We start from the raw sequence: 144,179 nt of genomic DNA on the forward strand, positions 1-144,179 counted from the left end.
GATGCCAATAGAAGAGCACATGGTCATCAACAGGACGGATAGAGTTGGGTGTCGCTTTGGAGACCCTTAGAGATGCACAGCTATGCTCGGTCTCCAGGCTTGTCATAGTTGAAACTACAGAGGCGATTCTTGGAGAACGACGCTTCCCCCAAAAAAGGCAGTGCTCAATAATGCCATCTTTGTTGCAGCAGAACATCGGCAACCTTGTTCTGAGCTGGGTCCAAGTTGAGGGGAAAGAAGGGAATAGCCAGCTGTGAAAAGATCAATTTGTTTCCAATCCATTCTTTCTTATGGTTAGAGAGGCTGGCTCACCACACTGGCTGGGTCTGTCAGGGACAGATGCCAAGTAGGGCACACACTGAAGAAACACCCCCTGTTCCCACTGAAGCAGCAGCATTCAGCCTGTGCTCTGAGTAAGCCTCAGAGTCTGTGGCATTAGCCATTCCCCAGTGAGATTGCTTTGGGGAGACACAAGTTGGGGCAGATGAGAGGGATGCCTCAAGTCTAATTCAAAACTACAACTATTCAAACCCTCCATTTATTTATATTTGTAAATACTCAGTGTTGGTTGGTTGTGTGAAAGCAGGGGTTCCCATATACCATAGCTGAGAGTGTAAATTGGTATAACCTCTTATACAAATGGGTTGCCAAGGCAACCCATTTGGCAGAATTTATGGAAATTGAAAGTGCGTAGAACCTATGTTACAGTCAGTTCACTAGGAATTTATCCTTCAGATAAATTCTCAGAAGTCCACCCAGATGAATGCAGAAGGAGGATGCTTATTACAGCATTATTTGTTATAGCAAAAAGTCCAGAATCAACTGAACATTATGTTGTAGAGTAAAAGAATGAGGCACACATAGATTTATGTAGAAAAAGATCTAAGAGAAAAAAAAAGGAAAGCAATATTCAGTTTGGTATGTATGGTAAAATCTATTTGTTATACATAAAGTTAACCCCTCCATCAACATGTATGTACTACATCCTGTTGGACCTCTGCTTATACCTTTGTTTCTTACCCCAATCCCAAGATTCAATAATACAAAGCAAGAGGACTCCTATAAAGCCCTGTGGATGTGCAAGATGCTAAGAATGAGTGGATATTATAGATGTATGTAAAAGTAGAAAACTTGCCAGTCTCTTATTACCTCTCCTCAGTAGCTCTGTCCCACTGGGCCAGGGTGAGGTAACAACAATAGCCAGATGAGTAATCAGTGGCTTGTATGGCTTGGCATTTTTCCTGAGCTCCATTTGGAGAGGCAACTCAGACCATACTCAGTATTTTCAGGTTTGCAGTCTCTTCATAATCGATGGTCCATTTCCTCCTCTTATCAAATTGCACAGAGATCAAATGTGAAGGAGCCTAGAAGAAAGGACAGGTTATATTTGCTCAGTTAATAATTCGCTCCCTTCCAGCTCTAAAACATCCTCCAATTTTCCAGTTGTAAATGTTACCAAGTTTACAATGACCACCAAATGTTGAATAAAACATAGGTAATTCTACCCATCCTGCCACTAATTCACTGTGGAGTTTGGGTCAGTCTTCCTGCTCTCACTGGGCTTCAGTTTTCCCTGTGGTCCATGTGATAAGGACTGTATGTACCTAGGGTAGCAAGTGCAGATCACCTGTGTCCCTCTCTCCCTGCTTCCTCTGACAGGCATAACTAATCAATCACAACATTCTTTCCTTCAGATCTCAGATGATTCCTCTGACTCCTTGACACATAATTACAAGCAATCACAAATATTTAATCCAAGTTGATATAAAATTCAACATTTAATTGACCTCTCCATACTAGATGATATCTGAAGTTCATTCCAGATTTAACATTCTGTTTCCATAATTTAAGGAGTCATTTAAACCCCAGCTTGTTCATGAAGTCAACCTTGATGGCTGAAAAACAAGTTAGTTTTTCTCATTTCTGCGTTATGGACACAGATCTATATAAGTCAATATGAGCTTGACTTCTGGTTTCTTTGCATTGTTTTCTCATTGTCACCTGTATAACAATGCTGCCTCATTGGGGAAATTTAAGTATAGAAAGGATATCTCATATAATAATTTTCAGACTGTGATGCACAGTACCCCCAGAGTTACTTAAAGATTTTCCAAGGGCTCTAGTTGGCAGAGATAAGGAAATTTTCAGATTCTCAGCTTTCATTTGCACTCTTTCTCAGGAATCTCAAGAGACTCCCATTTTCAGAAATGCTTTTCTCTCATTTTACAAAGGAAAGTCATGCCTCTCACTCATCTTGGGTTGCCTTGAGGTATAAAAACTTATGCGGGACCAAACAAAAGTACAATTCAAAATTCTTTTTTTTTTTTTTTTTTAATTGCATTTTAGGTTTTGGGGTACATGTGAAAAACATGCAAGGTAGTTGCATAGGTGCATACATGGCAGTGTGATTTGCTGCCTTCCTCCCCTTCACCCATATCTGGCATTTCTCCCCATGCTATCCCTCCCCAACTCCCCACCCCAATTCAAAATTCTTTTGAGAAAAAGTGTTGAGAAAGTGAATGACTAATGACCTCACAGCAAATCATTCTGCAAGTCAGATGACTTTCAACGCTTTGGTTACCACAAACCTGAAGGGGAACCTAATTAAAATGTCAGCTGAGAGAGTATTTAAAATGCTATTTGATGATTAATCTTTATGTGATTTTTGGCATACAACCTGGTAAGAGGCTATACCACTGCTGTAACAAAAGTTTTCCTTTATCCATCTACTTACACTTCTGTGAATAGGTTTCTCAGTGCTTATAACCAAAAAATGAAAAGTAAATATAATTTATGAAATATCATCTCACATTAGCAATAATGAATATTCCTCAGCAGAAATATAATCTAATTTTTTTAAAAGTTCACCTCATTCAGAGAAGCATTTCTAATAAAACTTTGTTTCACATCACATTTAGCAAAATTTTAATGTGTATGGTAGATTGATCAATTATATGCTTCTAATAATTGTTATGATAATTTAATTCAGAAGAAATTGAGTTTTGTTAGGATCTTATATTTACAGAACATTAAAGAAATTTTAATGTCAATTTATATACACATTTTGTTTCAGAATCATATAATAACATGATCAGTGAAAGAATTTCCAGTATAAAAAAAATAGCACATTGGGATACATTTCTACAGAGCAAATGAAATGGAAATAAAGATTTAAGGAAAACCAAAAAAAATGATGTGAATTTTCAGCTGTTAAGGAAGATTTTATTTGTTTATTTTTAAATGGATGAATGACGGTATCAAATTAAGGTGGAATTTTGATTTGCTAAATCTATTTATAATAGTAAGACAGTTTTATTTTTAAATAACTATATTTTCAATATACTTTATGTTATACCCCTCACAACTATTTAAACTTATAATAAAAGCACTTATCAACTTTAAAAGGTTCATATTTTTCCAAAAATATTTTAGAGACAATTAAAGCAAACTACTAAGGACTGTATTTTATCAGAGTAAATTATTTTCAGTAACTATAATAGGGGCATCAAATGGTAACTGTTTAAGGAGATCCAATGTACCGATGGATAAATCTATATAAAGGAGGTGAGAATGATACATTTTCTAAGTATAAATATTACATGCCAAGTTTGGGCTGCAATTGAACTAAGTCTACACTTCCTTATTTATCCTCAGCCAGTCAGTTCAGGTCTTATGGCCCTACCCTTTGACCTATGCTACGCTGTGTAACTGGTCCCCTACCTTGCATTAGAAAATCGAAAGATTTTTCAAACTCTAGGTCTTTGTTGAGAATTTTTTTAAAAGATCTCTTTAATTACAGTATTTAATGCTCCAAATATAATGCTAATGCCTAGGAATCAATGCCTTATCTGGGAAACACATGCAAAGCAATATGTAGTTGCATCATTTCTTTTTTTTTATTATTGCATTTTAGATTTTGGGGTACATGTGAAGAACATGCAAGATTGTTGCATAGGTGCACACGTGGCAGTGTGATTTGCTGCCTTCCTCCCCTTCACCTATATCTGGCATTTCTCCCCATGCTAGCTCTCCCCAACTCCCCACCCCCTACTGTCCCTCCCCTATTTCCCCCCAACAGACCCCAGTGTGTGGGGCTCCCCCCCCTGTGTCCATGTGTTCTCATTGTTCAACACCCGCCTATGAGTGAGAACATGCGTTCCTTTTTTGGTCAGTTCTGATGCTCTCTTTTCTGAACTGGAGTGAAGGCAAGTCAAAGCAAGAAGGTGGTGGGAGGAAAAAAGGTATTTCATCTACCTACTGTTGCTTCAGTTTTAACTTGAATTGGCTTATCCTTTGATTCATTCAGTAAAGTTTTCCTAAACACTTCCTCTGAGTCATGTTCTGGGTTAGGACAGGAGGCTACCAAGACCAAGAAGATATAGGTTTCTCCCTTGAAGAATCACAGTTTACAAAGGGAAAAACAAACTCAACAAATAATTGAGATGCTCTGCAATAAGCTCTATATTAGAAGAACCTCAAGGTACCAGGGATCAGAGAAGATAGAATGATCAATTCTATAAGAGGTGGCAAAGTCTTAATTAAGGAGTAAGAACCGAGGACAGTCCCAGCAGAAGGCACAGCACACATTTTAGCATGGGGCCATATGTGGTCATGACATTTTGATGAATGGAAAGTATATCTAAAGCAGAAGGTAGAGTCAGCACTTAGCAGGTGGAGGCAGGGGATAAGGCTAAAGAAGCAAGTTGGGCATATGTTACAAAGGGCCATGAAGTTTATCTTAGTCTTTTCAGGTGGCTGTAGCAGAATACCATAGAGTGGGTGGCTCATAAACAACAGAAATGTATTGCTCACAGTTCTAGAGGCTGGGAAGTCCAAGATCAGGGCAGCAGTAGATTCAGTGCCTAGTGAGGGGCACTTCCTGATTTGTAGATGGTGTCTTCTTGCTGTGCCCCTATATAGTAGAAGAAGAAAGGCAGCTGTCTGGGGTCTCTTTTATGAAGGCATTAATCCAATTCGTGAGGGTTCCACCTCATGACATAATCACCTCCCAAAGGCCTCACCTCCAAACACCATCACATTGAGGATTTGGTTTCCACATGAACTTGGAGAGAATACAAACATTCAGACTCTGGTAAAAGCCTTGTTCAACATTTGAGAATTGAACTTGATCCTTTGGGCAACAGGAAGGAACATGATGAGATAAAGACTTTAGAATGATAATCTGAGGTTAGAGGACATGAGAAAAATGCCTAACCCTAATGCCTAACCTAATCTGTATTGGATAATACAGATTATCCAAAACACTTTAATTGACCTTTCAACTTCCTTTTCTCACTTAAAGAAAACAGGGCTCTGAATCCCCAACATACAGTGCATATACTGAGAAGAGAAAATGAACCAAGAATAAGGCAAGAACTATTCATGTGTTTTGTCAGTATTTATCAGGCTCCTACGCCTTTACATATTATTCTGCTTTTTTCTTCACTTTCTTCAACAAATTTGTCAAGTAAGAGCTATGGGCCCTACTTTATCAATGTGGACACTGAATCACAGAGGTTACAATCTGTAACTTGCCCAAACTCACGTAGCTAATTAAGAATTAGACTACTTACAAATCCGGCAGTCTGACTTGCATGCACTTGACCATGGTGCCATCTCTCTGTATGCAATATGATTATTTTACTGGATTATGAGAATAAAGACATGCCTAATCAATAGGGTAAGGACCTCTAAAGGATGAACTTTGCCTGCCCTTAGCTCCATCTTAAGTGAGAGGGTGCTATATATACATGTGCTGGCAGGCCAAGTCTGGAGATAAAGCACAGGCACGTTTTCCTGTTGAGACCAGGTGTACAAAGGAATCTTTTTGTTTCTATTGCCTCTGTTCCTAAGCTGGGGCTACCAGGTCCAAACAACAGTCACTTCTCCCTCTTCCAATTCCATTTCAGGATATTACTTCTCTCTACTCTCTACCCATATCCCATCGATCACCAAACCTGGCAAGTTTGTCTTTAATATCACTAGACTCTGTCCACTTCCCTCCATCCCCACAACTCCCACCCTGGTTCAAGCCCCATCCTTTCTTGCTTAAATGACTACAGCAACCCCTCACTGGTCTCTCCAACTCCAATCTGCTTGTAATTCTGCTTCACAATTATAGCTAAGATGATATCTTTAAAGCACAAATCTATCTTTATCCCTCCTTGTTGACATCCCAAAATGGACTCCTATAACCTTTCTAGAGAAGAAGAGTTCAAAATCCTTCCCAGGACTCTCAAGGTCCTACATGAGATCTGCCAATCTCATCTGTGTCACCCAAACCCTCCCTCCATTCTCGACCCTCACTTCACGGGCATTCCCATGGAGCATGGTATTTCTCATCTTCACACTCTGGTGTGGATAGACCCCTCTGCCTCTCACTCACTGCCTCCTTTCTTTCCCTTTCCTCCCAAACTGTAAATCATATTCAAGATTCTGCTCAAGTGTAACCCTTTCTAGCAAGCCTTCTTCCCCACATCCTGAGCCACCATTAGTTCCTAGATCCCATACTTACTCTCTAATGACATTAATCACAATAGGTTACAATTGTCACTTTGCTTGTCTGTCTCCTCTTCTAAGCTATGAGCCCCTTAAGGATAAGCCCCCTGGTTCATCTAAATTTCTTCCTTCCCAGAACAATGCTCAAGCATAGCAAGAGACAGGTAAATGTGTGTTAAATGAATAAATATTCTCATTATCATCTTTAATTCCTAATGAATGTTATACGTTCTCCTAATAGATGCTATGCATTTGCAAACTATGATTACAAAAGTTAAGTGAACTTGACCATTGCCATTAACTCATTAGGGCCACCCCCAGCCTCCCTCTTTCAAGTATGGTCAACATGACTTCATCATTGCCATGAGAACAAGTTCCCTTTAGTGAAGGAAACCCACATGTCCAGCTTATTGAAAACTAGGGCTAGAAAATGCTTCTGCCGCAATTTTAAAAGTCTGAACACTCTGTCTGACCATATGTGAGAACATGATGAATTTTTCACACCTGCACTTCAAAACAGAAAAGAATCCACTCCAAACTCTATAAAAGAAGAGCTCTTGTAGCATTTCCTTTTGGGGGAATATTTTCCAATAGATCAGGCTCCAGACTACTGAATGGAAACTATTTCCTCACTCTTCCCTCCACCCCCCAACACACACACACACACACACACACACACACACGCAGATGTTTGAAGATTTTCTGAAATCAGGGATTGACCTAAGGAAGGCTTGTGTTTCATTAGCTGTTTCATCAAGGCAAAGAGCCACAGAGTCTGCTAAAGTTCAAGAGAGAAGAAGAGAAGGAACAGAACACAAGTGGCCCAGATACCCAGGCCCTGCCCCACATCATGACACACAGCTGTTTGGGAGCACAGTGTTGCAAATCTGATCCTAAAATATTTCACGACGTCACTGATGTTCTTTCTATCATGACGTAGCACAGAACAATACATGTCCTTTACTTCACAGTAAATGCCTGTGGCAGGAGCCCAAGATGTTTAACGCTCTGACTGCTTGGATCCAATGAGCTTTCCTAGCATATTTTTTTAATATATGATGGACCTTCGATGGAGATTGCCTTACTTCAGTAGGGAAAAGAAATAGTCCAAGGATTTCAAGAAAACTTGTTTTGTTCCTACCATATCCAGGGAACTGTTACGTTATGCTGATGGAGCATACAGAGCTAGATAAAGGCACAAATTTTAAGCCCTCTAGGAGTTTAAAATCTCAGAATCTCCATTTTACTCATTTTTGTTACTTTTTTTAAAGACAGGGTATTGCTATGTTGCCCAGGCTAGACTCAAACTTCTGGACTCATGCGATCATCCCGCCTCAGCCTTCCGAGTCACAGGAGTACAGGCACATGCCATCACACCCAGCTTTATTTTTAATATGGGGATGGCAACATCTGCCCATAGTTAAGTTGGGAAGGTTTCATGAAGTATAATTTATAAAACGATTATCCCAGTGCCTGCCACATAAAGGCTCATAATAATGTTACTCTATTTTATAATCTCATGAGAGAATCACATAAGAAAGCAATTACTTAGAATCCTGGCAAAGTGGGGTAATCAAGGAATAGAGATAAAGGTAAAATATAAAAATGCATTCTGGGCTAAATATGGAGGAAGGATTTACGGAGCAGGTGGCATTTGGTTGCACACTAGAAGATGAAATGGCATTTTAGACAGAATGAGAAGGCCATCTTATCAGAAGTCTACGTTACTGAAGTGCATCATTTGAGCATAAAAAGAAACACTTACTGGCTTCACTAGTTATTATTGTGTCATTTGTTAACATTATCAAATCTTTTCCATGTGGCTCTGCTTCCTATCCAAAAATAGATTACAAATGAGAAACTGAGATTCTAGTTCCCAAAGCATCCTCATCCCCTGTCTCTTCCACAGATACTGGTGGCGGGAAGGGGCTGATTCTCTTCATAGCAATTGTACAGTAAGTCTATCTTCTTCTCTGAAGAAAGGAAACAGCTAACTAGTTCCCCAGGCATGCAGGGAGGAAGGACATCATCGTATTGGAGAACCCTTGGCAAAACAAAATGGTATCTAAGTAGGGAAAGAATCAGTGCCTGCTCTGGCACACATTATAGCCATGAGAGACTAGAATGTGTAGCACATGTTATATGTGGACTACAGTCTCAAGGGTCATGTGACTAGAAGTCCTTAACCTAGTAGCAAGCACACTGGGGTGGCTGGTGGTACCAAAATCATTATGGAAGTTCTCATAAGGGTTAGCTGTGGGCAGTTCCATTGTGAAAATCTCTGTTCCTAAGTGGACATTGCCATTTTGGGGAGGTCAGAAAAGCTGAATAACTGCACACTCCCGAGCACACAGTACTCGTCATGATCTCTCTCCCAAGAATCCTGTGCCCCTTTCTCCTGAACTACTCAGTGCTCCTGAATTCTCTTCCATACCTCCTTGCTTTTGCACATGTTGTATCTTCCACCAGAATACCTTTCCCAAACTGCTTTGCTTTGAGGATGTTTCAAAACTCAGTCCAGAGATAAGTCAGCTAATCCTCCCTGTAGCTTGGGACGACCCTCATCTAGCTTGCACCTACAGTACTGAGATTTGGAGTGAAGTGCATGGGCTTAGCATTGGACAATTCTGGCTTCTAATCCCAACTCCAAAACTTACCAGCCGGTGGCTCTCAGCAAAACACTCAGTCACAGGACTTATCCTGCTGGATTGGAATAACATTGTTCCTTGTCTTGTTTTCACATTTGACTGTAAGCTTTGTGAAGAGCAGGTACTGAATGTTTAGGTCCCTGGTTCCTAGCACAGTATCTAGTATAAAAGGAACTCCTGGAATTTGAGGCAGGAGGCAGCAGCAACATGTGTACATTGGAAAGGTATAGAATCCATGCCCAGCTGAGAGATGGGAGGCTTTGGGAACTCATCTTACCTGTTTCAACCATTTGCTAAAGAACAGTGTCAAGAGGAATCAGAGATACTTCCATCACTTCTCAGTTGCTGGAAGATCTTGGATTAGTCATGCTTTCTGCAAAAGATTAGCTCTCTTCTCACTGGCACCAAACTAAACCATTTAGTGAGAAGCATCTGGCTTAGTGGTTAAGACGTAGGTCTTGCCGGAAGTGAGAGATGAGTTGGAATCCTGGCTTTTCCACTTAGTAGCTGTGGCCTTCAAGTGAGCCAGCTTTGCTGATCTTCCATTATATCTGCTTTCAAGTGGAGAAGCTAATCTACATATCATTGTTTTAGAATTATATGAGACAATACTTGTTAAATACATAACACAGTACTTATATTATTATAACTTCTCAAAAATTAGTAGCTGTTTTGACTCTTTTACATTGCTATAGGCCTCAAATTATGTTGAAACCTAATCCCCAATGTGATGGTAGTTAGAGGTGGAACCACTGGCAGGAAGTTAGGTCATGAGGGTGAAGCCCTCTTGAGGGAATTAGTGCCCTAATGAAAGAGGCCTCGGAGAGCTTTCTTGTTCCTTCTGCTGAGTAAGGACACAGCAAGAATATGGTCATCTATGAACCAGGAAGCAGGCCCTCACAAAACACTGAATTTGTTGGTACCTTGATCTTGAACTTCCCAGCCTCCAGAACTATAAGAAATAATATTTCTATTGTTTATAATCCACTCAGTCTGTGGCATTCTGCTATAACAAAGAAGCATATGAAATGCAGACTCCCTGGAGATCTCTATAATTGATATATTTCTGCAAAAAGATTACTGAATATTTATCACCTGTCATAATAAACACAAGAAATACGCAGACAGAAATAACCAGGTGCCATTCTCAGCAGAAAATACCAATATCCTTTTGGCTTTTTCTGTTTCTTAGCTTTTGTCCTTTTGAGAGATAGAACTGCAAATAAGCCCCTCTCGCCCTGTATGTTGGGGTGAGTTTGGGTCCTGGAAGGTGAAAGGCCAGCCCGGAGCTCATCAGGCAATTCTGGTCTCTCAGAGCCAGAGCTGCTGGCGATGTAATCCAATCTGGCTGCAGAGAATGTGACTAAGCGAAACCCCATCTGCTGCGAGGTTTCCCTGGGTTCCCAGGAGGGACTTGAGCAGGATATGAGGCGGCGGCGGTGGTGAGGTGAGGGGTCTGCAAGGAAATGGTGCGATCCCCCACGTGTAATGTGTCTCACCACAGGCCAGCGTGGGTCTCCCCCAGCATGACATCATCTTGGAGCTCACCCGGGCTCTGGTCTGCTGGCCGCTATAAACCAGGGTTTCTCAATCTCAGCACGACTGACATTTTTCAGCTGGATAATTCTTTGTTGGGAAGTGTCAGGGGAACTGCTGTGTGCGTTGTAGGAGGTTCGGCAGCATCCCTGACCTCCATTCACTAGTTGTCAGTAGCATCTCCACCCAGACTAGTTGTGAAAACCTGAAATATCTCCAGTCATTTCCAAATAATGGGGGACAAAATTGCCCCCACTTGAGAACCACTGGCACAGAAAAAGTGGAACGAATCAGACTCCCTTTCTACTAAAAGCAAGAGAAAGAATTCCAGAAAAAATAAAATACAGTAAGTTTTCGACTCCTTATGTAGTGTTAGAAATGAATTGAAAGTTGAGCAACTTGCTTTGATGGTTCAGGTGAGAACTGTTAAATACAGAGGAAAACCTAGAAGTAATAATAAGTACCATTTATTTAGTGCCATCTGCGTCCTAAGTATGGTGCTACGCACTTTAACTCACTGACCCCTTAAAAGAGCACTGAAGGTTAGGTGTCTGCTCTCCCTTTCATAGGTAAGGACTCTGAAGCCCAGGGGTGTGAAAGTCTTGCCTAGAAGCATATAGCTAGTAACGACTGAGCTGGGATTTGAACACAGATCTTCACAATTTTAAAGGAACTCAGAGCCATTTGGTTCTCTTAGTCCATTACTTTGGAGTCTATAACCAACACCAAAAAAATTTCAAGGTCTAGGCTTTAAACCAGAGAATATTTAATAGGCAAGTCTACAGCCAGCAAAAGCCTAGACAGAAGGTGTGTAGATTTGAGTGAGAGAATCAGACTTTCCACATCCTTACTTAAACAAGACATTTATAAATCACCATGAGATAGCATATAATTAACCCCTACACGAGTGGTACATGTTAAAGGAGTGTAAAGTAAATAACAGGCTGAATAGAAAGAATGTGTTTTAACAAGCATGCTTCTAATAAATTAGTGAAACTGTCCCTGAACGGGGTAGCTCATCTCTCATGAGCTCACTTATGAGGACTTGGAGTGAAGTGCATGGGCTTGGCGTTGGTGACTTCTGGCTTCCAATCCCAGCTCCCAAACTTACCAGCCGGGTGGCTGTTGGCAAAACACTTTACAGCGGGAAGCCTCAGTTAACTCCTTAGCAAAATACAGATTAAAATACTTAGTTATCAGGATTGACAGGATTAACTAAAACCAGGAAGTGGAAACTAATATAGAGTGTCTCATAGTCAATTGACTTTTCTTTCAATGCACATGTTACTATTTGGAATTATATGCTTGTTTGTGTATTTGTGTGTTTAATGGTTGTCTCTTTTATTCACTGCCTCTCTGGAACCTCCCATAGTACTTGGCATATAGTAAATACTCATTTAAAATATGCTCAATGCTTGGGAAACAGTAGTGCACTTTCTGTCTCTGGAGTTCCTTCTATGACAATGAAATTTCAGACACTGGAAATACTCACACAATGGAAATATAAGATTCTCTATCCTTTTGTTTCCCAATCATAGCCTCTTATGGTGACTTGTACTACAGCACTCATGACATTGTTTTGCAATTACTGTTTCTTTGGTTATTAACTCCTTCAGAGCTGGATGGATCAACTTTCAATCCCTAAGACATGGTCCCATTACTTACACCCCCGGTGTGATACATATCTGAATATAATAAGTATCTGTAAAATAAAGATATTGATGCCTTAGGGGGCATTGGGCCACTGAATTGGAACGCCAACAAAATTACAATTCCAGGCTTTGGCGACTCTACTGCCAGCCCTGCTCAGACAACATCTAATGACCAAGAACAAAAGATTGGGTCTGTTATTTTTATTGTTCCAGAAAAAAATGTAGATAATTAATAACGCTGTATTGAATTTAATTGGCTGCTTTTACAAGGAAAATTGTAAGCCAAATTTTCCATATCCAAGCTAGCACCTCAAAGATGATTAGGTTCAACCATTCATTCCTATAACAAATATTTATAGAGTGCTTACCATGAGCCAGCCACTGTTCAAGGTACCGGTTAAATCTTGTTGGATATTTTAAGACTTGGAGAATGATTTTGACATTGAGCATTCTTCTCAGTTACCCAAAGGGAACAAGCTGTTTCTATTGGATTGCTTGAGGCAGACAGCAATAAGGGGCTCAGGAATCTTGGAGACAAATTCTTAAACCTCTGGTCTCAGCATCCTGGTCCTTGGAGAAGGGAACATCTAAAACACGAAGGAAACAGTTAATAAGCCAAGCCATATATACTTCCTAACTAGAGGTTAGCATCCAAAACATAATGCTTAGGCATTGGAAAGATAATAATACCCATGGGTCTCATCTCCCCATCATGCAACTTTCATAAAAACAGGGAAAGTTATTACTTCAACTGCAATTGTTTTCTTTTGAAATAAAGAAGGAAACTACCATTTTCTGTGGCTGGCCAGAAGCTAGGTGATACATACATCTCTCCCCATAGTGGGTACATTACAATATTTGAGGGTAAGATATACCTCATTTCTTTCAACCATGCCATACTCCTTTGAGTTCTCACACAAGTGACTGGCAGAAAATTCAATCTCAGCTGTGTTGAGTGTTGCTTCTCTTGTCCACTGGTTAATTCAAAGAATCCAGAGGTCTTATATGGCCTAGAACATTTAGGAACCAGTTGCATGCCTCTCTGGCCATAGCAGATATCCTCATTTTTGGGGTCTGTACCCCTAGAAGTGAGTAGCCCTGCTTCTTCCATCTCCAACTATGATACTGACATCCTGGTGACTCATTTGGGACACAGCCCCTCTGAATGCACCCCATGCCATGATCAGTTGAAGTCTTCTCACCTCCTAAGACACTGCATTAGAAGAGGGTGTTTATCCCATCTCATGAAACCTACATCTCTCACACACCATCTCACTGCACATCCATTGGGTTGGTTCTGCCCAAGGTCACAAATGTTAGAGTGATTTGGAGGTCCAAGTTCAAGTCTTTTCAATCTCCCATGTGTCATGGGAGGGACTGGTGTGAGGTAATTGAATCATGTGGGCAGTCTTTCCCAAGCTATTCTTGTAATAGTGAATAAGTCTCATGAGATCTGATGGTTTTAAAAAGGGGAGTTCACAGGCCAGGCGCAGTGGCTCACGTCTGTAATCTGTCACAATTCTACATCCTACATCCTCACTAGATCAGCATTGTTCGAACAGCACTATTGACATTTTGGGACAAAGAATTATTTGTCATGGGAGACCATCCTCTGCATTGCAGACTTTTAGCAGAATCTCTGGCCTCTGCCCACTTGATGCCAGTAGCAAATCCCCAAACTCTGACAGCCGAAATGCCTACAGACATTACCAAATATCCCCGAGAGGGCAAACCATCCCTGGTTGAGAAACATTACCCTAAAAGGTAAGCCTAAGAAGAAAGTGACTGCATCTGCTGTGTTTGTGGCTATATTGCCAACAGCTGTTAGCACAGGGCCTGTGTATCCCATCAATATAAATGCGATGAAGAAATGGTTGGAAGAATTAGTCAACAACATAAATAGAAATAAATGTTACCATGCCTTTTCCTTGCTTCCTCCTCTTTTTCTTTCTTTCAATAAGAAAAGTAAAGAAGTAAAACATTAATATGGTTTGACTATGTCCCCACCTAAATCTCATCTTGAACTGTAGCTCCCATAATTCCCATGTGTCATGGGAGAGACTGGTGGAAGGTAACTGAATCATGTGGGCAGGTCTTTCCCATGCTATTGTGCTAGTGAATAAGTCTCATGATATCTGACTTTAAAAAGGGGAGTCCCCAGGCCGGGCGCAGTGGCTCATGCCAGTAATCCCAGCACTTTGGGAGGCCGAGGCTGGCAGATCATGAGGTCAGGAGATTGAGACCATCCTGGCTAACAGGATGAAACCCCATCTCTACTAAAAATTCAAAAAATTAGCCAGGCATGGTGGCATTCACCTGTAATCCCAGCTACTCGGGAGGCTGAGGCAGGGGAATAGTTTGAACACGGGAGGCAAAGGTTGCAGTGAGCTGAGATTGCGCCACTGCACTCCAGCCTGGGTGACAGAGCAAGACTCCATTTCAAAAAAAAGAAAAAAGGGGGAGTTCCCTGCACATGCTCTGTTGTCTGCCGCCACGTAAGACGAGATTACTTTGCTCCTCTCTCGCCTTCCATCATGATTGTGAGTCCTCCCCAGCCATGTGGAACTGTGAGTCAATTAAACCTCTTTCCTTTATAAATTATCCGGTCTCTGGTATATCTTAATTATCAGCGTGAGTATGGATTAATACAAACCTCCTCTGCAGGAAAGCATAGTGAAGAGGATCCTGTGTAAAATAAAGAGTTTTGGGTCCTAATCCCATATCTGACAGCAGCTATTTATTATTGATCAAGTAACTTCCTCTTGCCCATGCCTTCATTTGGGACTAATAATAGTATCTATCCATAGACATGTTATGAAGATTAAATGAAGTTAGTGTATGTAAAGTTCTAAAAATGGTATCCAGCACATAGTAAATGCTTAATAAAAATTAACAATTGCTATTTACAGAAGATTCCCCAGTGTCACAGAAGTGATAGAGTAAAACTCCATTCCCTTCTAAGGGGCTCATTAGAAAGCAACTATCCATTCACATATTTGCCCAGGTGTAGCCTCAAGAACACCATGCCTTTTACTCATGCTATCTGGTCATCTCTATGGCTCTCCAAGGGCCTAAACCTGTACTCTGATACTCAGTATCAACTTGTGATATCTCTTAATTAGGTGTCTTCCTGCTCTACCTAGGTTCTACACATGGTGTTGATAGCAGTACAGTATCCACAGGTGGGAGAAAAGAATTCATCTGCCAACTGTGGCTGTTAGAACTGCAAGCCTGGGGCTACCTCACTGCCCTTCACATATACCCTGCCCCACACCAACTTGGCCTGTCTTTCCATCACAAGAGTGACAGTGAGTAAAACCTTTTTAAATTTAGCCAAGGTCTGGTCTCGAATTTATCTTTGACACAGATGTGGTAGGGCTTATACTGTATTAAATTTAATCATATTAAAGTACCATTTTTGTAGGTCAAATATGGTTGAACAAGAGCAATTTCATATGAATTACTTCTTAGATTAGCTGAGCAAACAAGATTGCAACTTGCTAAAGAGCCGAAGTACTTCCGATTCCTTCAAAAGCAACCACTTACGACTGATTTCTTCTCATTAAGCCAGACTCTCAGAAGATCTCTCCTTGGCAATACTTTACTAGTTTAAAGAAGCCACTGGCAGAATATACTTCAAAGTAAGCTTCCCTGGATTGATCTTCCACAATGCAGCTGTCTCACTGATTCATCCTGGCCCCCACCCCCTCCTGTCCATGGGGATTATTAAGGCTTCACTATAATTTCCTTATAAAGTATTTCCACAAAGGAAATCTTCTATCGTCTGCCTGAAATGATGAGTCATCCATCTATAGTCACTCAAGAGGACTCCCCATACACCATTCATCTGTATGTCGAGTCCAACGCTGGCCTGGGCAGGTGTTCCAAAGAATTTAGAAAGTCTTTGAACTTCCCCTAAGGCTGCTTTCTGAGATGATGTCTGAAAAACTTGCCTGGCATCTCACTAAGGGGCTCCTTTAGTCCCCTAATACCACAGCCACATCGGTGAGAGCACTGCATACATACAAAACCAGAGAAAAGCAGGAGAGAGAGAAGGGGTGTCGTACCACTCGCAGAACCTCAGAGGGAGTGGAGAGCCTGGTGTGTGCTCACCTACTCCTCTCAGTCCCCTTTTTATGTCCTTTCTAAGTGAAGAAGCTGAATCGGTGTGAAGGACTTTTTTAAGCAATAAAATCCTTAGGTTTTGGCTGGTCTTACACTAATCTAGGCAAGCTCTTTCCTCCACGTGGAACATAGTTTCCCAAATGAGCAGACGTGGATTTTAGCTCAGAGTAGGCAAGATAGGCAATTGCTCTGGGCCCTGCTTTCTTATCTCTAGCTTGAGCAGGATTGTCTTGTAACTCTTTTCACACTTGTCAAAGTGTGCTGTGGGTGAATCCTCTGAATTATGGATGAGCAGTGACCCAGATAAGCCTGCCACTTGCTGGGTTCAGACTGACACTGCAATGATAGGAATGTCATGTATAAGTCCAGATTTACTCCTCACTGTGGGCTAAACCACTCGACACTGCAAAGCTCCTGTATCAACAGGCCACTTCAAAACTCTCGGGCTAATGGTGGAGGTTGCAACTCCCTCCAACTTCCCTTTCCTTCTCTGTCTTTCAGCCTACACCTAAAATGTCATGAAGGAGCTGTAACAAAAAACTACTTGAAAATCTAGCTATGTGCATTTACGTCATAGAACTACATCTCTATGGAAAAGCATTCCAGTTTCAAGTGAAGTTAATGCCATTTATCCCAGAAAACTAATCTCTCAGACCAATACTAAATATTGCCTTTTAAAAAATTCATTATTTTTGTGGGTACAAAGTAGGTGTATATGTTTATAGGGTACCTGAGATGTTTTGTTTAATAACTAGGTCATGTAAAATGTGGTATCCATCCCCTCAAGCAATTATCCTTTGTGTTACGAACAATCCAATTATACGTTTTTAGTTATTTTTAAATGTACGTCTAAATTATTATTGACTGTAGTCACCCTGTTGTGCTATCAAATACTAGATCTTGTTTACTTTAGTTATTTTTTGTGCCTATTAACCATCCCCACCCCCTACCTACCCTCCCACTACCCTCTCCAGACTCTGGTAACCTTTCTTCTGCTCTCTATCTCCATGAGTTCAAGTTAACCATTACTGTCTTTAAGGCTCTATTATGCACAAGGCAAAGATACTCTCTCATTTATTTCTTGTGTTGGATTTATATTGCTACTCTTAACAAATTATCACAAACTTAATGACTTAATACAACAGAAATGTATTCTCTTACAATTACGGAAACTAGAGGCCTGAAGTGAGTTTTCAGTAAAATCCAGTTGTCAACAGGGTTGATCTTTCTGGAGGCTCCAGGGGAGAATTCATTCTTTGCCTCTTTCAGTTTCTGGTGTCTGCTGGCATTCCTTGGCTTGTAGCCACATCACTCCAATCTCTGTTCCCTGGTCACTGCCTTCTCCTCCTCTATAGTCAAATCTCTCTCTGCCTTCTTCTTACAAGGACAATTTTAAGTATGTGAAAAATCATCTCCCCATCTCAAGATCCCTAACTTGGCCACAGTTGCAAAGTCCCTTTTGCCATACAAGATAATATTCACAGATTCCATGGATTCAAACTCACATCTTGGGAATCCTTATTCAGTTTCCCTTAGCCCTTCCTTTATCCCTGTGAAGTAAGTATTCTCACTCCTCTTTTACAGACTCAGATACAATATGGGGTCACATAAGTGAAGGAAATTGAAAAAGGTCAAGTGCCAATAACTGGCAGAGCTAAGATTGACCCCACCTGTCCAGTGTCAGATCATGAGCTGCTTCTTTATACCACCGTACCCCATAAGACTGATAAAATAATATTCTTTACAGATGGTTCTGCAATGGAAACCCAAAGAGCCCAGTAATTTTCATGTGCGAAATTTGTGAGACCACATAACAGCTGTGCGACTTTCAGCAAGTCTCTTGATCTCTCCTCACCTCAGTTTTCTCACTTGTAATAGGGGAATGGCCTGGCATGAGGACTGGGATAATGCCAATGCTTTGTCGTGTTATTAGCAAACACAAGTGGGTATATTTGATACCACCCCTACTATTGGAAAGTTGTGGGGCAAGGAAGTTGTCAAGGAAAGGACTGCCCAGTATGTGCTCAGTAAAATAATAAGGATTAATTTACTCTCCTCCTTGGGAAGGGTAAGGGACAAAGGGCCAGCCCAGAGTACTTCCCAAGGAGGAGAGTGACTCAAATACCTATGTGATGCCAGTCCATCAACCTCTTGCCCTGCCAAGGGAGCTGCTGGCTCTGAGGCAAGTGAAACCACCCAGCTGTCTCTGAATAAAGGAAAGTTTTTCACCTGAGAAACAGAATGTACAAGGCTTGAAAGACGATTAACAAAAATAACGCCTGCTATCGAACGGATGAGCAAATGTAGTTCTACTTTTCAAAGAAAGTTCAAACCACTATTTCTCTCTCAGAGCAATACTAAACATCCCTTCAGGAAAATACTTATTTCAATGAAGAGAGTGTGTGTGTGTGTGTGTGTGTGTGTGTGTGTGTGTGTGTGTTGCATGTGTGTAGCAGGTTGGAGGGGAATTTATTAAGAATATTTAAGCACATAGGGTGAATAGTACAGTTCAGTCAACCTGAAGATCTTGTCCTATGATGAAAAGAGCTGTATATTTTTAATTTGCATGTGTATTTGTTTTATTAACCGTTCTTATTTTAGTGAGCAAAGTTCTGAAACATAGCTATGACATTATCTTTTCCATCATCTTACAGATGAGGAAGTAAAGGCTCAGAGTAGAATAACTGACTTATTTACAATAGGCAAAGGCCACCATTTTGAGATTACTTAGAATGTGGCTAGCAACAGCATAAACATGTGACAAAGTACTGTTCTTTGAATCCTGAAACTAGCTCCAAGGAGTATCAGTTATTATTGCACCTGTTTTACAGAAGAATGACCCATAAGAAAGGTGTTAAGTAATTTAACCAAGACCCTACTCCTTTTTGTAGCTATTATTGGTTCAATGGAGGTTTGAAATCAAGTCCATGCTAGGTAATCCCACAACTCCAGGATTAGCACAAATAGACAGGGACAAAGCAAAATAACCAAAGCCCTCCTTGCCTTGTTAGATCTTTATGCACAAGCTCCAAAATCACTCAATCTGGTTCATGAGTCAAAGAATATCATCTTTGCCTTTGGGCAACTGTTACATTAAATACATAAGGAAGCACCCACAATAATAGAAAATTGGGAGCAGGAGTCCTCTGGGTGGCTTTGAATCCTCTTGCTACTATTTATTACCCATGTAACCTCTCCATGTCTCACAACCCCCATCTGCAAAATGGGAACAATGGTAGGACTAACCCAATAAGCTCATTGTAAAGATTAAATAATGTAATACATGCAAACTGCTTCAACAGTGCCTAGATCACAGGAAGTACTCAATCAGTGCTACTCACCGTTATTCTTTGTTGTCCACAAAAGAAATCTGAAGAAACCTAAGAGAGAAGGAAAAGAGGCAAATTATACTTCTTCACAAATATCCAACCCAGCTGTGGAAAATCAGACAAAGAAATTCAATTTGCATTGATTTCAAAGCTATATATTCCTTCTGGGACCTGTATTAAGCCCAAGAAGGTTTGACCCACTTATATTCATCACTGCAGCCTGAGCTCAGACTGGTAAATGTGATCAAAACTGCCTCCCCAGCCCTCTGTGGGGAATACACAACTCCAGATCTTCTAATTTAGCTTGAGCAATGCTGTTTTTTTTTTTTTTTTAAACTCTCCCTCTTTACCTTCAACCTCCAAAGAGGCAGTCTTTAGAATGTGTTAACAAGACTGCATCAGGTGGCTTCAACTCCCCTCTCCCTGCTGCTAGCCCCTGCAAAGCCCAGAAGTGCTTCAGATAGAAGCTGGGTTCCATGCTTTCATAAGGACAATACAGCTATGCAGAGATTGAGCTTTCTATTGGGACTTGGGGGATGGCGTGGGGAAGGGAACCCTATCATTTAGCATCAGAAAACGCTACAGAGGGCATCCCAGTTTGCTAAACACTTTGTCTTATACCCTCTTACTTGGTCTTCACATGAATTTTGAAAAGTACCCAAGGTACAGATTTTTACCTCAGTTTTATGAAACAGGAAACCAGATGAATCCCAAGAAGAAGAAGAGGAGCTTCAGAGAGGGGACATGCTTTTCTCAAGGTAATTCACATTGTAAGCACTTGAGCCAAATAGAACCCAACACAGTGTGCTAATATCATACATTTTCCATTATGCAGCCAATTAGTTGATCAGTCAATCATTTCATGGGAATATTAATTGACCTCCAAGTGCTTTGGGTCTGTACAGGTGAAAAGCACAGTCCTTGCCATCAAGTAGTTCCCATAGACCAGCTGGGCAAATGAATGAGTGAATCGATGATAACAGTTAAGGTCTCTCAACATCTCAAAAAAGTCACTTCGAGAATGTTTTTATTGCTTACCTCCAAAATCTGCTACTGGTCATATGCTATTCTAAAAACTATGATATGCAGAAACGATATTCAAAATAATTAACAAATGGTATGGCATAGGCAGCAGCCATCAACAGATGCTGGCGACAAACAGATGGAAAGGCACAGTGCCTACCTTCAGGTGTCCATAATCTAGCAGGGTAAACAGGCAAAAGAAATAAAATGGGCAACATACTAAAAATTAGAAAATGATGGTGTGGATGAGCCTGAAAATGAAGCCCTTCCATCTGAATGTTAGGGTCATAAAAACTTTGTTAGAAGAAGCACTATGAAGGAAATCTCAAAAAAATAAAAATAAAATAAAGGAATTAATTCGTCGTGGCAATAAGGCAGGGTTCTTCCTAGGGAAGTGGATGTGCAAATGCTTGGAGACTTCTAAATTATTTCTTTAAAAATTTTACTTGTAAGTTTTGAGTTGCTGTAATCCTTGGGAATTGCCCACTTGGTAACCAGGACATTGGGGTTCCCCTGGGAAAGGGAATTTCCCAAAGTCACACAGCAAGTTGATGCAGCATCAAGACTTGGACACTCAACCAACCCTCTTCACTCTGCTGTGCTGACCAGACATGACTTCTTGGTTGATGGTGCAGCTAAATTGCCATAGTCCATCCGTCAGCGAAGCTCTCATATGTCTTGCCACATACTCCATAAAGTCTTTGACCTTTTTTAAAAATTGTCCTTTGTTGTCTAAGGAAAAGTGAGAAGAGATGGAAAAGAAGACCACTCAAGAAAGATCTGCAGGCAAGTTGGGAAACCTTGACTCTAACGAAATGCATTTAATTAAATGACTGGCCCATTGTGTGGGATCAGAGATCCATCCCGGCTTTGGGAAAGATTTCTGGTAATTATGGAGTCACATGAGATTTTTGGACTGGAGTTAGCACACCAGATGAATCCCAAGAAGAGGAGGAGGAGGTTGGGAGCAGTGAAGGAGTACGTAATCAGAGTAGGAAGCAGGGGATTCCATGGGGAAGTGGACACTCAGCCTCCTCAGCACTAGTCCTGGCCAAAATTCCAGTCACTGGCTGTTATGTCTGGAAGAAAAAGTATTACATGTAACAGACCTTTAAGGAAATGAGAATGATCTCACCTGAGGCAAACCCCACATTCCTCTGGCCTCCAAACCACAGCCTCCACCAGCAACTCCTGAATGAGAATTGCAAACAAGCAACAACAAAATCCGTCTTTGGCAGGAAGCTCAGTGCAGAGGTGTTTACACGCATTCTGCCCTCTCACATGGAAAAAAAGTGCTTATGCTTCTGAGAAGGATGCAACCATGAGGGATCAGATGCCAAGAGGTATGGCCTCTGCCAAACAGGAGGATAAATGGTTCTTAATTTCCATAAACATCCTCCGCTGTAATGTCTAGTGTGGTTTGGTTGCTCAGTTCTGACTGTGACAGTTTTCTTCCTGAAAAACAGGCATAGTGGCTTCAGGCAAGTCATTCTTCCTCTCAGTGCCCCATTTTCTGATCTGTGCAGTGGAGGCATTGAACACAATAATCCAGTTTCCTTTTCAGGTTCTATGGTTGTAAAAGGAAGAATTTAATAATAAAGCACAACATGTCAAACATTTATTTGTTCCTCCATTACTTCATTCATTCTATAAATATTTACTGAGCTTCTATGATATCCAAAGCTCTATGCCAAGTACAGAAAAAGCAAGTGTGATCACCAGCCTCAGGCAGCCTAGAGTCTAGGAGGAAAATCTAGACACACACATGCATAATTATACCATGTAGATGCAATGGATGTCCTGATAGAATTAGAAATGCCATAGCGCGTGGGAGCATTTCTTCCTAGATGGACTTCTTCCATCTAGGAAGCGCTATAGTGAAGTCAGATCAGAATTGATGATAAATAGATGTGAGGACATGGAAGTGAGGATCCTAGGGCATCCTCCTAGCATGAACAAAGGTTGAGGTATTGAAGAGTACATGGTGCATATGGACCCACCTACCAGAAACAAAGGCTGAGAACAGTACAGGGATGGAAAACACGTCCTTGTCTGGGCCTTCCTTACTCAAATGCCAAAAAGCTATGTAGCTTAAGATGCCACATGGCTTTTTGGAGAAAATGCCTTTTACAGGCAACCTCTCCTAAAAATGCATAAATCATTCCCTATGTTATCAGAATATACTTATATGATAGTTGTTAACTTAATGCATAATCATATTCTTGTTTGTCAGCTCCACTTGGGGGCCAGCCTGGTCGTATTTGGCTTTAGTTTCCCTGTGATTGGCCAAGCCACTTGTGGTAGACACTAATCAATGATTGTAGAATCCTGAGAGAACTGGGGAGAGGAGTTCGAGTGTGGGACATTCCCTGAAAAAGCCACATTTATCATCCCGTTTACTAGCATGCTTTCTTGTCTTATATTGATCATATGTTATATACAAATATAGTTTATATACCATATGATGTGTATGATACACTATTCTAATATTTTACTCCCTAACCCAAGAGATTAACTCAATAGGCTTAGGAAAGCCAAGAGGCGTGGAAGCACTCACTGCTGGTTGAAACACAGCTTCATGCTACTGAAATATGCTTTGGCTAAAGCACAGATTTTAAAACTTCCCAAACAACCAACATTTGAATCAGCCAAAATGGATCAAAAGTTCAAATGAGCGGTTTTATGACATGACTATTTATGGGCTTTCTTGCTGTCTGGGAGGGTCATTTTAGCAGAGAATCTTAAAATACTACACAGCCAAAGCAACCATAGGATGACCTAATCTTGTTTTGCTTTTTGTTTTTTTTTCAGATGGGGAAACTGAGGCCCACAGCAAACAATAATAACTGTGGGGATGCTATCATTTAACGTCGAAAGTAAGTGGATAGTCGAGACCTCCATTATTAGCAGTTAATTTTTAAAAATCAAAGATCTCATCTAATTAGCTTTACGGAACAAAGAAATATATTTTCCATATTCAAATATGGCTGTAGTTTCTACAAAAATGGTGTTAACAGTCTAACACGGCATAAAACATTGTTTAACTATCATCCTTCCCTATTCCTAAACAGTAACATGTCATAGAACTCTGGAGCCCAGTGTTCTAATATAAACACTTCCCAGGTGTATTCCCTTGGTGGAGTTTCATTACTTCTCTAAACCTCAGTTTTCTTCTGTAAAAAGGAGACACTTGTGCCTATCCTACTTAGTGGTTGTAAGGATATAATAAAAATAGTGAATAAAAAGAGTGTTCATAAAGTGCTCTGCACAGCACCTTTATTATGGACTTAATAAGGGAGGGCTCAATGGTAGTTGCAGGTTGGATTACATTTGATGTTTCATTTTCCTCCCCTGTCACAGACTACTATGTTCTGCCACAGGCCCAGAAGTCTCTAGGCACCGGTGAAGTGCCACTTCTCTACTCCCTTAAACGCCCCTGTGTGCCCTGCGGATACTCAGTGCATGCTAACCACCAAACGAACGGATGACTCAGAGCTTGGAAGCAATCCACGGCAGGCTGGAAAGCAAAGGCGCGGCTTAGGGCTCAAAGATTAGGTTGTTACCTTTTTAAATGATTAGTTTTCTTTAAAGAAACGGCTGTGGGGGATGCCTTTCAGCACCGAGAGAAAACCTCAGAAACCCTTTCCCCTGGAGATCCAGCTGAGAAGACCACACCAGGCACAGGGCATGAACAATGTCAAAAAGCTACCGCCCTGTAGGACGCTGGGGCTGGGACAAAGTTGCCTCTGAGCAGCTGGGCAAGGCTGGCTCCCACTTAAGAAATGCAGGGCTGGTGGGAGCGCTCCCCACCTGCTGAGAACTAATCCTGGGTTACCTCTCTGCTGGCCCAGAGAAACCTGAACCGCCCCAGGCTTTTGAAGGGCTTTATCTCCTCTTTCCAGGAACTGGGCTCAGTCCCTATGCTCGCTCCGAGGTGCCACTGAGCAGCTGCTGCCCAGAGCCCAGGCGAGCCCTGGTCCCCCGTTTCCAGCTTGACCCAGTACAGGAGGGGAGTCCGGGCTGCGAACCCTGCTCCCTCCTGCTCCCCGGCCTCCGTCTCACAATTAGAAAACCCGTGCGAGGAGCAGGGCAAAAATCACACTTCGCCAACAACTACTTGGGGTGGGGGGCGGGGAGGCGGGAGGGGAAGCAGGAATTCCTACTTTCGCCATAAATTGTATGCAAATGGGTTCCTTCCCTGGCCGAGAGCCAGGAGTGAGTGAGTCTTTCCTGAGCTAACCCTGCTCCGCTGGGAGGGCTGTTCCTTTAATTCGCCAACTGAAAAAGTGGGAAAGGATGTCTGGAGGCGAGGCGTCCCATTACAGAGGAAGGAGCTCGCTATATAAGCCAGCCAAAGTTGGCTGCACCGGCCACAGCCTGCCTACTGTCACCCGCCTCTCCCGCGCGCAGACACACGCCCCCGCCTCCCGTGGGCACAAAGGCAGCGCGGCTGGGGGGCTCTAGGGGCCGTGCACCCGGGAACCGCCGCTGCTGCCCGCTCCAGGTACTTACTTCTTCCAAGGATCTAGGTCTCTCTCCCATCGGAAAGGTAGGTCTGTTTCTCCTTCATCATTAGAGATCCTTATGATGTACGGATTGCATTCCTGGTACCACATGAGTTGTGGTTTTATATTATTATAAAACTTTGGGGTGTTTTTTTTTTCCTCGCCGATGGAAAGAAATAGGAATATGTATTGGTTATGATCAGATGCACCTTGACTGTTCTGGTTTTGTAATTTTGTTTGTTTTGTAACTTTATGAATAGTCATACTTGGAAGGAACTTTTTGTAAGGTTATTACCTCTGCTGTTCTGCAGAGGAGTAAGAATTCTCTCCTAAACTGCCACCCTACCCCTAGCCTGGCTGATTCACCTGTGGAGACAGAGATAGAGATAATCTTCTTTTATGTTGAGGTTAGGGAAGTAGAGTTTTAAGGTAAAGTTTGCTCACAGCCTGTCCCTGGGATGGGTTAAAGGGAGTCTGATAGAGGAGTGCAGGGAGAATACAAAAGTTTACATCTAAACAGCCCTTACCTGGAGTTTACAAAGAGTTCTGTACCCATTCCCTCATTTGGTCCTCAAAATCTTCACCCTGGAGATGCGAGTTGGGGGACAGAAGAGGGGAGGTGGTTCCTGGCCAGATGAATAACTGACAGGCAGCTAGAGAGTGGTGGAGAGCAGCTTTGTGGGGGGTGCCTAGGGTGCCTGGAGCCAGCAGCGTCCCACTTGTGTCTAGAATCACCAGCAGCAACTTCCCCAAGTATGGGAACCCTGCTGCCCCTGATGTACCTTGGAAAGAAAACAGGGGTTCCTCTCACCCATCAGTGTTGTAAGGGGAATAAAAGCTTAGGTTTGAAGCCAGAGGTGTTTGGTATTCTCCTCACCACCATGCATATGACCCTGAGAAAAATACATCACCGCCTTAATTCTCAGTTTTTACATCTCTAAAATGGGGACAATGGCGTCTGCCATCATTTTGAGGAGACAATGAGGTCTAGAAAGATCGGCAGTGACTGCTCAATACCTGGAAGTGCGGATAATCATTGTAATTGCCAAAATCTGCCATCACTCTGGAAGTTAAAGGAGGCACTTCGCCAATCTTGGCTCATTTCTTGCACGTTGTTCCTCAGCCCACCCCCAGCCCCCACTTTTTATCTCGCCCAATCTGAGGGTGAGACACTAGGCTGGCAGGTATGAGACTTGGCTGTATTTTATAAGCAGGAGGTTGTGTTGGCACAGGTTGGAGAAAAGGTAGCAGCCCGGGGCTGGATGTAATTGTCAAATTCTGATTTCAGTATGTCAGGAGGTTTTGAGTTTAGGCATCTGCAGATTCTAAAGCTTACAGCTGTGAAGTACGATGCTGTTGGAAACTCTTTGGAAAAGCTCTCTGTCTGGAGGGAGAGCAGGACAGGGAGCCCCACTTGGAGAATGAATGCCTCTTTTTCATGTTTTTGTGGACTTTTCCTCCTATTTTTTACAGAGCTTTCCCATATGTGCCTTAGAAATGAAAACTACTACCCACCCCAGCCAGGCAAGCCCAATTCAGGACTGAAGAAGATTTATTCAGTCCTAGATAAGCCAGTGAAGAGTTTCTGGCATAGTGTGCATACAAGCCATTTGCAGGAGATAGAAATTAGTGTGCTCTGGCCTTTTGCATTTCAGGAAGGTGACCACTTTGGGGGGAAGTGAAAGTTGCACAATATGCATATTCTCTGGTTTGCTCAAACAGGGGAAAGGATTGAAAGGGATGTCACCAAGCTCTACAGTCATTAAATATTTTTTTCTCTATGCTTTGTTTCAAAAACCTAGCTTCTCTATTTTATCTCCCACTCACCTTGTCCTTCCCCACTCTAAGAAGTTACTAACCTTTAGCCCTCAGCTTTGTCATTCATATAAAGGGGATGACAAACTGTGTCTCACAGGGCTCTTGCAACATTCAAATGACATGATATATGGCAAACTCTTGGCATAGTACCTGCCACATGTTAAGGTTTCAATAAATGGAAAATTAGTTTCTCTGTTTATCATTTTACAAGGACTTGTCCAAGATTAATGCTCTAAGATCATGATTATTAAACTTATTTATGATGAAAATATTCATTACATGAATTTAGGGCAAAACCCCAGTAATGACAGGTAAATGTGTGTCTGCTCTGGTTGAAGTGAGGTCACGGGGTCTAACACTTACACCTTTGCTCTTAGCCTCTGGGACATTGCCATGGAATCTTGAATAACGCAAAACACAGTTACAAATCATGAAACCATGCTGTGTGCATTCTGGTTGCAATTCTGCCCTTCAACAAGGATTTTTGCCCCTCTGAATCACCATCTATAACAGAAGAGCAAGTCCACAGATGATAGTACAATAGGCAGGAATATGTATGAGAAATTTAAAAGGTTTAACAAAAGCTATTTTAAATCATTCTAATGACAATGATAGCAAAAATATATGATGAGCCTACTTTCTAAACTGTCGGCCCTTTGTGGGATTGTCGAACTAAAAATCCACAGCGTGTCTCTGAGGTATGGACTATACCTGTTGGACAAAGAGATGGCGTCAAGAACAGAGAGACTGAATAACTTTTCCAAGGTCCTAGAACTCAGAGTGATAGAGCCAGGTTTCACACCCAGGTCCCCGTGATCACCAAGTCAGAGGCACATTCTGTCGTGTTCCTTCTGAATGCGTCTCTGCTTCTTGCCTGCCTTTAGAAGGAAAACACTTCCTTTCTGACTAAATATGCCCCTCCAGGCAGACTGTGGCCACCCATAAATATAGCAGTAGCCTGATCATATAACCAGAATGGAATTTGGAAAGAGAATTCAAGCTGACAGAATGAAAAACATATCCCCCTCAATCCTACCCTTTCTAGTACTTACAATGAATTAAGAGCACCTATTCTCTACTCTCTCTCTAGATTTCTATAGACATCTAGCTGTGCTTTCTTAAAAGAAAAAAATATCCACCGGACTGAAGTGCAAGCCCCTTCATACTGAAGCCACTTCAGTTTAAAATGTAAAAAGTAGGTTGCAAACATTTAGTTAGCTCAAAATATACAGTCCCTTTGTGATGATAAAACATACAAACGCACAGTTAATAGTGAGGGCTATGTGTCACGTATGTAATAGGAGGGTTTGCCAGTGGTTTCTCATTCTCACTCCAACACTGCAAATTATGAATTACTAGCTCGATTTTATGGATAAAGAAATCGACACTCAAGGAAGTTAGGTGACTCATCTGAGGTCTTTCCGTAATTGAGGGGCAGAGTTGGCTTTGACCCAAGCTTTCTAACTGATACCCTGCTGTTCTTTGTGCTGTGCTACGTTGCCTTCTGCAGTCGGGCTGTGCTGACCAAGTTCAGAACCTTAAGTGGTGTCTGTCGGGGAATGATCAAGATGGTGAAGAAGCCCCCAGCTGGCATTGGTGCCTATTGATTTCACAGAATAGCCCTGCATGTATCATTTTTCATGGTTCTCAGCAAAGGTCAGCTCTCAGTGGTGCAACTCTCTGCCTGGAAACAGAAAAGTTCAAATTTCAGCCCTGGAAGAGGGAAGAATGAAACTAGAGGTAGCAGTCAGGTCACTCCTGCTGGTTTTCATCTCAGAAAAGTAGGCACACAGGTGAGCCAAACATCTAGTTTTAAAAGGGCTGATTGGTAGGTAAAGTGAAATCAGCCTTGGGATAGTGAATTCCAGGACAATTTGGAAATGGTTGTAGGCTCCAAGCCACAAATTCAGCAGAAGCCTCAGAGAGGAAGATTATGATTCGCATACCCCTCACTCTGAGAAGATTGTAGGGAATCCCCTTGGATCTTATCCTGGGCCAGTTTGAACACCTTCAACATGTGGGAAACATTAGATGAAGGCTCCCTTCCAAGGAGGAAAACCCCTTCAAAGTGTGAAAAAACAGCCTCCTACAAACCCCAGGCCATAATTCTATTCAATGTAAAAGACAGAGATGGTGGACTTACCTACCTTCGGGGGCCATACATGCTTTGTGACTTCTCTGTAAAGGAGAAAAGTCTGCATACCAACCTGATTCTAACCCTGGTGACCAGGTTTTTCCATTATCCCCTAAAGCCTAGAACTCCTTTCCTTCCACCTTGTCTCACATTTCCACTTTTGCCTCCACTTCAGAAACAACTCTATCGCTATCATTACTCTCTTTGACCCTTCATTGTGAAATAGAAGTAAAATGCCCGTGTTAAAAGCAGATTGTGAACAGAAAATCCCTTCCGTGTGCATTTTTAGTCTACTTGTGAATGGAGATTTTAAAAATATGTATTTCATGCCAAGATGTCTCAGAATTTTGAGATTTCCTGAAGGTCACAGGTCCTTCGTGATATACCCATGGTAACTCAGACAGTTTTGTTTGGTGCTTTCACTGTCCCCAAATACCCTACACCAAGAGCAACAGATATATCTTGAGTTTGGAACATAGATAACTTTGCTTCAGAATTAACCATTGTTCATCTCTTACTCTAAAGGAGGTGAGCTGGCTGCTGCCAATTTCGACAAGAATGTGTCTGAAATGTTCTCCTAGGAGGATCCTAGGAGATAATCATAATAGCTAATATTTACTGAGGACTGTACAGGCATCATGCCATTTAGTCAACCATAGCTGCTAGTAAGTCTCATCACCCCACCCCATTCAAATATGCACAACGTGAGGCTGAAAATGCTTAAGTAGCTTACTCAATACCATGCAGAAAGTACTTGATAGAGTCAAAATGCAAACCTGGTTCCCAGTCCTGAGAAGGTGGTTATAACCATTTGGGTAAGAAAGTCATGTTCAGCACCCTAATTCTATTCATCTTCTGACAAGAGAGAGGGCTAAACACAGCAAAGCTAAGAAAAACACAAAAGCGGCCGAGTGCAGTGGCTCACGCCTGTAATCCCAGAACTTTGGGAAGCCAAGATGGGTGGATCATGAGGTCAGGAGTTCAAGGCCAGCCTGACCAAGATGGTGAGACCTCGTCTCTACTAAAAATACAAAAATTATCCAGGTGTGATGGCAGGCGCCTGTAATCCCAGATACTCAGGAGGCTGAGGCAGAGAATTGCTTGAATCCAGGAAGCAGAGGTTGCAGTGAGCCGAGATGGCACCACTGCACTCCAGCCTGGGCAACAGAGCGAGACTCCATCTCAAAAAAAAAAAAAAAAAAAATGGAAGACACAAAAGCTTGTCTGTTGGGCCCTGGTGTTCTCTTTGACAGACTGGCTAATTCTGCTCTCTCCAGCTTGCTCCTTCAGGCTTCATCTCTTGAAGAAATTGTAATTAAATAATTAGCATGTGACCCATAGAGTAACATGTTTTCTCTACTAGACTTTAAGCTGCATGAGAGCAAAGCCCAATTCATATCACATCCCTGTGACCAGCCTGAGAACTGAAGCATAGACACACATAAGCAAGTGCTGCCCAAGGGAAGCCATGAGTGCCCTGCAAGGCTACCTGGAATCCCCCCTGCTACAGGTTCCCACTGAGCTCTGCACGTCCCCCACTGTGTGTGTCATAATTTTCCCTATGATTGCCTTCCTTGCCCCACTAGACTGTACACCACTGAGATCAAGAACGTTAGGGAGGCAGGAGGTTTGTCTGCTGGAGTTTATTTTCCCCAAAAACAGGCCCACCATGGGAAGATGCACCATTAGTACCGTCCCAGAGGAGATGCCCTGGGTTGTGGGATAGACTTGTGAAGGTCAATGCAGAGAAATTACAGAGGAATGCTTTAACTTCTATTAAAAGGGCTCATAGGCAGCCTCTAAGCCAGAATCTTGCAGATTGGATTTTAAAAAGAATCTCACAGGAGATTTGGGGGCTGCTGTGGAGAGACAGGGAGGCCAAGCAGGGGATTCCCCTCAACCTTATTTCAGTGAAAGCCCCTCCACTTATCTGTTTTGTGCACTGAGCTTCCTCATGCAATTTCATTTGATGAAAGGGTTCTGTGGGGAAAAAAAACAGAACCCTTTGTAAATTGCTGGCCTGGTTTAGCATAACTCATTTTAAAGTGGGTGAAACTGAGACATAGAGAAGGGAAAGATCTTCCTAAGATCTCCCACCAGTTGGCAACAGGGTCAGGGTAGAATCCTAGGTCTTCTGACTCTTGCTCTCAGAAGCCAGGGACGATATAAAAAGTTTCAGAATTAAGACATTCTTTTAGAAAAAAAAAATGAACAGAGTCTTATTCTCTCAACAGCCTTAGCTCACGTGGACTGAGCCAAGGATGACTAGTGTCTCTGTATTCATTATCTATTACTGCATAACAAATTACTTTAAATCAATACATTTATTATCTCATGGTTTCTAGAGGTCTAAGCACAGCTTAGCTGGATTTTCTGCTTCATGGTCTCTCATGAGGTTATTATCTGTGTTGGACAGGGTTGATGTCTCATCTAAAGGCTGAACTGGGGAATGATTAGCTTCCAGGCTCACTGATGTGGTAGTTGGCTGGACTCAGGTCCTGGAGAGCTATTGAACTGAGGGCCTCAAGTCTTTGCTGGTTGTTGGTCCAAGGCCACCCTCAGTTCCTTGCCACAGTGGTTTCTCCCACAAGGCCATTTACATTAGCAAAGCCAATGAGAAAGGCAGTCTGCAAGCAAGAGGCACATCACAATCCTATGTAATCTAATCATGGAAGTGATATTCTGTCACCTTAGACATATGCTGTTTGTTAGAAGAAAGTCACTGGCCCATCCCACACTCAAAGGGAGGTAATCACACATGTATGGGAATGCCAGGAGGCAGTGTCAATGCGGCCACCTTAGAGTCTGCCTGCCAGAGACTGGCAACCTCTTATCAATGACAAGTTCACTCAACCCATCTGTACTTCCACTGATGAGTAATAAAAAAATTGTGGCAGCCACTAAAGTGAACTAGTTTTTATTTAACATCCTCCCGTGTATGTAGTGCCGCCAGGTGTTTTGCATTAGTTGTTTTCACTCATTGGATAGCCATAATTTCGCCTGAATTTCACCCCAGGGAAGGGCCTTTCAAGGCAATGATTCCAAATATATTTTATTCTAAAGCAAGATAGTCAATGTGACCAAAACTAAAACTCATCCTTCGACCCCCCTCCCTGCCTCAATCAATTCCTCTCAGCAGATATGATGAACAGTAAAATCTTGGATTAATTCTTTTTTTCTTATTGTCCCCACACATAAATGTTGTAGTCTCTACTGTCTTGACAAGTAAATCTGTTCACTACCTCCCCACTTTCTCCATCATCACCCCCTGCCCCAACTCCATTGTCCTCGTAGTTCAGGACTTGGCATCTCACAGATGGGCCACTGTAACAGCTTTCCTTCCCACTGGCCCCCAGAAACCCAGCCTTCCCTTTCTTCAACCCGAGTTGTAGAGGTTAACATTCCTAGGCCTCAAGATTTCCAAGTGCTTCTCTTCTGCCTGCAAAAAAATTCAGATATTCTGACATTTGGGATTCTCTCTGATCTTGCTTCTGGTCTCTAAACAGATCCTGTACTTCAGCTGTAATTCATATTCTCCACATCAACCCTTTTATTCCTTTTATGTCCTTGTAAATGCCATTTCCTCTTGCTTAGAATGTCCTTTCCTGTGTTTTTCACCTATTCATATTTTTCTTTCAAAATTCAGTTCAGGTACCACTTCCTCCAGGTAAATTAGATGCCCCTCTACTGTCATCTCATTCTACCTGTGTGTGTTTTTTTTAATCTGTCATCCCTCTTATCATCCTGAAATTGTCTGTCTGCCCTTCTTGACAATGTAGTTCTTAAGAGAAAAAATTGTATCTGGTTTATCTGAAACCTAGCACAACCTAAATAAAGTTAATCTTTAGCAACTAATAGAGTCTTTGCTGCATCCCAGATTTGGACATCCCCTTCCTTAGCAGTTTGTTCAGAAAACCCAGAGCTTGAAGTTGTTTTCATGCTTCACCCACTGGCTTGCAAGTGTGCAGTGTGATGACACAACATATGCCAGGAAGAAACCATCCCAGCCCCAGGACAGGAAACTGTCTCAGGACACAGGCTTCAAGGAATGTCTTTGCTTTCAGAGGTGGCCTTCAGAATAAAAACACAAATTGCTTTGGATTTGGAAAAACCAGTACCAAGGACAGAGGATTCCTGTCTGGGGATTTGAAGCTGAGTCACAAGAGATAGCTGAAAATCTGGAGGTTATAACAAAGATTAGTCAACAGCTAGTAGGAGGAAAGAATAGGCTCAAGGGAGGGATGGAGACACAGAGCTCTCTATTTTAGGACACAGAGAAACTCACAGTCCATGAGAAGACATGAATAATGGTTACGAGTGTGACTCTGGCATCAGAATCGTCTGGGTTCAAGAGATATTTGCTTGCTATGTGATCTTAGCCAAGTTCCTTAGCTTCTCTAAGCTAATATTTTTTATCTATATTAAAAGCAAAATAATAGCACCTTTAAAAGTTTAATATGATGTAGCTCATGAGCATTGCTTAGCACAGAAACTGGTATTCAATATAAATGTTTTGTTGTGGTCATTGATTTGTCACCTGTTGATCAAATAGTTCTTGATGATAAGATTCCACTAGAGAAGGAGTTCCCAAAAATGTGTCTTGTGGAAAAGCGTTCTCATGGGAATCACCTAAAAGAGGGTTTTTTGGCCAAATGAGTTTGGGGAACCCTTGATACTCTTCTGTTCTTGGAAATGCACCCCTCATGTGTCCATTCAATACGTAGTTATAAGGGCTTGTGATACAATAGAACACAAGTCAGGTGAGATCCTTTTATTCATGGAGTTTACATTTTGATGGGGTATCTTAGTCCATACAAGCTGCTACAACAAAATACCATAAACTGAGTGACTTAGAAACAATAGAAATTACTTTCTCACAGTTCTGGAAGCTCGTAAGGCCAAGATTAAGATAGCACCTTCTATGTCCTCACATGGCGGAAGACATAAGGCAGCTCTCTGGGGTCTCTTTTATAAAGGCACAAATTATATTTACGAAGGCTCTGCCATCATGATCTAAGTACCTCCCAAAGACCCTGCCAACTAATATGATCACACTGGTGGTTAGGTTCCAGTGTGTGGATTTTGAGGGAACACAAACATTCAGACCATAGCAAGGGGGAAGGCAGAAAATAAAAAGGGATCACATAAACTTATAGTACAATTTCAGGTAGTGATATTTGCTAAGAAGAAATGTAAAACAAGCTAAGGGGATAAACAATGACTGGTGGTGAGAGGGGTGCTCTTTTAGGTGGGGTAAGATGTGAATGTGCCATTGTGTAGACATCTGAATGAATGAGAGGAGGAACTCTGTGGGCAAGGGGAGGAGTTTGAATTTTATTCTGAGTGTGGTTAGAAGCTAATGGAAGGCTTGGGGAAGTAGAGTGCATCATCTGACAAATCTTGCAGTCATTAATCTGTTCAACTTTCATTAGCCCACTATCTCCAAACACACTTGACCATAGATACTCTTTTCCCCAGGACGTCTACCTAAAAACATCTTGGAATGTACTCTTGGAAATTCTTCACTTTTGTACAGGGCTTTGTAGATTTTTAAAGGGACTGCACATTTGCTTTTGTTCACCTAGATCTGCAGTAAAAATCCAAACAAACTGCCTGGGACAAAATAGGCATGCCCAGGTAGGAAAACCTAGCTCTAGAGGTAGAGACAAACAGGATGTCATCCTAATTAGCAGCTCTTTTTGGCAAAGACAATCAATGAGCACAGCCAGGCCTCAGCAGATTCTGGAAGCCCATTTGAGGCCAAAGGAAACTCGCCAGCATCTACCTGAGGCTAATAAGTGTTTGCAAACAGTATACCTTGGCTTAAGTTTTCTCCAAAGAGGAAGTGTATAAAACTTGAGATCCAGCCAGAGGTTCTGGGAGAAAGACAGAGGTCAGATATTTTGGTGCTTACATGTGCACAGCCGTCAAAGAGCTGCTGAAAGTCTAGGAAATGGAAGGTGAAGGTATCCACTTGAATGCTGATCTCTTTATTTATGAAGCAGTAAAAATTTAAGTTTTTACCTTAACTGAACTGAATAAAATTGCTTGAGGAGCCAGCCCAGTGTAGCTCAATGTAGTTGAAAGCACACATTTTAGAGCCACAAATAAATCGGGATTCAAAAGCTGGCTCTGCCTCAAGCCAGTCATGGAACCTCCCTGAGTCTCAAATTAATTTTCAAATTAGCATAATAGTACCTAACTCACCAGGTTGTTATAACAAATGACATGATAAATGATAGCATGTATGAAAAGCATTTAGTGTAAGATTTGGCATGAAACATGTATATAATAGGCACTCAACAAAATGTTAGTTTCCTTACCATTCAGTCTGTATTTGGTTTTATAATAGAAGCTGTCATTTATTGAATAACTACTATATTCCAGCAAAGGTTAGCAAACCATAAGGTGGCGGCCTATTTTTTTTTTATTGCATTTTAGGTTTGGGGGTACATGTGAAGAACATGCAAGATTGTTGCATATGTGCATACGTGGCAGTGTGATTTGCTGCCTTCCTCCCCTTCACCTATATGTGGCATTTCTCCCCATGCTCTCTCTCCCCAACTCCCCACCCCCCACTGTCCCTCCCCTATTTCCCCCCAACAGACCCTAGTATATAGTGCTCCCCTCCCTGTGTCCATGTGTTCTCATTGTTCAACACCCGCCTATGAGTGAGAACATGCAGTGTTTGATTTTGTGTTCTTGTGTCAGTTTGCTGAGCATGATGGTTTCCAGGTTCATCCATGTCCCTACAAAGGACGCGAACTCATCATTTTTGATGGCTGCATAATATTCCATGGTGTATATGGTGGCAGCCTATTTTGATAAAGTTTCACTGGAACACAGCCATGCTCATCTGTTTGTGTATTATCTATAGCTGCTGTCTCTACAATAGCAGAGTTGAATAGTTGTGACTGAAATTATCTGACTGCCAAACTCAATACATTTCCTATCTGGTCATTTAAGGAAACATTTACTGATCTTTTCCAGTCAACCTATTGAATTTTTATACTTATTTTCCAGTCACCTTAACCTAATAAGGTGGATATTATCATACTTGTGCATATAAAGAGATTGAAGCAGAATAAAAAAGTGTATCTAATAAGTCTCCCCTCCAAAAACATAAGGCTAAATTCTATACCTAAAAGAAGTTCAGATGAATGAATAAAAGTTATTCATTTATATGATTCATCTTCATTTGCCTCTGACTTATATTTCTTTCTGGCTAAATTTCTTGAATTTCCTGCCATATGCTGAATTAAATGATCCTATTTCGAAGGAATTTTCCCTCCTTTCCTTACTTATACAAATAAGTTGTTTGTTCACACAAGTCCACACTTTTAAAACTGAAAGTGGTAATTTCCAGCCCCTCTGAAATGCCTTCCTGCCTTGATCGATTTCTTGGAAACCACACTTTTTTTAGATAGTACATAGTCTGAAGCCCAGTTTTCCAGAAATGATAGATTTCTAGCTCCCACGTCTGCTACTTCTCACTGTATCTTCTTCTCACTTATTAACCTTCTCTCCAGGCCAGACTCAAAGAGAACAGGCTGTTCTCCAGGGACTTTAAAGATTTGCCTGAGACACAGATGCTAGTCCATTTGGCCTTATGCCCTCCCCTCAAGTTCACAACTGTAAATAAAATCGTTATGTGCACCCCAGTTCCCTAACACCATCCCACCTTGCTCCATTTTGGAAATTCAACAACTCTATTTATATTAATGATATTGGATTTCTCTCTGATAGTGATTATATAAATACTAATTCTTTAAACTGAACAATGAATCTTGCTTCAGAGGTAACTTGATATAGCAGAAAGAGCATAGAGTTTGGAATTATGAGACTGTTCTTAATTCTGATTCAAATAATTACTGTCTGGGCCACTTACTTAACCTTCTTAAGCCTTCAGTTCTCTAACCAGTAAAATATGAACAATGACCCCTAATTCCTACATTTGGTAACATGATTAAACAGCATTTGTAAAGTGCCAGGCGTGGCGTAAATGTTAACTTACTTTCCTCACTCTCAGTTTAAATTTCTCAAGATCCTTTAACATGGGTCTTCACATTTTATCTCAGACAGGTCATAGTTAGGTATATGACTACTCCTTTCTAATACAGAAAGAAATGAAAGGAGAAAGGGTCTAGGATTTGTTCTATATCAGCCCTTCCCCCATCGTGTGCCATCAAACCTAATCCTGTGACACACTATAAACAGAATAATCAAGATCTGGGAGACACTGTATAAACTGTCCCCATTTTGGAGATTCTCAACGAGCATGAACCTATTAAAAGACCCTGGAAAACCCTGAAGTAAAGAAAGTTATGTAATTTGTTTGGCTTAAAATCATATTTGGTTTAAAATAATATTTTCCAAACGTGTTTAATCAGGAAATCTTTTTCCCTCACATTAGTACCTATCAACATGTTGTAGATTACACATTAGAAAATGCTGTTTAAAGTTACACAGCTAAGGTAAAGCCAAGTCAAGGGAATTGTACATATCTCTATTTTTCAGGTTCTTCTGCAGTTTTTCCTATCCTGTCTGTACATCGTAAAGATATTTCACTGCCAGTAGTTTTTCTGAACCCCAACCTTTGTCATGCAAACCACTCTTTAACATAATTAAAACATGTGAATCAGTTCACCTGATTTAAATTTCTGTTCCCCCTTTCTATCTATGTGATCTTGGGCTGTGTGAGCCTCCATTTGCTTATCTATAAACTGTGGAAAATAAAGACAACTACCTCGGAGGTCTTGGTTATCAATGAGGTAATCCACAGAAAACACAAAAAGCAGTGTCTGGCACAGATGAAATGTTCAATTAACGTTCATTATTATTGTAACATTTAGATGGTCCCATTTTGGGAAAGGTAAAATAGGCCATGAAAGTATGTTTGCTTTGCCTGGGGTCACACAAATTAATGACTGGAGTAGTCTTAGTTTTCCCTGAGAGTCTGGTTTCCTGCTTCCAGTCCTACAGACATATTTTTGTTTCACGAGTCATATTCTATCAAAATGTGTCTGACTTTATTGAACTTGATTTATACAGGATTTTGTAATTGTTGGTGGCTCCATCTGGCTCCCTCTGATGCAAACTCCACTCAAGCAGGATTCCATTCATTTGAATATTAGCACATTGGATCGGAAAAGATTTCCAGAGATGTCTAGTTTTGCTATGCCAAATATTTGGTGTATGTGTCAACACTCTCACTCCTGTACCCATGATGGATATTGCTAATCCATCACAGCACCTTTTCCCGAAAGCCTAGTCATGGCCACAGAATCTTTCTCAAAGCAGTTCCAGGTAGCTATGTCAGTTCTTTGACTTGAAACATAACAGTGATTCCAAACCAATCTACTGCTTAGCCAGTGCTTGAACCACCTCTACACAATTATTATTTTTTTAATATGCTCAATGTCCTGGAGCTCCCTAATAAAGGGAGACAAGAAGGAAAAGGGAAAAAAGGAGAAGATGTACTAACATTTGGGTAACATTTATTATTAATATGTCAGGCACTTGTAGCTTTGTTGTCCCATTCACTGCCTCAAACAACCCTGGAAAGATTTTGTACTTGAATAAGCCACAATTCAGAAGGTATAGGACGTTAGCCAAGGCTCCCCAACAGGTAAGTAGAATTTGATCTAAAGTCTTCCTGACTCTGAAGGCAATGCCCCTGTCTCTGCCATCACAATGCCCTCTTAAAATTTTCCAGGGTCTTTCAGGACTAAATTTCTGACATTGGGTGGCTGATAACAGTTTCACAAAGGCCACCATCTCACAGAGCCCTATTCAGAAGTTCTCTTATTTAGGATCGTGTTGCAAGTCTGTCTGTAACGAGTTCTTCCTGGATTAATCTTTTCCATTTCTTAACCTTGGCTCCTGACTTTGAGAACCCACTTTCCAATGCTTGTGAAAGAGCCAACTAGATTTCTTAAAATTCTGCATGAAGGCCAAAATAGAAGAAGCCATTGTTCCATTGGAAAATGAATTCAAATCTATTTTTGAAACAATCTTTTCAGAATTGTACAGAAATCTATATTGTTGCCACTTGGTCAGAACCACTTTATTTATTTATTTATTTTGTCTAGGCAAGAAATAGAAGAGACAAAGTAAGTGCTCTGCAGTTTTATTTCAAAAATTGAAACCAGACCACACCAGGGCAGTTTGTGGTCTGAATGTATCGATGGATCTAGTTATATTTCATGTGAGCATTTCTTAGGTATACTAAACCACAAATATGAATCTCGTTATTGTGTCTGGATGGAAATATTTTATGGATTAAGATTTGTGGATTTAATTTGGTTGGTAATGAAACCTCTGTTCCAGGAGCAGGAGGGAGGAAGTCGTGCTTCACCAATGGTTAAGCCGAACTACAGGAAGAAACAGTATTTGGAGAGTTTTGTACTTAATGTTGGCCATTCGACCTGGGTCTAAAGTAAAATTCAAAATTAAGTTTAACAAAAATATTACGAAAGTAGCAATGGACCACAGATCACTAGAACCAAAGGGATCTTAGGATTGGAAACCATTCACAGTTGCTTATTTTACAAGAGAAACTGAGGTCTCAAGAGTGGATGTGACTTGCCCAAGGTCACACAATGACCCTGTTAGTCAGAACTGCTTGGCAGAAGTGGATCTCAGAGCTTCTCCTCCAGATCTTCAGTTTATTGCACTTCCTATTATATGGCCTCATAAAAGGCCAAATATCTGGTAACTTAAAAATAAGTAATGAAGGTCAAATTTTCAAATGATGAAGGGGGACCTACATTTAACAATACTACAAAATGACAAACACTGCAGTGAAATTGAAAAGGTTACTAACTAATAACCCAGGATGCTTCCTTCACACCAAAACCAAATTTTCCTGCTCAGTGTGTCCTAGGCCTGGCCAAGTCCACTTTCTGCCAAAGGAGTTTACTTGGTCATAAAGAAATCTTGTCTCAAGTAGAAAGTCTCTAGATAAAGTGTTTTGTATTTATTCAGAGATGAATGTCTCAGATATATCCTTGCCCTCATAGAGCTTACAGTCTACATACAGTCTAAATGCATACCAAATAACTAAACTGTTTATAGTCTAATATAAATACAAGATAGAATTAGCTAATTTCCTAAGAGATGGAGTTACACATGCCTAATAAAGCTATTCCAAGTCTTTTTTAAATGATAAATGAAATAATATCATATCAATTCCCCAGACAATTCAGAAGAGAGAACGATAAATTTAGACTGAAGTTACCTGATAAAACTTTCGGTAGTAGATGTTTTTAAGGAGCACCTTGAAGGACTTGTAGGTTTATTCACTCAGAGATGGCAAAAGTCTTCTAGAAGCCTTCAAGGCATCTGGAACCCTCTCTCAATGATTACTGAGAAATGGCAGCACCCCAAATGTATCTGTCAGCTTGCTTCATCTCCACAGCAGCCACAGGCTGTCTGGCATCTTAATGGTATAATTCTGGGGAATTGATAGTATTCTCCTTTGAGCCAGGTGTTGGGAAGCTACATAGTCAGAGGCTGGGGTTGGTCTTGACTCATAGCTCCTTTGCTTGGCCCTCCAACACAAAAGGTTGTGTAAAATCGTGGTTCAGAGCCCTGACTTTGGACTCAGATGGGCTTTGGTTCAAATCCTGACTCCATAACTTAATAATGTCTGAACTTGCACAAGCCATGTAAAGACTCTATGTCTCAGTTTCTTCAGCTGCGCAATGAGGGCACACATACTATCTCATAATTGTTTGTGAATTTGAAGTTGGAGAGTTAAAATGCTAACTAAGCACAGGCTCTGGCAAAATCAACACTTAATAAATTATAGTTAATGATATCTGTATTACTTGTGATGCTGATGATGTCAACTTCTTCCTAATTATTATTGTTATTATGTCAACTTCGTGATCCTCCAAGGCCTCTTCAACCAATATTTGGTTATTGTAAGTCCTCCTTTTCTAGGAAGCCCTCCATGAACTTCCCAGTGCAAAGAGACACTTCCACAATTATCTCATTCAGGCTGGCATTAATACCAGGCCTTGCTTATATATGATCTTCTAGTTTCTGAGATCTCTAGGAACAAAAAATAACTCCTTACTTGGCTTCTTTTCCAAAGGACCCAGCACATTGGGCAGTCCATAGTAAGTAAACAGCAATTCGCTCTTGAAATAATGTTAACATTTATACTCTTGGTATTGGCTTGGGATTGTGCACCATGTTCCCAACCTGCAGTGGCACTTAAGAATATCACAAATATTAAATTCACCACACAGGGAGTTAAAATCAATTGCAGTTGGGTGTGGTGGCTCATGCTTGTGAGCCAGATCACCTGAGTTCGGAAGTTCAAGCCAGCCTGCTCAACATGATGAAACCCCCTCTCTACCAAAAATACAAAAAGTTAGCTGCACATGGTAGTGGGCACCTGTAATCCCAGCTACTCAGGAGGCTGAGACAGGAGAATTGCTTGAACCTGCAAGGTGGAAGTTGCAATGAGCCAAGATTGTACTACTGTACTCCAGCCTGGGTGGCAGAGTGAGACTCCATCTAAAATAAAATAAAATAAGTTACATTTTTTGACTCTTTGGGAGGAAATTATAAGCTTTTTGATTATACAGAACATGCTTATCTTCTTTAGTGTTGAATCATTCATGCTTAACTCAGGGTTTGGCACATATGTACTGAAAAGATGGATGGATGAATGGATAGATGGTTAGATAGATAGATAGATAGTCAGTCAACAGGGCCAAGAAGTCTAAAAATATTTTAACATGAATGCTCTCCAGAATCCCACCACCGATATTTCTCTCTGGAGATCATTACAATGACTTCAGACTAAGAATTACTGGAAGACTTTCATATGCATTTTTTAAAAGTTTTTTTCCCCAGTTTATTGCAGTATAATTGACAAATAAAAATTTTATACATTTAAGGTATACAATGTGATGATTTAATATATGCATACATTGTGATATGATTACCAGATTCAAGCTAATTAACGCATCCATTGCTTCACATAGTTACCTCTATGTGTGAATGATGAAGACACTTAAGAGCTACCTACTATCTTAGCAAATTTGAAGTATACACTGTTATTATTAACTGTAATCACCATGCTGTACATATGCACTCCTTTTTGAAGGCTTCCCAGTGATCTAGGGGAAGAGATCAATCTCAATCGAATTCCTTGACCAAAAGGCAAAATCCCTGGATTTTAATATCTGCTTTACTAATTAGCTAATTAGCTGGTGACTCTCTCTAGGTGTTTCAATTCAGTTAGTCTCTTAAATAATAATTATGGCAAGTAAGTTTCGTGTGATCCACTACTTCCATTTATATACTACTTAACTGGCTGCCTGAAATGATGATTCAGATTCTCAAGTGGGGCTCCTCAGAAGTGTGTTGTTATCGATTAGCAATGTCTGCCCTGTACACTAGAATGAATTGTTTTGTGCCACAGACTTGCTGTGCCTGTATCCAGTGATCTTCTACAGTTGCTTCTAAGTCCTGCTCAAGTATGATTTTGGTTCTATAATTTGATGTCTGTCTGTGTCTTTGGAAAGTACTGAGAAGCTGGGCCAAATGTTTCCCGTTAGGAACACAGTCTTGAAAGACTAAACCACAGGCAGTCTGTTCTGGAGAAAGCCCTGGCTCAGCAGCACGGACAGCCATCCCAGCAGCAGCACTGCCCCTGAGAAACTTTGGCCAGGGTCCTGACCTCCCAGAAAAGAGCCCCACCCCAGGCTAATTCCTTTGCTTTTCTTGCTACTGAGTGAGAGTAGATAGGCTAAGAGGAAAACCAGGGCTGTAGTCACAGCCTCCTCACTTTCCTAAAAATTTTAGAGTGTCCCTGCCATTTAACAAACTGAAACACTAAGATTTATACATTTCCATGGAAAAGGCAACAGTGGGAAAGAGAGGGCTTCCCAGATTTGTCTTATGGATCTCATCCTTCAGAAACTAGCCTTCTGTTAGAAATGCTGTCTCCAGGCAGAAGACACAATAATCATATAATGCCGATACACACCAGTTGCTAAGGTCTCCCTCCTTTTAAGTGTTAGCTACTGAGTGTTTGGCCTGCATAATCTCATTTTACTCACTTTCAGTTGTAAGAACTTTATTTGTGGGGTTGATATTAGTGCTACCGTTTTACAGATGTGAAAATTAAGGCCCAGACAGGCAACGTTACACATCCAAGACAGCTACTGGATGAAACCCTGTGGATTTGCTACTACCCAACCATTTCTGACTTAAAAGAGTGGTGATTCCATGTGGTTCAAATTAATAGCAAGTGACAGGACAAGGATCTAACAGTGTTTGAGTGATGCTAGAGCAGATATCCTCAAACATTGCAAAGATTTCTTGGATATTTGTCAATTTTAGCATTTATCATTCTTCCTGACAAGTATCTGTTTACACGTCTGCTTTCTACACTGGATTGTGAGCTCATTAAGGACAGTACCCATCCATCACTGGCTTCTGAAACACCCCACCACTACTGAGCTATCGTGTAGCCTGTTCTTACACTTGCTCAACACATCTTTATTGAATGCAAGAATAAATCATTTAAAAAGTTAATTCTCGGTCCCCTTGGATAATCGCTGGCTCCCCAACATCTTACCTGGGCACCAGTTAAGCCACGGTGCTGCCTAAATGGATAACTGCTTCTCAGTTCTGGAATTCTTCAAACACCTGGGGTTAGGAGGGTCTTTGGTTTGGCAGTTAGAGTTTTCTCAATTCTTTTATGACACAGGTTGTGCTGGACTCACTCAACTATGGGGATCAGATGTCCTCAGAAAAAAAGAAAATCCACACTTGAGGCTGTTTCCTGGCTCTTCTCTCTTCCTGACACATTCCAAAAGGAATTTATGGATGTTGGGAAGGACAAAGGGTGAGGAATTTCTAGGACATTTAAGAACACCCATGTAAGCAACTCTATGCTTGACAGACCATGCACAATAAAACTCTTTTGCCTGTAAGCGAGGAGAAAAATTTGGTATAAGCTGCCTCATGGGTTGCCAAAATGATGTGGAAACAAATTCATCTGCATTTCTAAACCTAGGAATTCTCCTTGTCCTCCTAAAACTAGGATATTTCGTGTACATACTTAAGTCAACAAGGTAAATAAATTTCATGAGCTACTAAAAGTGAAGTCATGAGTAACTAATTATGAAATATGATTCTAGCCAGTTGGAAGTTTTATCTTTATCTAAAAATGAAATTGTTTGTTCTCCAGCTGTGATGAGAGGAAAATTCAAAGATTGTTGATTTCTTCGTCTAGCAATGGTCTTTGTCCTGCAGTGAGGTGCCTAAAAATAACTGTTACTCTATTCCCTGCTGCTTCCAAAGGTTAGCTACCAAACAGCTCTACTAGTAAAAGAGAAAAAAAAGATTTGACAGCAAGCCAAGAGGCATCTTCATGTGTAAAATTGTATGCTAAAAAGCCATTAGGACTGGCCTGACATTGGCCTTGGTTTCCCAACCTGATAAATCAATCGTTATCTCACAGTAATGCTCTGAATAAAAATCTATAATGCCAAAATATGAAGAAATAATCCAACACTGGTAACATTTAATACCAAGGCAATTGAAATAAGATTAAAGCCTACTAACATTTAATATCTTCCCCACCCTTCACTTCCCCCCCAGAAGCTTTCCCCACCCTTCACTACCCCCCGCCAAAAGCTTTCAGGACCATTGTTTCTCTCTTCTTATTTTTTGCAGGGGTCTGGGACCATAAATGTACCAGGTATTTGGAGAATGGGAGACTAAATATTAAAGCCTATATTCTATCCAGCCTTCTCAACAGATGACTAACTGTGAGCAGTTAGGCACTTAGGCTTACAGAGGTGCCACATTGCTTACTGAGTTAAGTACCAGCTCTTCATGTTGATCTTCTTTTTTTTCTTTCTTTCTTTCGAGACGGAGTTTCGCTCTTGTTACCCAAGCTGGAGGGCAATGGTGCAATCTCAGCTCACTGCAACCTTCGCCTCCTGGGTTCAGGCAATTCTCCTGCCTCAGCCTCCTGAGTAGCTGGGATTACAGGCACGTGCCACCATGCCCAGCTAATTTTTGTATTTTTAGTAGAGACGGGGTTTCACCATGTTGACCAGGATGGTCTCGATCTCTTGACCTCGTGATCCACTTGCCTCAGCCTCCCAAAGTGCTGGGATTACAGGCATGAGCCACCGCGCCCGGCCCATGTTGATCTTTTATATCCTTCCCAATATGGCTTCTGCCAACTCCATGTGGTCTCTCCCTTTCCGCTTTCCTATGCGTTACTTTATACCCTAGTAGAACAAGACCTCTCCATAATCCCTGCATGCTACACCACCTTGGCAAGTATCAGGCACCCACAAGGAGATGCCACTATTATTACAGTCATCTTCTTAATTCTCCTCACCACCCACACATTCCAACTTTCTTGCCTTTTCTCATGGGGCTTCTTTTTTCTAGGATGTTGTAGGCTTCCCTTTAAACCTACCTGCTGGAGTTGTATCCAACCATTTTTCAGAATCTTGCTCATCTTTGAAGTTTATCTCAAATCCCACTTTTTTTGAGATGTCTTTCTTGGGCCCCTCAAAAGAATATAGCCTCCCTCCACTTTGAGCATTAATGATATGAAGTTGGCCGATCTCTTTTGTTACTTGTTATAGTCATGAATGTGTCTCCCTGATTCCCCCATCCCTTCTGGATACAAAGTTTTCTTTCTGATCTATTCTCTATTTGATCAGTGTTGTTATTTTTGCCACTGTTACCATTAGCTACCACATATTAAGCCCCTACTGTGTGCCAGGCACTGTGTGAGTAACTTAGCATATGTCTTCTCATTTCAACCCACTCTCCTGTAACACTATGAGATAGACATATGTATCCTCAGGGAGATGAGGCAGTGAAAGAGATTCAGAGGGGAAAGGGAACGGCCATAGGGAGCAACTGCTAAAGTGATAGAACTGGATTCTAACACAGGTTTATTTTACTGCAAAGATAAGACTCCCCACACACAGCTGCTTCATTAATGGAAATGTTTAGATGGCTGAATGATATGGACTGAGTGCCCTCAAAACTCTGGAGCAAAGCAGTGCAGGGTCAGCAGAGGAATGGGAGTCATGAGTTGTCTTTGAAAGGTTTCTCCAGCTTCTAAGGAGAGGCTGAAGCAGACAGAAAGAGACGTTAGACATGGCCCGAGTGATTCTGTAGGAACTTGGTTTTAGTTTGACCTGGGGAGAAGATTCTTAAGAGACTCTAAGGTGTGCAGAAGGAGGAAGAAAAAAAGATTTCTTAACCCAAGGACAAGGTTGTGAGAAAGGATGCAGATCTGAGACAGGGTACTTATCTCTTCAGATCTGCAAAGGACCATAGCCTTAAGTACTGTTTCTCACTCACCCCTGAATATGTTCAAACATGTAAGGTATGGAAACTACCATGCACACACATGCTTGCTATAGTTAAGTGAATTAGTTGCTAAAAAGATGCCATTTTTCCTCCCTAATCCTCTGGCACTTGTGTCTGAGGTACTCACCCATTTTCATTAGTCAAGAAACTTAACAACATCAAAACTTTCTTGTAGATTGTCCTTGACCTCTTTGAGTCTCCATTACCTCACTTTATACCATGGACTTAATAAAAACAAGCAATCCTCTAAACCAGTACTGCTCAATAAAACTTCTTTAGGTGATAGAAATGTTCTTTATCTGCACTGTCTCATATTGTTACCACTAGCCACATGGGCTCCTAAGTACTTGAAATGTGAGTGAAACAACTGAGGAATGATATTTTTAATTGCAATTAATTTTAATTAATTTCAATAATCACATGTGGCATATTGGACACAGCAGCTCAAGATCAATCAATTTAAAGTGTTTTACCTCTTTTTAAATTTCCTATCATGAAGAAGTTTTTATTGTGGATTTTTTTTACCAGATTAATTTGCTTTTGAGACCCTGACAGGGATGGAGATACATAGAACATCTCACAAAAACAATTCCGTAATTCACAGGTATTCACTTGACTCTAAAAATTAATGTTGATAAAAAGAGAAAGCAAAGTCTGACACACGTGTTTACTGTTTTGCATTAGATACATACGCTGAGGCAGAGCAAAAAGCAGCACAACATACTTAGCTTGAAAATAGCTTTGTCCTTGATATGTGACCCCAAAAATCTGTATTTTGAGCCAATGCAAAGGCTATGTCTCTTCCTGATGCCCTTCCTTGCAATCATTGACTTACCAGATCCTTAAATATCACCATGAAATATACACACACACTTACATATATAATATATGTAATATTATATTACATATTATAATATAATTGGAGCAAGTGTATTATATATTGGGAGATATATATGTGTGTGTGTGCATATATATGTATATATGTGTGTGTGTGTGTGTGTATATATATATCCCAGGCATGCATATTTATCTGGGATCGCTGAGAGAGGAAAAGTTCTTACTATGCTGTAGCTCTTGTCCTTGCTTAAAAACAGAACTGCATATGCCAAAGTAGGGGTTTCAAGGGTTAGGAGAAAGAAAATCCTGCAAAAACACATAATTAAAGTCCATATTTTGTATTACAAATGTTTCCCTTTATTAAGCTCTTACTGCAAACAAAGATTGTGTGCCATTTCTTTTACACACGTTATCTCATGCACTTTTCACGATGATCCTGTGAGGACACCCTTAACACATTTATTGATGACAGGACTCTGGTTTGTGGTCATAGATGATACTTTGCACAAGGAACAGGAAGTGATCAAACGATGACTTGTCTACAAAACATGTGCCCTTCAACACCATTCTATTTATATTCTGGTGCTTTAGAACTTGCTACATTCCCAAAGAAGCTCTTTCTATTGGGTGCCTACTCCAACTAGAAAAGTCTTTCTCCTGTTGTGCTGAAATTTGTCTTCTCATAAAACCACCCTCCCTCCTGCCCCATCTTCAGCACACAAACCCATGCACACACACACACACACACACACACACACATACACACACAGGCATTTGTTCTGTCCTTAGGGGCTACAAGAAGCAAGCCAGTGCCTGCTTTGCCAGGATTTAGACATGGCATCCCTGCTCCACCCAACCTTGGTTTTCTCAACTACAAAATAAACATGCCTAGGTCTGTAGTCCTTCCTCCTACAAGATATTTTCCAGACCTGTTATTGCTGATCACTATAAAGATTATAATCTGTGTTTTTTAAAGAGCCTCTGTAGAATAAGTTGCTCATTCTGAAATATAAAAGTCCTACTATCAGAACATGATTCTTCATGTCTAACCTAAATATCTCCAACTGCAATCTCAAGTAATTTTTTCTGGGTTCATCCACAAAAGAGACATAAAATAGCCAGTTGTCTGCATGAGGATATTTTATATTCTTAAAGGTCATTATTTGCTCCCTATTTTTCCCTCTCTCATATAAATATTTCTAGTTCTAGTAAATTTATCTCCTCACCCACCAGTGATTTCTGCAGCTCCTCTTTGATCTAGATCCAAGTTGCTGCTGAGTTTAGGACTGTATTCAACTAGGAGGTCAAGCTCAGGCTTAAGCAAAAGGAGGCTATTGGCGTGGACTCTTGTTAGGTTTTGTTCCCAGGAGTGCAACAAAATAGGAACTACTGTTTAATGAGTGCCTACTACGGGCTTGACACCCTGCTGGTTTCTTCATGTACAGGTCTCTAATCCTTCATTTTCTCTGGAAAGGTTTTGACTCCTGTGTTATAAATGAGTTCATGGTTTAGAAAGGATAAGTAGCTTGCCAAAGTTACAGGTCTAGTGAGTGGCATTTGAAACCAGGTATGTCTAATTCCAAAGCCTAACCATTTTCTACAACACTTAAAATATAATAGGTCTTTCCCAAAGTACAAAAACATCTACCTACCCTCAGGCCACCGTAAGCCAATAGGAAATACACAATGCTCAAGAATAACATACCGTTTTCCCAAACGATGCAACATTTGGTTGTGCCAGTGCACATCTCTTAAATATACAGTGAGAAATCCTCACTCTGCTCACACTCTGGTCATTATTACGCTAAACTCATTGCCTTGGAGTCTCAATCGGCAACTATAATGGCTTTTTAGATGGAAATTTAAGTCATTTAGCAACACACACAATAGTGTTGGGTAGAAGTCCAAAAACATTTCAAGCTTGGCCCATGGCCCTTTCTCAAAAAAAAAAAAAAAAAAAAAAAGCTAAGAATTGATGGGAAAGGGGTAAGAAAGAAAGACTTTGTGAAGGTGAAGAGAGTCAGAGCAGCCATTCTACTAGACTATGCAACCAATAAATATTTGTCCAGTAAACAAATAAGAGGACCAAATTGGTTTGAAAGAAGAGAACATGCCAAGTCTCCTTTTTTATAATAATCTTCATTCGGTGGCCTTACCTACATTGCAGACCCACACATTGTTATTAAAAAGCTAATTTCGATGAGAAAGCATGCTCACAAGAAGGTTGGGTGGTTTTTGATTCTTTGGTTTTTTGTTTGTTTGTTTTTGTTTTGTCTAACTAGGGAGAAGATGTCCTGAGTAGATATTACAGGGACAGTTAGTAAAGTGTCAATAAGAATATAACTAGAATGTGGTACATATGTGGGTAGGACCTTCTTGGTTAAATGCACTAGTGCTTTCTCAGTCTTTAGGCCCCTGATCAGTCATATAGAAATGCTTCTCAGTTCAGTTTTCCCTGCCACAATTCCTCTCTTAAGTTTTGCAAAGGCTTTCAGTCGTGAGGAAGAAGGTGGTCAGTTGGGATCATGCTGATGCCTTCTATTACTAGAATAAAATCTTTCTGAAAAAAAGTTAGAAGCCTTCTTATAGGCTGAGCAACCCAAGCACTACAGCTAATTGGCATAATAACTAACTTACAATGTGCTGGTATAAGAATAGTATGAGCATAGGGAAATGTCAATTTGTAAATGACGTGTTAAAAACCAAATACCAGCCAGGCATGGTGGCTCACACCTGTAATCCTAGCACTTTGAGAGGCCGAGGCAGGTGGATTGCCTGAGCTCAGGAGTTTGGGACCAGTCTGGGAAATATGGTAAAACCCCATCTCTATTTAAAAAAAAAAAAAAAAATACAAAAAATTAGCCAGGCATGGCGGCATGCGCTTGTAATCCCAGCTACTCAGGAGACTGAGGCAAAAGAATCGCTTAAACCTGGGAGGCAGAGGTTGCAGTGACCTGAGATCATGCCGTTATGCTTCAGCCTGGGCGACAGGGCAAGACTTCGTCTCAAAAAACAAACAACCAACAACAACAACAAAAACAAACAGCTCTTCAGTCATCTTTTGAACTTTATTCAGGTGCATTTCCTAATCAAGGAAACCCATGAATGACTTCATATGATGTATAGATCATTCTCACATGCCTCCCTGGCACTGTGTTAGTGAATATTATAACTACCATTTCTTCCTGTCTTTACTCAGTTTCTCAACTGCCTCTGACAAGTCCCCTTTTCTCTGCCACCCGATTGCCCATACAGGTGAATAGCTCTAAGACAGATGAATAAGATAACTTGGCAAAGTGAGAAGTGCTTCATGGTAGCATATTCTCCTCCATTATCTATTTCCATCTAATTCTTCTCACTATTTACGGCTCAGCTTAAATTTCACCCTCCGTTTCCCATAAGCTATGCCCCACCATTCTCTTTATTTCCTTTTTATTTTCAAAACCCTTAGGCAGTTATATGCTATACCACAAAACAAATCCTATGCATTCTTTCTTGATTTGCTCCCTATGTACTGAATGGATAATTCCCTTTTCTTCTTAATTCTATTGTGAAGTCCCCTGAGGGTATATACGTGGTCTTATATTGATTTCTGCCACCACAGACCTCTGTAAAAATTGTCTTAAGTGCTCGTTGATTGAAGGAGACATCAGAGGCTCTTGGACATGCTTTCTGAGCTGTGAACCTCAGTTTAGACAACTGGTTCATGAATATGCTGTCAGGTTCTTCTAAAAACTGGACATTTGAAGGTTTTGAAAGTAAATCAAGGAGCAGGGAAATGGAGGTGCAGAGAAGTAGATTGAATGCTATGCTGACAGTCACATAACTAGTAAGAAGTTCGGCTGGGATTAAAACTCAGTTTGCTTCCTGGAGTCCTTTATTTTAGCCTCTGCCTCTTGACAGAAGAGAACCAGCAGATGGTGTGAAAGTCAGTTTTGAGCATCAGTAATATGAGGCAGGAGTCACTGAACATCTACCAGAACTAGGGCCTTTATAACGCGATAATTCATTCAGAGGATGTAGTAAATATTGAGGGAACTAATGAATACACAAATAACTTCTACATCATTCTTTTAACCCTGTCATTAGCAGTTATGATCTTCACTATATAGAAAGTGAAAGAAAAGTTGCATAACTTGTCCAAGGAACCAGAGCTACAGCCAGATACAAACTTATGTCTATCTTATTTCAATATTTTACTTTTTCTATTTTTCTGTCTCCCAAAATTTCCAGAAGTTGAATAGTGAAATCATTCCTTCAAGTGACAAAGTTCTTTCAGAGACTATTTTATGATCTTACAAGGGTATATAATGAAAGATTATCAGGAAAGCTTCAAATACAGGGATATAAAATCAAAATTTGCTTGAATTATAGATATTCAATATATTCAATAGTAGATACTCATACTTTTTTTGTCTTTGCTTGTAGAGGATAATTCTTTCAAGAAGATAAGGGACAACTGATTTGGAGTCTACTCTGTGCTTCTAAATCTCAAATTCTGCTGAGAGTGGGACACCCTAGAACGCTAGAACCCCGGCAACACCCAGCCAAACCCACCTCCACCATGGGGGCCATGACTCAGTTGTTGGCAGGTGTCTTTCTTGCTTTGCTTGCCCTCCCTACTGAAGGCGGGGTCCTCAAGAAAGTCATCCGGCACAAGCGACAGAGTGGGGTGAATGTCACCCTGCCAGAGGAGAACCAGCCAGTGGTGTTTAACCATGTCTACAACATCAAGCTGCCAGTGGGATCCCAGTGTTCAGTGGATCTGGAGTCACCCAGTGGGGAGAAAGACCTGACCCTACCTTCAGAGCCCAGTGAAAGCTTCCAGGAGCACACAGTGGATGGGGAAAACCAGATTGTCTTCACGCATCGCATCAACATCCCCCGCCGGGCCTGTGGCTGTGCCGCAGCCCCTGATGTTAAGGAGCTGCTGAGCAGACTGGAGGAGCTGGAGAACCTGGTGTCTTCCCTGAGGGAGCAATGTAGTGCAGGAGCTGGCTGCTGTCTCCAGCCCGCCACAGGTACGAGCTGGCGGACCGCCCAGTCCCACGCTGTGCAAATGTGGAGAAATGATAAGCATAGCAGCATCCATCGCTTGCTTTCAAAGTGGGCTTACTAGAAAACTAGCTCCCCAGAGTGTTCATTACAAAGAGATTTCATGTTCAAATAAATGTGGACACTGTAACTATTTCTCTCCTGCTTGGAGGAGTCCTGGCAACAACCGTTTCTCAGAGGGGTTTTCAGGCTCCAAGAAGTCCTGCTTTGAAAAACCCTATTTCACCTTAATTATAAGTTTCTAAAATGTATTTGGCCATGAAATCTACCCAGTTTCTACCCCAAAACCTATGAATACGCCATGAAATTTCTGTTCCAGAGAGCACTCTCCGATAGGTACTGATGTGGCCCCATTACCTCATTGTACAAATAGAGAAACTGAGGCCAAGAAAGAGGATGGGATTCCTGAAGGTCCTGCAATACGGAGTTGAGTTCCTTACATCTCAGTATTCTTACAAATACACAGTGCTGCCTGTGATAGTGCTGAGTCTATAAAAATTAGGAAAAAGTTCCAATGTAATAGCTATTATAATGATGACAATCATGAGTTAAGCTACCTCCGTGTAACAGGCACTGTCGTATTATCTCATTTAAACCTTCCAGCAGCCCCTTTAAGGTAAAGGTTAGATAAGGGAAAGATAAGACCTCTTCTGCAGATCAAAGAAATGAAACTCAAAGGCATTAACTCACTGGCATGAGATGATACAAAGAGTAATAAGAGATACAGGCTTAAGCCGGGCGTGGTGTAATCCCAGTACTTTGGGAGACCAAGGCAGGTGGATTACCTGAGGTCAGGATTTGAAGACTAGCCTGACCAAGATGATGAAACCCTATCTCTACTAAAAATACAAAATTAGCTAGGTGTGGTGGTACATGCCTATAATGCTAGCAACTCAGTAGGCTGAGGCAGGAGAATCACTCAAAACCAGGAGGGAGAGGTTACAGTGAGCCAAGATCACACCATTATATTCCATCCTGGGTGACAGAATGAAACTCCACCTCAAAAAAAAAAAAAAAAGAAAAGAAAAGAAAGAAAGAGATAGGGGCTTTGCATGTGGCTGTGTGTCTCCAGAGCTCATACTCTCCCATGGATGCCCTGTCTCCACATGCATCCCATTTCAAGGAATTTTGCTGCTTTGGAACTATGTCTTTATCTCCAGTACTAAAGTTGGTAAAACTACAGGAGTTTCAGCAACTTTAAATCAGAGCTGAAAATCTCTGTTTCTGCCACTCAGAAAAAAATTACCAAAATATTCTTCAACAATTATTTCGAGAGTAGACCTAACCGCCCTAAGTGAAATATTCCTACGGCTCTGCAGGACAGGTTCTAGGTTTCTAAGAAGATTTTTAAAAACATTTTCTTTAGACATAAGTTAGTTTATCTTCCACTTCTGTCAACTCCCTGGAAAAATGCAGATGAGAATACACAGTAGGAATAATGCTAAGTAGTGATTTAAAATGATTGCTTAAAGCAGTGCTGTCTAATGAAAATATGAGTCACATGTGTAATCTTACATTTTCTAGTAGTCACGTTAAAGAAAGGAGAAAGAAACAGGTAAACATAATTTTAATCATCTCTTATTTAATTCAACATAGACAAAATACTGTTTTTTTCCAGCCTGAAATCAATGTAAAAATTATTAATGGCTATTTTACAGTCCATTATTTTATACTATTTGGAATCTGATGTGTATTTTACACTTACAGCACATCTCAATTCAGACTAGCCATGTTTCAATGCCTAATAACCACATGTGGCCCACGCCACCAAATGGTTAGTACAGATTTGGATTCTCACTTTACAAATGAGCTTTAAAAAAAATTTTCTTTCTTCCTTCTTTCAAGAAGGAGATGAAATATATTAATACAGCTGTTTGTAGGTAGAGAGAATATAGAGTGAATATATTCTAGTTCAGAGACTATAGAAGTGAGTTTTGTTTCTTCTCCTTAAGCTCCATGGAGATCAGACCAGTGGCTTCTGCATACTGAGCTAAGGCAATATTTAGGCCTTAAGGGGCTGAAGTAATGTCAACCTTGACCCCATATTCTTCACATTGACCTCCACTTAGCCTTCAGGATAGAAAGAAAAAAAAGATAAAGGCAGATACTTTTCTGGGGACAGAGGCAAACTGAAAGGTGTCCTTATAGAATCAGAAAGCCACACTTTAGCTACCTCATTTTAGTTGTGGAAAATTAGAATGTTTTGGTTATATAAACCCACATACCAACTTGAGCCAACCTTCCACAAAAATACTTTGGAAAAGAAAACAGAAAAAATTACAAGGACAGAGTGAGCTCTTAATGTGTTCACTTAACTCAAATATACCCCAGGGAAGCGGGCTGTTGGCCCAACTTCACCTGTAAGAAAACTGAGCTCCAGAGAGTCTATATCCCTTCCCAAATGTGGCGTAGATATTGAATCAAAAAAACAGAATTACATTCAGTTCAACAACTATTTCTTGGGCATCTTTTATGTGCCTGGCCTTGATCAGGCACTAAAGAAATAACATAGCCCAGCATAATGCATTCCACAAGGCAGTGACTCATAATCATCACAGGGCTTGTAAGACTTCTTGAAAATGTGGCAAAAACTAAGAATCCACTCCCCGGGGGTAGAAATACACACACACACCCCTACAAACACACACACCCCTACACATAATCACACACTGTCTTTGCATACAAGCCTATAATTTCAGGGAGTCCAGATTATGAATCCCTACCTGGTGTAAGTGGATGTGAGTCTCATCTGATTTCACACACTAAACAACTGGTTATCAAGCCACATGGAGCCTGAGGGTGCAACCATCCTTCAGCTAAATTTGATTCTGGGTGCTCTGGGTAGATAGCAAGAAATGTGGCTGTTGAGCCTGGCTGAGAACTTATTTCTTTTGTTGCAGGCCGTGTGGACACCAGGCCCTTCTGCAGTGGTCGGGGAAACTTCAGCACTGAAGGATGTGGCTGTGTCTGCGAATCTGGCTGGAAAGGCCCCAACTGCTCTGAGCCTGAATGTCCAAGCAACTGTCACCTTCGAGGCCAGTGCATTGATGGGCAGTGCATCTGTGATGAGGGCTTCACGGGTGAAGACTGCAGCCAGCTGGCTTGCCCCAGCGACTGCAACGACCAGGGCAGGTGTGTGAATGGAGTCTGCATCTGTTTCGAAGGCTACTCTGGGGCTGACTGCAGCCGGGAAGTCTGCCCAGTGCCTTGCAGTGAGGAGCATGGCACGTGTGTAGATGGCTGGTGTGTGTGCCACGATGGCTTTGCAGGTGATGACTGCAGCAAGCCTCTGTGTCTCAACAATTGCTACAACCGTGGGCGATGCGTGGAGAATGAGTGTGTGTGCGATGAGGGCTTCACGGGCGAGGACTGCAGTGAGCTCATCTGCCCCAACGACTGCTTCGACCGGGGCCGCTGCATTAATGGCACCTGCTACTGCGAAGAAGGCTTCACGGGTGAAGACTGCGGGAAGCTCACCTGCCCACACGCCTGCCATGACCACGGCCGGTGCGAGGAGGGGCAGTGCGTGTGTGACGAGGGCTTTGCCGGTGTGGACTGCAGTGAGAAGAGGTGTCCTGCTGACTGTCATAACCATGGCCGCTGTGTCGACGGGCGGTGTGAATGTGATGATGGTTTCACGGGAGCTGACTGCGGGGACCTCAAGTGTCCCAATGGCTGCAGTGGCCATGGCCGCTGTGTCAATGGGCAGTGCGTGTGTGATGAGGGCTATACTGGGGAGGACTGCAACCAGCTGCGGTGCCCCAATGACTGTCACAGTCGGGGCCGCTGTGTCCAGGGAAAATGTGTATGTGAGCAAGGCTTCAAGGGCTATGACTGCAGTGACATGAGCTGCCCCAACGACTGTCACCAGCACGGCCGCTGTGTGAATGGCATGTGTGTCTGTGATGACAGCTACATGGGGGAAGACTGCCGGGATCGCCGATGCCCCAGGGACTGCAGCAACAGGGGCCGCTGTGTGGATGGACAGTGCGTCTGTGAGGACGGCTTCGCCGGCCCTGACTGTGCAGAACTCTCCTGTCCGAATGACTGCCATGGCCAGGGTCGCTGTGTGAACGGGCAGTGCATGTGCCATGAAGGATTCACGGGCAAAGATTGCAAGGAGCAAAGATGTCCCAGTGACTGTCATGGCCATGGCCGCTGTGAGGATGGCCAGTGCATCTGCCATGAGGGCTTCACAGGCCTGGATTGTGGCCAGCGCTCCTGCCCCAATGACTGCAGCAACTTGGGGCAGTGCATCTCAGGCCGCTGCATCTGCAATGAGGGCTACACCGGAGAAGACTGCTCAGAGGGTGAGTCGCAGGGCGCGGACCACGTGATGATGGCTATGATGGAGTGGACACCTAGTGTGGGGTGGAAAACTACGTTTATATTTATAAACGTGCATACACACTGATTCTTTGTATATATCAATATATTCATTTAAACACACACCCATAACGACTCTTTAAGGGGGCCCTGTCATTCAGTTGTTACAACGTGACATGTTTAAGGGCTTGAAGGGCTCAGAGAGGTAATATAATTGTCTCAGGGACACAGCTGACACATCACAGAGCTGGTATTCGAGTCTGCCTAACTCATCTACACGGAGTTTAACATCTATTATCCAAGATGAGGTAGATAAAGAGATAACCTCTCTTTTGCTAAACATTAGCTTTCCTTCCTACTCTCCACTGACATTAAACCAACAGTAAACAAAATCTCTTTATTTGAATGGATGTAAAAATTCAGCTAAATTGAATATGCAGTGACATAACATAAAAACAACTATTTCAAATGCATACTCAGCTAAGGACAAAATGCCTATTATCCACAAGATTGCCTGCCTTTTAATTGTCTTTTGTTACTGGTTTTGTTTTTGTTTTTGTTGGTTTTTTAAATCCAAAAGTCTGTAAGCTCCTTATCCTTAAAAAGGCATTATTTCTAGCAGTTAGTGTGGGGTCTGGTACATAGTAAATGCTCAGTAAACTCTGGTTAAATGAAAACACAGGAGAGAAAAATAATGCTCATGTTTAATGAGTGTCTTCTTTGAACTTCTCTCTTCCACACATTATTACAATTGTCAAAATGGAGAATTTTTGCCTTTACTAAAGTTACTGGTATCTAGACATAAATAAATCGCTTTGCGTTCAATGGGACCCAAGCAGGGAAGCCTGGTTGGAAAGAACACCAGGCTGGCAGGAAGGAGACCTAAGTTCGAAACTTGATGAAGTGAGCAAACTTGGTCAAGTCATTCTGCCTTACACACATCTGTAAAATAAGAACGTTGGATCGGATGAGCCCAAAATACCCTCCCAGTGCTAGGGACATGCAACTCACAGTTCAGAGCAGGGAGTCAGGCTGAGACTGCACTTTCCCATCTCAACGGCCTGCATCTGAACTAAGACCCGGGGAGCAGAGAAAGTTAGAGAGGCCAGAACACCAAAGGCCACATGGCTGACCTGGGACTCCAGCCTGAAGGAAATGGACTAAGGAACAGCCACCACAGGTCTTAAGATGGATCACAGCAGGGGGTCATTGATGCCTTCTGCATTTTAGAGACAATGGAAGATCTTCAGTCCTCTGTGGCTGACAGTGGAAGAGACAGGTCAAGAGAAACAAACCTAGAGGGATTTTATTGGGCACATCGTTGACCCCAGATGTCCTTTCTTATTCCTGCCAGTGTCTCCTCCCAAAGACCTCATCGTGACAGAAGTGACAGAAGAGACGGTCAACCTGGCCTGGGACAATGAGATGCGGGTCACGGAGTACCTCGTCATGTACACGCCCACCCATGAGGGTGGCCTGGAAATGCAGTTCCGTGTGCCCGGGGACCAGACGTCCACCGTCATCCGGGAGCTGGAGCCTGGTGTGGAGTACTTTATCCGGGTATTCGCCATCCTGGAGAACAAGAAGAGCATTCCTGTCAGCGCCAGGGTGGCCACATGTGAGTGAGCAAAACTCTTTCGGGCAGCCTCACCTGACCTCAGCCCTCCCTCACCATGGCCCCTACCATCCTATAGTTGTTTGTTATAGTTACACCAAGTAAGAGCCTAGAATTAAGTCCATAGAATCACTTCTTAAAGAAATATCTCATTTTCCATAAAATCTTTCTCCTAGATCTCCTATATACTTCCTGCCAGAGAGAATCATTACAAGCGACACTTAGCAAGTGTTTGCTATGTACTAAACTTTGTTGTAAGAAGACTACATATTAGTGTAAGAGTCCTCATGTGGTTGGCTGTGGTAGCTCATGCCTGTAACCCCAGCACTTTGAGAGGCCGAGGCAGGTGGATCACCTGAGGTCAGGAGTTAGAGACCAGCCTGGCCAACATGGTGAAACCCCATCTCTACTAAAAATACAAAAACTAGCCAGGCATGATGGTGCACACCTGTAATCCCAGCTACTTAGGAGGCTGAGGCAGAGAATAGCTTGAACCCAGGAGGCAGAGGTTGCAGTGAGCTGAGATCACAACACTGCACTACAGCCTGAGCAACAGAGCAAGACTCCATCTCAAAAAAAAAAAAAAGGGTCCTCATTTTATGAGTTAGTATATATATGAAATAGGAGCTATTGTTAACCCCATTTTATAGATGGGGAAACTGAGACCTCATGGTTAAGCATCTTTTTTTTTTTCCAACACATTGAAACACATCAAATGGAAAGGTTAAGCATCTTATCCCAAATCATGCCGCTAACAAGTAGTAGAAGCAAAACTTTAACCCTGGCAGTCCTGGCAGATTTATGCTCTTCACCACTCTATTGCTTTTCAGTGGAGCTCACTATCTATTTTTTTAAGTGGAAATATTCTGGTTTATGATTTTAGCATCAATATAATTACCTTCATATCTAAAAGCAAGCTCTGGCTAGAAATTGACCCTTTCTTGCTTAATAATAATAACATTGGCTGCCATTTATTGAACTTGCTCTGCATGCCACGAACCAAGACCAGCAGTCTACAGGGAGTACATCACTCACTCCTCAATGCATTCCCAAGAAGTAGACATATTTATCTTCCTTTCCTAGGTGAAGAAACTGAGGCGTAGAGTATTGTATGCAATTTGCTCAAGTTCACATTGATACTAATAGTAGAGCTTAGATTCTAAGCCCAAGTCTGGCTGATTACAAAGCCTGTGTTTGTTTTAGATTTCACTATATGAAATAGAAACAATTAATGATACTGTTTGTTCTAATATTAATTTTTATACAGCCTCATAGTAGACCTTATCCCAGAAGAAGCTGTGAAAGGGCGCCTGCTCTGGTTGTCAGCCCTGACCGTTGCAGACATCTGGTCTGGTTTAGTGGAATCATGGCTGAGTTGCCCACCCACACACCTGCCCTATCCTTACATTCTATTTGTGTTGTTCCTTATAGACTTGCCTGCCCCTGAAGGCCTGAAATTCAAGTCCATCAAGGAGACATCTGTGGAAGTGGAGTGGGATCCTCTAGACATTGCTTTTGAAACCTGGGAGATCATCTTCCGGAATATGGTAAGGAGTACAAAAGAGCAGATCCATTTGACCTCAAGGATTCAAAATGATCAAAGGGTTCTGAAGACTTTTGTATCCACTCAATTTCCTTAGCTTTTGGTGGAGGACAAGACTCTAATTAGCACCTTTTGTATTAGCATCTATATTTTAAGGGATGTTGGTTTTCCCCTGCTTTTAATAAGTCATAAAGTATAGCACTTAGGACTGAGAGTCTAGACAAATAGAACTTGTCATCTCAAGGTTCCAATTGTCCCTCATCACCTTGGAAATCTCTACTCAGAGGCAAAGAAGAGAATAAACGGTCTCTCCCTCAAAATACAGGTGCACGTCAGACTTGAGCAACCCTTCTCTCCAGGTCCGAAAGCACATGTGAGACAGGGAACTTGTTCTCTGAATTTAAGCCCAGCCTCTGCCACCAACTAGCTGTGTGACTACCCAACAATCACCCTGTTTCTCTGATGCTGGCCTCAGTCTACCAAAGGAGGGATTGAGCTTGTGGCTTCAGAAGTCCTTTGGCTCTCACATTCTCTCATTTGACTTGCATGACAAAGGGGTAGAGGTTTATGAGAGGGAGAAACAAACTAGAGAAATGTCATTATCATCTCTGTATCTTAGTAGTTCACATACTGATCTGATGCATAGTAAGTGCCTAATGAATAGATGAAAAAATGAAAGAGGAATGACTGAATACAGAGTGAGTGAATCACATAAATTAAGAGACTGACACCTCCCCTAAGTCTTACCAAGCTCCCTCTATCTCTCAGAATAAAGAAGATGAGGGAGAGATCACCAAAAGCCTGAGGAGGCCAGAGACCTCTTACCGGCAAACCGGTCTAGCTCCTGGGCAAGAGTATGAGATATCTCTGCACATAGTGAAAAACAATACCCGGGGCCCTGGCCTGAAGAAGGTGACCACCACACGTGAGTATCACCTTTAATACCCCTGTTACAATGATAAGGCTGATTGTACCTCATAGCATCTCCTGGTTGAGAAAGTGCCTTCTCATATAGCATCTATATTATTTAACTTTTGCTACATTTTTTAAAAGTCCAGAGACAGTGGTTTAAAATAACAATTCTTTGCATGTTGGTGATCTAGGTTTGGGCTTAGCTGAGCAGTTTATCTGTTCTTGACTGCACTCCTCATATATCTGTGTGGTTAAGGAGTGGATTGGCCTAAGATGGCCTCAGCCAAGATGGTGTCTTTCTGCTTCACAGGTCTCTCATTCTCCAGGATGCTGGTCCTGTTCACACAACTGTTGAACAGGTTCAAAACTGGCATTAGATCACTTCTATCAAAGTACATCCCAAGGCCAGTTTATGTTTAAGGAATGGAGAAACAGATACATCTCTTGATGAAAGGAGTTTCAAAATCGCCTTTCAAAGGGGCATGAACTACCTGAAGATGGATAATTAAGCCCATTGCTAACAATCTACCATGTCACTAGTTTAATATTAGCACCCAGTTCTAGGACAGATGAGGGGAAAATATTAACGTTAAGTTGTAAAGAAGCTAAATCACTTTAACATCACATAGTTAACACTATCAGGAGCATAACTTTAAGCTAGGGTAAGTTTTATAACTTTAACCCCGTTTCTGCTAACATTGACTAGGCTCTGATTTATGCAGAATGTTGATTCCATCTCTTCAATAGGAACCTAAATAAAAATATACTCAATGCTAATGATGTCAGAACTTCTTGTGAGTAGAATAGGATTTCGCAGTACTAGATCGTTTGGTAAGAAAAATATCTGAATTTGGAGTTGCTCTACCAGGAAGCAATTTATTTTATTTTATTATTATTTTTTTTTTTGACACAGAGTCTCACTCTGTCTCCCAGTCTGGAGTGCAGTGGTGCGATCTCAGCTCACTGCAACCTCTGCCTTCTGGGTTAAAGTGATTCTCCTGCCTTAGTCTCTCAAGTAGCTGGAATTACAGGTGCCCACCACCACACCCAGCTAATTGTTTTGTATTTTTAGTAGAGACGAGGTTTCACCATGTTGGCCAGGCTGGTTTCGAACTCCTGACCTCAAGTGATCCACCTGCCTCAACCTGCTAAAGTGCTAGGATTACAGGCTGAAGTTTTTTAAAAAGAAAAAAATACATAATTTTGCACTTCCATAAAGGAAAACCTCTTTATTTTCTTCAAGATAACATATGCATAGACTCTAAGTAATTGACTCTTCTTGGCAGGGGTTGTTGGAAAAGTTAAATCAGTTGCTAATGACAAGAAAGAACATCTTGCATTTAAATATTTGCACATTTTGCCTAGCTCATAGCCAATTCCACGGATTTTCTCCTTCATAAGCAAGCATTTTCCATCATCCTGACAACATCTCTCTGTGGTAGGTAGAAAAGCAGGTACCAACAGGAAAAAAAATCATTAGATCAACAGAAAGACAAAGAAAAGACAAAGCAAATGCTTAGTTGCTATGGAGGAGGTGCACTGAAAATACAAAAGATTTTTTTTTCACTGCTCTTTCTTTTTAATCTAAATTTGGGAATTGGCTGCTTTATTTCTTATTTCAGAACAAACATTCTCACCTTTGAAGCTGCATAATCATATAAATTTCAACATAGGGGGACAGTTATTTACATGTTCATTTTGCTGATATACCTGAAGCCTTTAAACTTTTAACCTTTTTTTCCAGATTTAAAGGGCCTTAAACTTTCAGTTCAAAACACCTTTGGCTCCTTCTCTCTGGCATCTATATAAAGGTGGTATTACACTTACTTTTGAGGTCAATATTGAGAGGTGTTGTCATAGAAAGGGGAAAAAGGATGGCTTTGGATTCAATCAGTTCTGAGTTTGAATTCCATCTTCATCATTCACTAACCCCTTGGAAAAATCTGTTTCTTTAAGCTTCAAATCCAACAGCTGAAAATGGGTTTACAGTATTCTCCTTGTGGGGTTGTCGTAAGACTCAAGACATAAATAACAAAGCACCATGTTTGCACTTGATAAGAACAGAGCAGTGTTAGTTTCTGCTATTCAAGGGTCCAAAATCTGGGGGGTATCAGTGTCCTTGACTGAATCCCAACTTCTTTAATGAAAGGGGTACTAAGGAAGGGACTAGGTACGGTTTGGGTGCTTGCTAGCACCTATAAGAACATAGAACAGGCAGCTTCTGTCCGTTTTTGTGGCATCATTTTCATTACGCATTTGATAAGTACATTATCTGTGAGCTGAGACTGATGTATGAACACCTAGACTTCAAAAACAGACTGCAGTTTTCTCACAATCAGCTGCGAATTACTCTTCCTTTTCATTCCCTGTATAAAGTCAATTTCCTTTCACTTGTTATTGTTTACTGAACCAATGCTGAAAACACAAATATTTTTTAAAAAAAGAAACATTTACTGAATACCCAGAATGTGCCTGTCTCTATGCTGGGAATTAAAAAAGACTCCCTCTCTGAATGAATCAATGACCCCATCTAAATTGATTCTACAGTACAGAAATCTGTTATGAAACAGTAAGAAATGTATGACACTAGAATGCTCTTAGAGGACAGCCGCAGCCACAGGGATGGAATATGTGTTTACCTGACTGCAGCAGGGTTAAAAAAAAAAAAGGCTTTTCATTAGGAGACAACATTTAAGTGGGGTTTTGAAGGATGCACAGGAGATTTTTAGAGGAGAGAGGTATGATCTTAGAAAGAAGAAATGAGAGAACAGCATGTGCAGAGACCAGGTGGTGCTCAACCGCATAATGTGCTTCCAGAGCTCTGAGCGTCTATCAAAGTACAACACCAGAATGGGCGGGGCAGAAAAAGTCAAGATGAGCATGCAAAAATGGGCAAGGCTTGAAATAGCAATGACTTTCTTGCGTGAATTTTTTTTTATCAAGAATAACTTTCCATACATTGTCAAGTCTACTGCCTCACTTTTCTGCTTTGTAATTCGATGGAAAAGTTTTCAGCCACCCAGGAAAGTTTGCCTAATTAAAGATGTAGAAAGAGTAAGTTCATTTTTTCAAATGAAGTATCCCCAAAGCATGTTTCCTCAACTTATGAGAATAGTAATAATAATAATAATAACAAAAGAACAACCTTTTTTTTTTTTTTTTTTTTTTTTTTTGAGACAGAGTTTTGCTCTTGTTACCCAGGCTGGAGTGCAATGGCGCGATCTCCACTCACCGCAACCTCCGCCTCCTGGGTTCAGGCAATTCTCCTGCCTCAGCCTCCTGAGTAGCTGGGATTACAGGCACGCACCACCGTGCCCAGCTAAATTTTTGTATTTTTAGTAGAGACGGGGTTTCACCATGTTGACCAGGATGGTCTCGATCTCTTGACCTCGTGATCCACCCGCCTCGGCAGTGCTGGGGTTACAGGCATGAGCCACCGCGCCCGGCCGAACAACCTTTTTTTTTTTATGTGACATCCATGAACCAGGCTCTGTGCTAGATGCCTTGCAAGCTTTATCTCTCTTAAGATTTGAAAAAACAAAAACAAAAAACACTAGAGGTAGCTGTTATTATCCCTACTTAGAGCTTTTCAAACCAAAAACTGAGGTTCAGACAGGTAAACTAAAGTCAAGCGGTTAGTATACAGCTAAGTGTTCACCCACAGGCCTGGAGAGTTACGAAGTCCTGTCTCTGCTCAGCCTCAGGCACTGGCCCTGACCTCTGAACCCATTCTTTCTGTCCTCTGCCCATCATAGGCTTGGATGCCCCCAGCCAGATCGAGGTGAAAGATGCCACAGACACCACTGCTTTGATCACCTGGTTCAAGCCCCTGGCTGAGATCGACGGCATTGAGCTGACCTACGGCATCAAAGATGTGCCAGGCGACCGTACCACCATCGATCTCACAGAGGACGAGAACCAGTACTCCATCGGGAACCTGAAGCCTGACACAGAGTACGAGGTGTCCCTCATCTCCCGCAGAGGTGACATGTCGAGCAACCCAGCCAAAGAGACCTTCACAACAGGTAAAAGGCCTGCCCCTGTTAACAGATACAGTAAAGGAAAGATTGAAAAATTTCCATCCCACTCCATGTTGAGGTGTCTTCCAGGTTCATTTTACAGTAAGAAAAATGGTAAGAGTATTTCTACTCTTTTAGATTTGAAAATATAATAGCAATTTGTTAATTAATTTTTCAAAAAAACCCACAAAATTCCAAATAATCTTCCAATGCACCTTTGGGGGCGGGGGACATACATAGAAGATGCTGGTCTGATATTCTCAGACAAGAGTTCTCCTTAAAGTTCAAATAAATATTTTTGAAGTAAAATACAATATATGTAAACATATATGACAAATGAGCCTCCTATCACCTTAGCCTCTGGCATTATTTTTAAAGTTCAGAAGTGTCCATTTTTCATTCAGTAAATATTTTTTCCGAGCTCAGTAAGCACTTTGTGAGTTATTAGAAATATAATGAGGAGGACGGGCATGGTGGTTCACACCTGTAATCCCAGCATTTTGGGAGGCCAAGGCGAGCGGATCACGAGGTCAACAGATCAAGACCATCCTGGCCAACATGGTGAAACCCCACCTCTACTAAAAATACAAACATCATCTGGGTGTAGTGGCACATGCTACTCAGGAGGCTGAGGCAGGAGAATCACTTGAGCCCAGGAGGCAGAGGTTGCAGTGAGCCAAGATTGTACCACTGCACTCCAGCCTGGTGACGGAGCGAGACTCCATCTCAAAAACAAATAAAAAGAAAGAAAAGGAAAAGAAATACGATGAGAAAATGCAAAAGACCAGTTCTTGCTCTCATGAGCTTATTCTTAAGTCTCTGTATTGTTCTTTAAGCACAAACTCTGAGAAAAACACAAATGGCTAAATTGTTGCAGTCATCCATAATAGGATAATAGGGAAAGGTGCCAAATCTGTAGCATTTGTTTAGATTTGCACATCAACTATGAGGACAGATGAGTGTGCTAAGAATTTTGTAAATTCTCTCCAGCGACAGGTACCTTTCATATGTCAGCTTGAGCTGTCAAAGATTCTTGCTCTCTTGTAACTGATATATTCAATGCCAATGTTCCTTCTTCTCTCAAACAGGCCTCGATGCTCCCAGGAATCTTCGACGAGTTTCCCATACAGAAAACAGCATCACCCTGGAATGGAGGAATGGCAAGGCAGCTATTGACAGTTACAGAATTAAGTATGCACCCATCTCCGGAGGGGACCATGCTGAGGTTGATGTCCCAAAGAGCCAACAAGCCACAACCAAAACAACACTCACAGGTGAGCTCTGCATCTCTGCCTGCCTGAGCCAGCCAGCCCTAGAGGGCTCTTAAAGGATGGGCACTTCCTCCCACATGTCCCCATTTGCAACCCTCAGAAATAAGTCCAATTTCCAGACATCCCGCTTACTTGGACTGCAGCGAGTTCGTTTGTAAAACATTATGAACATTGGTTATAACCTCCAGAGACCAACTCAAAGCCATTTTTATCATCCTCTGAACGTCCCTTTGATTTCAGGATGAATCTCAGCTTGCACATTCTCTCCTTAGGTCTGAGGCCAGGAACTGAATATGGGATTGGAGTTTCTGCTGTGAAGGAAGACAAGGAGAGCAATCCAGCAACCATCAACGCAGCCACAGGTGAGGCATACCTGGGATTCCCATCCCACTGAGCTGGTGCTGGGCAGACGAGACAGGGCAAATGTGGCCAAAACCTGTTTAAAGAGAAAAAGTAGAAGCCCAGAGGAGAAAGGGCCCTGTAGTACCATCTAGCCCCAATGTTGAAATTCAAAAGGAACATAAGCACCGTCCATCTATATGATGCCAACATCATCCCCCGTACAGGAAGGGGGACAGAAGATTTTTAAAAGAAAAATTGGAACCGGCTCTATAAGAAATTCACAAACATTTTAAAATTGGTAATTAATTGCATCTTTTAAATAAACTATTGTCTAGTCCAAACACATCTGTGGGGTTTTCTCTGAGAAAACACCTAACTTTTATACCCCTGTCAAGCAGATTATAAGTAACAGGATCATAGTTTAAGTCTAGGTCTTAATTAGACCTTATAATTAGACCTGTTTTACAGAAGTGAAAAGAGAGACCCAGAGAGGTGAATCATATGCGGTCCCTCAGCTCCTCTGTGGCAGACCTGGGATTCTAGCCCAGAGCAGTTGACTTTCAGCCCCAGATGCAGCCCTGCCTTGCAACCTCTGAAGAGCATTCATCTCTGTTCTCCTCCCAGAATTGGACGCACCCAAGGACCTTCGGGTTTCTGAAACCGCAGAGACCAGCCTGACCCTGCTCTGGAGGACACCGTTGGCCAAATTTGACCGCTACCGCCTCAATTACAGCCTCCCCACAGGCCAGCGGGTGGAGGTCCAGCTGCCGAGAAACACCACCTCCTATGTCCTGAGAGGCCTAGGCCCAGGACAGGAATACAATATCCTCCTGACAGCCGAGAAGGGCAGGCACAGGAGCAAGCCTGCACGCCTGAAGACATCCACTGGTGAGTCTGCCCTGAGCTTCCTCCAAACTCTAGGTTGATTCTGAGGTTTTCAGATCTCTTCAGCCAGGTTGTCCTCACATGAGCAAGCCATTTGCAAAAACAAGCCACTTTCTCCATGCCTGAAGCCCCTGAACACCACTTTGAAAGGGCTGCTTACTCGTCTTTTCTGCCTCCTGTCAACTGATTCAGCAAAGTTCTCCCACTGGGCAATAGGGGTTTTGAAATATCTCTTCCTAGAAGAACTTAAAACATCAGGATTTGTGTTTGCATTTGCCTATGATTTTTGTTTTCTTTTTAACTATGTGTTCACAGAATCTTTTTAATTGTTTCTTGTCTATTTCCTTCTTTTAGCCTAACAATGAATTTACTCTTCATTTTATTTCTTTTAAAGATGAGCAAGATGTTGGTAATAATCTTTTCAATTATTTTCCACAAAATGTTTTTATTCCAGGTTTTTTGCTTTCTGTGTTATCCCTGAAGAGTGTGGCACATGTCCCTTTGAGACTTCCATGGTGCCCTCTCATTTTCTCTTTTCTCTTAGTCATTAGGACATTAACCTTGTTTGTCTATGACAACAGCTTAATCCTGACATTCTGGCTGATGCAACCTATTCACTGAACCTGCTCCCATGCTTACTTGGTGGCTAAACTGAAGAGACAATCAGGATTTAAAAATATTTCTTCCTTTACGAAAAATAGTCCCATTCAGTTTTGGCCACCAAATATTCAAAATGTATAGGTGGAAAATGTCACCTCTCCAGGGTTTGGCAAGTAATAGTCTTTACTTCCAATGTAGTTAGTAAGCATGTACTGACTACCTGCTACCTACATTGTACCATGCTGATATTCGAGGAAAAGTAGTTCCCAGGGTCAGCATTGTTATGTGCGCTCCTGTGTGCCTGCTCATAGTGCTTGGAGAAGACTAGATACTCAGAATATAGACAGAACTCAAGAACAACAGTGATCTCGGGAAATCAGGAGCAGCTGGCAAAGAGGTCATGGCAGAGATATTATTCCAGTTAAACCTTGATAAGCAAGAAAAGGGTTAGAAGAATGGGCATATTTGGAAATGGCTTGAAGAGTCTTTGTCGCAGGATCTTCAGTCTCAAATCACAGTCATTTACATAAGATAGAAGTTGGTTTTCTTTCTTATAAAATGAATCTGGAGCTGGGAGGTACAGGGATAACTTAGTTTCAAATTGTCAGGCACCCAGGCTGCTTCTGTCTCTTTTCCACCATGTTTAGTCCTTTCTTTTCTTTCTTTCTTTTCCATTCTCAAAGTCATCTTGGTGTCACAACACAGCTGTTGTAGTACAGCCATGACATCTGCGTTCTAGGCAGCATAAGAGAAGGAGAACCGAAACCCCCAAAGCAGAGCACCTTCTAGGCGAGTCTTTCTGGAAACCCCACCAATCACTTCTCCGTAGTTCGTTGGCCACTCTTAGCTGTAAGGGAGACGTGGAAAGGTACTCTTTCATCCAAACATGTTGCTTCCACATAAAATTGAGATTATTTGTAAAAGGGAAATTTGGCAGACAAGGAGCAGTCTCTGCCAGAGTCTGAACTGAGTTCAGGTGGTCAATTCTGTTGACTCTGCATTAACTGCTTCCCACACAACTATAAGATGATAATCAAGGATGCTCTGAAAGAGTAGTTTAATCAAAACTAAGAAGGGGGATAGAATCAAGAAGAAATAAATCTACAGTAGAGATTTAAATATTTCAGCTTTATAAACATGAGCTTGTTATAAAGTATCAAGGGCAACAAATGAATCAGAAATACACAAAAGACAAAATCCTTTTCTTTCTCTCTTTCTTTCCTCCTCCCTCCCTCCTCCTCTTCGTCCTCCTCCTCCCTCCTCTGCCCCTTTCTCTCAGCTGTCCCTTGAGTTTGATAAATGCTGTTTCTAAGAGAGATTTCCATTGCCCTTAGTCACTCCACCTTCTGGTGATGGCCACATTGCTTCCTTCCTCCAGTGAGAAACCCCCGCACCTCAGTAGTCACTGGAGAGGTTTTATCATCTCCCGGAGATTCTGAGGTGTGGGGCTTCTCCACTACAGAAAGGAGACAACGTGGCCATCACCAGGAGATTTACTAGCTAGAATTATTCTGTTTCTGAACGTGAGCCCCCCATATCAGCATTCCAAAGTCTCAGTAATTTCATTTCCCCTACCGCGCCTCCTTAATACCATTTCAAAGATATCATGTTTCATATTTAAAGACATGCTTCAGTGTGGGAAAAATTTTCAAAGTTCTTTTTGCTGGTTCTTCTCCACTGTCCACAAAATATTTACCCTATCCCTTTCTCCGGGGAGGGGGAGGAATATATTTTTATATATGTATGTGTGTGTGTGTATATATATATATATACACACATATATATATATATAAAATGTTTTATTTAAGGTGAAGCAGACATTTATTTCCCTCTCTTGAATTCTAACTTTTAAAGTCTTCTGCATTCACTCAGTCAATAGAATACTATCACCATGCTCTGTGCTAAGTTTTGGGGCTACTAGAGCAAAGAAGACTGGTATTTGACTCCAAGGAACTCACTGTATAGCAAACAGATGCTGAGACAACATCCTGCTCACTACGATTGAGGGTACAGAGGGTGCAGCCAGTGCACGGGAGACACTGGATCTGACTTCAGAGAATCAGGAAAGGCTTACAATGGGAAGACACTTTTGGACAGAGACATAAGAGGCAAACAGGACTTTATGTGTTACATAGAATAGGTAAAGAAGTAGAAGCCCAGGCACCTGGGCTTGGTAAGCATATAGGAAGAAAGAAAACAGGAAAAGTGAGAGCTCTTGGGTGAAAGAACCAGGTGGCTGTAAGTCCTGACATGTTGCGGAGTGTTAGGTTCAACCCTCAGAAGAAAGAACCTCCCAGCTCTGTATCACTGGATTCTTAATAGCAGAAGTTTGCAAGTCACCACTCAAGGTCTGTGGAGTTTATGGGAAAAAAAAAAATGGAATTTTTCCCAGGGAATTCCAGGGTTTTAGCAATGGATTGGGCCATAATGCAAGGCTTTTCCTTGATGTGGCGCCACACTAAAAGTATGCATAACCTGGTCACCAATTGCACCTCTTGCCCAAAGACCCAGCCATGGGTTACAGGGCCCTACAGAATCTGGCCCCGCTGGCCCATTCTCTGATGTCAGTCCTGCCACTCATGCCCTTGCTCACTGCACTGTGGCCTCTTTGGCCTTTGCACTGTTCCTTAAGCTCACTGAGCCTGCTCCCACCCTCAGGTCTTGGTGTGTGCTGCTCCTGCTCCCTGGATACCACTCTTCTCCCAGTGCTTCCCATGGCATGCTCCCTCATTTCACTCAGCAGCTCAGGTGTGACCCAGAACAAGAGCTTCTCTGACCACCAGCCTAAAAAGCACCCCCATCCTGATCTACCCCTTCATGCTGCTCTAGAGTTCCTTGTGACATTTATCTGCCTTGATATTATGCAAGTGTTGGCCTACCATAGTATCTATGGCCTAAGTCCCCATCAGTGGCCAGAATGTAACAACTGACTCCTTTATCTACTGCAACATCCCAGTGCCCTGAAAACAGACAAGTGAGTGGTATGAGCTTCAGAAGTGTTTGGGGACCCTGGCTACTCCAGAGTCAGCATTTCCATTGAACCTCCTGATTCTTCCCTTCTACCTCTGCATTCACAGCCCAATTCTTTCCTTAAGGAATAAGGGATGGAAAATCGTTCCCTTAGAAAGTCTTAAATTTAGCTTAATCTGGGTAGGGAAGGAAGAAAAGGAAGGAAGGGAAGGAGGGATGTATGGAAGTAAAAAAAAGGGAGGAATGGATGGAAGTAAAGGAAAGGAAGGAATGGGAGGAAGGAAAGAAACAGAAGGAGGGAAGGAGGGGGGGAGGAGGAAAAAACAGAGGGAGGGAAAAAAGAAAGGTACTGTCTGTTGGCATTTAAAAAAATTAATGTGTATCAGTCATCCTTCCCTCTCCTCCTTTCGCATTCCCTCCCTTCTCTTTCCCTCTCTTCCCCACTATTCTCCTCCTCTCTCCTTCCTCCCTTCTCCTCTCTTCTCTCCTCTATCTCCCTTTTTCTCTCTGCTTTTGTACTCTCATAAACACAACTACACCCTGCTTAAGGTCAAAGCCATGAATTTGCTGCATGTTGTAAACAACTGGAGGCAGGGGTGACAGGTAGAAGCACAAACCCAGCAAAGCATCTTTTCATAGCAGCATAAGCTTTGACAGTGACATCCCAGTAACTCTCAAAAATTTTGGAAGAGGAGAGATGGAATTTTGTTTTTAGCCATAGCTACAAGTAATAAAGAAGATTCTGCTCTGATTTGCTATTTTGATTTTCTCACAGGGCATACTGAAGTTTATTCAAATATTTATCCATCCAACAAATGTTTATTTCATACCCACTGTGGGTCGGTCGATGCTGTGTATAGAATAGAAAGAAACAGCTTCTCCTCTCAAGAAATGGTGCACGTTGCTATAAGAGAGGGAACCAAAACCAAAATTGTAACACTGTAGCTTATCTGTTTTAGAGGGATTTGTGGGAGGCCACAGGAGCATACCTAAGCAAAGGGAATGAAGAGCGTTGGAGAAGGCTTTTTGGAAGAACTGATGCTTTGTTGAGTTCTGAAAAAGAAAAGGGGTTGGGCAAGTGGAGAAAGAGTAATGACATTTCCAGCAGGAGGAATAGCATCTGAAAAGCTGAAAGACACGAAAAATTTTACCTTAGTGAACTGCAAGCTCTAAAGTCCTGCTAGATGATAGAGTGGGAAAATAGTAGGATAGGAGGCTAGAGAAATCATCAGGGACATCTGCAAAGTGGCTTGGTTCTTGACAGTTACAAAGAAATCACTGAAAGTTTTAAAGGCAGCCAGGGCTTCTCATTCCAATTGTCTTATTTCTGAGAGATGACAGGAAAGCCACATTTAATATACCCCTTGGGGTTGTCAGGCTTGGATGTGACCATCCCCCCACTGAGGGAGAATCATCCTTTCTCCCATAAGTGGACACTGAAGTGGGTTCCTCATAAAGCCAGCACTTGGTAATTAGCATCGAGAACATGGTAACCATCTAAAGGTTTTAAGTTGGCGCTGCCAGAAATTCCTCCAGACCAGCTGCTCAACCCACCAGGAGCACAGCAATGGGATTTCAAAATTCTGATTTCCCAGGCCCACTGACATTGTTTAGAGGGTAGATTCCAGTGCACAGCTGTAAGAAAAAGACAACAGCCTTTTCATAAAGAAATGCCAAGAAATTCAGTGTGGAATCTATAATGGAAACACTTGGCTGCTAGGGCAGTAAGTCCACAGTGTGTCATTTGCTGTTGAAATGTGGAGCCAGCATTTATGTGAAGCTGCTTGGTCCTCACCTCAACTATTGTCTACCGTATTTTTATTCATAATATTCCCCCTTCGTTCATAATTCTGAACCCCTCTCTCTTTAGCTACTGATTTTATTTGTGGAAGCTGTACCTTTTACTTATTTAGCTAGCATTTATTTAATAAAGGGATCTGGGCGGGGCACCGATAGCATTCTCTACTGACATGGCCACAGTACTGCCTCTCTGAGTTATAAACCAATGCTCTTTCTTGATTTGCCTACCAACAACAACAAAAAAAAAAGTAGAGAAATAGTCAAAAGTGTTAGCAGAAGTACCAACGCCATCACTGATACTATTTACTGAACAAGATGACATTATGTTAAAAAAAAATCACTCTATCAACTATATGAACAGATTTAACAGGATGTGGGGACCATTAGATAAAAGTGTCAGAGTCATATTAGAAACCTGATTCAAAGAGATATGATTCTCATCAGGAAGACACTTTTTCCAACATGCATCTTCCCTCCATCCATCTCTTGTCACAGTTTAATGGGCAATCCACAATCACATTCCCCCCACCCCAGTAAGGTAACTTTCTCAATATCACTTACAAGCTGCATTTAAAATTTCTTTCATGGAAAAAAATATGTTCTATATCACATATTATTATGTCACAAGATAAGGATTAAAAGACACCTGCAGAGGAAAGACAGTAACTTAATTCACACGAAGGGGTACACTGTCAATGATAGATTAGCGCCTGACAGGTGGACAGCAGAGGAACAAAAACAGGACAGTGGGATAAGAAGGGGAGCTAAAAAGACATAGGATTGATTTCATTTTCACTTAGCTCTGTTTTTGTCCTATATCTCTTTCTGCCGGAATATTTGAGAAGGACATGCTCTTGAGTTTTAGTTGTGCTTAAATCCCAAGGTCAGGAGTATAATCACTATATCAGGGGGCCCTGTTTCTGACCTCACAAGGCCCAGCAAAATTAAAGGTAGTTGACACCTCCTTTCTTTTCCTAAATCTAGATACGTCGCTTGGAGTTTGGGGTCCTCCTTTTCTCATAGAGGTCATGTTTAGGTGGTTAAGAACCACTTCAGAGCCTCAGGTATAAGCTTCAGGACATGAGTTGGGGTTAAAGAAGAGTCTGTATACTGGCATTCAAGATCAAGTATTGCAAACTTTTCCGTAAAGGGCCAGATGGTAAATATTTTAGACTTTACGGACCAGGCAGTTTCCATCACAATTATTCAATTGTACTTTTGTAACACAAAAGCAGCCATCAATAATATACAAGTGAACAGACATGGCTATGCTATAATAAAACTTTATCTGTGGCACCATAATTGGAATTTTATATGACTTGCATGCACCACGAAATAATATTCTTCTTTGGATTCATTTCCCAACCATGTAAAAAAGTAAAAAACGGTTGTTAGCTTGCTGACTACCAAAATAAGCAGCAGGCCAGATGTGGGCCTCAGCTAACAGTTTGTGGACCTCTGTTCTCGATCAAACAAAATTTGAAAGAGCATATGCTCTGACAATATGAAACAAGTAGGAAGAATGTTCCCCAGAACTTGGAAACGTCTGAGTTAAATCAATTCTAGTAAAGAAATGTTTTCTCCTCTGAAAGGATATCCTCAATCAAATTCCAAGCTAAGATTTTCAAGTTAGAAGCCTACTCTAATGGTCACACAGGGCTCATTTGAAATAGCAGCAATGTGAAGTACAAATTAAAAAACAATTTGTTCTCTTAAATGATTTAAAGGCAGTTTCTACTCTCTAGTTTACAAGATCCATTTTCAGAGAAATACTTTCCTTCCTAAGTTATGCAAAGTCCACTTAAGCTCAGCCCTGGGCAAATTTTGTCCCATAAGTCAAGTTCAGACCAGTGAGTTTTTAGGGAATTTCATGCATTCAGGAGATGAATGAAGAGGGTACATTCGGTTTTCCTTGAGCTTCATAAGATCTGCTTCTCCCAGGGCTTCTTTCTTTTTTTCTAATAAGGAACAGTTTTTCAAAGCGTCTCTAATCTTTACTAATATGATCTGTGTAAATGATTTAGACCCTAGAAACTGACAAAATCCCAATATAAACTATAAAACAGACCTCCCAGAGGATATTAAGGCAGCACAAAAAAGAGGAGAAGTTTTTTTTTTTTTTTTTTTGAGATGGAGTCTTGCTATGTTACCCAGGCTGGAGTACAGTGGCTCAATCTTGGCTCACTGCAACCCCCGCCTCCTGAGTTCAAGTGATTCTCCTAACTCAGCCTCTCGAATAGCTGGGATTACAGGTGCCTGCCACCACACCCACCTAACTTTTGTATTTTTAGTAGAGACAGGGTTTCACTATGTCAGCCGGGCTGGTCTTGAACTCCTGACCTCAGGTGATCCACCCCTCAGCCTCACAAAAAGAAGGGAATCTAAGAGGAACCAACTGTCTCAAAATACAGAAGGTTAGACAGCTCAAACCAAGACCCCCAGAATAACTGAGGGCCACTCTCTTATGATGCAAGACATTCCAAAATGAAAACTGAAGCTCAGAATATTGCTAACAGACATACAGTTGTCTAAATCTGCAGGACACTGACCAACAGGAAAATACCATTTCCAAGAGAAAAACCCAAATATTCAAGAAGGCAAAATTTTTTGTTTTTTGAGATGGGGTCTCACTCTGTCACCCAGGCTGGGGTGAAGTGGTGCCATCCAAGCTCACTGCAGCCTCCGCCTCCTGGGTTTAAGCGATTCTCCTGCCACAGCGTCCTGAGTAGCTGGGACAACAGGCACCCACCTTCACACCCAGCTAATTTTTGTATTTTCAGTAGAGACGGGGTTTCACCATGTTGGCCAGGCTGGTCTTGAACTCCTGACCTCAAATGATCTGCCCGCCTCAGCCTCCCAAAGTGCTGGGATTATAGGTGTGAGCCACCGCACCCAGCTGCAAAAGAAATATTACATTGTTGTCCTGCTAATGTTTTAATAGGGAAAGCATTGGTAGAGGAGGCAGTGAGCAAAACACAACATTTGGGCTGCAGTGGCCTGTAGATGTGGCATCGAGCTTGCCATTCCTAGGTTCTCAGAAGCAAAACTTTCTGAGGAATAGTTTAACTGACCCCATCTCTGTCATTATTCAGAACAAGCCCCTGAAGTGGAAAACCTCACCGTGACTCAGGTTGGCTGGGATGGCCTCAGACTCAACTGGACCGCAGCTGACCAGGCCTATGAGCACTTTGTCATTCAGGTGCAGGAGGTCAACAAGGTGGAGGCAGCCCAGAACCTCACAGTGCCTGGCAGCCTCCGGGCTGTGGACATCCCAGGCCTCAAGGCTGCCACACCTTATAGAGTCTCCATCTATGGGGTGATCGAGGGCTATAGAACACCGGTGCTCTCTGCTGAGGCCTCCACAGGTATCTCTTCCCTTTCTATTTATAGCTTCTATTTTTCCCAGCAGGAAACTGCCAGTGAATCGTTAGACACAACTAGCTTTGGAATGGACATGTTCTCCCACTAGTTATGTCTATGGGGTTTAATTGTGACATGAGGCCATCAGGCTACACGCCCCCAAGGCCACCTTTGATGCTTCACTCCACATGAATGACACCCCTGGGAGTTGTACAGAGCTCAACCTGAGGGAATAAACACACAGCTCCCGTGGAGAGGACCTTTAACTCCATAAACAGCCTCCCTCCTGTTAAGGGACATTAAGGCACTTTATACGAAAGAGAAACAAAATCACAAAATTCTCTCATCTACTGAGGGTTAAGGCAATTCTTTAAGATTTAAAAAAAAAAAAAAAACATTTTCCCATGCCTCCCTCTCTTTGCTCTATTTCTAAACGTTAAAGTGTTGCATGATGCATGTTTATGTTTATGCAAAGAAAGTCACATTTTTTAAGTAATACAAAACTTTTTCTTGTGTTAAAGATTCCCTGGACCTTGTTGTGGGATTTGATCACTAAACTAGTTCTTTGTCCTTCTCCAGGGGAAACTCCCAATTTGGGAGAGGTTGTGGTGGACAAGGTGGGCTGGGACGCCCTCAAACTCAACTGGACTGCTCCGGAAGGGGCCTATGAGTACTTTTTCATTCAGGTGCAGGAGGCTGACACAGCAGAGGCAGCCCAGAACCTCACGGTCCCAGGAGGACTGAGGTCCACGGACCTGCCTGGGCTCAAAGCAGCCACTCATTATACCATCACCATTCACGGAGTCACTCAGGACTTCAGCACAACCCCTCTCTCTGTTGAAGTCTTGACAGGTATTCTAGACTAACTCATTAATTCACTTCCTCCCCTTTATCTCTGCTCAGGAAGAATCAAAGCACTATCTTGCTCTAAACTGGGATCAGCTCCTACAACATTGGGGAAATACCAGTGAATCATCTCTGGTTCTTCCTAAATGTCACATCCCTTATTTGGCTAAGTCCTAGTTGTAGCCCAGTTCCATGGAAAATTCCACCTGCTCTTCCTTTAAAAAAGTGAGAGGTGACTTTTCTTTCAAAGTAAGTTTCAGTCACAATATCAAAAAAGTTGGAAAGCCCAACCTGTAAGTGAAGAAAAAATAGCTCTGAGCTCATGAGTTCATTTTAAGAACACCAAAGGACTCCCCATAGCCCTATTTGTATGTCAAGAATAGAAATTGTGAACAATTCCTAAAACTACTTTTCATTCCCAAAGGCTGAATAGAAAAACCCTGGTTTTAGTGCCAACAATTTGAGTGTGCTCAACACCTGCTGTAAATCATGCATCTGTAATCAACACTAACCAGACGACTCATCCCAACCTTAGCCAAAATGCCATCTCACCTGAATCCAAGAGTGCAATTGCCTTTTTAAGTAACTCAGCAACTCTGTGTCCTAATGCAGAGGAGGTTCCAGAGATGGGAAACCTCACAGTGACTGAGGTTAGCTGGGATGCTCTCAGACTGAATTGGACCACGCCAGATGGAACCTATGACCGGTTTATCATTCAGGTCCAAGAGGCTGACCAGGTAGAAGAGGCTCACAATCTCACCATTCCTGGCAGCCTACGCTCCGTGGAAATCCCAGGCCTCAGGGCCGGCACTCCTTACACAATCACCCTGCACGGCGAGGTCAGGGGCCACAGCACTCGACCCCTTGCTGTAGAGGTCATCACAGGTATATGATCCTCCTTCCAGATCTGAGACATGATAGGAGCCAGCATGCCATTGAAATAGTGAAAATTCTCGCATGTGGCAGAATTCTACCTCAATGTTGTTGGCAGACAGCATGAACTCAGGAGGGTCCATGTTGGAATTCTACCTCACTGGCTAAATAGTCTTGGGAATATGTGTATATATAGATATAGCTCTATAGCTATATATACACATACACACACACACACACAAATATATACTTATATATAGTGTATTTATGCTCTGTATTTTCTTTTCTTTTGAGTCAGGGTCTCATTCTTTTGCCCAGGCTGGAATGCATCGGTGTGACCACAGCTCACTGCAGCCTAGGCTCAAGTGATTCTCTCGACCACAGGTGTGAGCCACCACACTCAGCTAAGTTTTTTGTATTTTTTTGTAGAGATGGAGTTTCACCGTGTTGCCCAGGGTGGCCTCGAACTCCTGGGCTCAAGCAATCCACTCACGTTGACCTCCCAAAGTGCTGGGATTACAGGCATGAGCCAGTGTACCCTGCCTCTATTCTTGGGCATATTTCTTTACACCCCTGAGCCTACTCTTTTCATCTTTAAATCAGCAATGATAACCCTACTTCAGAAAACTGTCACGAGCAGTAAAAGAGCAAATGAATGTCAATGCTTAGCAAAGTGCCTACCCATCATGTAGTAAATATTGAACAGCAAATAGCTAAATTTATCATTCAGCAACAGTCATGATTTTTAAAATAGCGCAGACATGAGGGCTGTGGCACAAAAATAAGATCAGAACTTTCTAGGAAAACCTTATGACTAGCCTCAGAGCCACCAACTAACACCCAACTGATAGGCAGATCTCTACGTAATAACCTTTGGAAGTGATACAGTTAGCTTCTGCTGAAACTATCGAAGACTCTCCTTAACAGATACTCAAAGTAGGGACATGTCCAAGAAAGGACAGCCACCTTCGACTTCAATGCTTTTCATTCAGTTTGGGAAGGAAAAACAATTCCTCTCAATTTTCCACCAAAATGTTCTGCTCCATCTGTTATAGAAAACTATGTGCTGTATATGAGGTTTCTAGAAATAGCTTCAAAAAGGGCTGTGGGGAAAAAGGCCAACTTTTTGGTAATAGGGTTTCTATGCTGAGCCCTAAGCTCGTGCCCCACTCTACATATCCTGCCTTTTGATAATGAAATCCAAATCACCCATTAAAAAAAAAATGTCCTTGCTTATATATAACAAATAAACTTGATGGTTGCTAGAAACTAAACACAATTCCAAAAATCAGGGGGCCAGGTCATATTCCTGTTTTCCTGGAATATCTTCTGATCAAACAAGAGCAAAAAGGACCTTTGAGACAGGTGTGGCCTGTGGGCAAGATGCTCATTCTCTTCATCTACAGTCCACAAACTTTTGTCTTTAGCAGTACAACTGCTTTATGACATCTTCTAAGGAACCCTGCTATGTGACAGATAATGAACAGCTATTCTTAGTGAACCTGGAAGGAAGGGGGGATACCTCCATCCATGTTCTCAACACAGTTCTTCTAGAAAAGCCCCAGATCTATGTGAAACACCATTCGAAAACAGCCCTTCTTAAATGGAAGAAGTTGCTCAGACTCTCACAATGCACTGAATCCTTGGATACCCAAGAACAAGTATCTATCTTTCCCCCACCTTTTTTTTTTTTTTTTTTTTTTTTTTGGTTGAAATCTCTGCAGATAGTTTCCTCCCTAACTTCTAACCCATGGCCACCTCAGCCTTCAAAACAGTGGCTGGGAGATTTCATTTAACCCTGAGGAGTATCCCACAAAGCAGTGGGTTTTTCCAAATCCTAAATCCTAACTTTTCCAATCACCAATAACAACTACATTAAATTTCTTTCTACATTGTAGAAACACTAATAGTGGGTTCTGTTCTGCACAATTTACTGAGAAAAACATGCTCTCTTTTAATTAAAAGTAGGCACATTCATTGCACACAAAGAGCCTTGCTCCGTGATACAGCCATTCTTCATTTAGACACAAAGTACAAATAGAAAAAGGTGAAACAGAAGCAAGCTGAGAACCCAGAACATAACCTTTGATCCCTGAAAGCTGATAAAAGACCAAAGAAAAAACATCATACTTGTTCACAGCTGAGACAGCACACACTTTATAAACCCAGGCAGGTAGCCAGTGGCTAGTGATGAGATAATCTATTTACAAATAATGAAATAAAGCAGGCATTTCCCCCCGAGTAAGAAATTCCAAGGGAACACACTCGAACAATGATAAATTTACCAAGTTGCGACTTATTGGTCCTCGACATGTATCAGTATGTTACTAAGAAGTTGATCAATATCACCATTGAATCATCACGCAATCCCAGGAAACAGCACCATAAGCTCCATTTAAAGGTGAAGAGAGGGTGGCTCAGAGAGAAGCTCAGTGGCATGCCCAAGATTATGCAGCAGCAAATGCTAGTGTTGGGATTCTAATCAAGGACCACCTGCCTCCAACGTCTGCACTTCTAACTATTCCCATTTCTCTTACCCTGACCCACAATCCTACTTTTCCATGTGAACTTCAGCTGCTGGTAATACATGCTCCCAGTGGGTTGTGCATTGGTGCAGATGTCTTTGCCATCTCAAGGATGAACCAGGCAGATGTTCACCTTTCTGGCCATTTTCAACTCCTGAAGAGAGCTGTGGCCGGAGAGCCACAGTTCAAATTGCAAATGCTCAGAGACCAAGAATTAAATTTTTAAAAAATTTATCTTTCCCCTTTCTCTCTTTCCTAGAGTTGGGCTGTGGGATGTTTGGTTTCCTCATTTTTGGTTTGCAGAACTGACAAATACCTTTCTATCCTTCTTCAGAAGAGCTCCCACAGCTGGGAGATTTAGCCACATCTGAGGTTGGCTGGGATGGCCTCAGACTCAACTGGACCGCAGCTGACCAGGCCTATGAGCACTTTGTCATCCAGGTGCAGGAGGTCAACAAGGTGGAGGCAGTCCAGAACCTCACAGTGCCTGGCAGCCTCCGGGCTGTGGACATCCCGGGCCTCAAGGCTGCCACACCTTATAGAGTCTCCATCTATGGGGTGATCCAGGGCTATAGAACGCCAGTGCTCTCTGCTGAGGCCTTCACAGGTACTTTCTCTCCCTGACAATGCTTTCTCCCCAAGGTTCTTTTTTTCCTCTCCTAGAGATCATGCGCAGAGTCAGCATCTCGCCATAACTGAATCCTGTCCATGTGCCTTTCAGTGGCCGGCTGTGCATGCTCAGAGACCTCCCTGTGGGCTTCCTTTGTCCCCATGCCTTTGCCATGTGGATGGTGAATGATGCAGATGTTGCCCTTTCTGATCTCCAGCTCCACCCCCCACCTGCCCCACCTTTCATACTTTACCTGGCTGATTCTACATCTTTTCTGAATGATGAATTTTTGTCTCAGAAATCAGCCAGATGGTTTTAATTCACTTCTCCAGTGCTTGGGTCTAACTCAAAGCCCCACTCTGTGTATATGAGTTCTGGTGGAGCACAGATTATTTACTTTAGAGAGTCCTTTGCTAGTTGGAAATGGTGCTTTCCTATCTCTAAAGCCCTCAAGGATATGGGTACTGTGGTTCTTGCCTTTAAGAAATGTTTCTTTAAAATGCACCCAGTATAATAAGAGAACTGAATTACCCTCCTCCAGGCAATTCTCTCAGATACTGAGTCATTGTTAGAACATCAAATTAGCAAATAGCTAGACCATAAGAAAAAAAAGAAATTACACAATTATGACTGGCGACTGTACCAAAGAGAAAGCCATTCATTAGCACAAGTACACACAGCAGCTTTTGGAACAAGGAATGTCCCGGGCTATGAATGTCAAAGAGCTGATACCCTTTTAGCTCTTTTAATTGACTTTCTCTCTGGATTGTTGGCCTTTGGATGGCAAACTCCCAGCCCCAGACCCAGGAGGGTGCATTACTGTTTACTCGTCGCTCTACCCCTGTTACAAGGCTTCAGTGTTTCCCAGGAGCCTGCTAAAGTCGGCAGCCTTCCCCTGGCACTGTTTTCCATTGCTCATCTTTATTATGTGCCTCCATGGGTTTGAAGCTCGGTAGAGACTATTGTTTCATTTTGCATATGACTTCCCCCTTTTAAAATAATTATTGCAAGTAAACTCTAATGCATACCTGTATATCCCAATTGAATCTAGCAAGAGCATAGCTCTGCATTTTAACCTCAGTCATTTCACTTATTAAACATAAACATAAACCACTGCCTGACAGTGACCCTGAAATGTCTAGAATTTGCAGCTGAGGCTACTCTGAAAGCACCCAGGAATCTTTTATCTGACATCCATAAATCATCCCTTCCCAGAAGGCAAAGTAATCAGCCACCACTTCTGATCTTTCCTGCAGATCTTGTGGTTTGGATGTCCTCAGTATTTTTATGTGTGTATGTTTTTCTTCTTAACAATAGCGACATTCTTGCCACTGATGAATTGGCCTATGGGCGGGAAGGACCCTAATCCCATCTGATCTGTATCTCAACAAATCTATTAGAAGGATCTCAGAGACCAGGAGCCTTCTTTCTTGCTAAAGAGACAGTACTAGCTTTTCAAACCCTGCTCCTACCTGCCCTCTGCACATTTTATTCTTGTGGCTGGGGAAAACACTGGCAGGACCATCTCCAAGACAAAATGTTACTTGTTATTGAAAGGGATGACCTAAACTGCCTTGTCTTGGTTTAGACCTCTTGGTTGGCAATGCAGTACTAGCCTTTTTGACCAGCCTAGCAGCAGTTAAGCGAGGACACGCTATTTCAACAAAATACGAGAATGACTGGCTGGTCCTTGTCTGAAGTATAAAAAAAATACCAAGAATTACACTGAGAAATTGATAATTCCCATTAAGTCACAAAATCAGGAGTCTCAAGTTACCACCTTGGGAGGCTAATGGCATCAGAATTATTTAGCCTTCATTTGAATAGATGGGAGCTCCTTCAAAGCAAAGAATGTCTGTGGGAGGCATCCACGTAATCTTGGTCTCCTTAATCCAATTCAAGAGAGTGGAAGCTGCCAGGACTCATATCTTTTGACTGGTGGCCAGCAACTCTGAGGTAGGGCCCCCAGAGGCATGAGCGGCTGATGTGCAACAGTTCCTGATACGATCATTCAGCGCATCTTCTTGGCTAGGGCCTGATTGCATGTGGCAACTGCATGTACAGAAATCTAATTGCCATACCCTTACCTTCTTTTTTTCTAATTTTTCTTTTAACAAAACTGCTTTTTCTCTCTCTTTGGCACTAATTGGCAACATTGCTTCTTCCATCATAGCCCTGAACTATCAGATCTCTCTACCCAGCAATGGTTCCATTAACAACCCCAATCTTAAAAGAGCCAAATAATTAACTCACATTTATTTGTTTCTTCTCCCCCACCTCTTCCTTTTTCAGCCAAAGAACCTGAAATTGGAAACTTAAATGTTTCTGACATAACTCCCGAGAGCTTCAATCTCTCCTGGACAGCTACCGATGGGATCTTCGAGACCTTTACCATTGAAATTATTGATTCCAATAGGTTGCTGGAGACTGCAGAATATAATATCTCTGGTGCTGAACGAACTGCCCATATCTCAGGGCTGCCCCCTAGTACTGATTTTATTGTCTACCTCTCTGGACTTGCTCCCAGCATCCGGACCAAAACCATCAGTGCCACAGCCACGACAGGTACATGTGCATTCTCCCATTTCTAACACACTCTCTCCACAGTCTTCTTTGCAGGGTGAAGCCACTCCTTCTCCTCGCCCATTGCTGTACAACCCACAGGGCACTAACTCTTCCATGGTGCTAGGCTGGAGTGCTGTTTAACATAACTCTTTTCCAACAGCAGCCCAAATAATGGATTGCCATAAAGTCACCTGCCTGATTTATCGCTGACCAGGATATTTACAGCATAAAATGCAGTTCAGTCTAGGTTGCCATATGGAACCTAAGAAAAGAATTCTAACCTCTGATAACTAAAAAGCTATATAAGAAGAGCTGTTCTTGACTTTGAAAGATGTCTGCCTCAGTCAAAGAGGTCTTATAAATATTTTTTTATATTAGCTTAGTGTCTTTGTCTTCCTCATCTCTTTGACCTTGCAATACCCAAATATCCTAATGATTTAATAATTGTGTTTATGGTGTTGGTTTTTTTTTCCCCAATTGGGAAAATAAAGAGAAACAGCAAAGATTACTTATCAGATGAGTGCAGGAGGCAACCATGCCATTCAGACCATTTTAGTTCCAACATCACCTCTAGAAGACCAGTCCATGCTGTCTTGCCCACAGAATAGTGAATGATAGACTGCAAAAATAAAAGTAGAATAGTTGTGTTTCAAACAAGGGACTTAGTTTTAAAAAAGAATGATGTGCTCTCACTTTAAATTTGTGGTATCTGTGAGATGTGCACTAAGTCAGATGCTCTTTGCCATGCAGTAAAAGAGAACTCTAAGTGAATTTAGAAAGGGGAGCCACGTACATTCAAAATAATATTCTTAGCACATTTTAGACTGTGCCTTCTCTTGAGAGGTAATGAAGAAATCACAAACTAGAAAAAAAAACAAAACAAACACAGGAGAATATTTCCTTATAGTTTACAAAAAGGGGACTCATAGTCTGGGAAATCCAAGAAAAGTGTTGACATTGTAGCATCAAAATTGCCTGTCATTTAGGTCACCCATGGTTGAGGGAGGGTCTGTCCTTATTCTACATGAGGCTACAAATTGTCATCAGGTGGTCCACAGATAAGGCAGAGAGCCAACATTATCCAGTTCCTATCTTAGCCAGATTCAAGTATAAAAAATCCTGGAGGAGAAAATTAGGCAAACATATATGCTTATTTCTCATGGCTCAAACTGATTTTCAACAAAGGACAAATTATTTTACTATTAACAAAGGGTAAAGTCTAAAAATTTATGGATTTAGTCTTATGCGTTTTGATTTTGACTCTATAATGGTGTTTTAAATTGACACACTTTCTTTTTTTTTTTCCTTGCTTTAGTAGCCGAACCTCTTCTTAGCCACTTCACTGTCTCAAACATGACCTGGGGCAGTGTGTCCATCTCGTGGGAAGCTCAGGAGTCTGCCTTTGATAGTTTTCTTATAGAAGTCAGTAACTCTGATCAACCCCAGGAGACCATGGTGCTCTCTGTGCCTGGGGTGTCTCGCAGCTCTGTCATCAACAACCTCAAAGCTTCTTCTAATTACACTGCCCACCTTCATGGGCTGATTGGCGGGCATCGTGCTCAGACCCTGATGGTCCAAGCAACCACAGGTATTTCCTATTATAGCTTCTTCACTCTTCATTGAACTTCCTCTGAATAGCATTCAAAAAATCACTCGTTACCCACTTTTCATCCTCCTAGTTGCTCCCAATCCTTCTCAAATTTGATAGAACCATCCAAATAAAAGCTTTAAAGCTTTAGAATAACTCTCACCCCAAATTAAAGAATTTCAGTGTCAACCTCTTTTTCCTAAATATCCATTCACATCTGGAGTCGTTCTGTTTGTTTGTATAGAGTTAACCTGACTTGCTCTGGTTGAATTTCTAAACCATCCTTTCCTCTGATCTTGAATAATCTTTTCCAGTCCCACCCATTATCATCTTCCTGTGGTCTTTCTAATCAAAGTTTGCATATGTCATGTTCAAAGAGGTATGTGCATGCCATTTCTGCTGCCTTGGTCAGAAAGATCTACACTCTCTTTCTCTCCAGCAGAATTTTTTAAAAATAAGGGTGCCCTGAGCTGAGTATGCTGAGAACAGACACTGAATCACAAATCAACAACTGCATGAGAGGACCCAGTGGTCTTATTTTGTTCTTGAGATTTTTGTCTGAAGACTATCCTTTTTTTTGACATGTACTTTGTCAAGCATGTTTTGTCACTCACAGCTGTCACAAAGTCTCAGGCTCTTCTCTCCAGCCATCATCTTGTCTAAATCTTGGTGCATGTGGTGAATATTCATAGCATTAAATTTTTGAAAATGTTTCTCTTTCCTGGAAGCAGCTACCATGTCAAGGAATCATTTCAGAAGGTTAGAAGTGGTGGGAGAAAAATGCCTCTCATTTTGCATGGAACACTGACCATACCCTAACTACCACTATCTTTCTCTGTTTTTTCTTGCATCTCATTTCTCAGCTTGGTTGCACCCTTTGAGAGACAGCTGGAGGTAAAGCTGACCTCAAGAATCTAAGTCTCAGTCCTGCATGATGAATCTGTTGGCATTGACAGTCTGTCTGATAGCATGAAAAGAATTCTAGCATGCATCCTTAATTTAGGAGATTGCTTCTACAGCAAAATATAGGGAAATAACAGAGTTCCACTTGGAAGATTTTTACCTTTTGTGTGATTGAGGGAATTTGTTGAGGTTATAGCTGAAAACAATTGCATTGTTACCTTCTCAAACTAATCGATAAGTAGGAAATCCTAAGTCAATGCTAATGGCTGTATACTGCTTCTAAACCAAATCCTTTTTGTTCTTAGAGATTTTATTGCATCGAGTTATGCTGTACAATTGTGCAGATAAAGTTTATCAAAATGAGCCCCTTCTTTCCTCCAAATTTTGGAGCTGAAGCAAAATAACTCCCAAGACCTTAGTGTGCCTCTTCCCAACCCTAAATCCTGATCTTAATATCTGAATCCTTCAGTACTCTCTAAAGTACAATCTGGGTTGTACTTATTTTAAAATTAGTTTTATTTGATAAATGAGCATTTAGGAGACCAGCCCCATAAACATCTAGCCATATAGGCCTCTTAACATTAAATGAGTTGCTCTCAAAACTGAATGTCCAGATTTTAACAGAAAAGAGATATATCACCCCAGGGAAACCATCTGTCTGTCCAAATTATCCAATAAGTGAGTTTCCTAAGCAGAAAATTTAATGCCTAACTTCAAGTTGTTCTTTCACTTTTGTATTCACCAGGAATTTCTAATGGAAGCCACCTTCACCTTTATGGTATTAAAGAGTGAAATATAGATTTTTCTACAATGCACATTAAATACTGTAAAAAAATTTTCTTATATGGATATTAGCCTTTAATTTGTGCAACCAATAGATACTAAAAAGAATACTAAATAAGGAAACTCCAAAGAAGCATTTTCTAAAGCATGTTCACTGGAACACCAGCTCCTTGAGATGTTCGAAGAATATTCCTCAGATAGTGTATGCATTGATCAGTAAGTTTATGAAATTATTGGCTAAAGAAAATGAAATAGGTTTATTTACAGAAGCAGCCTGTCAGAGCCTTTAAAATGCAAACCCGCCTTGTGAATCTCTATGGTAAGATACAATATTCAGTGTTTACCATGCATACTTAATCATAAAGCTGTCTTTTCTTGGAACATCTTACAGGGCTTGTATTCCCATTACAAACTTTAGAAAATGTAGCCTTAATACCCTTCACATTATTCTGATCTACCACTCTAATGGCTTGTCTTCTCTTCTTCATACATGACTAGCAAATGGTGGTGTCTATGCTTTAAAAGAGCACAAATCTAAAAAATAAAAATAAAAAATTAGAAAAAGAACACAAATCTATGCCCACAGAGAAAGCAATATATTCTCTCCCATCATATTCAGTGCAGGTGTAGACACAGCCTAACATACTACCTCTTCTGCATATATTTGGAGATATCAGTGCTTTCATGTTCAATGGCTACATTCTGGAGAAATCTGCTTCCTCTAATAATGTCTCTCTCTTTCTTTCTACCCATGTTCCTTCTCCTTTAGAGCCAGAGCCACAGTTGGGCACGCTAATTCTTAGCAATATTACTCCAAACAGCTTCAACATGTCATGGACTACTCAAGCTGGGCTTTTTGCAAAGATTGTTATCAATGTGAGTGACACTCACTCACTGCATGAGTCCCAGCAATTGACAGTATCAGGAGATGCAAAGCAAGCTCACGTCACAGGCTTGGTGGAGAACACTGGCTATGACATCAGTGTGGCAGGGACCACCTGGGCTGGGGACCCCACCAGACCCGTCACTGCCTTTGTTGTTACAGGTACTCAATCAGAAGTTCTCACTTGCCTGTTTAAAACTCTAACACAGGGAGAAAAAGAGATAAGTCATCTTAAAGGAAAATTCAACCAAAATACACTCTTCACTCCAAATGTACACTCTTTTATTTTTGATGGACAAATAATAATTGTGTATATTTATGGAGAATAATGTGTTGTTTTGCAATACACATACATTGTGGAATGATTAAATCAACCTAATTAACATATCAATCACCTCACCTACTTTTTTTTTTTTTTTTGCTGTGAGAATATTTAAAATCTACTCTTTTAGCAATTTTGAAGTCTTCAATATGTTATTATTAACTATGGCCAGTCACCATGCTGTGCAATAGATCACTAAAACTTATTCCTTCTGTCTAACTGAACTTGACCAACATCTCCCCTTTCTTCATCTCCCCAAACTCAGTTGCTGGTAACTACCATTCTACTCTGTGCTTCTATATGTTCAGCTTTCTTAGATTACACATGAGATCATGCAGTATTTGTCTTTCTGTGCCTGGATTATTTTACTCTGTACAATGTCCTCCAGGTTCAACCATGTTATTGAAAATGAAAGAATTTTCTTTTTCAAGGCTATGAAGTATTCCATTTTATATATCTATATCTATATAGATATAGATATATATACATGCACACACACAGAATATATTTATAAATTATATAAATATATATGCACGCACACACACTTTTTTTTATCCATTCATCCATTGATTGACACAGGTTACAATACATTATTCACGATAGCCAAGATAATACATGTAAACTTCTAAGTAAAGAGAAGGCAGATACTATTACAAAAGAGAGGTCTTTCACAGCTACCCTTAGGAAGTGGAGACAATGTTCTCAAGAGTTGTAGAAAGCTTTTAGGTTTTTTTGTGCCCAGTTTTATTGGCTGTTTTATCCACAGTTTAGAGATTCTGCCTAAAAAGTGAATCCTAAGTTAGTAAAGGCCTAAGATAGAAATTCTGCTCATAAATCATGTGAGGTAAGGCAGTTCATGTATGTGCCCCAAAAGCATAACCATCCCTTTCTTTAAAAAATAATTCTTCTTAAAATTGACAATACAGTAGATTGATGAAGGTTCACCCTCAGATGGCAGATAAATTCCAAGTTTAATTAAGCCCTACCCATTCATTAAACTTGACTTCTTGAACATTTGCCAGTGTTCAGTTTGGCAAATGCTGCTAAATGGTGGCAGCCGAGACTGCAAAGGCAAAGGCTGCACATGGTGTCAGTTTACTAAATTTCTAGCCCAAAAAGCCTCAGACAATATTTAGAAGTCTCTTGCTTTGCATTAATGGTAATCTTCAGAAGACAGACTTTGCCATCTGATTTTTCACATTAAACCAGGTCTCTCCCAGGGTCTAAATTGCCATAACTAAGACATATTAATTAGTACAATTAAATATTTAATTATAGGCAACATGGCATCCTGGAAGAGTGAGGATTTTGAGATCAAACTTATGTGATTTCTAAACCTCAGGCTTTTAGTTACATAACTTTGACAAGTTCTTAACTTATTTGAACCCTAATTTCCTTATGCATGGAGAGAGGATACCACAGGTACTTCTGGAAGCCTTGTCTCATAGATTAAACGGAGTGGATGAAATTTAACTGCCTAGCATCCAGTAGGTATTTTATAGACGCTATGGTCTTCCTACCATCTCCCAACATTATTGGGAAAGTGGCTTTCTTAAAAATAACCAATAAGCCTAGATAGAACAATAGACCTATGCAATCGTGAATTCCCTCTCCTTTTTAAGAGAACATTGGATGTGTTTTAATATAAGATTAAAAAGTGATTATTTTTTCCTATCCAGTTACCTAATGTGAATTAAATCATTCAGACGAGTCTTCAAATGCAGAACACGGTAATTTCTTAAGGGAGTGAGACAAGGAGGAACAAGATGAGATTCTCACTGCTCAGGAGGGGAGAAATGGCCACAGATCCCATCAGGCTATTGCTTGTAGCTGCCTGCAGGACCTCCCACGTAACAGAAGAAAGGGAAGCTGAGAGAGCTGGTCTTGAGAATCCTAGATCCAGTTACAGCATTGTCTCAGCTAATCCACCATGTGAAAAGATTGCATTTTAAGAGAAGCATATTAAAAAAGAAAAAAATGAAATAGGAGGAACTCTTAAATAACAAGCCCATGATTGACTAATTAGCCTGAATGCCCTCAGTTTCATTGGAATTCACTGCTTTGATGGCATGGAGGTGCAAAGAGGCCAGCTATCAAAGAGAGATGCCACTTATCTAAACAAAATCCAGGAACAGAATTTGATACCCTTGTCTCTCAGACCAAGATTGTTTGCACAGTACAAACGACTTCATCTTCACCTTTGATAGAATTATGATCATTGGGAAATCTTTACATGGAAAAAAATGCCTCAGAATAAACACCAAGTATTTCCAAATAAGTACAGGAAGTCCAAGCCACAGCAAAATTTAGATCTCTATTCAGGGGATGAAGGCATTCATTCCCTCATTAATTCAGTCACCAAACACTCCTTTTTTAAACATTTTTCTTTACGTCTCATGGATTAGACCCTGAGCATTAACGAATTAATGCAAGAGGATTTATCTCTTTGAAAGTTTCCATTTAGCTGCAATGGAAAAAGAAGTCTCTAAACTAGATGCAGCTAACTTTGAAATTTCTGTCTCCTTTTCTTTCTTCTGATTAAAAAAAAAAAATGCATTTACCATTACTATGGGTTAAAAATAGACAAAAACTAGAAAAGAGATACTAGACCTTCTCCACTAATCCTCCTCATCCCTCAGGATTGCCATCGCTGATTGGGGTTGGCTTTGGGTATGGAAAGAACATAGAACTTGGAGTCAGAAGACCTGGCTGGATCTCAGCTTAGGCACCTAGTAGATGTATGACCTAAGCTAAGTCATTAACATCTCTGATTTTTTTAGATGTGATTGGAGTTGGAAGGCAGGTAGCAATATCCATCTTACTGTATCATTCTGAGGATTAACTAGGATAATGATGTGAAGCTTTGTCAATTGGGAACTATTAACAGAAACAGCCAACATAAACTCCCTTCTTTTGGATATCCCAATGTGTGAATAGGCCCTTTAACACCTGAGAAATCAGAATGCCTGGGACCTACATGTTTGGTGAGTGAAGAAAGGAAGGTGAATGAATGAAGAAAGGAGGGATGATGACAGAGCTTACTAAGACCCAGATGTGTCCTTGTTTTCTAACTTTATCCAGGAAAATAAACAGCAAAAGATTAAGCAAATCTTTTATTTTCTTAGTGGGTTATAACCATGAGCTATTAACTTTGACATATAAACAAAAAACTTACCTCCTCTTTTTATTTCAGTTTGTGAGGATATGGTACTAATTGACTTCATTAATTTGACTCAAAATGTACACTAGAAGAGGGATAGAAACATATGAAGTATACTGAAAAAAAATTATACTTGCAAAAAAAAAAAAAAAGCGGAAGGCAGTGGGAAGTAGAGAAATGGATCCAAATTCAACACAATGTATCCTGTTTGTATAGAGAACTACATAGCTTTTGGAGTCAGACCCAACTAAAAACTTTGCTCTATCCCTTACTAGCTTGTGACTTTGACCAAATCAATCAACCTCTTTGAAACTCAGTTTTCTCACATGTAAAATGAGAATAATACCTACTTCACAGGCTATTAAGAGAATTGCACAAGAAAACACTATCTGGCACCCAATAAGCTCTTACTGAATATTCATTTTCTGAGCATATAACACAAATTGAATGATGGAGTTGGGTATCTATTGGTGTTCTTGGAAACGTGTGCTATCCTGACAGAGTCAGTGCTGCTAACCTGAGTAATTTTCACTCCTCCCTTCTTTCAGAGGCTCTGCCCCTTCTGGAAAACTTAACCATTTCCGACATTAATCCCTACGGGTTCACAGTTTCCTGGATGGCATCGGAGAATGCCTTTGACAGCTTTCTAGTAACGGTGGTGGATTCTGGGAAGCTGCTGGACCCCCAGGAATTCACACTTTCAGGAACCCAGAGGAAGCTGGAGCTTAGAGGCCTCATAACCGGCATTGGCTATGAGGTTATGGTCTCTGGCTTCACCCAAGGGCACCAAACCAAGCCCTTGAGGGCTGAGATTGTTACAGGTATTTCAAATCAAGTGAGCCATTCGTTCCTCTTCCTGGTCCCCTCCTGTGTAACCTGTCTCCCAGATCGCCATGACTTTAACATCTTTGTTCACATTCCCTCCTTAATCCACAAATGTGGTCTGCTGTTTCACGTTCTCCCCACACTCCCTCTTATCATATGTACCTAATGAACACTTCCTCCTCTCACCCCAGAAATGAGAAGGTCGAAATATTTCCACTTTGAATTCAAAATTCTTTAGACCATGTCTTGTTCACAGCTCTTGTGTGCTTATCTTATATCATCTTCCCTGGTGATCAACCTGGCTGGACCCCAGCTACATTTCAGCCTTCTCAAAAGAAATATACCAATGAGTATATTTCAAAAACGTGTTTAAAACCTATTTCATCTCAGAGTCTCAACCGTGATCTTAACACACTTACCCAGTGGGCTCATGATTGGAAAACCAAATGTGAACTTATTTTATTGGTAATCACTAATATAGAGAGATTCTACAACACAGACTAAATCCATAATATTCTCAAGACTAATGATTCCTACAGAAATTAACAACTCTACCAGTCGAAAATCTGTGTTTCTCAAAGTCTGTCTAGAGATTACTAGCTCCATAGAATGTTCAAAGGTCCTACTTGGTGAGGAAATTCCACGTTCAAGTAAGTTAGGAAAGATTGAGTTAAAGAGGATCTTAAACTGCAAGCCTCAGAACATCCTAACATGCATTATCTCCAAGAAGTACTTATACAGGCAGTATTTTCCAAACTTATTTGACAATGGATAGTTTTTAAGGAAGAGGATCAAACAGAAATAGTACGCTCTGAGCACACTTTGGGAAACTCAGCTCTAAATCTACATTGACATTGAGTTTTGTCTAGTTAAGGCAATATAAGATGAAACCCTGGGTCCACAGTATGTAGCAGAAAAGATTCCAATCTCAGTTCTACCATCTGAACATTTATCTAACGGCTAATAAAATAGCAAGAAAGAACGCAGGAAAAAAAAAGTCAAGGGTAGGAGCCTTCTTTAGTGAAACAGCACTAAGAACAAAGCAAAAAGACCATAACATTTTTAAAGCCATTTTGGTTAGACTCAAGGGGAATGTAATCAGCAGTATCATCATGAGCAGCTCTACAGATCGTTAATGCTGGTTTATTTGTCTTTTCAAAAAGAAAAGAAAAAGGTCTTGCAGAGGATGGGCACTCAGCCACTGGAAGACAGAGAGCAAATATAAACAAGTTACTGCCTTTGAACTTATTTAATAATATGTGGGAGGGGCCGATGCTGAGTCCAGATGTGGATTTACAGAATTGCTTTTAGACAAAACTCACATATGCAAGCATATGCTTGACTTGTATTGAATGTTTCAACTCCATCTTTCCCCTCTCCTGCTCCTACTGGACTTGTTAATGTTGAATGATTTTATTTTCGTTATCTCAGGACACTTGTATCTCTGAAAGCTGGGGCATCACTACATATTGATACCCCCACTGGAGAGAAGATTGCACGGACTGGTAAATGATGTTGTCTTTCCTCCTTCTCCCACCATCCTCTCTCCCTCTAGAAGCCGAACCGGAAGTTGACAACCTTCTGGTTTCAGATGCCACCCTAGACGGTTTCCGTCTGTCCTGGACAGCTGATGAAGGGGTCTTCGACAATTTTGTTCTCAAAATAAGAGATACCAAAAAGCAGTCTGAGCCACTGGAAATAACCCTACTTGCCCCCGAACGTACCAGGGACATAACAGGTCTCAGAGAGGCTACTGAATACGAAATTGAACTCTATGGAATAAGCAAAGGAAGGCGATCCCAGCCAGTCAGTGCTATAGCAACAACAGGTACTGTAAATAAACAGGAGAGAATAGAGAAAAGTCATGACCGAAGGGTCTTCTTCTCATAGGGCTGGGTAATCACAGGAGCTTTGGGTGCAGGCAAGCTGGCACTCCCACCCTGGCTCTTTCAATTATAGATTGTGTTTCCTTAGACAATTTGGCTAAGTCCTTATGCAAAAAAAGTATGATGCCATTTACTTAATGGGGTTGTGAGGATTAAATGAGATAATTCATGTAAAGCCCATAGCGGAAGTTCTGGCACATAGCAAGGGTTCCGCAAATGAGAGCTATTCACATCGTCATTAATGCATTATCATCATTACAATCATCACCTTTTTTTTACATTCCACAGATTCTTCCTTCTATCTATTATCTCCTCATATTTTATCCAGAGATACACCTCCTTGTTCTCTGGCTAAATGTTCGAGCTACACCAACCAGGGAGATATGGAGAAGTGGCACCTCCACCTATAAAGATTAATATTTATAAAATGTTACATGTGAATATTCAGCACAGTGATCAGCAAGGATAAAGGAGAGAGCTAGCAAGATTTACATGCTACTCTTTGTGAAGTTCTCTAACGTTACTTGAATTCATAACAACTCTGACAGGCACCTAGAGTGTCCTTGGAGTTTAATCACCTTTTTCCATAGGAACTATTTCAAGGAGACAAAAAAAAAAAAAAAAGATGGTTAATAATATGACTCTTAGGCCCAGGGTGATGGCTCACACCTGTAATACCAGCATTTTGGAAGGCTGAGCCAGGAGGATCACTGGAGGTCAGGAGTTTGAGACCAGCCTGGGCAACATAGTGATACCTTGCCTGTACAAAAAAATAAAAAAATTAACCTGGTGTAGTGCCTCACACCTGTAGTATCAGCTACTTGGGAAGCTGCGGCAGGAAGATCTCTTAAACCCAGAAGGTCAAGGCTATAGTGAGCTGTGTTCGTGCCACTGCACTCCCACCTAGATGACAGACCAAGACTCTATCTCAAATAATAATAGTAATAATATGACTCTTTATAATAATAATACTAAGATGAACATGACTAAAGAGAAAAGGAAAGACCTCCAACAAGTAAATTATTCATGAAGCTGAGGGAAATGCAGAGATACGGCATTCGCTGGAGACAGCTTCTTTAAAGGAAACCGAGGGACAGAACCACAAAATCACCAGGAGAAATAAAAGGGACCTGAGAAATGATGTAGCTCAACCTCTTCTGTTTGTGCATGAAGACTCCGAGGCCCAGAATGGTGAAGTGATTTTTCTGCAGTCGTAGAGCTAGATTTGGAGTAAAACCCAATGACCAACTTATTCTAACACTATTAAAAATGAGCAAGCTGGATGACAGAAAACCAACCAATTTACCTGCTTGCCATCTCTGACAGGCATAGGCATGACATTTGCCAAAACCTCTCCTCTCTGTCTAAAGATAGATATTTTATATTGTCAAGTTTTCAGGACCTAACAAGTGCCAAGAAACCACCAATGGAAAAATTATAATCAGTATTTGTAGACTTGGAGAAAATGCTAGAATCTAGGCAGCAACCTAGTAAGAGGAAAAACCCTGTTCCTCATTAAACAGGGACACCCTATCCTGGGATGCAGGTCTGAGTCTCCTCCTTCCTGTGGCTGCCCATAAAACGACTCCAGATCAGAGGCAGAGCCTTGATTTTGACCTTGGTTTATAAACAGTGCTCTTCAAAGTTTACTTCTTCTGATCATTGATTTTGTTTTGCTGATCTTCTTTATTCTACAAGCCCTGCAGTTCTAAAGCAAAAAATAGAATGAATAATCATAAGTTACATTTTTTTTTAAAGAACAACAAAAAAAGGCAAGGCAGACCCTCCTCTTTTGGAAAGCTCTCTCTTTGACTTTCTTCTCTAGAGCCTTGTAGTTTACAGCCAAACATAGGAGCGTGTGTGTGTGTGTGTGTGTCTCCACATGCCTGTGCTCCAGGACCAGGAGAAGACAGGAAAGGAGGCTCTTGAGTACAGAAGAGATGCCTAATTTCTATCCTCACCTCATCAGGTTTATAAATTTCCCCTTTTGTTTTTTTCATTCTTTCTCCTCTCCTCTCTTCTTCCCTTAACCATTGTAAGCTCTTCTCTATAATCTTCTATCCTTCTTCCTCCTGAGAAGGCCCTGCTATAGTTCCTCCTCTCACTCACAAGGTACCTCTCCCTAGCACAAGCTGCCAGCTCTAAGTTCGCAGGGCAGTAGAAGGGGCAGTGAGAAATGGTGTTGCCTAGTGGTCAAGCCAACAACCGTGGGGTAGTGTCCTTGGAGTTTAATCATGGGTCTACCTCAATTCCGTCATCTGGAAAAGAGAATTTAACTCAAAGTTCAGCCACAAGGTTTAATAAGATCATGAATGTCAAGTATTTAGCAGAATTTCTTTACCCACCATAACTTTATTAGATATTATTGTGTTTGGCCATAAGATACACCTACTAAAATGTACCTACACCACTGAGTTTTTCAGTCATTGGTGTAGGTACAGTGAGAGTACACCAGGTTGGCAGAGGGAGATCCTCACTGTCTGAGTTTATACACCTTACTCTTGTTTTTTTCTCAGTTGGCCTCATCTTGATCTTTCCTAGGGGACACCTTAAAGTCTAGTATGGCTCAAGGAGGAAAGAGGGATATTGGAAAGAAAATAGAGGGCAATCATATTTACCGAATTCTGACTGCATGCCAGATGCTGTGCTGGGAGTTTCACATTTATTATCTCTGCTAATCCTCAAAACATTCCTGTGGGTGGGTACCACTTTTCCCTCTGGACAGATGGAGCAACTGAGGTTCACAGAAATGAAGGGACGTGCCCCAGGTCACCCAGCCTCTCAGTGGTATTTGGACAATTAAGATCTTTCAGGCTCCAGAGACCCATGTGGTTTCTGAAACTTTCCATGAACAGGGCAAAAACCCAGGCAGCCACAGAGTCTGGGGGTGGCTACCAGGTCACCGAAGAAAGCTGTAGGAGGAGATGTCTTGGATGAGAGAAAAATACAGAAAGGGGAAGAAAAAAAAAACCCTTGCTGAGTTTCTGTGGGTTTCAGAATGTAATAATCCTTGTGGGTTGGAGAGGGGAAAAGATGAGGAAGCGGGCTCCCTAGAGACTGAAAATTGTTTCCTGAATTCTCTGGGTAGGCATGGTCAGCTGAAGAGGGCAAAAATGGAAGCCAAAAAATACACAGAGAAAAGCCAAATGAAACTGGGTTTTGAGGGGAGGTACTTGGGGAGGCAGAAACTTCCCCTGGGCATCGCTTTCCTCACTGGTAGACCCAGTGTCCACTAGGCGCTTGCTTTGGTGATGGGCCTGAGGTTGTTCTCTTGGCTTTGGACCTCCTTCCAGTTCTAGGAATGGGTTTGTCCAGGTCAGTGTTTGTGTGAATGTTATTTCCAGGATTCCAGACTGTGCTTGGCTTTGCTGCCTACTCCTGGGACCCCGAAAAATCACATGACAAGAATGTTCATGGAAACCTTGGTTTTGTCCTCTGTAAACATGGCTACAACCACATCTTCTCAGGGGTTTCTATAGGAGGATTAAGTCTTATAAATTGCAAAGAATTGTACAGTTGTCAAGTCTTGGTATTATTTAATAAAAGAAATTAGAAAGCAAAGATTTAAGGAAATGCTAAAAATTAAAAATAAAAGGGGGACATATTCCACTCTAGGAAACCATTCTCTCTTGATTCCTTGGAAGTCGGCTATGGTGCTATCACTCCCCTTGAATTAGACCAAATGACTCTTCTACAACCCTGAGCCCTGTATCTGATGTGAAACAACAATTAGTCCTAGCAAGTCACAACTGAACCACAGATTACCACATTCTCCATCCTAAAGGCTTGGCTCAGACACAAACTCCAGGCACTGAGTTTTCCTAAATAAGGAATTCAAGAAGAACCATTGAAGAACCAGATAGTTAACTGTTTCTGGGCTTCTCTTGTGTTTTCTTCTTGACAGCCATGGGCTCCCCAAAGGAAGTCATTTTCTCGGACATCACTGAAAACTCAGCTACTGTCAGCTGGAGGGCACCCACTGCCCAGGTGGAGAGCTTCCGAATCACCTATGTGCCCATTACAGGAGGTAGGAGACTTGGAAGCGGGGTGAGGGAGAGGAGGAGTGTTACGGGTTTGGATGGATTCCTGAAAGAGACTCTGACAATTTTCATCCCTCCAAACAACATGGCCAAAGAAAATGAATTCTTTATTTTTGAAGACCATCTGGAGAGAAGAGACCTCATTCATAAAGTGCTATGAGATTCTTAGAAGAAACTATCATGTGAAGGGTCATTTGAACAAGACCTTTTTAGCCTTGAAATTATAAAATTCTATGAGAAATAGATCTCCAGTATTGTTTGCACACAATGACAAAAGATTCTAAATTTATTGGCATTTCTCTCTCTGAGCACACTCATCTGAAAAGCTAGTCTTGGATGTTTGCGAAGTTTTGCCTTTGGGTACCAAATCTGTCTGTTCAGTAAACAATGGCAAGTTGTGCCTTAGAAAATTGGTGAGTTCTAATTCAAAGCACATGGGCTATAATAGAGAGCACAGGGTAGAAGCCCAGTCAAATGTGCCTAAAGACATTCTAGCAGGTAGTAAGCTACCTGTTGCTGGAAGTGTGTGAAGAGAGGATGGTTAATAACCTCTTCACAGGAATGCTGTTGCAACTGTATGGCAAGTCTGACCAGCCAATGTGCAAGCTCTTCACTAGCCCCCAAATTCTAAGAAATATAATTTCTGTGTTTTTTAATAAATACAACAGCACAAACTTGACTCTGACCAGCTTTCTTTTCTTAAGTAGAGTTTTCACTAGTAAGGGAACCTCTATAATCCTAAGCCAAGACAATGAGGGAAATAGATCAGATATATATTACATAGTAAGCTTCACATATTCTTTGTGGGGAAAAATAATGAAATAAAACTTACACAACATGCCAGATCTCTAATGAATGGAAACTTGCCATTTTTAGTACATTGTGATTTCATGTTTTGTTGTGTTTTTTTTTTTCTCTCTCTCTCTCTCCTGGCTTCGTTTTTGGCATCTGCACCAATGGAAAAAACATTATACAAAATGTAAGGCTTCTTCCCTTATGCCAGAGGGTAGGAGCAAATGAGAAGTCAAGAAAGTGGTGTTGGATGAAAATACAGTTTCGTTTCTAAATCAGATCCACCCTTTTTGGGGGCAACAGTGAATAGGTATCAGTGAAGTTCATTATTCCTGGTCTTGCTTTTACTGTGTTCTAGGTAAACTTTCCATGGTAACTGTGGATGGAACCAAGACTCAGACCAGGCTGGTGAAACTCATACCTGGGGTGGAGTACCTTGTCAACATCATTGCCATGAAGGGCTTTGAGGAAAGTGAACCTGTCTCAGGGTCGTTTACCACAGGTGAGTTGGTAGTGTGTGTGTGTGTGTGTGTGTGTGTGTGTGTATTTTTCAAAGATCACTTGTACATCTTATGTCATTTCTCACCTTCAGCCCTGTAGCTCATGACTCAGCAGCTAGAAATAAAAGGGTTTCATTTATGAGATCCTAGTGGAAAGTGAACAGGATTTAGAGTGCCAAAGTCCTCATTTCTGGCTCATCCCAGCCTCTGGTGAGCTGGGTAACCTTAACTTCGTTGGGCCTCTATTTCCTGGACTATAGTGAAAGAAAAGGTCCAAGTCTGGCAGTCATAATTACCTGAATTAAAATCCAAATTCTACCAGCTGCATGAGCTACCAGTCCATTTTTCTGGGGTCTACCCTCAGGCACAATTCTGCTTCCCTCACAGGGTATAACTCACATGAAACTGTATTTGTAAAGCATCTGTATTAACCTACCACCTCCTTCCCCTCCCCGCCTATTGCCTGGAACCCTTATGAGTGTCCCTCAAAGCAGGTGCTTCGCATGAGCATATAATGGTGACAGCTACAAAGCCAGCTCCTCTCTATTTGGTGGCTCCTGCATTCCAGGCACTGTTACTAAACCCTTCTCATATAATTCTCACAGCTATTATCATTCCCATTTTACAGAGGAGACAACTGAAACTTGGGGAAATGAAATACCTTGGCCAAGCCCACATAATTAGTAAATGCTGGAACAAATTTAAACATATGTCGGTCTGACTCCAAACTCTCTGTCCTTCTAAAAGAAAGGGTTCCTTTCCTAGTATAACCTGATTGGTAGAGTACCCTGTAAAGAGGGGGAAATAATGAATTGCATTGAAGGAGAATGAAGTGGAAAATTTCTCTTCAGACAGCCATGTCTCTAAACAATTTATCCTTTGATATATGAGCAATTATCCAGTCCAACTCATTAAGGGATACAAAGAATGGACCTCATAGGAAATTTTAAAAATATCCTCATAGCCAAAAAGAGTTGACAACACACAATTAAAACATCCCATCTGAACCCAGAGTCCCATCCACCCTTCCTCACAGGCCCTTATTTCCCCAAAGAAATCTTTCATCAATGGATTCTCCACGGCAACAGATCGCAAAAGCTGGACGTGGTCCCTCCCAATGCCCCATTGTCATCACCAGTTAAAGGAGATTCTGTCCATGCACAGTGAAGCAGGAAGAAACTCAGAATGGACAATGTGGGCTCCGCAGTTGCCCTGCCACATCCTGGCTCTCAGGCCACTCATTTTATCCCTTGAGGCTCAGGTGCCTCTCTGTGAAATAAGCTGAGGATAGCTTCCCTCCACCCCAGCGAGGACTGTCATGGGTGTAATAGAGCAGTAAGTGAAAAAGCAAGAGGAAATGGTTAGATTCAGGTTAGCTTCTGAGAAAGTGATGTTGGGGAGTGGGAGAGGTCAGTTTAAAAAGGCCAGGGATAAACATCCTTTGAATAGCCATCCTTTCTCAGAACAAGTCATTTGAAAAGCATACTTAAGACTTCAAATACCTTTAATAGAGATCTTAATAACAACTACAATTATTGAGAGTTTTCTCTAGTACACTTTACATACATTTCTTAGCTAGTCTTTATTAATTAAACAGTCACCCTTTGGCAACTAAAGAAAGTGAGGTTTAGAGAAGGGAAATGGATTTCCCCAGGGCACAGAGGCACCAGGCCAAGAAGCCATGGTAGAATGCAGGACCGCCAGCCTCCAGAGCCTGGCTTTATATTCTCTGCAAGCCACCTAATGAGAGATACTACTCAAAGCTCAAAAAAGGCTTTGAAGCCAGGCACAGTGGCTCATGCCTGTGATCGCAGCACTTTGGGATGCCAAGGCAGGTGGATCACCTGAGGCCAGGTGTCTGAGACCAGCCTGGCCAATATGGTAAAACCTCGTCTCTATTAAAAATACAAAAATTAGCTGGGTGTGGTGGTATGTGCCTATAATCCCAGCTACTTGGGAGGCTGAGGCAGGAGAATCGCTTGAACCCAGGAGGCAGAATTTGCAGTGAGCTGAGATCACACAACCACATTCCAGCCTGGGTAACAGAGTGAGACCTTTCAAAAAGAAAAAAAAAAAAAAAGGAGAGGAGAGGAAAGGAGAGGAGAAAAAAATGGCTTGGGCAGTCTTAACTATGCAAGTCCCTTCTGTTTGTATAAGTTCTTTCCCTGGGGGAAAGTGATATAAACTATAATAATTCTTGTCATGTGTTCAGCCCTGTTCAGTTTACACAGCTCCTTTCCACCCATAGTATAATGGGAAAATCAAAATAACACTGAGGATGAAGCCAGCCAGAATTACTAGCCCTATTTTACACATGAGGAAATAGAGGCCCAAAGTAACTGAGCCAGCAAGGGAGTCATTACTCAAAGCCAGGTCAGCCTGGCTCCAGGCTCAGGTCTCTGAACCATTCCATGCAGCTGACACTGTCCTAACACCAGTACTCCATAAGCAGTGTGGAAAGCAGAGCAGCTGGGATCTGATGTCCCACCCAATGACTTCCCTCCTGTTCACCGTCTTTCTTTGCAGCTCTGGATGGCCCATCTGGCCTGGTGACGGCCAACATCACTGACTCGGAAGCCTTGGCCAGGTGGCAGCCAGCCATTGCCACTGTGGACAGTTATGTCATCTCCTACACAGGGGAGAAAGGTAAGGTTTTGTCCAAGTCTCTCCTCACTCTAGGGAGTGTCTTTCCTGCTGTAAACACTTCCCATTCTCTCTTCTCCATGCCACATTTGGTGCAGGATGATAAAAACGCACGGGTAAGTTGAAAAGGCCAGTCATGTTCTTGTGGCTCCCAAGTGCAACCTCAAGGGAGTCTAGTAGGCCATTTAAAATAAAAATAATAGATACATCTCCAGTCTCTACATGTTTTCCTGGCTTATTCCTCCTTTCCTCGTAGTCTCTCTTCCTGCCAGCATGAGACACCCTGTTTAGGAAGCAGCTGTCATCTTTTACAAAGAAGAAATCTAGAATCTAAAATCTTAACCAGACAGCTTCAGGCTGTACTTAGGAGTCTCAGCTTTTCAGAGACCACAGGAAAGGCTGGTTTTAGCAAATTCGATTAAAAAGTGAAAAATTTTAGGCCAGGTGCAGTGGCTCACATCTGTAATCCAGCGCTTTGGGAGGCTGAGGCAGGAGGATCACTTGAGGCCAGGAGTTCAAGACCAGCCTGGCCAACATGGTGAAACCCCATCTCTTCAAAAACTATAAAAATTAGCTGGGCATGGTGGTGCACCCCTGGAGTCCCAACTACTCAGGAGGCTGAGGCAGGAGAACTGCTTAAATCTGGGAGGCAGAGGCTACAGTGAGCCAAGATTGTACCACTGACTCCAGCCTGGGTGATAGGGAGATTCTGTCTCAGGAAAAAAAAAAATCAGAAACATTTTCTTGTTTGGCAACCACCAGTGCTAATTTACCCAGCTGGCAGATTAAACACTTGCTTAGAGCACCAGCAGACTACAGCCATCAGAAAGTAAAATCCAATACAAGTATGAGACAGGAGAAAGAGAGAGTCCTTTTCAATGAACCTCTCCATCATTTTGTAATGAGCTACTCTAGAAAGAATTGTGTAATTTTAGTTTCCAGGTATAGGTAGGTTTTATATTTTATGGTTTGGTGTTTTGCTCTCAGTGACAATATGGGCAGGCACCAGCATCTGTGTTTGGGGCCTCTGAAAATTTTAATTTAGCCCTGGTAAGCATCTAGGAAAGGTCTTTTTGAGGACAGAGTACAGATGAGGGTAGGGGAGAGGCAGGGAAGAGGGATGTTGGATTTATTCTTTTTACTTTTTAATCCTTAAATAGTCCCTGTGAACAAACTCTTCTGAGTCAGGGAAGATGGTGTTGCACCTAAAATAAATCAGGGTATAGTTCATGAGAACCATGGAGATTGTGGATTCAGGGCAAACAAAGGGCTTGGTTCAGAAGAGAAGGGGTGCTCACAAATGATGAGGTAAGGTGACCAACTTGTGCCCGCTTGCCTGGTACTGTCTCAGTTTTAGCACCAGAAGTTCCACACCTATGAAACCCCTCAGTCCCTGGCAAACCAGGGTGGCTGGTCACCTGTGAATAGGAAATAAACACAGGGTCCCGGGCACTGTGGTCAGTATCACTTTCTACCACTAGGCATGACCCAGCAGTCCTGAGAGACAGTGGACAGGCTCTGGTGCAGCCATCACTGTCCAATTTTTGTGACCCTTCAGCCTAATGACTTGATGACATTTAGTAAATTTAAAAAGGGCATGTGAATAACTGACAAAGAGAGGAGAGCACACATCAGGACAAATTAAACATGGGCAGCACAAGGCTTGGGATATCCCCTCCAACTGTCCTCTACCTCGGTCTCAGTGGCAAAGCTATTCCAGCTGGCACTATGTGGAAAAAAAATCTCCTGACCCCCAGTTTCCCTTCCTTCTGATTTGGTGCCTGGAAAAATTCAATCTCCATATGAAAAATCCTTTACATGTGAGGTGAGTGCTCAAGAGAAAGAGAGTGTGAGTCATTTCAGCAATCAGACCTGCTTTTCTGCAGGGTCACTGAAAGTTTCTATGTTCGAAGGAGGTGTGTGTGAGGTTTGCCAAGCCCACTCGTGGCTCAGACAGTGAGAGGTAACGGCCTCGGTATGTGTATTTCATGTTTAGTGCCAGAAATTACACGCACAGTGTCCGGGAACACAGTGGAGTATGCTCTGACCGATCTCGAGCCTGCCACGGAATACACACTGAGAATCTTTGCAGAGAAAGGTCCCCAGAAGAGCTCAACCATCACTGCCAAGTTCACAACAGGTACAAAGACACTGAGAGCTGGAAGCTCTCCCTTCTGAGATGCCCACCCACAGCCTGCATTCTAAATGGGAACCCCTAGCCAGTTCTTCTTTCTTAAGTCAGGGCCTTGCAATGTGATTACATCAGCAGCAAAATTCACCAGTGCCCACTCAGTCAAGGCCTGAAGAAACACACCATTTCCTTTTGAACTGAAATGACCCTGGTCTCCCCACGGGCAAGGAAAAAATTTTAAGAGGAGGGCTTTGTAAGTGGAAAAACAGTTCCCACTGGCCCTAAACCTAGCGTTTAATGATCCATGTTCCAGGCAGGAAAATATTTTTGAAGAGGCAGATTTTTTAGGCAGTTTTTTTCTAGATGTTTGGTAGGTTTCTAAACATTGAGATTTTTTTTTACAAACTATTGCAAGCAGGGAAACAGAGGAACCGTCTTCTCTGTCGGGGTGAGTACCAATATTAGCCTTCATCTGTCCTCTTATTTAGAAACAATGGGCTTCATAATGATGTTCACAGCTGTATATTTCTCCCTAAATCCAACCAAGGCCAGTTAGGAACACCCAGCCCTTGGGAGGAGATAAACCATAGAGAATTTGTCTTTGGGGGTCATCTGGCTCAACCACCTTATTTATAAACAGATGAGTTTCTTGCCAAAGATCACGTAGTTCAGTGGTAGGGAAAGGACTTGAACCCAGTCTTCTTGATACCCAGCCCAGATTTCTGTCCTACACTTGCTGATTTTATCTGATATTAATTGTCCCATCTTCTCCAGACCTCGATTCTCCAAGAGACTTGACTGCTACTGAGGTTCAGTCGGAAACTGCCCTCCTTACCTGGCGACCCCCTCGGGCATCAGTCACAGGTTACCTGCTGGTCTATGAATCGGTGGATGGCACAGTCAAGGTACTTTATATAACAACTTCTCACTACTGGTTGAAGCATTTGCATGATCTTCAAAGTATGGAAGAATTACCTGATGCTGTTTTTCTACCCCAATGCAACTGGAGAGCTGAAAAAAATAATTAGTAGAGACTGGATGGCATGCCAGGCCTTCTGAATCATACTCTCCAGCCTCTCTTATTCTAACCAGACTCCGGTTCTGATAGCCAGCCAAGATCAAGAACCACTGCTTACAAGACTTGAGGACATTTTAGGAGCTGGAATCTTGATCCTTTAATATTTTGTTGAACAAAGACCAAAAGGTTCTTCTGCACGTTTGCCATATGTATTATCTCACAGATGGTATCATTATATTATGTATTGCAATTTGTTTCACCATGTTCTTATGACATCAACCATTAATACTGTTTTTATCCAGTGTTTATAGTATTTATATTCTCTATCCAGTAACTTTCTTTCTTTTACCTTTTAATTTGAAATAACTTTAGACCTTCAGACATGTGAGGGAGATTTCCTAAACTCTACCTTCCAAACCTGTTATTGAATTTTTCATTTTGGTTATCTTAAATTTCCAAGATCTTTCACTTATTCTCTGCACATTCATCTTTTTCTAGCACCTTGTGTTTCATGTATCATCATCTCTTTATCTCTAAGAATATATGTTGCTGGTGTTTTATTCTATATCCTGCATAGTGTTTGTTTCAAGTTTCTTTGTTTTGCTGTTGTTGGGTTGGGTTTGGTCTCTGCCTCTCACATTGGAGATATCCACCCACTGTCTATTGGTCGTGGTCTGTCTTTTTGTATTTGAACTAGGAATGCAAGAGCTCATTGGAAGTTCCAACTGCACAGGCAGAGCTTGTCAATTCTGTGGCTCCCTGCAGAATGATTGGGCAAATACCCAAGAGTTTTCTTAGGGGATCCCCAAATAACAGTGCCATATAGCCTGGACTCTCATTATGTACAAACCTTCATCTTATTACGTTTCCAGTGTAACACCTCAGCCTCCTTGAAAACCGAGCCTGGTGGATTTGAATCCAGAGCCTCCTCTCTGGCTCAACCTCTCCAGAGAATAAACCTCAGCCACCATCTGGATGGAAAAGGGCAGTCATTTAGACTGTTGAAGGGAATGGGGAGATTTCAGGGTCTGTTTCTCACACAAAAAAGCTTCTAAACAAATCAAACCTTTGTTCAACCACACTCCACATTGGCTTTCAAAGACATCTCTGCTTTTGTACATACTCTTTTCCTGAACTTGCTGGACTCTGTGGCTTGCACTTAACAGCCTCTGACTGGCTCTGCCCATGCTCCTTAGTTAATGTCAGCTTTCTTTATTCATTCCCCTCCATGGTCTCTCTACCACTCACTTTCTATCTTCTTTCGACATGGCATGCCTGTTGCTGTCTCCTCTCCCATTCCCCTCATCTTTGTGGATTTATACCTTACGTTCTCTTGCTCTCTTTTTAGTGGGTTTCAGAAACAAGTAGAGATAAGTGGCTATATCCAATCTTTCATTTAGCCAGAACTGGACACAGTGCTAATTACTATCATACCCCTTCCTGGAGTTGATATAACAATGAACTATCTCACTGTGTGAGGTAAAGCAAATCCATTATCTTCTCTGGGTATCAGTGTTCCCATCTGTAAAATGAATGCCTTGGTCTTGTCTTTAAAGTCTTCTCCTGGTCAGGCATTCTAGGATTCTGTGTTTACCTGAATTGTGAGTCTCATTTTCACCTAGGGTACCCTAATTGCCTAGAAAATGACTTTGCATAGAAGCCTAGAGAGCTGACAGGTAATTGTATTCCTAAGTAATTCAATGAGCCCAGCTTTATCCCTGACAGTTAATCTTTCCCCCAGGGACTAGAACCAGGGCGGCACAAAGGCCACTGGGTATTAAATGAACACTCACCCCAGTTTATTTTTCTGCATGTCTGTTCACCAGCTTTATATGTCTTAGTAAAAAAAAAAAATCAACCTGATATAAGAGAAGAGTCCTAGTCAGGGTGTTGGGAAACCAGGATGCAAGATCATCCTCTGCCTCGAACAATTTATGAAATGAGAGCAAGTCTTTTAGCTTCCCTGAAACTCAATTCTCCCATTGAAAAAAAATCAGGATGAGGTACCTTCCTAGTTCCCAGGATGCCGGAGAACCTTCCAGGAGTCTCTGCACTGACACATGACTGCCCAAACTCAGCTGGGTATTTGCAGGTTGCAGAGAACAGCATTGTGTTTTGTTTACTAGGAGTGTAGGTTGAATTCCAATCCCAGACACCAAGGTCATTTGCTGAAAAGAACTGGAAGCTAGCAAGAGGACCTCCTGCAAACTGAAACCAATCACCTCCTTTGTATGGCAGCACAGAGACCAGCCACAGACTACAAGCATAGTTAGAGTTGGTCAACATGTGTCTCTAATGGATATCTCTGTTCTAGAAGAGAGGCATGCGGGGTCAGCTTAAGTTTTCATCATACCATACCTATGGGGCTATTATAATCATTTCCTAACTCAAGAGGTCCCCAAACTGACTGAACATCCAAATCACTTGGGAAGTTTCTTAAATATAGCCAGGCTCAACTTCTGGCTCTGATGATTCAGTCTGTCTGAGATGAGGCCCAGGCATCCTATTGTTTAAAGCTTCCCAGAGTGATAAAGAGCTGTATTTAGGGACCACTGACCTAACTGACCTCTAAGTCCCTCACTCTGTGTGATTCATCTTACCACCAGATTAAGCTTCTTAAAGCACAGCTGGGTTTATGTCATTCACATGTCCAAACATCTTTCAAGGCTCCCCCTTCCTTGTAATGATAAACTTCAAGTTCCAAAGCTTAGCATTTAAACCTTACAGGGATCCTCATGCCCTATAATGATAAACTTTAAGTTTCAAAGCTTGTCATTTAAAGGCTCTTTATAATCTAGTAACATTTTCCACCGTTCTGGCACCTGAAGCTAAGTATGCTTGAAGTAGTTTATTGTCTTCTTATATTATTTCATTTTATTTTTTAAATCTGCTTTACTCAAGCTTACTGATTTAAATATTAATCTCATCCAGAAAAAAAAAAAAATTACCTTCACAGAAACATTTAGAAAAATATTTGACCAAATATCTGGTCCCCATGGCTCAGCCAATTTAAGACATAAAATTAATCAATATAATCCCATTCTCCCAATATAGTTTGGCAGGGCCTTGGGCAGGTGGTAGCCTCAGCTCTGGAGTCTACAGCAGGGCTCTCACTCTCAGATGCAGTCTCCGCCTCCTCATATTATTTTAACTTGCTCTGCACTTCTGGCCCCAGGACCTTTGCTTATGCTGCACCCTCCTCATCTCTGATATCTCAGCAGGCCACATGGACCCTGGCACAGAGTGGGTACTCAATGAATCCTTGTTGAGTAAATAAATGAATGGATGGGTAAATGAATGAATAAATAGAATGACTTCTTATCTATACCCTGAGAATTTCTGTGACCAAAAGCCATTATACTCTTTCTTCTGCTCTTAGGAAGTTATTGTGGGTCCAGATACCACCTCCTACAGCCTGGCAGACCTGAGCCCATCCACTCACTACACAGCCAAGATCCAGGCACTCAGTGGACCCCTGAGGAGCAATCTGATCCAGACCATCTTCACCACAAGTAAGGAGGCCCAGGGTACAATATGGCCTTGAGATCTAACTTTGAATCAACACTTGACTTCCCCCTTTGACTTTAAAATTTTCAAACAAACCTCTGAAAAGAATCAATTCACTGCTACTACTCGGAAGCCTGAGGAAGGCAAGTGTGGGAGGTTATGAGCATCCTAGTGAAAGGAAAGGAGGGAGCCCATCTGGATTCAGTCCCCATTTCTATCACTTGCTATGTGTGCCTTAAGAATGCTACTTCCATCCTATAATCTTTAGCTTCTTCATATTATACAGGGAGATTAGTAATAATCCCTCCCTCAACAGAGTCTTGCAAGGGTTCGTGAGGTATTACATTTGAACTCCTAGACCAGTATGTGGCCCATATAAATGTGTGGTCCTTTTATTGTCAGAGTTTAAGATAAGCTCAAAGTCTCTTCCTTTCTCCTTCATCATGCCAGTGTTTACAAAGCCTGTCCACATTCCGAATCACAAATGGTCCTCCCACCAAGCTGGTATGATGGGCCGAATGCCCAATGTCCTAGTAGGGAAGCAGAGGCTTTCAAAGATTAAATGACCTGTTCAAGACTATCTTGTGAGTTACAGTCAGAGTTGGGCTCAGATATTCCACGCCCAAGGAGCCTCCCCCTGCACCTGCCACAGAGTCTTCTGCAGATGGCAAACCTGCAAGTTGTTCCACTGGTAAATAAAAGTAGCATTCATTCCTGAGAATGGGAGGAGTTGGCCTTCGGAGAGTCCTGTCTTTCACAATTCACGCAACAGTCATTCTGCACACATCTGCCAAAGAAGGTGCTTCCTCTTTGCCAGATCTTATGCCAAATGCTAATGATAAATGTGTCCTAAAGATGCTCTTATACAAGGGCTGTGAAATAAATAAGAAAACAGCTAATGATACAACCTCAGATGAATGTCCTTGGGTCAGAAAAAAGAACTGCTATGACCATCAGCTCTTAGGTCCATCTACAGGCATAGTTCCAAGACTGTTTATTTCTATGAGTTTTTAATTGTTTGCATCACATTACTGCACTTGGAAATTATCCAGGAATTCTAGTCAATAGAGCTAAGCTGAGACTTAAGCTCCAGCTCAGTCCTTCTGCTCTGTGAGCATCACCATTTCTCCTTATTCCACAGTTGGACTCCTGTACCCCTTCCCCAGGGACTGCTCCCAAGCAATGCTGAATGGAGACACGACCTCTGGCCTCTACACCATTTATCTGAATGGTGATAAGGCCCAGGCACTAGAAGTCTTCTGTGACATGACCTCCGATGGGGGTGGATGGATTGTGAGTACCAACAGGGACTGCAGAGCTCTCAGGCCTAGGGGAGGAGGGACAGGGCACAGTAGGGGAGGAGAAGAGGGTAATCTCCTCCTCCTGGTGTATCCTGACACCCACATGTGTGAGGCCTTGCAAGATACTGCCTGTCACACAGAGGCACTTCGGAATTCTCTCTTAAACAAAAGAATGGGAAACAAGCTGTGTACCTTTTGAAGCGGGAAAATAAGTTTCTTGCAGTTTATCTCATTCAATCTTCATCAAACAACTCTGTGATGTATAAATGACAGGAATCATTGAAGCCATTGCTTATATTAATTAGCACTGACTAAGGATTTATTATCTACCAGGCACTATGCTAAGAGTTTTAGATGAATTATTCCAACCCCATTACCATAGGAGCTGGGTAGGATATTTTTTAATTAATAAACTTTATCTTTTTAGAACAGTTTTAGGTCCACGGCACAATTAAGTGAACAGAAAGTTCTCATATATACCTGACACCCACCCACACAACCTCCCCATTATCAACATCCGGCACCATAGTGGTTCATTTGTTACAATCAATGAACCTACATTGACATGTCATTGTTACGCAAAACTGGATGGTATTTTTAATCCCTATTTTTCAGATGAGAACACCAAGGCTTAGGGAAGAGAGGTGACCACCCAAAGTCACATGGCAAATTCGGGATGGACAGAGCCAGGGCCTGGTGCTCTGTCCACAGTGCAAGGTTTCTTCCTCTCAGAACGGTGCCCTCTCTTTCCTGCAATAGCTTAAGTACACCCCGATTCATCGATATGTTTATAGGTGTTCCTGAGACGCAAAAACGGACGTGAGAACTTCTACCAAAACTGGAAGGCCTATGCTGCTGGATTTGGGGACCGCCGAGAAGAATTCTGGCTTGGTAATGCAGCCCTGCATGTTTGTATCTCGAATACCCTCCTTGTCATTTTTTCTAACTCACAGTGACTGACCTAGCGGGGAGAAAGAGATGAGGAAGAAGCACTAGTTCTGGTGGCAGACACAGAATATCAAATTCTTAATGAAAAAGACTATTTAAATGCTCTGAACCATTAAAATGTAAACCAAAATATCTGAGATAGATCTCAATCAATTTAGAGGTTTACTTAGCCAAGGTTAAGGACATGTCCAGAAGAAAAGGAACACAAAGCCACAAGAGCATCCTGTGGTCCATGCCTTTTTTTCTTTTCTTTTCTTTTCTTTCCTTTTCTAAGATGATATGAGAGGTTTAGTATTTAAAGGAGAAAAGTGGGCCGGTGGGGAAAGTGGAAGGATATGATCACATTACCGAATCCACATGTTGCAAGATTTACAAAAAAAAGAATGACAAAAAAAGAGAATGGTCAATTATGTATTCATCTCACACTCAGCAAATCATGCATGTAAAGTACTCAGCACTTTACATAAGATAAAGTGAAGAGAGAATAACTACCTGTGGAGATATCTGGCCTTTTATCTGTAGCATCTGCTTAGGGACAAAAGGAGAGGCAGTTTCTTGCATGACTCAGCTTTCAGTTTAATTTTTTCCTTTTGGCATAAATTGGGGTCCCGATATTTTATTTCCATTCACGAAAAGTAAAAATCTGATTAAGGAAGAGCCTCAAGTCAGCCCTTACGAGTTAACATAGCCTTAAGTCATTCGCTGGACCAGTTATAGCAGGCTTTTCCCTGATATCACTGACAGCTTCCCTCCTGTGCCCCAGGTTGTGCTCCAGGTGCTAAGATGAGTTTCTTACAGCCATAACCTTTAACCCCGCTAGCACCCCTGCAAAGTACTCAATTGCCACCTGCTGGGCAAGGTGTCAGGTGTCAGAAGTGGTTGACTTGTGGGTTGGTAAGAATTTCCCAACAACAGTATAGGTTTGAAAAAGGAAAAGTTTATTAGAAAGAAAGAATGCCTCCAAAGGACTGAGAGCTCTGCAGTGGATTTTTCCTTAGGGGTATTTACGGACCTTAAGGCAGGAGCTTAAGGGTAATTTGGGCCCTATTAGCCATGTAGATCATAATAAATGATTACATATGTAGACATTTCTGTGCCTTAATGTCAGCAAGGGTTGCAAAATGACTTTCGATATGCATATATTCCAGAGATGTATAGAAATTCTAGTTACTTATATACTTTTGGGAAAGAAACCTGGAACCCCAGATGCTTGCTTGAGATAATAGGGAAGGCTAATTAACTCTAAACCTCTCAGATAAGGAGTTTTTGTCTCTGGGACTTACTTGATGGTCAGCAGGTGAATTTTGCTCTCCTCAACGCCTTACATGGATAAAATCACAGCCTCAAAGAGGTTGAGTGGTTTGCCCATAGGAGTCTAACCAATGAACAGTTGAGCTGAAATTTGGAATTTCCCAAGTCAACACTACAATTCTATCACCCATCTATTCATCCATGCGAACCACACTTTCCAACCACCTACCTGCAGAGAACATTGTTCTATGCACCACTGCCTACGCCAGGAAATATTTATCATATTATCATACATTGTCCTTCATTTGTAAGGCACTTTATTTTGTTTATTTATTTATTAGACAGAGTCTCACTCTGTCACCCAGGCTGAAGTGCAGTGGTGCGATCTCGGCTCTCTGCAACTTCCACCTTCTGGGTTCAAGCGATTCTCCTGCCTCAGCCTCCCAAGCAGCTGAGATTACAGGCACCCACCACCATGTCCGCCTCATTTTTGTGTTTTCGGTAGAGACATGTTTCACCATGTTGGCCAGGCTGGTCTCGAACTCCTGACCTCAGGTGATTCACCCACCTTGGCCCCCCAAAGTGCTGGGATTATGGGTGTGAGCCACCAAGCCTGGCCTGTAAGACATTTTAGAGTTTAAACAGTACTTGCAACACCTTATCTCCTTGGATCTTCACTAACGCACTGGGAGGTTGGAAGTGGGGCAAAAATGTCAACCCAATTTTACCTGAGACTCAAAAACATCACACATTTGGTCCAGTGTTATACCAGCAAGCAGAAGAGTGAGCTTTCAGCCTATGCCTTGTGTGATATAGCCTTTTTTTTTTTTTTTCTGAGACAGAGTCTTTCTCTGTCACCCAGGCTGGAGTGCAGTGGCACAATCTCGGCTCACTGCAACCTCCGCCTCTCGGGTTCAAGCAATTCTCCTGCCTCAGCCTCCCAAGTAGCTGGGACTACAGGTGCTCACCACCACACCTAGCTAATTTTTGTATTTTTAGTAGAGACGGGGTTTTGCCACGTTGGCCAGGCTGATCACAAACTCCTGACCTCAAGTAATTCACAGCCCTGCTTCCCCACGCCTCAGCGTCCCAAAAGGCTGAGATTATAGGTATGAGCCACTGCGCCCAGCTGGTCCTGTTTTAAGTGTATCCAGCTGCTGCTTTTACAGAGTGAAATAGAAATAAGGGCCTCAGTCACCTGTGCTTCTTAGCAACCCTTGCCTGTCATCCACAGGGCTGGACAACCTAAACAAAATCACAGCCCAAGGGCAGTACGAGCTCCGGGTGGACCTGCGGGACAATGGGGAGACAGCCTTCGCCGTCTATGACAAGTTCAGCGTGGGAGATGCCAAGACTCGCTACAAGCTGAAGGTGGAGGGGTACAGCGGGACAGCAGGTACAGTAGCAGCTGCACTTAGAGCCTACAAAGCCATGGAGACCTTCTTGGCATTTACAGCTAATTTCTCCATTCATCATTCTTTCATTCCTTCCTCACTAATTAAATCAACATTTATTAAATCAATGTTATCAAGCCATTTATTAAATCAACAAATATTTAACTACCTACGGGGGCCAATCCAGAAAAACTGTGATTCAAAACGGTTGGATGGAGAGTTGGATCCTGAAACTGACTAGATTGGGAATCACGGCAATCAGGATTGATTTCATCTTTCAAAAAAAAAAAATGTGTCTTTCTTACCCAGATATCAATTGTAGACTGATTAAAAAAAAAAGTCTCCCAAAGGCTTTAACATTCATCGAATCCAGCACTTCTCAATTTATTCAGGGCATATGCACCCACTGGCAATCTTGTGAATGTACCAGTGCTGATGCAAGTTGTCTGGGATGGGACCGAGATTCTGCATTTTCTCCAAGTTCCCTCGTGATGCCAATGTGGCTGGTGTTGCTGGTCTGTGGAGCACACTTTGAGTAACGAACTGTCCACTACATCACCTAACTGCTTGAATCTCTTCCAAGACATCCCTGGTCATCTGGTTTCAGCCTGCATCCCCATGAACAGAAGGTCCCTGCCTCTCAAATGGCCCCTTCATTCCTTGTCTGGCTCATAACCTTCGTTTAGGTTTTGAAGATTTCTTGGACTTGAACTGGTTTGATGTGGTTTCCTGGCTCCACATAAGAGGAGAAATAAATAAGGAAACAGCACATATTAAGGCCTACTAGGTGCCATCTTTTGTAGATATTCCCCCTGTGTTCATCTCATTTATTCCTCATAAAACCATTTTATGAAGATGTTATTTTTATACAGAAGAGGAACCAAGTGCAGAAGAGCTCAGAGATTTGCCCAGGGTAAAACAGCTTGTAGAAGGTGGATGCAAGCCTGGCTGCAGAAAACTGTTGCCAACAGTGTTCTTGGTGACAAACAAAGGTCAGGACTGAGAGTGTGGACCACCCCATGCAACCCATGGCCACTTTGGGTGGTTTTCTGTTATGTTTGTGAAAGCAGAAGAGACAGATGCTTGGCACATTTCCAACCTCCCCGAGCCCTGAAAGAAAACATCCATATGGGGAAAACTCTCCAGACAAAAGGTTGCCAAAAGCCAGAGGCCTAAGGAGGCACAGAGCTCTTCTGAGATGGCAATTTAGTGATAATAAAGAGAGACACCCAAGGGCAAACATGGCTTTCTGTTTCTTGAATCCCTCAAAGAATGTTGGTATTTTATGACCTGGAAATAAATACCTCTTTGGTTGAGATGGCTTCAGGCAAGAAGAATAATATTATAGGGCGAGCAAATTCATCAAGCAGCAGAAATGTGGCCTCTCTTCCTCTCTCTTTATACTTCCATTGAGGAATGAGCCATAATATTTCCCTTTAGTGAGATAACATTTGTAAGGTTGCATTTTCCTGTGTGATTTTCGGCTGCAGCCAGGCCCTCTGCAGGAGAGCATCCTGTTTCATTAATACCTATGTGCAGTCCTCAGGTTCTGGGTAGCATCATCAGTTAAAAAGGTGTCTGGGTCCCTTTGACAACTTGCTTCAAATTATCAGGATAGAATATCTCAAAGTCTTGAAATTTTTGCACACAGCACTTAGCTGGGTTGGGAGCGAGGAGATGCCACAAAGCAATGGCATTGCAATGTTTTAAAAATTTAATATATTAAATTACAAATTAGTTTCCAAATAGTACTATATGGAAATGGGCTTCTTGTCTAAGAATCATGGAACAGTGATCAGATAAACACTTTAAAAAATAACTATGTGATTCAGGGGCTATTTAGGGACATCTAATGTCTGAAGGGCTTAATTATAAGTGTGACTAATAAACTTTATGTGTGGGAGAAAAGCATTCCATTATTAAATGCATACTTCTCCTTGCTCTCTGAGGTCTTTTATGTAAAGGAAATGCAGAAAAGTCATAAAAATAGCAACGATCATAGTAAGTATTTGCATGTCATGCCAGCTGTTTGGCATACACCTTTATATCCATTGTCACAATGGCACTGCTCAGTAGATAGAATCAAAGTGCTGGTTCCATTGAATAGATGTGAAAATCAAGGCTCAACAAGAGGCTTGTGCAAGGTCACAGCTAAAAAGTGAGAAGATGGGACTCGAAGCTGGACTCTCCAAAGCCAGTTACAGCCCTCTTCCCACCACATTACGCGGCTTCTGTTGGAAATAAGTACTGGGGGTAACACTCATGCCTCATTCAGTTCCACGTTCAATCCTGACTCTGGGCTCGATGTTCAAGGCTAGTCCCACCCCCAGAACCTTCCAGCGGTCACCTCTAGTTCTACCCTTTACAGTCCAGGAGGGAAATTTCAGCTGGGATTTTTCTGTTTCTCCCAGGTGACTCCATGGCCTACCACAATGGCAGATCCTTCTCCACCTTCGACAAGGACACGGATTCAGCCATCACCAACTGTGCTCTGTCCTACAAGGGGGCTTTCTGGTACAGGAACTGTCACCGTGTCAACCTGATGGGGAGATACGGGGACAATAACCACAGTCAGGTGAGTAGACCATGAGGGCCCAGAGCAGGCGGGGCTTGGGAAGCAGGAGGGGCTGATGGAAGCAGAATTTAACCCCCTATCCTAGCAGAGATTAGGAAGCAGGAACCTTACTTATATAACAACATGTTTTTCCCAAGACAGTGAGCAATCTCAAGGACACTGCAGGTAGGTAAAATAGAAATAGCACGGGTTAACACTTGACGATCCCAAGGACAACCACTGGTCAAATGGATTCCAAACATGGAGAGGTTTCCTCACACAAAGCTTTCCTTTCTGTCTGAAACCCAAACGTAAAGCAAATAAAAGTAGAGGCCGTTGAGGTGAAGCAGCGTTGATGACACAGAACCCCTGGACTGGGGCACCTTCAGGATCCCAAGAACACCCTGAAATTAAGTTCACAGACTTTAAGTCTCCTCATTATGTGAAGAAACCAAGACCCAGAGAAGGCTAACTTTCCTGAGATCACAGAGTGAAGTTGGCAGCAGAGCCAGCTCTCCCTGCTTCCAGCCCCTGGCATTTTCCCTGCACCACACACACCTCTAGCACTTCTTCTGCAGTCACAGAAACAGATTTTTTTCAATCCCCTTTAGAAATAGGCCAACAGATCAAATTCAGTAATCTCCCTTACTCTGAGCCCTGCCTACACTGGCACATTCCTGAAAAGTATAAAGATAAGTGGGAGACTGGCCATTTAATCACAACCAAGCACCTGCCCAGTCCCTCCACAGAAGTTAGTCACCATCCCAGGGAGGAGGGATGGGTGTTCCCACATAGCCACACCACACTGATCCCTGAACCGCAAGGATTCTCAAGAGGTCTGATCACTGGAATCCCAGGGAATTAATGAAAATGCAAAGGCCCAAATTACACTTTATGACAACCCCAGGGATTCTGATTCGATGATCTCAGCTGAGATACAGCATCTTATCTTTTTGAATATTTCCATTTTTGTTGTTGGGATTTTGTTGTTGTTGTTAGATTCCACAAGTGATTCCTGACATGCAGCAGGTGTTGGGACCTGTTGCTCTTCAGTATTAGTAATTTTGATACATGTGTTTATGCCCTAGTTAACAGCTAGCAAGTAACACCTGCAACCTTAAGTGTAGACCTTACCTTACATAATTTCTGGTACTTTTCAAAGCACTCTTACCTTCTGTATCTCAAGTGCTTATCACTGTTACCCTGCATAGGAATTGGGATGTGGTTTTTCGTGCCTATGTTACAGAAGAGTCAAGAGTTACAGGACATTTCTTGACAGCAGTCCTGTGTTGTCTCCATCTTATTGTGCTACTTCACAAATACTTCCATTCTGTTTTGTTTTTTTCTTAATGCTCTTTATTGCCCTGTCTCAAAACACCTGTGTAACACAAAGTTCTTCTGGGAAAAAAATAAGCTACATGTCAGAAAGCAAGCCTCTCTTTCCATCCTTCCATTCTGTTTTGGAAAAAGAAAGAGATGACGTGGAATGGAGCCACAGGAGCTGAGCCCCAGCTCCAGCTCTGCTCCAGCTGCTGTGTGGCCTCTATGAAGTCACTCTCCCTCTCTGGCTTTAGTGTCTACCACAGTACAAGAAGGTGTGGCTTCCAGCCCTGAACTATTAGAGGAAAGAACCAGGACAAAGGGAGGCAGCGTGTGCACCAGGCTGTTGGATTACCGTACTCACTGTAACTGAGTGATTACAAGCACATTTGCCCATGAAATGAAGAGCCATTTTTAAATCTCACGTCCCTATAAGACTCAGAAGCCACTCATGTCAGTGAATGCCAAAAAATTAGAAGAAAATAAACTGTCTCTATTTTTCTCCCATCTCACTAGCCATTACCTTCCCCACAGTGGGGTAAGGGGCCATGTGGGGTTCGATGGGTGGACTCTACAATCTGCAGACTTCACTAAAGGGTCAAACTTGGAACCTGGAAGCCAAGACACAATTACAGGCTTTTCTTGTAGAAAGCTTTGGCAAAATTTCAAGGATATTTCCCCCTACTTGAGACTAGGGAAGTAATATTTACCAACCACCTACAGTGTGCCCAGCTCTGTGATAGCTCATTTACAAATCCATTTAATTTTCATCACATCTTTCAAGGCTAGCATTGTCAGATCTTAAGAAAGAAAAAATAGTAAAACTGAGGCTCAGCAAATATTGAGAACTTGTTTAAGACCATATAGCTCTCAGATAAGAGCACTAATATTTAACCCTATATGTCAAGTTGCAAAATTGCTGTTTCATTCATGTTTTTTCTGCTATTCCATATCAAACCCCTATTAAAATACTCCATAGAAATCCTGTGAATTACAGACATACACGCACACACCCTGTATATAGCTACTCAATTCCAGAACCTCTAATCATGACCTTAATTCCTTCACAACTTATTCCTTAGGATGGTAGGTTTCATCAGTCACAATTTGCTTCAAGATGGCAGCCCAAAGCTCCATGCAAACTCAGGTGACTCTTGACTAAGGTGAAAAATTGGGTCAGATTCAGCCAGTCCCTTTGAAAGTTTTCACAACCCAGACCAACGGAGAGATAGGCAAGAGGCAGCTGTGATACACCAAACAGTCAAGTTGAAACAGAACTCGTTTAGTTTGAACAACTAAATAGCAATGATCAGTGAACACCTTGCCTAACAGTAACCAACCTGGGGGACTTCTCTCTCTTTTTTTTTTTACAGGGCGTTAACTGGTTCCACTGGAAGGGCCATGAACACTCAATCCAGTTTGCTGAGATGAAGCTGAGACCGAGCAACTTCAGAAATCTCGAAGGCAGGCGCAAACGGGCATAAATTCCAGGGACCACTGGGTGAGAGGGGAATAAGGCCCAGAGCAAGGAAAGGATTTTACCAAAGCATCAATACAACCAGCCCAACCATCGGTCCATACCTGGGCATTTGGTGAGAGTCAAAGCTGACCGTGGATCCCTGGGGCCAACAGCGCCAGCACAGACCTCACCTCCTATGCGATTTCTTTCTTTGCACCAAAGACATCAGTCTCCAACATGTTTCTGTTTTGTTGTTTTGATTCAGAAAAAATCTTCCAGTGACGACATCACAATGGTTTTTACTTCTCTTGGGTGGCTCTGGGAATGGGAAGAGGGGTAGGATGTACAGGGGTAGTTTGTTTTAGAACCAGCTGTATTTTACATGAAGCTGTATAATTAATTGTCATTGTTTTTGTTAGCAAAGATTAAATGTGTCATTGGAAGTTGTCCCTTTGTTTTTTTACATTTCATATGACAGAAACCAGAAAAGCAATACTGTTTCCATTTTAAGGATATGATTAATATTATTAATATAATAATGATGATGATGAAAACTAAGGATTTTTAAAGAGATTTTTCTTTCCAAAACATTTCTGGACAGTACCTGATTGTATTTTTTTTTTTTTTTTTTTAATAAAAGCACAAGTACTTTTGAGTTTGTTATTTTGCCTTTCGTTGTTGAGTCTGAATTTCATGAAAGTCAATCATTTGAACAAAGGGAGGAATGTTGGGACTGGAAAGGCAAGTAGGAATGGTGGTCAAGTGGGAGGGGTGGAAGGAGACTGGAGACCGGGAGGGAGGAAAGCACTGTTTTAAACAAAGGTGAACATGCTTGGGAAACGCTTACAGGCCAAGCATAAGTGGCTCATGCCTATAATCCCAGCATTTTGGGAGGCTGAGGTGGGAAGATCGCTTGAGCCCAGGAGTTGGAGACCAGCCTAAATAACATAGTGAGACTTTGTCTCTACAAAAAAAAAAAAAAAATTAGCCACCAGTTTTGGTGGTGCACACTTGTAGTCCCAGCTACTCAGGAGGCTGAGGTGGGAAAATCACTGGAGCCCAGGGGTTTAAGGTTACAGTGAGCTATGATCAAACCACTCCACTCCAGCCTGGGCAACAGAGGGAGATCTGTCTCTAAAAGAAAAAAGAAAAAAAAGCTTACAACTTGAGATTCAGCATCTTGCTCAGTATTTCAAAGACTAATAGATTATGGTTTAAAAGATGCTTTTATACCCATTTTCTAATGCAACCTTTTAGAAACTCTATGATATCGATGAGGTGAGGATTGTTATCACACAAGGGCTAAGATCCCCAGAGGCAGACCGCCTGAGTTCAATTATTGGCTCCACTATTCCCAAGATCTCTAACCTCTCTATGCCTCAGTTTCCTGTTCTGTAAAGTGGGGATGCTCGTACTTCTTATTTCAGAACATTTCTGTGAAGAATAAATTATGTTATCCATTTGAAGCCCTTAGACTGGAGCCTGGGGTATATTAAGTGCTAGTACGTTGTAGCTATCACCATTATCACTTTATATGAGATGCACTGCGGTTCATAGAAACCCAATGACTTGATTGTGGCTGCTACTCAATAAATAATAGAATTTGGATTTAAACCCCGGTCTTCTGGCTCCAGTGTTCCTGCTCTCTGCTGGTCTCTTAATGAAAATTTCTCCATCTTTGGGGAAATGTGTGCGGTGCCAAAACAGTGTAGGTTGCAGAGTGGGGTATGGGGGAAAGTTCAACTGGATGCTTCATCAGGCTTCTACCATCCTAAACTTTTAGAACTAGGAGGAAAGTCTATTAGGAATAGTGCCTTCTCTCCTACATCACAGTCTCCAAAAAGGGGCAGAGCCCATATTCCTTCAACCTCAGACTGAACACATCTAGTGATGGGGAACCCGTTGCCCTGGATGGCAGATCTGTTAGTCCTCAGTAAATACAGTGAGTCAGAACCACTACCAATACGTAACATTTCTCTTTTTAAACAGGGGTATATGGCAGGGAGAGTAATTCCCAGTTCATTCTCTTAGGGATTTTTCAGAAAATTGACTTATTTAATAAAATAAGTCGTTTGGGCTGATAGGTCTCATTCAAATGGAATGTGATGGCTCTGAAGCAAGGATCAGAGGAATTTATGGCTCCAGCCATATCCTTTGTTGCTGAGTTTATCTTGCTTTAATAAATGCTGTCATGTTATATATACAACTTGCTGTTCCAGATCATAAGAACTGTTTGCATGCAATTCAGCCATAGCAACACTCTCCTGGCTGTATAAATCCAAACAAACGGGCTCCCTGCAGCAACCAGGCCTCAAGCTGGAGGCTTACCTCTCTGTTGGCTGCTGACTTGCATGTCTCTAAACCCAAGCCCTATTAGCCCCTCTCCAGAACTGTGGATGTACCTAAGCTTTAAGGTATTCCCCACAAGCCACACAAGAATCGGATTTGGATTGGTTAAGAAACCACATCAAACAGGAGTCAGTAATAACCCAAATGGGGACAGGGCAGGCAACAGGGTCTGAGGCCAGGGCATTCAAAGACCACAGTCTCTAGTGTGAGCTTATCATTTCTCAAACATGTCCTTCAGTCTCTGCCTCTGTGGCTTAGTTCAGGAAACCTCCTCCGTCTTGAAAGTTCTCTTAAAATTCCACTTCACCCTCAAGGCCTGGGCCCTATCCCTGCCCCCATGAAACAGTCAAAACATCTCAGTTAGGAAGTAATTTCCAGGGTGTTCAACCTTCCCCTTGTTCCTTCTCTCATCCGCTCCCCTTCTCCCTGCTCTGTGCACTTCAAGGCCATCCTGTATGGATTACATCAATGATCCCCAGCTTCCAGGTGGGTGTCAAAATGGGAAGAGCCAACAGGACATTGAAGGGAAGAGATTAAGAGTGGGGGTGGGTCAGGGCACTGGTTGCCCAGCTCCGTCTATACAGCATCACTGTGATCACTGTGGGCTGTCAGTGCCCGCATAAGAGAGCTGTAGCCACTGTTCACTGACTGTCTCCATGCAACTCTCTCTTCAGGTTTAGAAAACAGCTCTCTCGCTTGCCTCTTCTGGCTTAGGAGTGGTCACTGCACCCTAGCTGCTGCTAGCCTTGAGGACCTGTGCTACCCTCTGTGGCTCTCCTCCATCCTGCCCACACCTTTGGGAAAAACCCCTCTCCTTTAACTCTCCTAGGGGACCCCGGCAGGCTCGTCCACCCTTGGGAGCACTGAATGCCACCGTTAGAGCTGCCTGCTGGCCTTATCCATTATGATTTCTACTTCCTGCCTCTCTTCCTATAGTGATTATTAGTCATTTTATGGCTTCCCAGCCTCCAAACTCCTTTCCGGTTTTAGGAAATTTAAGAAACTTGCCTCCCACCAAGGAAGCCACATAGGAAAATATTCTTTCCTCCTCCCTTTGGTAGCCAGGGCATGGGCACGTAACTTAGGCTTTGCCAATTGGATACCCACAGAGGGACTTCTAACCTTTAGCAAGGAATGCAAAACAAAGAGCGTAGGACACTGGCTCCCCCATGGCGTCTAGCAATGGGGCCATCTATCCGTGGGATCTGTGGCCCAGCACGTCTCTCTCTAACAGTGACAGCTGTTTCCAGCAGTGACAAAGGCAGACTGGCTGATGGTTCCTGCTACCTGGCCTCCTTTGGTTCCTGACAATTTTCTGTGCCTGCTTCTTCAAGCTTCCTGATATCCTTCCAGAAAATTCCTTTTCTGCTTAAGTAATCCCAGATGATTTCAGGTGCTAGAAGTCAGATACCTTGGCTGGTACTTTCCTCACTAGACCATGAGCCCGTGACATTTACTGACCCTCTTGTAGTCCCAGCACTGTGTTTGACACTTTAAATATCCAAAGTCATCCAAGCATCACAGTCACCTGTGAGACAGACCAAACTATTCTATGTCATGTAGGAACCTAGGCCTCTGAGGAGTCAGGTGGCTTCTTGCAGCCACATCGCTGGGATCAGACCAAGATTCACAGCCAGCCTGCCTGATTCCAAAATCAGAGTTCTTTTCAGCGAGGATATCTTACTCATTTCAACAAGCCACACTAAATGGAGAACAGCATTTTATTCATTTCACAAATGTTTGTGGAGCACCCCCCGTGTGGATTTGTCAGTGGAAAAAAGAGGAAAAGTTCCCTGAAGTCACAGCGTTTATATTCTAACAAGAAACAGTAAACGATGAATGTAATGAATGATCAAATGAAATGGTATAGTCAAGGGTACTAAGCACTGTGGGAAAAAGGAAAAAGTGGACGAGGGTAAGGGGACAGGGTCGCACTGTTAAAGTAGGGTGGTCACACAGGGTAGGGCTGGGAGAAACCCTCAGGAGGCACAGAAGATGTGCTCAATGAATATATTTGTTGCATTGAATTCATGCTCATTTCTTTCCTTCTAAAGATGGGGAAATAGCAGTCCAAAGTGGGCTGGGGATTGCCCCAGGTACCACAGCATCCAGGCAGTAGATTCTGTTGAGAACCCATCAGATTCTGCTCGTTCCTCTGCAGGATGCCATGACTGTCTGTTCTCCAGAAGGAGAGACGCCTTGAAGGTTCCTCCTCACTGAGCCTCCTACGACCTGTATGCTCTCAAAATAGCTGGCTACAAAGCCCAGTCCTTCCCCCTTCTCAGCTTGCCCCATTCAAGCCATTCTTCCCACCATGCCTTGCCTAACCCCAGAAAATCGGAGAGCTCCTGTGAGCTATGCTCATCAGTCCTCTTCTCCCAAGATTCTCATTTCTCTTTTCATTTAAAAGTCAGTATTGAGCACCTCTCTGCTTATGCTCAGTATTGCGTGAGCAAAACAACCACATTCCCTGACTCCATGCAGCCTCTGTGCCTCGGAGAGGCCAGTGACAAACACATCATCAGTCAAGCAAATATGTAATTACAAACTGAGGGCAGTACTTTGGAAGCAAATAGAAAAAGCTATGAAGATGTCTAAAGGGGATCTGATGGGGAAGGCTCTCTGAGAAACAGGCATTTGAACTCAGATCCAAACAGCAAGTAGAAATTAACCAGGGGAAGGAAGCAGGGGAGGCAGAAGGCAGGTATCTCTATAGCCCTGTGGCTATCAGGCAGTGCACAGAGAAAGCCAGAGGCATAGCGGCAAAAGACACATCATGGAAGATGAGGTTTCAGGAATCAGCAGGAACCCAGCCATGCAGATCTTTCTGGTCCAGAATTAAAATTTTGCTCTTTACCTTCAATGCAATGGAAAGCTACTGAGAAGTTTTAAGCAGGATAGCATTGTAATCACAACTGTTTTTTGTTTTTTTAAGTCATCTTTTTTGTTGCATTTGTATTTGGGCTGGGAGGTGCAAAGTGGGAAGAGACCTGTGAGGAGGCTACTGCAGAAATCCAGGTGAAAGATGATGGAGTCAGGTTAAGTCTGGTGTTGTGGAGACAGAGCTATGGTTCTGAGAGATATTTAGAAAGTCAGACCAAGTCCCCAGAGAGCTCTCTTGTACCCACCTTTGTTCCTAAGCAGCCGTCAACTCCTATAGTGGATTTTTCCTGGACGTGGGTGTCAGTTTTAATTAAAGCAGGATAGTTAGGGATAGAGGAAACTGGACTCAGAGGTCTATTAACTCCTGGAGCTGAGAGGCCACAGGGTCCTGGAGCACCAGGTTAGGGTGGGGAAGGAATCAGGAAGCCTCCCTCGAGGTGATTGCAGTTAGAAGTAAAGACCAATGGTAAGGCCAAGGGGAGGCTTGTGGCTGGACACAAGGGGTGAAGGCGTGGAGAGCAGAGGTGAGGGTGGAAGTAGGTTCTTGCCTTGAAGGCTGGGCGTCCTGGAGCCCAGCTGAGAGTTGCTAAGGGTTTTCAGCCCCAGATGGCATCATCAACTTTGCTCTTTAGAAAGCCCACTTCCTCACTAGAAAGAAATATGCCCCAGGCCACCTGTGCCCCCTGGCCTCAGTGGGATACCAGGGATGCCCTGCATGTACCTGCTGCCAGGGTTTGGGCTGGCAGGACATATTAGCAACCAGCAGAGGGCTCACTCCCCTCATCCTCCTCCCTCCCTAGGAAGCTCCCAAAGGAATTACAATCTCTAGAAAGGAAGCAGAAAAAGAGTTTCTTGAGAATTGTTTCAATCCCACCAGGATGTAACATAGATTTCAATATCTTACAGGAAAATAAAACCACACACATGTAGTCAAAATAAGCAGCTCCAGCTTGGTGCAGTGGCTCACATCTGTAATGCTAGCACTTTGGGAGGTCAAGGTGGGCAGATCATTTGAGGTCAGGAATTTGAGACTAGCCTGGCCAACATGGTGAAACCCCAACTCTACTAAAAACACAATAATTAGCCAGGCATGGTGGCTCATGCCTGTAATCTCAGCTACTCGAGAGACTGAGGCAGGAGAATCGCTTGAACTCGAGAGGCAGAGGTTGCAGTAAGCTGAGATTGCACCCCTGCACTCCAGCCTGGGTGACAGAGTGAGACTCCATCTCAGAAACAGTAAATACATAAATAAATAAGCAGGTCCCACATTTGTTCAGCACATTTGTAACTATAGGTTAAGAAATTGTGTTTCAGAGTAGTGAAATGGCTTCCCCCAAGTTCACTCAGACTCCAAGTGCTGGAGCAGAACTCAAACCTGGGTCCTCTGACTCCTTAGGTCACAGTGCCTTGAGGAACATTCTTTGCACATTTATTCTTTTATCCATTCTTCCATTTAGGACACTCAGAGCACCTGCCATTTACGGGTTTTCTCATAACACTTTACAGTTTGCAAAGCCAATGTGATTATAACAATTTCTTTACAGTCACCATCTTTGTAGTGAGAGCTGAGCTCAAATCCCATGTTTTCCAATTACTGAATCATCTTGGTCTAATTGCTTAATTCTTCTGAGCATCCATCAAAATGATCACGAAGAATGCCTACCCTGATGAGAAACTGTGACACTTTAAAAAAGAAAATGGACAGTATCTTGCCTGGAGAAAATGCTGTCAGCACAGGTTTCTCTTCCTAAAAATTGAAAGACAAACTAAACATTTGGGTAAAACTCCCTAAGTCAACCAGCAGATGGCAGCCTCCACCTGGCTTCAAGAGGGCACTAACGGGCACTCCTGGTAGACGTGTTGAACTGGACAAGGCTTATGTCTACTGGACTTCTCAGGGTCATAGACACCTTTAGGTAAACAACTTTGCCTTCACGCTAATCCTTCTCTCCATAATAGGCTAAAATCTTTCCCAGAAGTGGGAAGGAACTTGGCAGGTCTCATTTTTTTTTTTTTTTTTTTTTTTTTTTTTTTTGAGATGTGGTCTTGCTCTGTGGCCCAGGCTGGAGTGCAATGGAGCAATCTCAGCTCACCGCAACCTTCGCCTCCTGGGTTCAAGTGATTCCCCTGCCTCAGCCTCCCGAGTAGCTGGGACTACAGGTACGTGCCACCATGCTCAGCTAATTTTTGTATTTTTAGTAGAGATGGTGTTTCACTATGTTGGCCAAGCTGGTCTCAAACTCCTGACCTAGTGATCCATCCGCCTCCTCTTATATACTTGATTCCCCATCTGTTACACAAAAATGAGCACCCTCCCTCCACCCCCACTGCTTCAGTGATCACCTCTTGCAGATGTACACTGGGGTCGGGAGACAGGAACATCAGACACAGGGAGTTTTTGGACTGTGTTCGGTTTCCATTCAGGCTCTGCAAGGACCAGCCAGCAAGGACCACCAACCTTTGTCTAACATGTTTAAGGCCTCCATCGTATCTAGGTCCCATCACTCATTCACCTGATTTGCCAGCCTCCTACTGTTGGTTGTGAGGTCCCAGCAAGCACATTTTTTGTTGTTCTGTGCTTGTCCCTTTGGCTTGTCCCTGGTCGCTTAGCAAGAAGACTTCGATCCTCCTTCCCTGCCACTTAACTCACTAGCACAGGGTGAGGCACATCTGAAAATGTGCACTTGCTCCAGTTACTGCTGCTGTTGTCTTCCTCTTCATCTCTGAAGCCTGGTTTAGGTGGTGATCCCTGTGGGTCATTCTGAGCAGCTTTGGCAACACTGAGAATAAAGCAAAGGCCTTGTGTCCCCAGCACTTGCCTCCTAGAGCCAGTCTATGCCCCCCAAAGAGCTGAAAAGTGATCCTGTACGAATGCTGAGCTGTATTCTACCACTCTGCTGCTGAACCCTCCAACGCTGGCCTTATGGCTCAGAGAAAAGTGGCCTGAGACATCACAGTAGCCTTCAAGGTCCATGTTCCCTGGCCTCAGCCCCTCTCTCATGATACTCTAGGCAAGCTGCCTCCCTGCTGTTGCAAGCCCTTCTCCTGGAATGCTCTTTCCTCTAACACATGTATGGCTCGCTCTCTCATTTCCTTCAGGCATCTCCAATGTCATCTTCTCAACAAGACCGTCCTCATCATCCTACATACACACACATCACACCTACCTGTGCAAAACCACACTCACACATGCACACACACACAGAGCCCTCCCCATTCCCAGTACTCATCTTTATTTTTCTCCATAGTGCATTTTCCACCTGACATACCTATTGATGGTTAACCTATTTATGTGCATGCTTTCTAGGAGTCAAGCTCCATGACAGCAGGCTCTTTGTATGTTTCCCCTGCCGCGTCCCCAGCACCTAGAATGGAGACTGTTCTATTATTTCTCAATCATTACGCATTGACTGAATATATGACCTAAGAAGAGAGTGCAGCCATCTGTAGCCTCACTTATTGTATATTCAATTTGTTGAATGCCAACTATATTCCCAGATCATCATTTCAAAGCTGAAACAAACTCCAAAAGGAAGTGATTTTCCTGAAGCCACCATGTAATCACTGTAGATTCAAATTCAGTTCCCCCTCACCCACACCATGACCTCAATAGATAGGAACCTAAAAATGTAATTTAAAGAAACAGCAAAGAAATTCTTCTACCAAGAACTGACAGAGGCAGCCTTTCCTATGGAAGGATGAGTTAATGGGCAGAAATTGTTTTACAGCTGAGAGATCCATCAGGATATTTAGAGAAAAAAAATACCATAAATATCAGTCATTTCAAAAACATAACCTCTTATATTTCCAACCAGAATAACTTCTCCAGGGACTTCATATGTGGTCTCTTGGAGAGCATTCTCCCAATTTGGGACAGAAGTCCTACCAGCCAACTATAATGAGAATCATCATTTCTCATGGATCAGTGGGGAAGTGGGCAAAATTAACTGACCTTTCAAGTCTTTGATTTACCACCTTTAACTAAAATAGATTACTCAGATGATGAGGAGAGAGAGCAGAGGGGAATTTCCCAGGTATGGTAGGAGCATAGCTACACTAAATTCACTTGATTATGTGCTCAAGAGCTTCTCCAGTGAAGGCCTCTGTTTCTCAGTATAAAATGAAGCTTTGATTATCCTCAGAGGCATCTGCTTTTCATGTATTTTCCTACCACCAGGGCTTTCTGAGCAGCCAGCAAAGAAAAAGGCAGAGTAGATCTTCTGGGTGTGAAAGTGGTTTGGTAAAGAGACACAGTAGACCCAGCTCACCAGGAGCTGAGGACCGCTCTCTACCTGGACACCCTTCCAGTAAGCATCAGAGTCAGGTTTGAAAATATGTCTCCACCAAAAAGCCACATTCAAAGGTCCTGGGGAGCCTTCAGCTCAGTACTCATCTTTATTTTTCAAGTCTTGGTTAGCTCCAGAGCAGGTTGCAGTATTCAGCACTCTATCTTCAATGCTGCATCCCAAATGTATAGCACTTAAACATAGTAGTTGCACAATTAAGATCTCTTTATTAAGAAATAAATTTATAATAACCACCTGGAAGTTATTGGAAAGCATTCAGAGGTCATGATCAGGCCTACTAAGAAAGAAATTTCCACTCAATTAATAGATGTGCCTTACTAATATATTTGTTATCCTTAGAATGGAGTGTATTTAGACCACCAGGATAGTGAGATGACCAGAAACTCTGCCTCTTTAGAAAGAAAAATGGAATAGTAAGCAGGGACATAATCCCTGTCTTAAAATCTCTGAACATCTGTCATGGAAAGGAGAGACCAGACATACTCTGTTGTGTGACAGAGAAGAACTAGGATCTGATGGTGAAATCTATAAGGAAACAGACGGCACTCCAATGAGAAAAGAACTTTGAATAACCAAAGCCATCCAAGGAACTCACAAGCTGTTATAGAGGTGATACTGGAAGATATTGGAAGAACTCTAGGTCTTGCTGGTGGTTCAGACATTCAATAAAGCGATATTGTAACGTCCCCTCCAGCCCTAAAGTGTGTATACCTCTTGTTCAGTTAGTTGTTGCATGCAAACTGTCAAAAACATTTCTGTGCCAGGTTTTCAGTCTCCAGCCTGAGTTTCAAATGCAACAAAAGGAAAGGCAATCGTGAAAGAGTCAAGACACACAGATGTTATTCTCAAGAAGAAGTTGACTCCTGGAGTAGACAGAAAGGGGAATAAACACAGAAGTGCTGACTGTTCCTCTGCACAGGCAGAGTCCTTCCCTCAGGGAACATGCTGGGGAGGATTCACAACTGCAAGGCGACAAAACCCTAAACCTTCTAAAAATTCTGAGTTTAATTAGTTTCTCCAAACAAGCTTCTTACTGGAAAAGAAAGCTGCGTCCTTGGTCGTGTTCTATTGCAGGAGAATCTCACTGCCTCCTGGCTTAGGATAATTTCTGCAAGAAATTGCTCCAGGGAAAACTTCACTTTTAGGTGAGCCTGTCTAAAGTTACAAGAGTCTTGCTCAAAGACTCCATCTCTGTGAAGGAGACCTTACGTGGAAACAGGGACATGAGGTTATGATAGCATTCAGCCCCCAACCTCAGTCACCACTGAATCCTTTTCTTTTTCCCCACATAATTCCCAAGGGCATTCAAATGGAATTTAAATGGCTGGATGTACATCATGTAGTACATGTCTTCAAGGCTTGAGATTGGGTCTAACAAGACTTCTGGACATGGAGTCAGGAAATTGCCTCTTTGACCAGATCAAGGGTGTTTTGGAGGCAAGAATCATTTCTTAGCATTCTTTGTATTGGAAATATCATAGATGGTATCAAAGATGATAGCAATATACAAAATCAATGAATGAATCAGTTGAGATGGTTTGAAGTCCTGGTTCTGCTATGAAAGTAGCCATGTGACTTTGGTCAACTTATATAACATCTCTGAGATACAAATTTTTCCATATATATGTCAGAAATAAGAATAACTACATCATATGACTGCAACAAATGCAGTGATGCATATAAAGTGTCCCAGACTGTGTCTGGCATACAATTGGTACCCAGTAAATGGTATCTCCCTTGATTCTCCACAAAATCCTTCACACAAAGTAAATGATCAATAACCATTTGACTGGCAGCTTAATAAGTGTAACTAATACGAATGCTCTCAGTTAGGAGGAAGTGCAGACAGATTAGGTCAAGTGCCTTGGGTCATGCAGTTGCTTTATGTAGAGGACAGAGGGAAGGAAGCAAATGTAAGATTTAAGTATATCTCTGCTAAGTATGAGACAGCGCTCTGCAGCCAACACTTGTGTTTGTCTTTCATTTACACTATGATTTCTACTTTGGCTATTTGCATTCCATAAGGTAAAGTCCTTGATCTTTCAGAGGTTCACACCTTTAACAGTCATTCATAGCAAAGCTTAACACAGAGATACAATAAACTGTACTCAAAGTGATTTATATTTAAGGGAACCACATGGTAGATTCCTACTGCATCTGCCCCACCAAGCCCCCAAAGAATTTATTTCTGCAAATGAATGTATATTTGATACTGTGATCAGGAAGTGAAATATATGTCAACCAGCTTCCTTAGCTGCAGAGAAAGTAGGGACAAATTCAATGGGCACTTATTCCAGCCATCACATCTATGTCTATAGCATAATTTGTTGTAGTTTCTTCCACTGGTCTCTGTCTTTTTTCATCCTAATGATCAAATTTTGCTATTTTTTGAGACGGAGTCTCCCTCTGTCACCCAGGCTAGAGTGCAATGGTGCAATCTCGGCTCACTGCAACCTCCACCTCCCGGGTTCAAGCAATTCTCCTGCCTCAGCCTCCCGAGTAGCTGGGACTACAGGCACATGCCACCACATCCAGCTAATTTTTTGTGTTTTTAGTAGAGATGGGGTTTCACATGTTAGCCAGGATGGTCTCAATCTCCTGACCTCATGATCCGCCCACCTTGGCCTCCCAAACTGCTGGGATTACAAGCGTGAGCCATGGCACCCAGCCTTTATTTCTCTTTAATCCATAAACCATTGCAACTCCTTCTGCAAAAATGTAATATAGAATATTAAAAACATGAAATTGCTTACAGATTACCACTTTTAAAAAGATACCTGACTTCTTTTCCTCAGATTCACCATCTTTAAATGCATGGTGAAGCTAAAAATAATAACATCATACAGTTTTCACAGTTCCTGACATATGCCAGCACTTTTATAAGTGCTGCTCATGTAAAAAAGCTCACTTAATCCTCACAAAAATCCTATCAGGCAAGTAGTGTTATAATCTCCATTATACAAAGATGGAAGCTGTGCACAGAAGGGTTAGTTAATCTTAAAACTACACCATTGAGGAGGTGTACCACTTAATACAATTAGGATTAAAATGGAGCACTTTCATTTAGAACGCCATCGTCTGGGAGCTGAGAAGATGGCTATGAGCATAATCAATACACTGTTAATGGTGCAAATAAGTCAGCCCACACAGTTTGGATACCAATGGTAGAGATACGGAATAAATCCCGTTTTCTTTCTACCACAGAAGTTCCACCATCAGAATCTGCAGAACCTGACCACAGCAAGGAAGAAAGCTGAGAAGAGAAGTCATGTTGTGTTGCAATTCTGCTTGAAGGATAAACAAATCCACAGGATGAAAGAACAAGCACCCTAATGTCTTCTCTGCCTACAAGCCAGGCACGTCATTCTGCAGATTCCTCCTGAACAATGGAGGTTTTTTTTCCTGCGGCATGGAGAAATTGAGACAGGGATTATGAGGTTACTGTAAAGAGAAAGCTGCAGCCTCAGCTCCTGACCACAGTCTGGAGGGTGACTCATACTGTATTCAGACAAGCAAATCTTGCTGAGCTGGCCTGATGGAGAAGTGGCTCACCTGCGGCTTGGAAACTGTGGACCCAGAAGGCATACCCTGCTGTTCTCCAGTCCAGAGTCTTCTGAATTCCAGGGGCCATGGAAAGCTGCATAATAAGTGTTTACAGAAGCCATTTTTCTTTGCAGCAAGACTCAGAAGAGCCTATTTCTAGGTCCAAGAGTCCCATTTCCTTGAGAGTTTGGGAACAACCAGATAGACATATATCTTCATTGAGGTGTGTAAGGAAGTGGTCACTTCCTCCACCTTTCCATGGTTTCATCCCGTATGGCCACACTGAGGGAGTGAAACCTATACTGAGAAGTGCTGTTACATAGGCCTAAACCAGGGCCAGAAGATGCATCTTTTCCATTTTCAAGAGAGCTTCCTATCAGCCCAACATTGTCTTCAAACAACACCAGGCCATCTGGTCTCCTTCTGAGTTCTTATTTCCTGCTGCCTGGTTACTTTCTGCTAATGTCTCACCTTTTCCCTGTGCCTGACTCTGCCTGTAAAATTCCTTCCCCTCACTCCTTGACATCTTCTACTCCAACATCTGATAATCAGCCAAAGCTTTAGCACTCCTTTTGCACCTGCTTCCTGAATTGGCATTGGCATCTTACATCTCTTTTTACATAATAACCCCAGCCCAAGTCTGGTATGCATCTTGTTTAAACCTATCCCAACACCTGGACACTCTTGTGGGCTGGTAGATTTTAAGCATCACTAGCTAGGCTGCTAGAAAAGGATCACAGAAAGGAGATTAGCATGGGATAGAATGACCACAGGTAGGCACCTTCAAATAGGCGATCAAGAAAGCCCTCTCTGAAAAGGTAACATGAACCTAGACCTTCAATGGGGTCTGTCGCATAGTAAATGCACAAGGCCTGGAGAAGAAAACAGCTTGCTAAGTGAAATGGCTTCTGCAGACCCTTTTGTGTCCATATCATCTCTGGTTTCAGAGCCGATGGGGTCGTCAGGTTCTCCTTCAAGCATGTGCCTCTAAGGCTCTCTACTTCTCTGCCTTAGGGCTTTGTTGAGAGTATAGGAAGCACACTCAGATCTGACCCAGAAACATTTTCAAAGTGAAACATCAGCCAGTGAGGGAAAAGACCAGGGGATGAATGTCCCCGGCTCCTACTGGACAATTCAGAGGGGGCCTCATGGGACTGATCCATGGTTGCCCAGGGCAGGAACTAATTGAGCATAGCACATATTGGCTTTTTCTCCCTACCTATCTTACCCTCACTCCTGCTCCCTTACCCCTCTATCCTGAGGGCACCTCCCAAGCCCTTGTCTCAGGCTCTGCTTTAGGTCTGATGAGCTGAGGCAGCTCACTGTGGTTACATAGTGAGAACCAGGAGCTCCATAGGAGACCAAATTAGCAAAGTCTAGGTGGGCCAAACAGTGAACAGCCCCAGGAAAAGCTTTACACTTCAGGTCTTAGTACCCAGGTGATCAAGGTGATGGAGCACACCATGGGAATCCACCAGACAAGGTTGAGGAGTGCTGGAGGGGGCGTAGGATCTGGCCTCACCAGGGCTACATAGTCTTTAGACCTCAGCTAAGATGACTGAGGCTCAGGGCAGGAATTGGGAGTGCTGGGGAAGGGACACTGAGCCAGAAGGCTGCTCATAGAAACAGGGCCAACAGGGAAGCCACAAGATGAAGGTCTGACTCAACCATTATGCAAGCACCCAGAACTCATCTCTAGCACATTGGATATGGCAAGAAAATAACCGCAGCTTTCCTGAATGCTGTCTATTTACAGTCAGTCTGCTAAGCAGTTTTCATAATGAGCTCACTTAGACTTCAAAACTACCTTATAGGTTATTCTCCACATTTATAGATGAGGAAAGTGAGGCCACTAAACACTAGAACCAAGATTTAATCCAGTTACTGGATTCCACATTCCATGCTCGAGACAACCAACTACCCTGCCAGGGTCTGATGGGGTTGCAGCCAAGGTTCAAGGTCAATGATTGATTCCCAAGATATAAGCTTGATGGCTGAAGGTGAGAGAGCCTGGGAAAGGTAGAAACTGACCCTCAGTGTCAAAGTGCACACACAACGTGGGTCCACTGACATCGCCTGAAAGGAGAGATGTGTGCTGTGCCACTGACTCACAGCAGGTGACTATGTCCTGACAGGTCACATTACAGCTGCCTTCCCATTCATGAGGAGTGTTTCTCAAATTTATCTTCTACTTTCAAAGGTGTAAGGAAAAGGACTCCAGGCAAGGGTGGGCAGGATGCTTAGCTACATGTCATGTAGAAAAGAAACCACAGCCATCCTTATATTTGCACAATATACACCCATTTACAAAAACAATTCCAGTACCTGGACTTGCAACCCTAGGGGTGGGCAAGAGCAGACTATATAATTCCCATTTCAGAGAGGAGCAACCTGAGGAGCAGAGATGTTGAGGGGCAGGATGGTGTGGTAGAAAAACCAGTCACTGGACATGAAACCAGGAATGCCTGCTCTAGTCTGAGCTCTGCCCGGACTCACCTGGATTCACCATGGGCTTCCTATACCCACTGGTGCTGAATTTATGGACTGTGTGTTAGAGAGGGAAGGGTCCAAAGATGGAAAGAGCATTCCTGAACAACTGCACAGAGCAGAGATCAAACACAACAGAAGCAATGAGCAAACAGTAAGTTTTTATAGTGTTATGCCATTGAGCTTATGGAGCTGTTTGCTAAAGCAGTTAGCCTATCCAGACTAACATTTCTTCTGCAGTCAAGCCTGCTTTCTCCCCTGACTTGTGTCCAGCAAATTCATAATTTTTTGGAGATTCTATCCAATGCTTTCCAAGCTGGATTTCACTGATAGAATGTTCCTTGATTCCTGGACCCTGATTCTTGTTTAGTCTCTTCTCTGTTACTCTGAAAATCAGTGAGAAGGCAGACTCATACATTACCCAGCTCTCCTCCCTGTTGGAGGAGAGCCAGTTCTATCAGATAACCCAAAAGACTGATCACAGGGCACCAGACCCAGTCCCAGGAGACCCGGGGCTGACTCCGGTTCTAATGCACTTTGTCTCTTTATCTATGTGTCATCTACTCCATCTCTAAAATGAAGGGGTTAGCCTCACTCATACCAAATCATCCTGCTGACATTTTAGGATTCTAACACACAGACTTAAAACACAAGAGAGAAGGATGTGAGTTAATTAGTCAAAGCTGTGGGATAATTAATGAAGGTAATTTCCCCAGACTCTGAGGGGAAAAAAATGACATCGAAGGGGAGAGAATTGTTCAAGCCGATGTTATGTTTATGAAGGCAAAATATCAGAATGTTTCCACAGTTCGTCCAGTAGTTTGAGAGGTAGCAAATGAGAGTGGAGAGGCCGTAGGTGCTGGATTTGGGCAGGCCTGGGTTCAGTTCTTACCCTTATTCCTTACTGACTGTGTCTCACTCTGACACCCAGGCTGGAGTGCTGTGGAGTGATCTCGGCTCACTACAACCTCCGCTTCCTGGGTTCAAGCAATTCTCCTGCCTCAGCCTCCCGAGTAGCTGGAACTACAGGCACATACTACCATGCCTGGCTAATTTTTTTGTTTGTTTTGGAGTGGTTTTTTTTTTGTATTCTTAGTAGAGATGGGGTTTTACCATGTTGGCCAGGCTGGTCTCGACCTCCTGACCTCAGGTGATCCACCTGCCTCAAATGTTTCACTTTTCTAAGCCTCAGTTTCATCACTTGTAAAGTGGTACATCTCAAAAAGTTGTGGTCATTAAATGCAATCCTGTGGGTAATGTACATGGTAAGCTGTAGAAGGAAATTCCCTTTACTCTCATCATGCTAGGGTGAGGATGAAGTAATTTTGTGAAATCAGAGAGAGGAATGAAGACATTTCATTTTTGCTTGTATTTATTTATTTATTTCAACATCATATGTCAGACACTGGCAAGGCAGAGATGAATAAAGCATAGCCGTTGACCTCAAGGAACTCAGTGTCTAGGTGGACAAACAGGTATGTATACAAATTATTGAGCCCCTAGTGTGAGAACTACCTCATACAAGTATGAGAAAGCCAGCCTTTCCCTTCCAGAAGCATATCAAATGTAGACACATACAGATGTTCATAGAAACATAAACAGAGATGCCCACTACAAGTCCAGCTATACATTTTATGCAATTGAAAAAAAATCAAATGTCCATCTATAAAAGAGCAAATAACTAGAATCATTAACATGTAGTCTTTAAAGCTAAGATTAAGTAAAAAAAAAAATGCAGCAATCAACTTATATCCAGTTGGATGACATTTAATTAAATTTTGAAACACACAAAATATTTTGCATTTTTCATAGATGCATGCATTTGTGTGTATAAGACTATTTGTAATGGACTAGAATCCACATCAAATTATGAACCTGGTTGTTTCTGGGAAAGGTAGAAGGAAAATGGGTCCAGGGATCATGGTCAAAGGAAACAATATTTTCATCTGCAGTTTTCCTGATGTTTTTAAACATCAGAAGAAAATATAAGGCTAGAAGCAAATATGATAAGATCTTAGCATTTGTTAATTTGGGTAGTGGCAATATGTGTGATTGTGTTATGAATGCTTTTCTGTATTTTTCATAAATTTCTCAAAATAAAAGTTATGAAGTATAGCAAAATGGGTCATACAAAGAAGTGATGAAAGTGTCCATTATCTGTTGACCTTAGGGAAACCTCAGAAGGGCGTGGCTAGAGAAGAGCATCAAGGCAGGTTAGCCAGTGGTGATGGAGGCTTTTGGGGAGTGTCAGTTCACTGCAATGACACTGTACAGGAGACAGCACAAAGAATTTGATTTAAAGTTACAAAGCCCTAGTTTTAAACTTCTGTATTTGCCACTTATCAATGCGACATGTTCACAAATGTAGCCACGCTTCAACTTTGATATGTGTTGCTTTGTCTAATGAATCTAAGTCTTCATTTCACTTAGCAGATAAAGTGTGTACTTTAAATTTTATACGGTTTGGCCACATGCAAAGGCTCATGCCTGTAATCCCAGCACTTTGGGATTCCAAGTGGAGAGGATTGCTCAAGGCCAGGAGTTTGAGAGCAGCCTGGGCAACGTAGCAAGACCTCCTCTCTAGTAAAAATAAAAAAATAAAAAATAGATGGGCTTAGTGGCATGCATCTGTAGTCCCAGCTACTTGGGAGGCTAAGGTGGGAGGATCACTTAAGCCCAGTAGATCCAAGGTTTGTGGTGAGCTATGATAACACACTGCACTCTAGCCTGGGTGAAAGAGTGAGACTCTGTCTCAAAAATAAAAATAAAAGTGAATTCTGTATGGTTTATTTTTAGTTTGAGCCAATAATTTTAAATAGTGCCTTTAGGAACTTCTTAGTCTCTCTAAAGAAAAATAAAGTCCAATCTTTATGGGTTTTCTTCTGACCTTCACCAACTCCTCTCCTTGACAGCTTCTGTGTGTTGGAGCTCTGAGTCACAGAGCCCGTTGAATGCTGGTGGCAGAAGGAACACCTTTGACCTGATTGCATCTGCCCTGCTGGCGTTTACAACTGAAGTCTTTAGCAGATGAAACCTGGAATCTGCTGTCCCTCTGTGGGCAAAGTCCAGGTGCTCCCCGGCTAACTCAGCTACACTACTTCCAGATCTTTCTGGGGACTTTCCATGAATCCATTCAGCCTCCGATCAGATGGTTTGTCGTCTGTGAAGCCTTCACTACAGAGCCACTTTGACCCTCCTACAGCGAGACCCTCTAATGAGCATCGTACCCCCAGAAGCTCTCAGTTGCTTCTAGGTCCTGTCCACGGCACACAGGAACCAAGAGCAGTTTGAAAAAGCCAACCTTCTGAGGCTTCCTTAGCCTGGCAGACACTACACTGCCATGTTCTTTGGGGGAGCTGCCTGATATTACTGCAGCATCCTGTGAAGTGGCTTTGCCTGGCAGCTCCCCAAGCAGAGTAGAAGAACCACCCTCTGTTCTGGATGCCTGTTTCATTTATCTTAAGCACATCTCTTTTGTGGTTCAAATGCTCAGGCAGTTACAAACTAGAATGCAGGATGGTTCAGTCCTCTCTCTTTCCTCTTGCCCTGCCTTCTCTTCCCATAAAACCCTATGCTGCTGTGCTGGCTAATTTTATGTGTCAACTTAACTAGGCCACAGTACCCAGACATTTGGTTAAACACGTCTGGATATTGCCGTGAAGCTATTTTATAGGTGAGATTGACATTAAATCAGTAGATTTTCAGTAAAGCAGATAACATTCCATAATGTGGGTGAGCCAATCAGTTGAAGGCCTTAAGAAAATGATTGACTTCTCTCGAGGAAGTAGGAATTCCGCCAGCACATGGTTTCCAGACTTGAGGTACACTATCAACTCTTTTCTGGGTCTCCAGCGGGCCGGCTCATCTTGCAGATTTGGGATTTGCCAGCCTTCATAATCATGTGAGTCTTTTATTAAATGCCCTCACCCCACACTCTCTCTCTCTCTCTCTCTCAATGTCCTATGCATTCTGTTTCTATTGCATATATAGATCTCCCATTGGTTCTGTTTTCTGAAGAACCCTAATACCACTTGAGCCAATCTCATACTGAGCCTTACTGATGTACAGAAGTAAGTATTGAGGAGTCCTCTGTGCTTAGTATTTGATATGATAAATGAGAGATAAATGAATTTAGCAAATTATTTTCTTCTCTATAAGAACCAGTGTGCAAGGATATGGTTTTACTAAGGAGGTCAAGTACCTGTTCTCTGGAATAATGAACTTGAAGGAGGTAGGAGGTTGCCAGGAAACTATGACTAAAAGAGAGAAATTCTAATTTATTATTACAATTTTTATCACCATTACATTATGTTATCTTGGACACATCTTTTCATCTCTGAGCTTCTATTTGTTTCACACAGTTGTGAGAACGTGCTTACAAAAGAGGTGGCTTCCTCAAAGATCTAAAACCAGAAATACCATTTGACCCAGCAATTCCATTACTGGGTATCTACCCAAAGGAATATAAATTATTATATTACAAATTACATTTATGCATATGTTCATTGCAGCACTATTCACAATAGCAAAGACATGGAATCAACCCAAGTGCCCATCAATGATAGACTGGATAAAGAAAATGTGGTACATATACACATGGAATACTATGCAGTCATAAAAAGGAATAAGATCATGCCCTTAGCAGTGACATGGATGGAATTGGAAGCCATTAACAGCAAACTAACACAGAAACAGAAGACCAGACACCATAAGTTCTCACTCGTAAGTGGGACCTGAACAATGAGAACACATGGGCACAGGGAAAGGAGCAACATACACTGGGGCCTGTTGGAGGGGATTGGGTAGGGGGAGAGCATTAGGAAAAAATAGCTGACGTATGCTGTACTTAATACCTAGGTAATAGTTTGATAGGTGCAGCAAACCACCATGGCACACGTTTACCTACGCAACAAACCTGCACATTCTGCACATTTACCCCAGAACTGAAAATAAATTTTTTTTTTAAAAAGAGGTGGTATACTGCCTGATGCTCAATCAGAGGTATAATTAGTGCTCAATTCATCAGAGGTATAATTATAATCACTAGCATTAATACTTATTTTTGGGTATTTTACCATGTGGCAGTCACGATGCTAAGTTTAATTGGGATCATGGGTCTGGGGTCTAAGGTTTGGAAAGGGTGATGTGGTCAGAGGTCAGGGACTACAAGTGAGGTCATATAGGGTGCACGTGCACAAAGATACATTTTAGACGCCCGGAGCTTAGCTGAGTTATAAGCCCCATGTAGGGGGTGAAGTAGGGATTAGCATGTAGTCAACTATGATGGGACAGGTGATTTGGGGTCATTGGAATCAGAGTTGAGAGATGGAGAGTAATGAATACTACTACTGCTTCCAACATCTCTTGTCTAGAATTATGTGACTCTGCTAAGCTTGCCTTTGATCCTAAAAGACATCTGGGCTGGCACCAGCTTTGCCATCTGCCCTGCTAAGCAAGGAGCAAACGTTCAAGCAGCTTCACCCATGGAGTCCAGGGAGGATGGGAAATTCCCCTGGAAGCCCAAAGTGAACTGAAGCCAAACGCTGGGCTTTTTCTGAGCAAATATTTTGAGAGAAACCAAAGTGATGATGATATAGAAGAACAACTGGGGCTGTCCCCTTGCACCGAAGCAAGACTGATGAAAACACAGGGATTAGCACAGATGATTCATTGCCAGTCCTTTCCCTGAGAGCGTTTGCTAGTGGTGACCCCATAAATACCAGATCTCCAAAAGCGCTGACAATTCGCAGACCAGGCCTGGGAGTTATAGAAAACACTTCCGAAATTGGTGGGAGGAAAAAGCGAGGTATGGAGACATGGGGGCGTATCCCTCTTCCAGAATTCATGTTCCTACCTTTGGTAAGATACTTTCCTCCTCTTACATAAGTGTGGGTGACTCTAGAATCTAGATGAATGGTGCCTGAGATCCCAACCTTGCATCCCTCTTGTGTGGGTGGGAATTCATGCCCCTCTGTGAGTTCTGCCTCTGACACCGATGAGGAGGGTGCAGTGCTGGGGGGGTGGCTGTGGAGGAAAGAGGGGGAGCTGCCTCGCGTCTGATTATTAACCTTGAGGAAAAACTAAAGGTCTCTGGGGTGCTGCTTCAAACCGAACGTACGGTGAACACAGCTTTAAAACAGGCAGTATTCTGTTCAGTATCTTGCCTGTGATGGTAGATCCACAAACCTACACAGGTGATAAAATGTATAGAACTAAACACAGAAAGAGAGAGAGAGGAAAGAGAATGAGTTACATAGGGGACATCTACATAAGACCAGTGGATTATATCAGTCTCAATATCCTGGTCTTAATTTCCTATTGTGCTATAGTTTGGCAAGATACCACCATTGGGGGAAACTGGGCAAGGAGTACACAGATTTTCTCTGTATCATTTCTATTTTTAAAAATAGTTTTATTGTTTTTTATTGATTCAAATGCCATACAATTCACTCTTTCAAAGTCTACAATTCAATGGCTGTTAGTGTATTCACAGAGTTGTGTGTCTATCACCCCAATCAATTGTAGAGCATTTCGTTATCCCAAAAAGAAAGCCCTCACTCCTTAGCCATTACTTTCCCACCCCACCATTTCCCAAGCCCTAGGCAACTGCTAATCTACTTCTGTCTCTGCAGATTTGCCTATTCTGTAAATTTCACATAGGAAGAGTCGTAAAATATGTGGTCCTTTATAAGTGACTTATTTTACTGAATATTTATTGTAGCATGTGTCAATACCTCATTTCTTGTTATTATTAAATTATTATCCATTATATTTATTTATTCCTCATTTGACAGACATTATTTGGGTTTTTCCAGTTTTTGGCTACTATGGGTAATGCTACCATGAATATCCATGTAAAAGTCTTTGAGTGGACATATATTTTCAGTTGTCTTGAGTGTATACTTAGGAGTGAAATCGCTGAATCTAGAGTAACTAACTATACATTTAACCTTTTGACAAACTGTCAGACTGTTTCCCAAAACATCTGCACTATTTTACATACCCATCATTGGAATGAGGATTCCAATTTCTCCATATCCTCATCAACATTTGTTATTATTAGTCTTTTTTATTATAACCTCCTAATGGGTGTGAAGTGGTATCTTACTGGGGTTTCAGTTTGCATTTCTCTGATGGCTAATGAGGTTGAGCATCTTTTCATGTGCTTATTGGCCATTTATGTATTTTCTTTGGACAAATGTCTATTCAAACTATTTGTCCATCTTTTAATTAGGTTATTCATCTTTTTATTATTGATCTCTATTATTTTTTATAATTGCATGTGAATTTATCATTTTCTCAATAAAAATTTCCATTAAAGAAAAATATGTTGGGGAAAATGGAAGGAAATTCAGAGAAAAAAAGTAGTCATGCTTCACACTCAATTCTGAAAAATGCCTCATTAGGCAATTTTGTTGTTGTGCAAACATCGTAGAGTGCACCTACGCTAACCTAGATGATATAGCCTACTACAAACCTAGGCTATTTGGTATAGCCTATTGCTCCTAGGCTGCAAACCTGTATAGCATGTTACTGAACTGAATAGTGTAGGTCATTGTAACACAATGATAAGTAGTTATGTATCTAAGGATAGCAAAAGTACAGTAAAAATAAAGTATAAAAGATTTTAAAATGGCACACTTGTATAGAGCACTTATCATGAATGGAGCTTGCAGGACTGAGAGTTGCTCTGTTGGTGAACGAGGGGTGAGGGAACGTGAATGTCTATGACATGACTGTACATTACTGCAGACTTTATAAACACTGAACACTTAGGCTATGCTAAACTTATTTTTAAAATTTTTTCTTTCTTCAGTATGTTAACCTTAACTTAAAATAACATTTTCACGTTATAAACGTTTTAATTTTTTAAAACTTTTTGAATGTTTTGTAGAATACTTAGTGTAAAACCAACACATTGTACAGTTGTACAAAAATAGTGTATTTTTTTACATCCTTATCCTATAAGCTTTTTTCTAATTATTTTACTTTCAAAACTTTTTGTTAAAAACTAAGATACAAATGCACACATTAGGTTAGGCCAACACAGGGTCAGGATTGTTAATATCACTGTCATCCACCTCCACACCTCGTCCCACTGGAAGGTCCTCAGGGGTGATAACACACAAGAAGCTGTCTGTCCTATGATAACAATGCCTCATTCTGGAATACCTCCTGAAGGACCTGCCTGAAACTGTTTTACAGTTAACTTTTTTTTAAAGAAGTAAAAGGAGTATACTCTAAAATAATGATAAAAATATTAGCAAATGTATCAACCAGTAACACGGTTGTTTATTATAATTATCACATCAAGTGTTAACATACATACCTAATATTTTTATACAGCTGGCAGGGAAGTGGGTTTGTTTACACCAGCATCACCACAAATACATAAGTAATGCATTCTGCTACAAGGTTACAATGGCCAAGACATATTGAGGAAATAGAAAATTTTCAGCTCCGTTATAATCCTGTGGGACCCTCGTGTATGTGGTCCGTCGTTAACGGAAACATTAGACGGTGCATGACTATATTTCACCAGAAAGGATAAACAGATGTCAACTTAGCACATGAATAGATGCTCAACATCAATAGCCATTAGAGAAATGCAAATTCAAACCACGGTGAGGTCTAGTGTCACACCTATCAAAATGGCTAAGATAAAAAGTAGCGAAAGGAAACCAACATTGGTGAGGCTGCAGACGAACGGGGTCACTCATGACTGCTGGTAGAGGTGTCAAATAGGACGGCCATTCTGGAAACAATCTGGAAGTGTCTTATAAAACAAAACATGGACTGCCATACAACCCAGCAATTGCACCCTGAGGCAGTCATCCCAGAGAAATGAAAAGTTATATTCACACAAAAACCTGTACGTGACTGTTCATGGCAGCTTTATTCATAATAGCCAAAAACTGGAAACAAACCAGAAGTCCTTCAACAGATTACCGGTTAAACAAACTCTGATTCATTCATACCAGGGAATAGTACTCAGCAAGAATAAAGGGCAAACCTTGCATCAATCTCCAGAGAATTAAGCTGAGAGAGGAAAAAGTCGATCTCAAAAGGTTCCATACTGGATGATTTCATTTACGTAACATTTTTGAAATGACAAAATTATAGAAATGGAGAATAGATTCATGGTTGCCAGGAGTCAGGGTGGGAGGGGTTCAGGAGAGAGGGGTCAGGCGGCAATAAAAGGGCAACATCAGATGATAGATCTATGAAAATGTTCCATATCTTGGTTGCATCAATACCAGTACCCTGCTTATGCTATTGTACTGTATTTGTAAGATGTTACGAATGGGAGATACTGGTAAAGCCAGTACTGTACCAGCTCTCTCAGATATCTCTGATACATTTCTTACAAAAGCATGTGAATCTACCATTATCTCCAAATAAAAAGTTTAATTTTTAAAAAAGCAAGGCAATGCCTTCATAGCTCCACATATAGCTATACCAATTAGTAACTCTGTGATTTGGGGCAAGTTAGTATTGTCAATTTTTACATCTGTGAAATATGGATAATGCCTACTTACATAATCATGGTAAGGATCAAATAAAAATATAAGTGACAGGGGTATAACTGGCTGGGTACAGTGCTTGCACCTGTAATCTCACCACTTTGGGAGGCCAAGACAGGTGGATCACTTGAGGCCAGGAATTCAAGACCAGCCTGGCCAGCATGCAAAACCCTGTCTCTACTAAAAATACAAAAATTAGCTGGACATGGTGGCACATGCCTGTAATCCCAGCTACTCAGGAGGCTGCAGCACAAAAATCGCTTGAGCCCAGAAGGCAAAG

The 144,179-nt window shown here is 42.0% G+C and overlaps 1 protein-coding gene across 7 annotated transcripts; it reads left to right on the forward strand.

Moving 5' to 3' along the window:
* The first annotated feature begins 25,132 nt into the window (after positions 1-25,132).
* TNC (tenascin C) lies at positions 25,133-119,461 on the forward strand. 7 transcript variants are annotated; one of them, XM_064378524.1, is made up of 29 exons: positions 25,133-25,360; positions 51,910-52,502; positions 55,437-56,846; positions 58,217-58,480; positions 59,909-60,024; positions 60,789-60,945; positions 64,688-64,957; positions 66,040-66,225; positions 66,495-66,584; positions 67,189-67,452; positions 75,912-76,184; positions 76,759-77,031; positions 77,638-77,910; positions 80,758-81,030; positions 83,326-83,598; positions 84,914-85,186; positions 91,786-92,058; positions 93,618-93,890; positions 97,853-97,975; positions 99,139-99,282; positions 101,807-101,926; positions 103,920-104,063; positions 104,829-104,959; positions 108,452-108,584; positions 109,721-109,872; positions 110,675-110,771; positions 113,314-113,475; positions 115,885-116,048; positions 118,721-119,461. In XM_064378524.1, the coding sequence occupies exons 2-29, from the start codon at positions 52,046-52,048 to the stop codon at positions 118,829-118,831; spliced, it is 6,879 nt and encodes a 2,292-aa protein (XP_064234594.1). In that variant the 5' UTR covers positions 25,133-25,360; positions 51,910-52,045; the 3' UTR covers positions 118,832-119,461. The 7 variants fall into 7 exon arrangements, with proteins under 7 accessions (XP_064234594.1, XP_064234601.1, XP_064234611.1 ...); XM_064378531.1 differs by lacking the exon at positions 84,914-85,186 and having other exon boundaries at positions 25,134-25,360; XM_064378541.1 differs by lacking the exon at positions 77,638-77,910 and having other exon boundaries at positions 25,134-25,360.
* The last annotated feature ends 24,718 nt before the right edge of the window (positions 119,462-144,179 follow it).

Source organism: Aotus nancymaae, unplaced genomic scaffold (genome assembly GCF_030222135.1).
Source record: "Aotus nancymaae isolate 86718 unplaced genomic scaffold, 86718_ANA_hifiasm-v0.15.2.pri h1tg000003l, whole genome shotgun sequence".
NCBI classification, from domain to species: domain Eukaryota; kingdom Metazoa; phylum Chordata; class Mammalia; order Primates; family Aotidae; genus Aotus; species Aotus nancymaae.

What these genes read in the sequence shown, in the direction of transcription:
- TNC (XM_064378524.1), top strand. Translation starts at nt 52,046, where the DNA reads ATGGGGGCCATGACTCAGTTGTTGGCAGGTGTCTTTCTTGCTTTGCTT. An exon ending in GATGGTCCAAGCAACCACAG is followed by an intron (nt 85,187 to 91,785) that starts GTATTTCCTATT and finishes CCCTTCTTTCAG; the next exon opens with AGGCTCTGCCCCTTCTGGAA. An exon ending in CCGATGGGGGTGGATGGATT is followed by an intron (nt 109,873 to 110,674) that starts GTGAGTACCAAC and finishes ATATGTTTATAG; the next exon opens with GTGTTCCTGAGACGCAAAAA.